General features: G+C 31.9%; 9 protein-coding genes across 16 annotated transcripts; 4 read left to right on the top strand and 5 right to left on the bottom strand.

The window, feature by feature from the left end:
- The first annotated feature begins 24,085 nt into the window (after positions 1–24,085).
- Positions 24,086–39,333, top strand: LOC116778377 (zinc finger protein 423). Of its 2 annotated transcripts, XM_032672382.2 has the most exons (8): positions 24,086–24,398; positions 31,203–31,420; positions 34,745–34,887; positions 36,111–36,318; positions 36,534–37,181; positions 37,257–37,547; positions 37,666–37,980; positions 38,264–39,333. In XM_032672382.2, the coding sequence occupies exons 1-8, from the start codon at positions 24,296–24,298 to the stop codon at positions 39,083–39,085; spliced, it is 2,748 nt and encodes a 915-aa protein (XP_032528273.1). In that variant the 5' UTR covers positions 24,086–24,295; the 3' UTR covers positions 39,086–39,333. The 2 variants fall into 2 exon arrangements, with proteins under 2 accessions (XP_032528273.1, XP_061385608.1); XM_061529624.1 differs by having other exon boundaries at positions 36,534–37,547.
- Positions 36,499–42,227, bottom strand: LOC116778405 (serine proteinase stubble-like). 2 transcript variants are annotated; one of them, XR_009753940.1, is made up of 8 exons: positions 41,736–42,227; positions 41,227–41,522; positions 40,788–40,931; positions 40,607–40,704; positions 40,092–40,352; positions 39,684–39,885; positions 39,359–39,578; positions 36,499–37,144 (listed from the first exon to the last, which is right to left on the bottom strand). XR_009753940.1 is itself a non-coding variant. In XM_032672422.2 (7 exons), exons 1-7 carry the CDS (start codon positions 42,130–42,132, stop codon positions 39,417–39,419), a joined length of 1,560 nt encoding a protein of 519 aa, XP_032528313.2. In that variant the 5' UTR covers positions 42,133–42,226; the 3' UTR covers positions 38,139–39,416. The 2 variants fall into 2 exon arrangements, 1 of the variants encoding a protein (XP_032528313.2); XM_032672422.2 differs by lacking the exon at positions 36,499–37,144 and having other exon boundaries at positions 38,139–39,578; positions 41,736–42,226.
- A 1,206-nt stretch (positions 42,228–43,433) lies between these two features.
- On the top strand, positions 43,434–62,826 carry LOC116778394 (C-Maf-inducing protein-like). Its single transcript, XM_032672392.2, has 14 exons — positions 43,434–44,489; positions 50,359–50,589; positions 54,494–54,622; positions 55,203–55,253; positions 55,458–55,529; positions 56,341–56,430; positions 56,943–57,181; positions 57,894–58,112; positions 58,478–58,748; positions 58,823–58,921; positions 59,030–59,185; positions 59,819–59,974; positions 60,354–60,498; positions 60,833–62,826. Exons 1-14 carry the CDS (start codon positions 43,863–43,865, stop codon positions 60,955–60,957), a joined length of 2,610 nt encoding a protein of 869 aa, XP_032528283.2. The 5' UTR covers positions 43,434–43,862; the 3' UTR covers positions 60,958–62,826.
- Positions 62,827–63,555: 729 nt separating this feature from the next.
- LOC116778999 (Golgi phosphoprotein 3 homolog sauron) lies at positions 63,556–67,842 on the bottom strand. The gene is made up of 5 exons (XM_061529904.1): positions 67,513–67,842; positions 67,274–67,421; positions 67,064–67,162; positions 66,599–66,774; positions 63,556–65,195 (listed from the first exon to the last, which is right to left on the bottom strand). Exons 1-5 carry the CDS (start codon positions 67,690–67,692, stop codon positions 64,947–64,949), a joined length of 852 nt encoding a protein of 283 aa, XP_061385888.1. The 5' UTR covers positions 67,693–67,842; the 3' UTR covers positions 63,556–64,946.
- Positions 67,843–70,523: 2,681 nt separating this feature from the next.
- LOC116778949 (long-chain-fatty-acid--CoA ligase ACSBG2) lies at positions 70,524–83,562 on the top strand. 3 transcript variants are annotated; one of them, XM_032673054.2, is made up of 16 exons: positions 70,524–70,670; positions 74,533–74,617; positions 74,916–75,120; positions 75,199–75,333; positions 75,492–75,693; positions 75,804–75,905; positions 78,846–78,995; positions 79,596–79,705; positions 79,949–80,089; positions 80,660–80,725; positions 81,224–81,442; positions 81,519–81,753; positions 81,978–82,118; positions 82,394–82,519; positions 82,618–82,738; positions 83,320–83,562. In XM_032673054.2, exons 2-16 carry the CDS (start codon positions 74,575–74,577, stop codon positions 83,394–83,396), a joined length of 2,073 nt encoding a protein of 690 aa, XP_032528945.1. In that variant the 5' UTR covers positions 70,524–70,670; positions 74,533–74,574; the 3' UTR covers positions 83,397–83,562. The 3 variants fall into 3 exon arrangements, with proteins under 3 accessions (XP_032528945.1, XP_032528947.1, XP_061385887.1); XM_032673056.2 differs by lacking the exon at positions 70,524–70,670 and adding an exon at positions 70,838–71,068; XM_061529903.1 differs by lacking the exons at positions 70,524–70,670; positions 80,660–80,725 and adding an exon at positions 70,838–71,068.
- On the bottom strand, positions 83,557–92,534 carry LOC116778902 (patj homolog). 4 transcript variants are annotated; one of them, XM_061529898.1, is made up of 17 exons: positions 92,422–92,534; positions 92,097–92,194; positions 91,721–91,877; positions 91,385–91,557; positions 91,165–91,294; positions 90,828–90,940; positions 90,431–90,576; positions 90,100–90,248; positions 89,951–90,028; positions 89,424–89,625; positions 89,117–89,269; positions 88,558–88,667; positions 88,051–88,236; positions 87,554–87,702; positions 85,677–85,812; positions 84,545–84,711; positions 83,557–84,304 (listed from the first exon to the last, which is right to left on the bottom strand). In XM_061529898.1, exons 2-17 carry the CDS (start codon positions 92,184–92,186, stop codon positions 84,158–84,160), a joined length of 2,286 nt encoding a protein of 761 aa, XP_061385882.1. In that variant the 5' UTR covers positions 92,187–92,194; positions 92,422–92,534; the 3' UTR covers positions 83,557–84,157. The 4 variants fall into 4 exon arrangements, with proteins under 4 accessions (XP_061385882.1, XP_061385883.1, XP_061385884.1 ...); XM_061529899.1 differs by lacking the exon at positions 92,422–92,534 and adding an exon at positions 92,279–92,388; XM_061529900.1 differs by lacking the exon at positions 92,422–92,534 and adding an exon at positions 92,306–92,324.
- Positions 92,535–92,919: 385 nt separating this feature from the next.
- Positions 92,920–94,161, top strand: LOC116779165 (E3 ubiquitin-protein ligase RNF4-like). Its single transcript, XM_032673346.2, has 2 exons — positions 92,920–93,364; positions 93,486–94,161. Exons 1-2 carry the CDS (start codon positions 93,173–93,175, stop codon positions 93,726–93,728), a joined length of 435 nt encoding a protein of 144 aa, XP_032529237.2. The 5' UTR covers positions 92,920–93,172; the 3' UTR covers positions 93,729–94,161.
- A 469-nt stretch (positions 94,162–94,630) lies between these two features.
- On the bottom strand, positions 94,631–97,101 carry LOC116779148 (zinc finger protein 532-like). The gene is made up of 3 exons (XM_032673328.2): positions 96,957–97,101; positions 96,744–96,883; positions 94,631–96,632 (listed from the first exon to the last, which is right to left on the bottom strand). The coding sequence occupies exons 2-3, from the start codon at positions 96,872–96,874 to the stop codon at positions 94,844–94,846; spliced, it is 1,920 nt and encodes a 639-aa protein (XP_032529219.1). The 5' UTR covers positions 96,875–96,883; positions 96,957–97,101; the 3' UTR covers positions 94,631–94,843.
- Positions 97,102–97,441: 340 nt separating this feature from the next.
- On the bottom strand, positions 97,442–98,824 carry LOC116779213 (cartilage-associated protein-like). Its single transcript, XM_032673418.2, has one exon. The coding sequence runs from the start codon at positions 98,575–98,577 to the stop codon at positions 97,510–97,512; it is 1,068 nt and encodes a 355-aa protein (XP_032529309.1). The 5' UTR covers positions 98,578–98,824; the 3' UTR covers positions 97,442–97,509.
- Between the last annotated feature and the right edge of the window lie 25,497 nt (positions 98,825–124,321).

Genomic DNA, 124,321 nt, shown 5'->3' with positions numbered 1-124,321 from the left:
AGTTTTATTATTAAACTGTAGGTACATATGAAAAAAAAGTTGACCTGATATTACTTCATCGAGATACGTAATAAAATAAAAAATAATCTACTATTTTTAAAGCTAAAATCTTGGACATATTACGTCAGAGTGAAATATTTCCAGAATATTTGACTCACAATGACGTATTTTACGGCTTGTACTTAATTTGTCGAAATCTGTGTAACTCGTTTAAAAGTAAGGACGTGACGTAATAATACCGTCAAATAGCATACTGCGTAAAAGTTGTACTTTTCTATTCTGCCACAGCCAATTAAAAAGTGAGTGAGTGAGTGAGGGAATTTGTTTTTATTACTCTATACACATGTTGAATCTCAATATAAAACTTCTTCAATACGAATTTAGAAAAGGATAGCCTATTTTTGATAATAATATCAATGTGTATGACAATATTATCATAATTGTGTCCGCTGTAAGGGGACCTGATGTCCTATACTAAATTTTGGTTACTGAGCGCTATAACGACATTGAAGTAAAGAAAATCCTTTGTTATAACCCGAACAGCGTCCATAAGAAATCATAGTTATTTTTGGATATTCTTTGAAATTGTTCTTTTATATATTTAATAGGATTCTTCAAATAAAATAAAAGGTAAAATATTTATATAATCATATATTTATTTTCCTTTTTTTAGCGGAAGAAGAGTTATGGTCTGAAAGGAATGAAACAAAAAATGTTACTGAGGAAGCTTTAAAAAGTGATATCAGTGATGGCGATGAAGCGACAAAAGATTCAAATACGGAAGAAAGAAACAAAATGGCGGAGGAAGAAGATCAAAATATGGCGGATACGAATGTCAAAGGTAAATTTTTAGAATGATTATCAGATACATTTCACATGTAATATAATTTAAATTTAGTTATTTTCTCATATATATATATAATTTAAACATATCTCCGATGCCTATGCGGCCACATACAGATATCTCATTTGCATATTATGTAGTTGCAGCGTAGTATCCAGTGACGTTGACACACGGTCTAGGATAAGGGATGACGTACGAGCGAAGGCTCGCAATGGGTGCACGCCGATTTGCTGATGACAGATCGTTGCTGCATCCATTGCCTTGTGAACAGAATGCATTGAGTGGCAATAAAATTCACACGAAATTTATGATGACTGACTTTGATCGGTGATAAGTTATAATGGAATTGCGGTCATATGTATGAAATACGTAGTGCGAATGAATAGAATATTATCGTTGATATGTTTTTTGTCGGGTTGTATGTGATTTTCATTATTATTGTAAATTTATCGATTCTTTTAGAGGCATAATACGGTAATTTATTGTGGCATATCTTTTCAAATACCTCAATTTTATATTGGTTATTATATATCGTACAAGTGATGAAAAGACTAGTTTAAAATGTTTAAACTCTCTTTCATATACATTTATTATGATAATTAGTTCCTATCCGACGTCTAGTAACCATAACGTATAATTTGGTTGGACATGCTAGCGATGTTTTGTGAGTATCGAGGACTTGGTACGGAAGCGACGCTAGCAATGCAGTAATTCAATGGAGATTGATTGAGTCGCCGTTGCGGTGGCGTCTGCACCCAGCACTTAGTCACCTGTCAGATGCATTCGCGGCTGGACACAATTCAGTGAGCAAGCCGTCCGAGATCATTTATCGTCAGATTAGTCACTCGCGTTTACTCATACAACACTGACAGAAACTAACGCTATAATAATTTATGTAAATCCCCCATTAATATGTGTATAGACCCATAGTGACGAATACCACATACGAAAATGATAGCAGCATGGATTGAATAAGATTCCGTTTACCATAATTGCCTGTTATATTTCGTACATTTACAAAATAATTACTTCTACCTATAAGAAGACACTTATATTAACTATGATAAAAAAATATTAAATTAGCATTAGTCTTATTTAATTGATGCGCCGATACTTTAAGACTCGTCTGTTCAAAGCTTCCTATCATCCTACCTTCCTTGCTTAAAAAGACATTCGCTTTATTTTGAGTAAAAGGAAAGATAAACATCGACCTGGACGCATTTATATTATAATATCGTCTTGACTGCACGTGAACTCCCAGGGGTTATGGCAGATACATGGAATGTTGCTTAATATTAAATCAAGCGATGATACGTTGTTAGACATGTGTATAATTTTATGAATGATTGTAAAATAACATTAAAAAGTTAATAAATATAAGGTGTTAAAGTTTTTTTGTTGTTGTTTTAGATGCTGAAGATACGGAGAGCTTAAGGAAGTCTGCAGATAGACGTGACGTGGAAGATGTTGCTGGTAAGAAAATGTCTTATAAGATTTTTATTTTCTATTCATAACAAAAAATAAATAGGCAACATTTATAAGAAAGTTTCCATTTTACGCTTATACCGTTATTAATAAAACATAATCAAAATATATTAGAACTCCAAAGTAAGTAATTTGCTTAAAATGTTGATAGACAGCGAGATTTAATAGGGCTTTTATAAAGTGAGCGGAGGCCATTTCATCGACAGCTTCGTTGAAATTCATAAGGTAGCATAAGAAGTTTTGACAGCGACATCTTAACCGTAGTCCGTGATGCGTTTTTAGTGCGGTTTAATACTGTTTTTACAACTTCGTCAAAGGGTGTGCTGTGTTGCCTCTCGCCTGGTACTGCCACCCACCCCAACTTTACGACCTCATCCTCGCTTATCTCCGGCCGTTTACGATAAATCTCTACCAGACTCCTTGGACCTCAAATATTTACATGTTAATTCGTAGCCAATTCTGAATCCGCGATTATAAATAAATTGGCCGCTGAGGCCTACCGCCATCTTAATTTTATCTTTCATGACTTTGAAGTTTTTAAAGTGCTCCTTTCGTTTAGAGTTTCTATTATAATTTAACGCTCCCCAGATTATTTTAGTTTTTACTTTTTATGATACTCACTCATAAATGCGGGTTCTGTGTACAACAATTAAGCGAACTTGACTATTTCCCTCCGAGACCCAGTACGTATTAAAATTATGACTTGTGAACTAAGAATATTATAACTTGATTGTGTTACAGATATAAATTAACAAATTTATACGGCATAACTAATACTTATTTAAAATTTCTATGAAATATTTTTTTCTTCCTACTAGGTACTACAAACAATCTCTTTACAAACCTTTGTACTGGATGGTATAGATTTAAGATGTTTTTTTCCATCCCTTCTTGTATAGGACAGAATGAAAAGTCGGTAAACTGAAATTTGTATAGAATAAAAAAATATATATTGAATTTTTTTTATTATATGAGATTAGGTGTTAGGATTCTATTAGGTCGTTCTTATTTAGTATTCTATCATTATATATTAGTGTTTAGTTGCTTTATCTTAAAAAATAAATAAATATATATTATCTAAATTATGTGTTTAGTCGATTTTTTTGCAGATATTTAGAATTTATTACTAGATAGGTTAGGTAAGGAAATAGTATTTATGTGTAAAATTATTTTTGCTCTACAATTCCTGTATTCTTATTTAGTTTTTTGAGGTCTTGTTTTTCTTTAAAATATTTTTATATGGTTTTCGCATGGGTGCCATGGTCACAACCGGACTAAATTGATATAGGGCCAAACGCGAAGCGCCAGTTTAAAAAAAAGTCGACTGTTATGAGGTAACAAACCTAAAAACAAAAAACAAAAAAATTCTGACGAATTGAGAACCTCCTCCTTTTATTAACCGGTTAAAAAAGTGTGATTTTTTTGTTTTCTTGAAAAACTAATATGGCATATTGTGTATATGTCAGAGTTGCTGATACAAGGAATATTCATTGGATAAACTTAAAAAAAATAACGATTGGCAAAACAAAATGATATGTAATATTATAAATATATATTCAAATTAACAAAAATAAAGAACTTTATAATTGAGATACTCCATTTATATCGTTATATATATGTTTTATATACATATAACTCGCAGATAAGATTGCTGGAGTAACTTGAAATAATATATAAAATTCATCGTATAAATTTTTCATTGGACAGTAATTTAATATTTTATTTTTGATCTTTCTCCAAGATAAAATATAGAATTAGGGACTCAAAAGAATATTATTTCTCGTCTTTGATTCTGTCATATATGTGTAAAAAATATATTCTACAGTCATACAAAATAAACCAATAGATACTACGGTTGCTTAACATTTGAGTTAGCATTGAAACAAAAATTACGTAAACATAAATAGATGTATTTTTTGAAAACAATTGCTACTAGAAAAGTAATATAAAAGACAAAGCTTCCATTTCCTACGGCACCCTCAGTCTTATAAGTAAATCGCTTATTGTTCGCCTTTGCTGCGATTCAACAGTTTACATCGGGCAGGTTGAGTTGTGAATATTCAATTGTTTCTCAACAAAGGACTTCAGTTTGTGGTAATCGGAAAATGAGTAATTTTTGTATAGTAGTCGCTATTCCGTTGTTAGGCCAACATGAGTGCGCAAATGTATTCTCTGCGGGAGGGGGCTCGGGCAGTCGGCGCCGCTGAGCCCGAAGTTGGGCGCGTGGGCTCGCTCCCGAGAGACTCCAACCAGGGAGTGCATTCGACGATTTACTTTTATACTATTACCTTAATATATAAAATCATTAGAAATAGAATTCCAAAAATTTATGTGGACATAGTCGTAGAACAATTTGAATAATTTTCGGTAAATGATGGCTTCTCAACAGGCACGTGGCTAATTAAATGCCGATGTTCGGTGTACGTCCGGGGGTGCATCCGGAATTCCGTTCGATCCGTCAGACACCGAGCCGAATTCCTCAACAAGTAGCTTGTTACAAATTGTTTGCGATGTTGACACTGCCTACATCCGCAGAGGTGATTGCTATAAACAAATGTATCTTGGATTTTGAAAAGGAATTGTTTTAACCATTGCAGAACACTTCCAAGATGTATTAATTGTACATATTATGGAAATAAAAAACAGGACGTATTAATTGCTGACTCGAGAATATATCAGAATAAAACTTCTTAAATCTGAAATATCCAATGAATTATACCAACAAAGGCGATTATAACTTGAATTTTTTAATGTTCGTATGGGTTTCTCAATTTTGAATACATAATACATATAAGGATTTGAGTTCGTCCCTGTCGGATCCCAGGTGGCGCGGCCGCAGCGTTTGGAATTATCACATAGTGGAGAGGCGCGGGGTGAGACCCGGGGGGGTGACGGCGGGCGTGCGGGGGTGGGGGATGAGGGGTGCGGGGATGAGGAGGCACACATTCGTCACAGGCCCAGCAGCCATTAGGCATTTAGATATTATCAGCACCCGTTGGGGATGACCCGCGACCTGACGCCACCGCACTTCCAATGCTTAATTACTAAGAGTGTTTATTTACTTATGGGATTAAACAATACAACATGAACTAGATATATATGAAATAGACGCTGCTTAGTATTGTATACATTAATTGTTTCATATCTTTATCTATACTCCTTCCTTTCTTTTCTCCCTCCTTCCCCCCTGGTCCCAGGTGGCGTCGCTTCGGCCACACTTCCTTCCGTCTCGCGGGAATTCCCGACCCGCGAGCACACATACACACCCACCCACACATCCATCATACGCATTTAAGAAGATACGCCAACAGAAGTGCTTGAAAATGTCGAAAAAGAAACCTATTCCCATGATATTTGCACTAAATGATATTGTCTAGAAATGCTTGACTTGTTAGGATTCTCTGGAACCTTTTTATATTCTTTTATATACCTTTTTTGTTTTATTGTTATGTTGGACGACATGTACTAAATTACATATTCCTCTGTAAAATAAATTAACTAAAGTGATAAATGAAAAAGTTGATATACCTGTATCGGATACTTAATTTAAAGAGTCGATCTAACAAAAAGCAAATAATAAAAGCCGTACAAGTATCAAATTACACGAGATAAAATTACAGAGGCTCCGTTAACTTAAGCTTATTTTTATATCTCATTGTAACTTTATGGTCGTAACGAGCCGTTCTACAAATTCGGGTATAATTATTTATTTAGGTCATTAGTATACATCATTAGTATGTGTATGCGTTGCGGCGCGAATATTGCGCGCGGTCGCACGGCTCCTGATTAATGCCGCCTCTCGGGCATACCAGCTGATTGCCGCTGACTCCCTAGTACCTGGCCGCAGAATTCGCACTGCATACACTTGTTTTTGTTACACCTATATTATAAAAGCTTACGTGTAATGAATTCAACATTATCAATGTCCATATGATTTGGCAGATATTCGAAATTTATACGTCCTTTTTATGTGAAGGGGAATTTTTGTTGAACTTAATTATTTCATCCCTATTATTTATGGTAGTGGTAACACTACTACTTATTTAAGTAAACGTCGTAAGAATTAAAAAAGCAGGTAGAGGTCTTAATTTTCAGTTGGAACGTGATTAATGTTTTATACCCTGACTCAAACAATTCAGAGTTACGGAATATCTTTTTTATGTCTACAATATTCTACTAAAACCTTGTTTATTTCCAAGATTTATTATAACTAGTTAGAGTATTTTTAATAGAAGTTTTTAAAAATATAATTTAAATAATCTCGAAATATCGATTTGAATTGAATTTACGAGACTAGATACTTTTTGTAAATTTAAACCAGAGTTCACATAAAATTTGTGCATATAATTATTATAAAAGCGGAAGATGGCCCTGTTTGATACGTTTTCGCGTCTAAACTGCTGTTCTGATCTTAATGAAATTTGTAATGGATTTAGATAAAACCTCGGAGTGAGATGTGATTACCTTTTGCACTATACTTGATTGTTAATAAGGTGAATCCACGTTTAAAAGTTAGTAATACATATAAATATTATCAGATCAGTCGTGTTACATGTGTGATGAATGTTGTTATAGTTTTATGTTTTGCATTTTGTGTGATTGAACATGTTCATAACATGTATCAAATGTCGTAACGCAATATTGTTAGACAAACTTTTAATGACCTTTTGTGATGTAAAAGTTGCTTTTTTATAATATGTTTGATAAGTATTTAATTGAAGTTGTTTCAGAATCTGATTTTAACTAAACATGATTGTTTGTTACGCAATAGGGATGGTACGCACTTAGATTTTGTTACTGTTTGAAATACTGAAAAGTTTACTGAAACCCTATTATCTTTGATAACTCTAGATCATTTTTTTTTATTTAACGGATGAAAACTTGATTATATGAAAGAATAATTTCAAGAAACTATATAATTTTGATAAACAACACTACATTTATATTCTATCCATGAAGTACGCTTAGTAAGAAAATTAAATTTTCATAAAGTTTTAAGTAACCATATAAATCAAAACTTTAAAAGCTGTCTTTTTGCAAAAAAAACAACGGCTTTTTTTAAATAACGTATTATGGAAATTTATGTTGCTTGGACTATTTTCTGAAGACATTTTATGAACATTTGCAAAAAATCTTAAGTCTTCTATTTATCCATAACAGATAAAATAAATAAAGAAATGGCGCCAGTTTAGAAAACGTATCGTTCAACGTAAATTGCACTAGACTTTAGGTATCAAATGCCCCTTGTAAAGGTTTTCTAGAGTTTGGTACATCACTCAGGATTCAGAATAACACCTTAGCCTGAACGGGTCCGTGAAAGGTAGCGCCCCCTGGGGGCAGTATGCTCAAGGCGGCAGAAAATTAACGTGCCCCCACGGGAAATCTACAGCCAGCTTTAGAGCCTTGCCGCGCCCACTCCGCTGGGATGTATTTAATATCTGTTTCGACTACAGCACCTGCTTCATACACGTGGGATCGGACACATATTATTATTGAGATAATTATATGAGGACTTTTGTATAGTTAAATGTACGATTTGATAGTATCTTGTATAGTTATTTTGTTAGAACAGTCTACTGTACTTGTCTATTTTTTTGTGTAATGTTAATATAGATTTCACGACGGAATACACATTTTTATAAATTACAATACCCATTCTTTATTTAAATAAAAAAACAATTCACTTTCAAAACTATAAATTGTAATGAAGTTTTATTGAAAGCTTATTTAATGGGACTCACCCATTACCGATTATTCGAATGAGAAGTCGAATCAACAAAGCTTTTGAAATGCCGTTTCAAATAAGATGGTGATATTGCAAACAAACTAAAAGTATTTTGTAGGCCCGTGAAATATGAACAGAAAATAAGTTTGTCCTGTCTTCATATAGGGAAGGGTTAAATAGAAATTATATGAAACAAATTTATACGTGAATACGTTATCGAATATTAAAATCTATATTTATTGTCATTTACTATTCATTGTTAACATTGAAACTCTTGGTCGGGTGTGATGTAAATATGTCACTAATGCTTTCTAATAATAACGCAAAAACAACAAACAATACCAAATATAATGCGGTGCGTGTTACTTAGTTTTATTAATTTTCTGCAAGTATTGTATTCGGTGACTAATTCATTGGTACCAAATGCGGCACTGAGGCGCCTTCACTCATCAATTTTGCAAGCCCTTCAATGTCTCTGTCGTATTAATGTCTTACTTCATACGCTGATGTTCCTACGTGATATATTGATTCCATTATTCTATATTTTTCGTCTAAAACATGTTTTAAGAGGTAGATTGTTCTTTTATAGCGTCAGTTTTTTGCCGTCAAATAACTTCTTATTTTAAATTCGTAGCGGTTCACTTGCTATATTTTAATTATTATAGATTTGCGCCTGTAACCATGTAAACGATTTTTTAGGTAGTGGATTGATTTGGACGTAGTTTCTTGTCTGTAAAAAAAATTTGTACCCATAAGTGTTTTTGCTAGTGAAGAATATTTTAATTTGTCTTTAACACTTAACAAAAACTGTGGGGTACAATCAATGGCTGATATTTGTTTCACTGTTATAAATATCCAAACTGAAAAAAAGACTTTGACATATACTGAATTATTTTTAACGAAATAGTATATACATAAACATATTATATGTCTTTACTATAACGATTATATACGCAATGTTCAAAAAGGTCTGTCAAACTATTAAATTGGACTTGGTGAAAGTTTAAACAGGATCACCTATTCGAATTTTGAATTTAAAACAAGGGGAAAATTGTCGGTGGCGCGAACGGGTCACAAGTGGATTAGACGGGCGGCCGCAGACCTCGCTAGGGGCCTTGGACTTCCTAACATTCAAACAACTCGATTTTCCGTACCCATATTATTACGATACTCGTGCGAGTGGCTAATGTTGCTTAAGTTTATTTTATATACATATATGGCTCAAATGTGACGTTTGCTTTTATGTTACAGATATCAAATCTGAGAGCATGGACAGCTTCGATTCAGGTAAGAGATTTTATATAACATAATTAGGTTTTGAACTGTTCTAGGAAAAATTTCAGGCATTAAGAATATAAAGGTTTGATCACAATATAACCGCACGGAATCCGTATGAATATTTCAGCGTGAAGTGTGAGGAAGACAAGCAGGCCGCGGTGTTAACGCAGCCCTCGAGAGTCCTTCGCAGGTCCCCGCTTCACAATACTGCCGAAAAGATAAAATGAACGTAAAACTTGAGGAGAGGATATTCCCGCTCAGAGGAATCATAGTCTCTCTCCCGGTGACACTAAACAACGGCGCAACTAAAACATTGTTTGATTATAAGCTCACCAATTCTAATTGAATCGTTTATTAGGATGATATAATTATTGATATATGCGATATTATTATATAAATAGAATTTTAACTAACATTATTTAAATATTATAGGACTTGATTATTAAAATATTTTTAATGTTTCAATTCGATAGGGCTCCGCTGTTATGAATTTAGTTGAATCTCAAATCACCGTATCGCGTTGCTCATAACTTTTATGAAAATATATATTTTATCGAACTCCAAAGAACCGTGTAAAATATAGTGGTGAAGCTAAAATTGTATTTTGAGCGACCGCCCAAACTTACAATTAAAAGCGACGACTCAAATTGTTGTACACCATTCGTCACTTAGCCCGGCGACGCTCCGCTGACATTTATGTGTATCTAATTAAACCGCTAATGTGTGTAAGGTGATTTTAAAATTTATAAAATATTTTTTATATTACATATTTCTTTAAATATTTTCCTTTACGTTTTCAAAAATAATGAGTTTGTTAGATATTTTGGGTCGTATTGACAATGTATGCAGCTCTAAAATAACGTTTTAGGTTTCACAGTCTAACAATTATGCAAGATAAATAAAGCTTTACAAATATTATAATGGATTATATGAAAAAAATATAATTGATCAATCGGCTAAAATAGCTGGACGGGAGGAGTTTTATTAGAGCGAATAGTAACACGATTCTGCAATCAGTTGCAGTTTAAAATGTGCATTTACGATGTGGCGCGAGTCACCGGGGCCAGGGCGCGGACAGGAATGCATTTTCAATAATTGAGGGTCAGACAGGGTGGTGGAGGCATTAAAACGTTCGGCTGAACTTTTAGATATAGATGGACGAACCCTGGACCGCTTCTGTCAAACGATCAGAACTCAATTAGCTTCTCAAAACAATTATATGTTATATTTTTTCTTATTTTTCGTTTATGAATGGCTAATGATTTGTTTGTGTTTATTATTAGTTCTCACTTTGCCCTTTGATATTTCTTTATTCATTGGTTTAGAATTATTGATGTTTTATATGCAGAATTTAAATTAGAATATCTCGTTACGTGATTTGTTGACCTCAGAAAGCATTAAATTGAAACAATGCTTAAATTTCTGTTTCTTAACGTTTTTAATTGTAACGAGTTAAACGAGCGGGGTGAGTGGAACATTATACTGGCTACTCAGGTCATTCGTACACGGAGATGACCTTGGCAACCGAATGTTCGATCGAGCCGAGGTTTTTTTTTGTTCGATAGCCCAGTTATGTGGGGTGGTTTTTATAAAAAAATGTTAGATCGGAGCACTTTTAAATTTTAGGGCTGGAAAACGGAACCCATATACAAATAAACATCTGGCACCGAAGCGCTTAGGTCGCGTCACCTAACTTGCACCGAGAGCTTTTTTCGAAGCGAGAAAAAAATGCGAAGGTGCATCTCTTAGTTTAAACAGTAAATGGAATTAATGTTACATAAGGAAATAGTAAAGTGTAACTAATGTAAGAGATATATCGCTTATTTTTTACGTTGATTGTGAAGTTATCGTGATTAAAATATTTTAACTGGAAATGTTTCTTTCTTAAAAGTTGTTCAAGATGCTAAGTGTCAGGCAATCACGCCGTTATTCCTTACTGGTTTAATTTAAATGTCACTTCGCAGTCTAACAACTGACTTGACGTTAGAAAATAGTTACGTTACGCGGGAACGAATTCTAATTAAGAATTTATACAATTTGGGGTCCATTTATCAGTTGTGATTATTTAAGCGAACAAAGTTTTTAAACGTATTTATTCTATATAAACTCGAATATTACATCATATGCACATATGTTTTTTGTTACGGAATGTTTAAAATTAGCGATTAACTTTAATATAGTTACAACATTTAATTGTTACGTAAATACATCGTAAGCATTGTGGTATGTATGATAATATTCTAAGGATATCTACAAACTATGAAGTTTATAAGAACAATTGCAAAATTATGCCTACAACTAATTATAAATAAATAAAATAAACTGTAGCATTCAAATAATTAATTAATAGGTCTTGGAGCCAATATCACGTATGTTTCATTATTAAACTTTAAGCTACTAGTTGTGACAGTTGCTATTGCTATAAAGGATACGAATTCACATCATACTTTTCACACTCTATATTAAAAACCGATACTCTGTTGAATGTACATATTTAAAGATTGTGAAACATAAAGAAACTTATTTTCACCTGTTATTTTCTTGCGGGGATCACGTAGAAACGCACCTCATCTACGTTGGTCCCAGCGCGGCGATAAAATTTAAAATTCAAGGCCGCGTTAACGAACAGACTTCGCGAAGAAATAGATATTCAAATGTGAGGTCCCATATTAACATTTATGGCAAGTTTGCTGGGTCGAGACAAAGGCTGGCCCGAAACCCCCGAGGAGAGTGCGTTGGTATGTATGTCGTTGGCCGACGGAGCCTCGCCACAATACATTTTCACTTTTATTGTATAATAATTTATTTAATAAAAGCGTCTAAGACATAATTAGTAGTAAATGATGTTTTTGGATCATTAAATTTTCCACTTGGATAAATCATAACTGAAACTGGTACCTACTTTGTCGGGAATAGACAAAAGCTATTATATTCTGTGGCTCCATTTTCTCCAAAGACAAATAAAAGTTTTGAAGAAAACAAATCAAAATCCCAATTTCTCTAGATGCATTATTTATGTCGTATTGCTTGGTGACTTCCCCTTTCTTTTCGACGATCTTCTTTAACGTTTGCGAAAATTATACTCAACAAACTTTAAGAAATTAAATGTTTAACTTTGAATCTAGTTTCTTACTGTGGTAAATGTGTAAACAATATGTGTTAGTACAAAAACCAATCTCTTGTAGCATTTGCAAGACAATGACATACACATCTTATTGTTATTAATATAAAGTTGTGGGTAGGACGAAGATGTCCCAGAAGCCCGTTCTCTCCCAAATAAAATTGCCGCTATCTAAACAAAGAGCCCTAATTATTCGGCCGTGGCGGGCGGGGTCGCTCTCTTATGGGTGTTCGGGGGCCCATTTCGCTTCTCGTATAGCACTCCTGGGATCAGCGGGCGCCGCCTAGCCAATCGGCGGATGAAGTAGCCAGGATCCGCAACCTTTTTATACGCTATATTGGTGCTAACACTGGACTTCCATGTTTCCTCTTAGGGAATTAAAACTTCCGATGAAATAGCTGATTATCTGAACCATATTTATTTGACCGCGTATCTCTACGTGTCTCTAGGGTATATTAAAATTAAAAATAATATCGTACTGTTTAACCCCAACCTCTATGAAGCCCTTTCATAAGAACGTTTTGTGTGTGTTCTTAGAAACGATGAACTGATTTAAAAAAAAAAAAAAAACGGCCGTACACGGCGGTTGTAGACTTTAGATTTTATTTTAATTTGCACCCGATTTTATTTTGAGACAATAAATAGAATATAAAGGGTTTCCGAGCGGTTTTTGCCTCCGGGCGCATTGTCTTCGCCCTACGCCTTTGCTGAGTTTCCATTGTGAAGAAATTATGGAATAAAAAGGCGATATCGTGTGTCGTTGATCGAAGGCCGGCGTGGGCGACGCGTCATACGACACCGCGCCCTACCAGCAACCATTGTAAGACATTCTCGCCATCAACTCATATTCGATGGCAGTGTTTTAAGCATTCGATTGCCCTCCCTGATATTAAAGGGTTCCCAAGAAGAACGTATGATTTTTTTGTGCCTTTTGCGCTCTTTTAATCGAGCGAAGGGTACGCCTATTGTTTCTTTGGCGAATTGTGGCAATTGAATGGATTTGAAGCATTCATACATTGAACATTCGAAGATCATAAGATAATAATAAAGGGAATTGGGGGCGGTAAAGAATCTTTGTTGGTGTCGACAACAAACCACCCTCAATAGTATTATAATTATTAATTTGATTCGTAAAAACCATAACATTAAATCATTTAGTCAATTCCTTTTTTCTATTCATTATAAGACTTATGACATATGACGTATGTTATAATGTATTTTTTTAAATTTATTATTGTTAAGGCAATGTATTTCTTTAGTTAGGTTTATATATAAGTAAAACTTAGTTAAAGTATCTACGATCACCAATCCGTCCAGTGGACAAGAAGTTAATGCCCCCGGGACGCTTGGATATTGCGTCAACACTTGAAACAGATGCACTTAAGTTATGCATGGACAGAGATACTAGAACTCCCAAACCTGAAACTTAGTGACTTGGATACAACCGACATAACCTAATTTAAAATATTTAACTCGCTATAAAAATCATGTATTTTTTTTCTGACTTAAGACAATGTTTGCATAACCTTCTCCGGGAACACTAATAGCTTGACCATAAATTACGATTTGTAAAATATCAATGGCGTGAAATTGCTCAGACATCGATTTTCAACTTGAATGATCACTTGTTCGCTTACGATTTGGTAAAGAATTTCGACGGTTGAAATACAAATGGATTTCGAACCGATCGTGGAAGGTGGAACGCTGCACAATAGCGAAAATGATAAAGCATCGGGCGTCGTTAATGAAGACGCTGCGGGTCGCGGTGAAAGCTAACAGCGTGGGAACAACAAATACCCACTGAGTACTGAGATTATGAGATTATAAATGTCAATTACAACAAAAATTACGTCAACATGAGGGAAACATCTGTTATAGATTTGTGTGCAGATGAAATTCAAGATGGTCAACTTTTATCAGCGATTAGATGTAAGGCGCGTGGCCGCGGCGGCAAGGTGTCGCAAAAGAGACTGATTGTATCACAGCTCCTTCATCTCACCGACACTCGAGTAACCGCTGCCGTTTCCAATCTCACTTAAGTAAAACTATTATTTATTTCAAAGTCTAGTGCAATTCTTATATTTTAAAATTCTAAAAGTTTCCATTCTAAAATTGATGTGGAGTATGTGTGAATTTTAGGTTTCGAATTATCTACATTACCCATCCTTAATTATAAAGAAATTTTTCGTTACAGTTTGCATTCAATATGAAAATTGTTAAAAAAATATTATTCCCTTCTCTATTAGGATAAACCTGATTTGGCTGTGTCAGGTACAGATGGTACATTCTCATGAGGAGTGTTTTTCTCTGGTTCGGTACAAACTTACTTCATAGAAATTCAGTGGTCGTGCTGTTAAAAATCCCATACTAATAAACGAATTAATTCATAAGCCATAACCGGGGGCTCATCGTGCGTTCCACTGACTGTACAATGGGATGTGTTATGAGGAATTATTCTATGTGGTAGTATAATTATGGTGTAACATTCAAAACCACAGCACATATATTTTTCCCAAAGCACATGGACTGTTCAAAAGCCGTGGTCATCCTGTCCTATCGAGTATATTTGGTATTTTAAAGGAAAGCGTGTAGCCAATTTACATACAACAATTTAGCAATTTGCAACTCCTCTTAGGAAGTTGATGTCTTTTGGAGACGATCGTCTATACATACTTAATGAACTATTTAATATTTATTTACTAATTATTATGGTAAAGACTCTAAACCATCAAAAACACACTATTTTTCATCAAAATTTTTAATATAAGACCATAAATATCAACACAGTTTTTCTAACATTCTTAATTCAATTCCATTAAAATATTTAAGTCCTGAAATTTGGGAGGTAAAAATAATAACGGCAACAATTAATTTTGAATAATATTTTTTTCTTATTAAACCTCACATTTTAGTACTCAAAGCTATTTTCTTCGACCGCTCTACATTAAAATTGTAGGCCAAGGTTTGGGTCCTGATAGTTACGAATTATTTCTACGTGGCACTATTGTTGTCAAATTTTTCGCCCATCACTCGCATGTCCTTATTGTAAGTCCAGGCTAATATTGCCTCACCGGCTCCTCTCAGTTAACATATATCGTATTTGTGTTGTTGATATAAAAAATGTTGTTGCTCAGTTTTGTATTAAGTTCGTCTGTTTTTTTATTAGGTGTATATTATGTATTTTAATTTAAATTTGTACTTGTATCCTATGTTTCCCATTATACATTTAAAATTAAAAATGCGATTTAAGTAAGTTAAGTATAATCTTAGATTAATTAGAATGATTTTCCTAGAAAAAATCTTTATATTCCTCTAATCCGAAATATAAAAACACTAAACATTTGTTGTTTTCAATAACTTCTTCTTGGTTAGATTGTTGCTACTGAATGAGAAGTAAATAAAAAAAAAGCAACAAAATGTTTTTATTAATAAATAACTATTTTGTAAACGACCTTAGATCAAGTATAGACGTGTCTAACTAAGAGTAAAAATCTTAAAACTCTTTATTTTTCATATAAATTCAAGTGTTCAGCGCTATCTATCGTCAACTTCCGACAACAGTCACGGAGGGTTCATTTCTGAATTCAACTTAAGTTGCACACTGACATCTAACGGACATTAGCGGAGTTAAGACAAGCTACTAATGTTATTTACATTCTGATAAGGACATGCAGGTTATATTTTTATTGGAATATGGATATAAAATAGAAAAATATATATACAACGAAATGTGGATAATATTTTTATGATTAAAAAACTATATTCTGTGATATTTCAAACGAAATTTTATTTTTATGGTGACAATTTATGAAAATATTTCTGGTTATAAAACAATCCCGAACCAAAAGACGAAATATTAAAATATTCTTTATTTATAAAGCCTTGTATAAAATGTAAAATAAGTGCTAACTATAGATAGTGAAATAAGTGTCAGCACTCGAATCCGTGTTTAAGGAACAGGTCACACTGGAACTTGTTAAAATAAACTAACTCACTGTAGTTATTATTAAAGAGTGGCTTTCCTTTGGTAGTGGTGGGCGTGCCGAGTGGGCGGAGGACAGGGCGGAGCGCCCGCCCAGCGCACCCATCTGAGCACCCAACTGACAACCCACTTGTTAAACTAACTATACTAACATACTGATTTACTAAAAAACAAAACGAACAAAATATTCTATGTACAATAACAAACAAACCTATATAGTTTAAAATATACATAGTTAAAGAAAATAGCCAATTAATTACATAAAAACCTCTATAAGGCTTTACGTTCATCCATACTTTAAAAACGGTGTTCTTATAAAAAGCATGAAATGGACAACGACCACCCAAATATAGTTAAATAGAGATACTCGCAGGGAAAGTCACAAAAAAACTCATAGGATACAAGCGTGACAATACACATCCTAACTATTTAGGAATAACGATGAATCACGATGTAATGAATGAAACGATGAAGAACTAAGAAGACACTTCAATGATATGACTGTTTGTGCTAAATTAATAATTTATTTTATATATACAGACATTAATATCTCATTATATTTGTATTTGTCATGTAATATTTGTATCCACGCGAATATCATTGTTGTAAAATTTTATTACCAACTATAGTTTTTTCTTTCTATTTATATTCATAGAATCGTTGAATCAAATGTCCACAATGTCATTACGATAAGAGCCTCGTTTTGTACCAAACTTAAAACGCGAACGCCGTCCTAAGTGGCTCACGAATCACTACGGTTTACGTGTAAAATACAATATCGTATAATAACAACACAAAGATCTTTCGAAAGCATTTAAATCATTCTATGGGAACACAATTATATTTCATCCAAATATAAATACTGTATTACGATTCATTGTGAATTGAAATTGAGTCGTCTCGTAACGTCTGGAGTCGATTAACAAAAAGATTGCTTCAATTCTCGCCATTCAAATAAAGTGATATAGATTTAATGTCGTAGCATTATTATAAATATATTGAGTCTGTTTTAAGTTGTAATCCTTTTTTTTTTAGTTTCAGACGTTTTTAAAACACACGTACCTATAGCTGAGTTGAAAAAAATAGAGAAACTAATAATTTTTTTTTTTCTAAAAATAATTGCTTAAAATTATACTTAATTATAAATAATACACATTTTTCATTAAAAAATTGCCCATTATCATCAAATATGGGCTTACATTCTTTTTTCTTTATTACTTGCTATTAAATTTATCTGCTTAGGTTTTCCACTTTTCAGGACATATGTTAGAATATTTCTTTAATAAAACGCAATTGTAATCAATTGATCATTTCATGCTCAATACTACTATAGAAATGAAATTTTGTTCGACATTTAATAACAACCCACCGAGGAATCTTTATTCATGTTTGACATTGACATATCATGTCAAAGTCATAGTGCGTGCATTTAAATTGATTTGATAAAAGCTTTTTACTTGAAATATAACCTTATTATAATTATTTTTCATATAAACATCCACCGTGTCAAATATAGCAATTTCTTTAAAAATACATACGTAGTTTAGCATAGTTTTACGCGTTTTGGTATGCATTATATTGAGCCGTAAAAGCCTCCACTAATATAAAATGATAGAAGCCAAACCGTGTCGGTTATACAAGGATATTAGATCAAACCGCGAACCAGCTGTTAGATTATCGGACAGGTGATAAGTAAATTAGGAATCCAGCGACGCGTGATACATTGACAAATAGTTTGTAAATCAATTCAAATTTAAGTTTTTCCTAATCGCTTTGTTGAACGAGAGAGAGTGACTTTGAATAGTTCACGTAGAATCGATTACAATTTAGTAATGTGTGTAGATATATTTATAACAAAAAAATAAGTTTTTATTAAACTCTTTTAATTTATTTATTAAAAATATATCAATGTTATAACTATTTAAATTTTTCAATAACACATTATGGGTGTTTAATAAAGAAAGTTTTTAGAGTTATTTCAATTATATCAGTTACTTAACTGAATGTATCTGAGACGGGCTGGCGTTGTTTTGCTAAGGAATGTTATGCCTAGTTTCTAAGAGCACATCTCCTTTGTTTGTTAACACAATTGTGATAGTTATGCGTTGCGTCCTTGCTTCCCCGGCATTTCCTGCTCATGTTCTAGCCTTTGTTATTATTATTGTCTATAGTATTGAATTACGTCGGTTTTGACTTAGTTTACAGTATGACGTCCGTAGTATACCAATGTTAGATACATATTTAGATCATGTTTGTTCAACATTGCTCTATGCAACGATCTTCTATATAAAATAGGTTTTCATAATTCCAGGACGAGAATAATAATTATTTTACAATATTAAGATACATTTATGTTATAGTATAGTTTTATAGTATACACAATTAACAGAAGTCTTGAAATAAGATATATATCATTTGTTCCCAAAGGGAACTCTACGTCCACTAGTTAAAAGGCGGAAGTACATCTAAGTCGCGGACAATTCAAGAGGCGGACGTGAGCGCCGCTGCCGCAATCTTCCTGTCCGAACAACCCCACGTCATTGTGTGAATAGCAAGCAAATATACTAACAATGGCTCTTATTTATAGTACTTGCTTCGAAGATCAATAATGATTTTGCTAACAAATTACTTATCTATGATATTCTTGATAAAACAATCCACAAGCGTATTAAATAAGCCTGATAAAAGTTCTAAAATAAAGTTGCTTCAGTTACTCCTTATTTGATGAATCTGCTATACAGATAAAATTCGGTAAAGACATTATCTTATAAGTACCGTATACAAATTAATATGCTTTGAATAAAAATCTGTTAATATAATATTTCAAACAGATACGGCAATATTTATTCCCACATATAAATCATCGAAGGACGTACAATATCAGAATGGGTCGTCGTTTCAAATGAATGATCAAATGATTACATTTAATGTGATATGAAAAAGTTTTAAATGATATGGTCAAGTGTATCGTGATTGATCGCCAGTTGGCAGGTGCGTAAAGCAGTGGCGCACGACCGGCAGCATCTCACCTGCGTCTGCGCAACGGAACTACGTGACGATTAGGCTCCCCCTTTACCACATCTAGAGCTCGAGGAAAGTAAATTACTTACTGACTCCATGACCGGAACGAACGAAGCTTATTACGGACGAATGTTTTATATAAACTCACTGTGAAATTTTGATGAGGATCATTCCATAGATATGTGATACTTATATAACTATTTAATATTTATGACTACCTAGTTATGCTGAATAAACTTTGAAACTATCTAACAAATATGAATGCAGTGTAAAATATTATTGTGTATTCATTAATTATCATAGATTATTGTGGGTAGGTCTTTAATTATAAACCGTATTTTATTACTTAAAAATCAGAAAAGCGTATTGTTTAAAACAGAATATAAAATATACACAAAATTCACAATGCAGGTAATGAATTTAAAATCTTCAAGCAGTGTTTTTTGTGATGTAGACACAGCTTGCGAAATAGATTAGTTTTGGTATCACAGTAAGTATCAAGGGCAGCGCCTAAAAGGCATAACTCACCAACGCCGAATGCTTCGTGAAATCCGTTCAATCGTGAATCACGAGTGGACAGTCAAAGGCTATGCAACTGTATCTGTCGCGGATTGGATTAGGACGGCTACATTTTGATAGAGCAACAACTTCGAAATGTTTAAAATACAAACGAATTAATAAATATCATCGTCTTCTATACAGAAACCTTTTATTACCTACCCACCTACAACTTAAAACATAAAGCACATTATATTATTCTATTCATAATAATAGAGTTTATAACTTTTTTCGCGGAACTTAAGAAGGTTTTTTTATAATTTATAAAGACACATCTTGTTGTATTTGAACTAAGATATGGATTTTAGAATATTATGGACTATAGAGGTTCCTAGAAAATTCCGTTCAAATTAATTTCTTGGTCACCACAGTCTTAGGTTCCTGGGTGACCTCTACGTAGTAGGCGCTGCTGGCGGAACTGTCACCAAGAAGGCATGCTTGTCGGTTCGCTACACCACATTTGTCATGGTGCCACACTCAATGTATACAGTTATTTATAATCTTTCCCACGAAACTAAATCAAGATGATCTCAAACTTAAGATATGTTTAGAAAACGCTACATTGGGAATCTCATTTCTTAATGGTGAATATGAAACTATCTACTAAGTAGTGGTCAGCCTCGTCCGTGACTATTAATCTGTCAGATGCTTCCGCAGGGAGAGGCGATTTAGCACTCACGCCCAGTCCACTAGAATACGCACACGTGACCAACGAAATAATTTATGTTAAAAGCCATTACATTACCGTCATAATATTATGTGAGAATGTATAAAAATAAATGTTCTAAATGTATACATAACAGATTTTAAGTAGCAGATTATCAGTACAAATACAACATGAACTAACATGAGAAGCAGTTTTAGATAAATAAAGGCGTCAAACGCTGCACCGCGTCATATCTCCGAGGGAGATCAGGCGTTACGGTCACGTAATATTCACTCCCACGTCTTAATTGACCTATTTCGTGTGAGATGTACGAGTAAAGCGCACCGCCTCAGGGATACGATCGCCGCGGCGCGTGAGCTCGCCTATCGCTAACTCTATTCTCCTCACATATTTGACAGACAATGTGACTGCACTACTTCCAATATCTAGTACTTTGGTTCGAACTAAAAATAGACTTTAACTTTATGGTTAAACCGATAATGGTTGTTGTATAAGATATTTTTATACCACGTTTTCCTTTGTTCGTACCTCATTACGTCAGTAAACTATCTGAATGCTGTGATATGAGTGTGTAATAAAATATTTTGGGTTGCGACGCGATGTATATCAGCGTCAAACATATTCTGTTAAGGAGAACGTTCATAGCGTAGATCTAGGATCGTGTTGGAATCTCACACATTCGTGTGTAATACGTTATGTTTGGTCACAATGTTTTAGTCGAATTGTTTAAACTGTTTTATCTAAATAATATTGTATTGGTTGGGTGAACATTGGACCACCCCGCAGTTATCTCACGGTGAAATCTCTGCGTAAAAACGTTACAGTGACGGATGTATTTGTCTTGTGTGGCCTTCATTTTACGCTTATTATGTAGTGTGAAATACATTGAGTTTAACTTAACTAAGTTTACTATGTTGGTCGTGTCCATTTTACGGTTAGAAGCTGAATATAGTTTTGCATATAACTCTCCTATGTCTTCTAAAATTTCAACCGCTCTTAAAGAATCCTATATATATGTATGTAGATAAGGAAAATCTAAAAGGAACACATTAAAGTTATTTGTTCATGAGAACTCTTCACAAATAAGGATATCATAATAAGAAGTAATCTATGGGAAGGAATGTCTATCTCAGTGATTTATTATGACGAAGGCATGCGCGTGTCCCGACGTTGGACCCATGACGGACAAAAAATATTCTGGGTGTTTGTTGACAACGTTGATTCGACACGCCACGGGTGTAATGGTTGCGCATTTGAATAATTTTAATATTTTGGTAAATAAATTACGTCTTGTTTTAAATTAAAATTTCCGAGCAATTTAACTGTATCGAATAAACATACATATAAGAACACTTCGGAGTGTTAACACTTACATTATTTATAATACTTTCATTATTTATACTTTAATCATTTGTGAGCATTAAAGTTTGGAAGTTAGATAAAGTAGTGAAACATTAATAGGTTGATTGCTTATCTTCCATTAGATAATCTGGGGTTGGAGCCGTACTTCCTAGTCCCAAAAGAGACAGCCTTATTTAATATGCACCTTAGGATCTTTCATGTCTCAGATATTCCAACACGTTACTCACAATAACCTAGAAGACTTTTTCAAATAATATACTTATTTAAACAGATTTCAATCATTATATAATACTACTTAGGTAAGCGTAAGTACATAGGGTATAGAGTACTAACTTCGTGAATTTAAACACTTTCACATTCTTTAAAATAAAAATATTGTATATATATACATATATATGTTTTGCACAAAAATGCTAGGTAATAGTTGTGTTTAAAATCAAACTCAACACCTCCAGCTTTTGATTTTGCATTCGATTTCCTTTCAAACGTAATCAACTAATGTTATATCTAAAAAACAATGATCTGAACCAAGTAATTATTTTATTAGGAGACCTGCATAAATAAAGACAGCTGTCCCGAAACAGTCCCTTCGCTTTATAAGGAACAAGTGCAAAATGGCGACCCTCATCAAAGCGTGTGGCAGCGAACGGTCCTTTATAGATAAGACGCGAACACTTTTTATAATACTTTATTCAGAGCTCGGAGATTTGTTCAGTGACAGAGTAATCGGTGGTGTCAGAGCTAACTGCTGCGTTTAAGTATTAATATTCAACCCTTTTGTATACAGCGTTGCTCCGCGTCAATCCCATTTAGGATCCTAACATCTAATGAATATTTGATACACATTAATTTGTCACTGACTGCAAGCCCGTGGTAGTAAGTCTTGTCTTACTATAATTGGTTACTATGTAATAAAGTAGTATTGATACGACTCGTATTCCAATAAACGGTCTTTATGAACGAAGCTGCAATAATAGACAGAACTATTCCTTTCTTTTTAATCCTTAAAATCGAGTATTTGGATAGAACTGTGACAATGATTTAAATCAAATCATTAGCATACAGATATGTATATCATTTGTATTACATTGTAATTCGTGTAATGTATTCAAAACTAAAAGGTAACGCCGGGTTAAGTATTGGACCCAGAGGAACGATCGCCGGACAATAAGTGACCGTCTCTCGCAATAAAACATATTTGGCTCAACGGATTAATGAAATAAAATATCATTATACATTCACATAACAAACGCATCTTAGGTCATTGACTAACACAAATGTCCGTTTTTAAATCTCGTATATTGAATGCGTCTGTAATATTTGAATGAGTGTATTGAAATAGAACAAAACAATCGAAGGCTATACAGCTGTGGTGTTGGTATTGAGTGAGCCGCGGGGGGTTGCGGGGGAGGCTCGTGAGGGGGTCTGGTGGTGAGTGGTGAGTGGTCGGCGCCCATTGGTCGCGCCCATCGCGGGTGGAAATGGAAAATTCTTCTGCAGTTTTCCATTCTATATTCAAAAGCTTTTAGCGTCATCCGACTGTCACCTGTTCATTATACCTCATACATACGTCGAGCTCGTTTTGTGAAATCATGTCCTCAAATATGATTGATACGCTCACGGGATTTGATGAACCGTTCATTATTATTACGTGATATAATAATAATTGATGTAGGTTTTGTTTTGTAGAAATCCTATATTATCTTATAAATGCTTGATTGTCAACAAACAGAGTTATGACGTCTTGTAGAGTCAGTTTAACTAAGTTCTTAAAAGTCATTTATTTGTGTTGCAAGTTCAACAGTTAAGAATTGACTGAAAACAGTCCTCTGATCTCTAGAATTTGTTATAGAATATCGTCCATAAATATATTTAAAAGACATTTATATTTGTAGTTCTATATCGTTAAACAATAGTGGAGTGTGGTCAGAACTTTACGTAGTAGTAAACGTGGGCTCAGTGGGGGGCGATGGGCGGAGCGACCGGGCGGGGCGCAGGGTGCTGAGGTGCCGTCCTCGCCCACTGGAGCCTTCAGTCGCGTCCACATCACCGTACAAGACGCGCGCACCAGCTCGATAAAGGAGCTCCAGCCGTGGAGGCCCATAAATAAATTACCGTGCAACAATCACAATAGCAGCCCCCCAATTAGTGACACCTGGCCGGCATTAATTCGCAGTCGTTCCAGTACGAAAGTCAAAAAAACTGACACAAATGCACCTGCGGTGACGTGGAGCGGGTTACGGCAGTCAGATATGATCATGCTATTCAAAGGGAACAGCAGCAGGCTGGAGCATCTCATAGAGAAGATCCAGGCCAATAAAGAGAACCACGAGGGTATATCCGAAGACATTAAACGTGAGTGTCCAAACAAAACTATTGAAATTATATGCCTCAACAATTTAATAGTATAATAATAAGTAAATTTAATTCACTCGAGCTAAAGATTTATAACCAACACAAATACGATATTTTAAAATATAACATATAAAAAATATGTTTTAAGAGAGCTATTTAGGTAGAGATTACTTTCAAAAAAAAATATAAAAAAATACCCTACCCACTGCACCGCGTAAACGTTTTGTACAAAATAATAATATATAACTGTAATTACATGTTTTCCCGCACTTTACAATTGATTAAATTATCAGAACTTTTCAAATTTGACTGGTGGTCGATTTTATTATTTACAAAGTTTTATATGCGATTTTGCCCTTTTTGAGATTAAATTTTTCCACTAATGTTTTCACCATCCAAATACTAGATTCACACAAATTCGTTTAGTTATTATTACATTTTTTATTTAAATTACAAACACGTATGTAAAAATAAATAAATAAATATATTTTTTTATGAATTAACGATGTAGAAGAAGTAATATAATTGTTATATAGGATTCCAATTAAATAATTTATTATTTTTCTTATATGAATAACTGATTGCAAAACATATCTTAATCACATAGAATTTTTGTACATGGAAAGTAAAAATAAGTGCAAATATAGACAAGAAAATTTCAAGAATGACGATGCATTTTTATTATAAATATCATTCTGTATGAAGTAACAATAAAAATGATTTTTTTTTATGTAAAAAAAATAATTATTAAGAGCTCCTCGAAGATATATTTATCAAACATTAACTTGTTTATTTTAAAATTTTCTAATAAAGTTTGAAAGAATTAATCTCGAAATGAAAATCTGGAAATCTGAAGAAAAGACATTTAAATCGTTTCTATCGTGTCCATTATGGTACTAATAAAAAATTTGCTCTCAAACAAATAAAAAATAGTAAATTTCTTTGCATTTTACTATTTCATTCCAATAGACTTTAAATAAAACTAATATTTTTGGATTAGGTACTACGCGTAAGTTTAAAATTATGAATACTCGCGTAAGTCTTAGATCTCATCCACTATAGTTTATTAGCGGACTGTAACATATTGATTAAAACTCACAATAAAGTATAAATATAATGGTCTAATTATCAAAACGTGCCTCAAATTGAAAAAAAAAAATAGCTACTCCCGCAACGTTAAAGTGATGTTAAGACAAAATTACTTTCGAGATAAATCCCTGTATTATAATAGATTACTGCTAAAGCCTTTATTTTTTGTTTCATTTATCGTACGATTAACGCAAATGAAAAGCAAATATATAGCAAAATTCATCGGCTGTGATTGTGTTCATTTATTTCTTACATTCCAGTATTTTCTAAGTTGTTGGGAAATCGTCGAAAAGAGTTAATTCTTTTAAAAATTTCACCTTAAATTCACTCATAGATTATCCTTGAAACTCATACTTTGTGATACATTTGATACAAACTAGTGGGAGAATTAATATAAACTTCTATAATAAATAAATATGATTTTTCAGAATAGGGCCTTCTCCACAATAATATTGTCTTTATAAATAGATTTAAATAAATACAAGATTTATATCAGACTTATAGCACAATATAATCTTAGATAATGCGGTCTGCTCTTAGCACTGTCTTTAACAACTTCACGGAGAAGTGGGCGGGTGCTGAGATCCAAATATATATATATATATATATATATATATATACATATATATGTTATTGGTTCGACGTGGTACCTGTTCCTTAAAAATCAGTCAACTTTTAATATCACTCACTCAGAAGTAGAAAAACTAAAACTTCTAGATTATGCTAGATTACAATTTAATGAGATCTAAGACTTTCGCGTATTCATTTAAATGAAACTAACATTTTCGGATTACTACGCGTATTTCATTACATATTTTTAAAAACTACATACTCCCGACGTTTAGGTTATTTTGCAGCAATCAGGACCACGGGCAGACGAATGTAACATCTACAAAATAAATGAAAAATACGCGTAGTAATCCGAAAATATTAGTTTCATTGAAAAATAATTCTATTTCTTTAAAATAGGCAGTTAGTATATCATAATCATAATAAGCAGTTAGTATTTTTTCAAAGAAGTTGTAAATTTTTTCGATGGTTCGTTTGTAACTTTTTGTACTTCTTGAAACCTAACAATAATCACCGAGCCCACTAAATATGTACCTTTATAGTGTATTATGTATTGCAATCCCTTAACTTTAATGTTTGCGAGGTTTTCCGCCTTTTTTAATTAAGTTTCTTAGAGTTCATATTGCGCGCAGTACTTAAACTATATAATAATATGTTCTGAATACAAATACATAATATTAAATAAAACTATATAAATAAAACCAACAACCTAAAAAAAACTGGTAACGTAAGGCGCGTTGTAGCCAAGTCTGGATTTCCTCAAACAGCCTTATACGTTATTTATCATACAACTTTATACTTAGCACAAGTCTGCATCATTTCACTACATACGAATCGTTCGCCGTTACATTAATACTCTAAGGTGCAAATATTTACGAATGACAAACAATGTTCAGTAACAGTAAGATACGGTCAATCTCTCATTATAACTATAGAAAATATGGAGATTTAATGTAAAAACGTTAATCATTTAAATTCAACATAACCTTATAATAATATATACGGGTTGATATTTTACTTACATCTTTGACAATAATAGACAGAGACGAAACCTCTCAGCGTTCAATGGATTCACCGTGCGGGTGACGGTCAAACGCGTTGCACGGAGAGGAGCTTCAACAGTGCCTGGGACTTGTGACCCAGGTGTAGGTTTAAGGGGCTCGTTAAAGGGTGATCTGAACCAAATTTGAAACGAACCTACTATGGCTGCCTTCGACGCACGTTCCAAGAATGAGTTGATGTTAGTTCTGGACACGTCTTTTAGTAGGTTGCAGAGAGATTTCGCTTTTTTACCTCTGTTAATAATAAATAAAAATATTGTGATTAACACAATTTCATTATTTAAATAGTAAATGCACGAGTGTTGAAATCACTTAAGTTAGTTTTATAATAATGAAAAGATGGAATTATAATTACCCAGCGTAAACCATCAAAATTTATATTAATTATGGATTTTTAAGAAAACTAGTTGTCTATACATTACTTATTGCCAACTTTACGCTTATTTTCAATATATTATATATAAACTTAAATGAATGAGAGCAGAATGCTCATCTTAACTTCTCCTACAGACTTGGAAGCATCATATAAATGTCATTTTTAAAGTGTCTAAGGACTTTTAAACAACTTTTTATAACTTTTTTACATACAATTATATCTCGAGATCTACGAGACAAACAGTTATTGTTGTTCTATAATAAAGTAAGAAAACTCAAAACATCATTTTTTGTTTTTCTTCGCGTTTGCGATAAATAATCTCAGAAATGGTAGAACTGTCTTTCAAAGTGATCTAAGAGTTTAGATTTTTGTCTTATTTCAATCGGTTCATAAAAAAATAGATTAATTGAATAATCATGGAGGTTACTATTCTGTAGGAATTGTCGCGGGCTTATTATATGCATGTGTACTTGGTTACACAGATAAAAAATAATAATGTTGAACAGCATTTCGTTAAAGTAATCCTCTTATAAAATTTTTAGTTATTCAAATTTCATTTTTTTAGTAAGTAAAGACATGTCTTTTAAAATTTATAAAAATTATTAATATTACCTTAGAATAATTATTTAGTTACAAGGAGTTATGTTTGGGGCATGAAGTATATTCTACTCTATTTGTATATTATTTTTTTTAACTATATTGAGAATAGTATAAAGTTACGTTTACAATTATATTAACAGTATCCAGTAATGGATATACAACTTTTATATATATATATATATATTTTTTTTTTGAAAGACATATCTTTTTGATGATCGACCGAATGTTTAATTACACTGTCTTATCATTTGTTGCCTAAAAATAAAGGATGTATTCATTGTTAAGAATCTATATCCTTTATATATATAGCAGAAACTTCAATCATACAGCAATTTGTTTATATATAAAGCCGATACAGTATTCATTACTGTCTTAAGTACACGGTGTTGATAAAATTAAGTACCTATGACTTTTTGTTCAACAATTTTCTTCGTTCTAAGTAATTACTTGGAATTCTCTTAACAATGAAAAATAGTAAAAAAACCATATCAGATTAAATAATCGTCTTATTCGTGGTAAGTTGGTCGTAATGTTGATTGAATAAGATCTTCTACACTTTAGTGTTTTCATTGATTATTCAGATTCGCCCTTCAATTAGTACATGCTTAAAGTGATTGAATAATTAAAAGTAATTGACGTGGAAGCGCAATCAACATAGCTTAATCGATTTTTTGTTGTTCTTTTACAAACCTCATACAAGGTAGTAAAGATTGAACATGAATGGGCACGATAGCGTAATTAGTAAACCGATCGGGATGGGACGTTCCGAAGGTTGTAGATTCGAATCCTGTTATCGATAAATTTTTCATCCTGTTTTTCCTATATGAATTTAATTCTTGTGTTGCTCGGAAGTGCTATAAAGTTAAAATTCAAATTCTTAAATTTGTGCGTTATAAAGAATGTGTATGAGATTTGTCGATATGACCTGGAAATTGTAAACAGTGATGCAAAGAAAAAATCAAACATGGAAGAGACATATGGATTAGGGTTGTCAAAAAACAAATGCTGGAGTAAATAGCTGTATAAATTTGAAATCGAAATTCTTAAGCCGAACGGGAGATATTTTGAGATCAAAGTGGACGATACAAAACGAAAATTTGGTATTTAAGGACCTAATATAAGGAGTTATGTGTTAAGGATGAGGTTAGTTTAGTAGCTGGTAATGTGTGTGGTTAGCGTTTGGCGATTGTAGTTGATTGCCGAGGCGCCGGTTGAGGTGTCTCAGACGGCGCACGCGCAATTAGGAAATGAGCTTCCGCCGCCCACCGCCGCGGCGCCACTGTCACTGCTGTTAATTACGACCTTCCTATAGTCGGGACACCTACAACAATCTTCCATCAAGTGCCAAGCAATTTTTGTTATACCCGGATTACTGTTAATTCATATTTTCGATTAAACTGTTTTCGGATAAATTGCAATTCAATTTATATTCCAAATATACGAAATTTAATGCTAAAACAATATAATTTAAATCTGGATCGGATCAGATAGAATATGCAAGGAATTTTGTTTAAAGTTTTATTTGATGATTTTATTTCTGTCAGTATCCTGGACAATATGTTAACGCATACATTAGATTTGAGACAATAAAGCTTCCAATTGTATTTTACAGTAAAAAAGGGAGCTCAAGTTAAATAACAATAGCCTTACAACAATTATATTTAGCTGAAATGTTATAAGAATGTTAGAAAAACTGTAAAAGCCACATAAAGATTTAAAGCGACCTACCGCATACTTAAATTTGGACCTTATAAATACAAATAGATTTTCTGTTATTTACAAATGATTGAGACAAATATCTAGTATCTCAAGACAACTTCTTATATATATATATCAAGTTATGAGTTATTGGTCCAGTTATTGAATTGTGAATTCATTCGTTGGGCCAAAACTGTTCATACCTACTCATTCTTTATTATTTGCTATAGATAGCATTTATTAATTTTAAATATAATTCTAACCATATAGTATAATATAGTCACGTAGTTTATTATCTCAAATTAAATAACTTCAATGAAGCAAACGTTTCACACGGCAACATAATATGTAAAATGCACGCGCGTTTCAATGAATAAAAATAGTAATTGAATATGATTTTGTAAGTGCTGAATCTTATACTATATACTATACTGAATATGTAATTGTGTATGTATTAACAACAAGAGGTATATCACAATCCCGACTCGACGATACAGTGGGCTTTTTTCTTCGTTACCATTAAATAAGTCATCACATTCGACAGCGGTTTCAAACGGATAGATATTGATAGTGCTCCTTAACTAAGTTTAATATTTTGGTTTTTAAATGTATTTTTATTTTTTTCATCAAATAGTTTATAGCACAGCAAAGGCGTATTCTTTAGGTATGTTCTTGATAAATATGTTAAGTAGCTTAAAGCATAACAAAATATATCAAGTAAGCGTTATATTATTATTTTACGGTCAGTTTACGCGTCAAAGCTCTAAGTTGAAATCTCTTTCCCGAGTCAGTATGTTCATCCGTCTCGACTCCCGACATTAGTCATCATTTAGTTTGATGGTCCTCATTGTGGGTAATACAATTTGTTTTTATTTCACTCCACTTCGAGGTGCTCCTAAGAAATATTGCCTTTTAAAACCAAAATATGAACCCTAGCTGATATTTACGAGGGCTTCTGAGAATGTGTGTTTTGTCGTTCCCGTACTTCGTTATGTAATTTATAGTTGATACTTTTTTATTGTTTTGCCTTATTTGTAGTTCAAAAATTCACAAAGATAAATTTAATATTGTAATTATGAAGTTGATTTAAGTCCGAAAAGTCTATCACCAGAGATTATATGATTATATGAGAGTAAAAAAGTAGACGATATTAATAAATCACATTTACATCGATTCGTTTTTCATGGCTTGTTGTTAACGAGATATTATCTTGTTGGAAATGGGATTACGGATAAAACTCATAGTTACATATAACTGTTGAATATTTCGTGATACCGGTGTGACTGTTACCCAATATTTCTCTTGTTTATTATGATGAATCTTGTATTAAACGAATACAATTTGTATAAAGCTCTCATAACTCTAAGTGAAGTTTCGTTAATATTATCTAGTTTAACTGTTGTCCGACAGAGGCGTTGGGTAGTGTGGGAAGTACGGCTGGTAGTTCGTGGCCGTCTTCGACTCCTGAGCCGTCTCCATCACCATCCTCTACTCCGACATCAGCAGATGCTGTCGATGCGGACGCAGACCCACCATTCACACTGGGAGCCACCGAACACACTCCATACCAATGCCAGTTTTGCGACAAGGCGTTTCCCAGACTTTCTTATCTCAAGAAGCATGAACAGGTTAGTCATTTTCCTTTAACTTTACTTTCTGTGATTTCGTAAAGTTTGTAAGATTAAATCTATTATTTAGGAACCTATTTTAATGTAAAGCATAACGTTCTGTGGTAATAAACTCGTTTCAAGCAACAATCCAACATACCGACGTTATTACAAGCTATTATATTTGTCATAACTATACATTCTTAGTCTAGTTAAACCAAGTAACACTTAGCTTCTTTAACAAATAGATACTCAAAATAGTTCATTTGAGACAGTGGATTGTGATATGTATCGTAGTAGCTTCGCAGTAGCATTACGGAGGCCTGCGAAATTGTGACAAGCAACCCATTAAGCCGGTCGTTCATCTTACCTCCTTGTTTTGCTGCGATCTGGCAGCGTTATGATTGTATTGTACACGCACCGAGACAGATCCATCCTAGATAAAGTGAACAGAAATGCAAGGATACCTAACGTCCGAGTAAAACTTTAACTTGAACCGTTTAAACTAAGATTTTTATCTTTAAAAACTAAAACTAGAAGAACTCGTCCAATAATTGATTCTTTTGTAGTTAATTGGCATGTACAATCGTAAAAGGATTTCATTAGATTATCGATATGCAATTGCCGTCAGTGTTGCGCTTTACAGATATCGATCGTTTGCTAGTGTTTCGCCGACAAATGTATCTTAAAGATCGCCTCGCGCTCGCGCAACGACGAGGCGGTGACGGCCGGAAATAGGATCCCGATAACAACTCCCTAGCCAGGAATGCCTCTGTTTTATCAAAGATATCTTGAGAAAAGCGATCATTATATAAGAAATGAATCATGAATCAATAAAGATGTTTATCTTAGATTAATGGATTACTTTTTTATTCGGTAATAACATAGTAGAGTTGGGTGTAATAATAAATAAAATATGTTTTACTTTATTGCAATTCAAGAAAATTTATAAGTGATTCACCCAACACATATCTAGTACTGACTGACATTATAAGGAACGCTATTCATTTGTTTCCAAGAAAAATGTTTGTGACATCAGCACGGGTGCTTAAGTGGACCAACGATGGCACATCCAAGAAGCCGATCTGACCCCGCAAGCGAGGTGACTTTGAACTGGCAATGACGTATTACGCCGTTATACCTGGGAAAGTTGCTCAGTAGCCGTCTACTGCCCATTTAAAAACTTTATTGGCTATCATACTCGCCTTAATCTACTCACAACTAGTTTGAAATGTCTTTTGGTGCGTTTACACGGAAATTGGGCAGTACTTTTTTGTATTTTGATAGACACTCTCACGGTCCTCTTGTTATAATGAAGATGGTATCATTTGCGTGCCATTTTGCTATAATCATGGGATATCCCGGTGAGGCGCGTGTCGCGAAACTCTTTCTACATGCACCCTGAGGTAGAGCCCCCATTGAGCTGGATGTAGGCATAATAATATTATGGTTATTTCGCACGAAGAACACAACCAGTGAGGCAATTAATAAATTTTATGTGTGTTGAATACTTATTTACGTTATTTGAATGGTATGGAAATCAAATTCATTTCATATTTATCTTTTTATTCTTGAATACTTTCAAGTATTGAAATATCTTTTTACTTATAACGAACATACATAAAAAATATAATATATTCAACAAACAGTAAGTCCTTGTAATCTGTAAGCAATTTAAAATATAAAGTCAAGTATTAATAAAATATATCGTATTTATAATATTATTATTGTTGTCCTACTTCCATTGCTCCAATTAAGCTGTAATTATAAGCATGCAAGTTTATGCGATGCATGCACGCATGTTCGCGGCTACGCGTCACACCTCCATCACAACGTAGGATTAAAATATCACTTACGGTACTTCGACGTGTGACCAATAATAATAATTTATCTTAAGTACAGATAACACGTTACTTAATAATTTTAATAGTACAATTAGTTATTTCAACATTGAGTTTTTTATGAAGCTCATATTTTTTATGTACGCTGCTGAGTTCCTAGAGTTCGTTTTATAAATAGCTTCTTATTATTATTAACAAATGCTCTTGTTGCTTTGGTTTTTAATATGATCTTTAATAAATTATATTAAGATATGCAAAGAGAAAGTAATACCTCTTTGTCTTACCTCGTTAAAATCTGATCCTTAATTTAAAATAATTGATATTACAATTTTTTTAATATATCATTAAGATTCAGTTTATGATTTTAAAACTCAATAAAATTTGATTTTGAAATAAGGAGTTGTTCTAAGGTTTAGTTGTGAAAACAAAATATAAAACACTATGAGATATTGCAGGCTTCTCTTGTGCATGAGCTCATTAACATAATATAGTTATAAATATGTCTGACAACAGGGGTGTTGTATCACATTCAAGTATCATATTTTAAATCGGTGCAGTGTTGCATCATTAAATAATTTAATGTAGTAAATGTAAACAAAACTTTCTATACATTTTTAATAAAAACATACTATGTTTAAGAGGAAAAAAGTTGAATATATTTCTCAATGAAGAATAATGATCTAGTCAATCAAGTATAACGTGTTATTAGCATAATAGTTGTGTATAGCCAGTCAGGTGGTCAATTAGTAAAAGCGTGAAGTGGCTGTCAGTTCAGGCGTGCATTATGCTTCAAAGTTCTCACTCGTCTGCCTCAGTATGAAGGCCGGCTCCAATTATTTGGCTGCCAACGAAGCAGCATTAGCATTCACATAATAAACTAATGAATAATGCTTAACAGGTGTCGTACAACTAATATGTTTTTTTTTTAAATACACCTCATTTCGAGTTTGTACAAACGTTTATTAAGCTTTGATATTCATTAATGTTTTGTAAATAATAAGAATTTATTAGTTGACAATCATATGAATATGAATTCTACAAACCTTTATTATTTTATATATACGAATCTACGATAAGTCTTAAATATTATGCTGTCAATACTAAAATATTTCCGTATCTCCTCTGCGAGAAATATTGGTACTTGATTGGACAGTGGAAGAGATTTGTTATGATAAATACGTTTTTTATTCATAAAGAAATATATTTATAATGTAACATTATAATAAAATTCATTTTAAATTCTTTTTTACAAATTTCTGATTACTCAGATAATCTTTGTATTGGCTTCACATATATAATTGTCTTTTAGAGTTAAATAATAAAATCAAAACCTCACGCATTCTATATTTTTGGAGATAAATAATCTGAATTAATTTTGCTTTGCCTCATATAAATAACAGTATTAAACATACACACATTCAGAGTGTAATCTCGTATAATTACATATATGTATGTATATGTATATAATCTATAATATTTGTGTTCAATAAATTGTAATTTTCAGACGCATTCAGATCAAATGCCGTTTCGTTGCGAATTCTGCTCTCGTCTGTTTAAACACAAACGCTCCCGCGATCGCCACGTCAAACTTCACACAGGCGACAGAAAGTACAGATGTGTCCACTGCGAATCCGCTTTTTCCAGAAGGTAATATAGACTCGATTTAAGATTTATAATGATAATTTAAAATCTTTTTTAACTAATCGGCAATGGTTGTGTGTTGCACTATACTTCATTTAAAGTTAGTTTTAAGAAATACCAGAGGGTTTTATTTATTTTGTAACATATCAGCCCATGTTATATTATCTCCTCTCTTTTTATTATTTCCTATTACTTTCCTTTGATTAGGATATTTTAAATTTAAACAAAAATAAATTCATGGTAGCTATTTAAGCGGTTCCTGATGATGCATTTTTCTTACCTTGTAAAAATTCCAATGTCAATTATTCATAAATTCAATAGAATGGAAATGCACGAAGGTACTTCCAAGGTATTCTGCTTTGTTTATACAAAACAGTCTTGTACGATAGTAGGAAAGTGTTGATTAAAATTATCAAATTACTTTTGTTTATTAACACTTTCATGAGAACAAATATAAGTAAAATACACGAGGAAAACCTAAAATACTTCTCTAAGATGTCTTAAAAACAGTTATAATATAACTGTCATATCATTGTTAATAACAAAGTATCATTCAATCAAGAATATAAAAAAATTATTGTCTATGATTCAACTCATACTAATTTTCAAGGAAGCTCTATAACGATAAAGCTCTTACGTTAGTTTTATCCATAATTCCTTTGGCCATTAAAGTCTGAGTAAGAGATGTCTTAAAAGGTGTCTACATAACAATAGCCGCCCGGTAAGATTGATTACCATAAGCCACGAAACAAAATCATAGACAGCCATAAGGCGACTCTTCACCTTTTTCGTCACCTCAACTTTACTATGTGACTAATTCACGCAATTTGTCCACCGAACGAACCTCCGACAAGTGAAAAGAGATGATGCACTGACAAATGGCGTTGAGGTTCTGACAAAAATAATATAATGGCCCGTACCTAAACTGGCGCGCGAGTACGACCATTAGTGGAGATGTTTGGGCGAACGCTATTCTGTGGTTCGCGTGAAAAGCCTCTTTGTTGGTTGTGTTTGGTTCTTACATTATGTTGGTACTTATGCCATCGATGACAAATTACATTCTGTGGTCGCACAAAACGATTCTCCTCATTCACTTTTAAATGCTATAGCAACCGGTTTTTTTTTATTTATTAAGTTTTTTAATGTGTGTGGAATAACATCTTTACAGTCATAAAAATGTAGTTGATATAAATTTAACAAAATAGTTAATTGAACTTTTTGCACTTCAGTGACCATCTCAAGATTCACATGAAGACTCATGACAATCAGAAACCGTTCCAATGTACAGTTTGTAACCGGGGATACAATACAGCAGCAGCTCTCACATCACATATGCAGGGTCACAAGAGAGACCGAGAGGGTCGTGATAATGATCGAAGAAGAGCATTACGTTGTCTGCGTTGTGGAGATGCATTTAGAAGAGCTGATATGCTCCAGGTATACATTTAAATTATTCATATAAAGTCACACACACAGTTTACATGCTTTATTTCAAAATTAAAGCAAATAATATAGATTGACAAATTTATTAACGACAGTAGGATTTGTGATGTAATATAAGGATATAAAGTCATTAATTTAATTATATATGAAATGCTAAACAAAATAATAACATAATTATCGATTTTTTAATTTATTTCATTTTATTTCAGGCTCATATGATAAGTGCTCATGGAGTTGATGCGGAATCTATGACTCCGCCGCGTCGAGTTGCTTCACAGCCACCACCCACTTTACTAGCTTGCATATATTGCACTCGCGATACTTTTACCAGTATGGAACAGCTACAATTACACGTACGAACAGCCCATTCTGCATTATTAAATGGAGAAACACCAATTCAGTTCTCGGTAGACCAACCAGGACCGACAGACTTAAGTAGACGAGCTTCAGAAGATGTTTCTCCAGTAAAACGGCCAAGACTTAGCTCAGGTTCTACTACGCCTAAGAATGCTTTATCACCAAGTACTCTACTTTGTAATCAATGTGATGCAGCTCTGCCTGATTTCGAAGCTTTTAGAGCCCATTTGAAGGGTCATCTTGAAGAAGGAGGGGAACTTGGGCGAACTAGTCCAAGTCCTTGTATCCATTGTGGAGCAACATTTGCAGACGTGGCAGCTTCTGAGCGCCACCTTGCAGCACATTATTTAGCTGTATCGTGTGAATATACATGTCACAGTTGTACGCGCAGTTTTCCTACTCCCGAAGATTTGCAGAAGCATCTCTTCGATTTACACACTCACCATATGTATAGATGTACATTCTGTAAAGAAATATTTGATTCCAAAGTTGCTATACAGGTAATTCAGAATAATTTTCCACCTTCCTTGGTTAACATACGAGTCGATAAAAATATATATTTATCTAAACGACAGGCTCATTTCGCGGTGGCACACAGTGGAGAGAACAAAGTGTGGGTTTGTCGATCATGTGGGGCCGCGGGTGGCCCGATGCGATCAGAGGCGGAGGGGGCCGCACACGTGCGAGCGAGGCATGCGGCAGCTCGCTGCTCCTGCGGAGCTGTACTGTCCGGTTCGAGAGCTCTACGAGCTCATGCTGCCTCACATCACGCATACCGCTGCCCTATCTCCACATGCAGCGACTCCTTTGCCGTGCAATATCTCCTAGAGCGACATATGCAAGTGCATCAAGCGATCACGCATCAGGTTGTTATTGAAACCTTTTACGACTATTGTTCTTCATTATTTTCTTTTTAAATCTATGTGCTAACCTTTTCAGAAAAATAAACTTACGGACTTAATTATAAGGTTTTACATTTTTCAGAATGTCAACGGTGAGAGAAACAAGCGAAATGAGAACAACAACGCCGTTGATGGCGATGGGGCGTGTTCTCCATGTATCTCCGGTGCGGATAATAATGGTCCTATTCCAACTGTTGGAGAAGAAAGACGACGAAAAAATGGTGCAGTAGCGCTACAATGTGCTTATTGTGGAGAAAGAACTCGTAGCCGAGCGGAGTTAGAGGCCCATACTCGAGCACATTCTGGTGCAGGCGCAGCGAGGCATAAATGTCTTATATGTGATGAAGTTCTACCATCAGCTGCAGTGCTGGCTGAACATAAACTTACGCATTGCAAGGTATATTAAAAAATTATTAAGTTAATGAGAGAAACATATAGATTTGGAAAACACATAATGTTCATTAAAACCGTTTGTTTTTGAGAATAAGATTTTGATGTAGAGGTTTCTAGTTTGTTTAATTTAAACTTTTAGTGACAATGATTTATATCCGATAATACATAAATATTTTTAATTAAGACTTGACTCATGACATTAATTAATATCTAAATTAACATATATTTAAATAAAAATTATTTGATTTCAAACACTATAGTTTATAGATATTTATAACACATTCCAGGTGGTAGCTGGAGATACGTGTGCCCGATGTCGCTCACGTCTGCCTTCAGAAGAAGCGTTCTTGAGTCATATGGCACGACATCATCCTGCCTTACCAGCGCCGTGTGTTATATGTCGTCAAACATTGGCTTCGGAGGCTGAAGCACGTTTACATGCCCGTTTCCATTTACGGCCGTCTGCAGACGAACAAAGATGTGCGATATGTCTTAGAGCTTTATCCGAGAGTGAAAGCGGTGAAGGTGCAAGAGCATGTTCCACTTGCTATGCCAGACACGCAGCTCCTAGACCACAGACAACTACCGATCATGACTGTAGGTTATGTCGAAGAACATTAGGTTCCCCTACTCGTCTACAAGCTCACTTAATTGAACACACATTTGCTGGTATAGGTGCATTCACATGCTACCTGTGCTCCGCGATGTTTACGAGTGCTGCAGGCCTGCAAAGACATTTACCAGAACATGCTGCTGCTCCAAGACCTTACGATTGTGGCCGATGTGGTTTAAAATTCTTTTTTAGAGCCGAACTAGATAACCACGCTTTTGTACATCTTGAGGAAGCTGAAATTGCTCAAAGAGTTTTCTACGAGGCTTATGCACGAGGAGCAGCAACCGCATGGGCTGCTTTGCAGCCAACTGATATACAACCACAATCATCAGCTTCAACACCAGCCCCTACAATAAGTGACGTTAAACAAGAACCAGAAATAAAGGAGGAACGTAACGATGAGTATATAGAAGTATCATCGCCGCCTCCGAAACAATCTGAGCCAGCAACGTCTCCTACTCCAATGATAAAACAAGAGAAAACAGACGAAGACTGATTGGAAGCTACGCTATCGTCCGTCGTGGGATCCGTTCCTACTGCAATACTAGATTACGTCCTACAAACTATGCTCTAGTTAGTTACATTAAAGTTAAATTCCATAAAGTTAAGCGTTTAGAACGCTAAATAATCAAATAGATAGTATTAATTGTTTATGTTGGTTAGGGACCGTATGTTTTATAATATTTACACAACTATTTGTATAAATTGTTAAATTAATAAATTATTATGTTAGGCTTCACTTAATTATTGTTTTAATCACAATACATACAATTTTTAAAATATAAAGTCGTCTGTTGAGGCTTCGATATTCACTATAAATATTACGACTACGCAGTGGCAACTTGCTGTTGTATCCAAGGCAGTAGGGCAGCAACATTCACGTAAGCCGCTGGTACATTTGCGGAAGCACAGCCGAGACCCCATGCCACTAAACCTACTACAATCCATTGCCCATTAATAGAACAGACTAAACCTGATCCTCCGTCACCCTGAAATTAGAAAATTCACTTCATCCATTTATAATCATAAATAATATTGGTGCACCTATATTTTTATCTTTTTATAAATATATTTAAATTATGATTAACATTTACCGTGCAAGAATCCTTACTGCTTTCGCCGCCAGCACAGATAAAAGAGGTAGTATCCAGTACGTAAGTGGGCCCAAGACGAGCTGCCTGTAACTGACTCTGGCAAGTTGCTGGTGCCACTATAGGTACATCCACTTTCTTTAATATGTTTTGGTATTGTCCTTGTAATCCAAACATATTTTTTCCCCATCCTGATACCCAGCATCTGTAATAATGTTTGTCTTAAGAAATAATGTTTCCTATTGTTACTAAAATAACATTATTAAATTTACCCTAAAAAAGTCGTTTACGTAACTAAATAACTTATCTTATTTTCAATTGCAAAACTTTTGCCTTTTTAAAACAATTACACGAAAAGTAAGTTACATAGACTAGATACTTTTATTTTCCTTTCCTCTAATAAGAACTTACGTAAGTCCTGTGTACGTTGCAGTCGAGGATGGAGGTAGACATGCTCTGTTGATTGTAGTCGTTGAACCCGTCATTGGTGTCAGTGGTACAGAAGAAGACAATCTTATTACCATTATATCGTATTGTAGAGTATTGGCGTTGTAAGAGGGGTGACTGAAAACTTTAGCTACATTATACTCTTGGAAAGGAACTGGTTCATTTGTCCCTGCAGCGTCCCATTCTCCCAACCTCACTTTCACATTAGGTGCTGTACCTGAAACACTGAAAATTAATAGAAATTACTATTCAAACGTAACCTGTACATGCAATTGCGGTTATGTAATCTTTACGAAACTATTTAGTCTAATTGTACGTTAAAGATAATAAATTCTTGCAAGCTGAACTTTGAACACGAAATATATTTCACTGAAATTAAAAATATGTATTATATAACAAATTTTTTTTTTAATAAACAACAAGAATACATTTTGAATAGAGAAATAATTTGAGAATGCAAGTAATCATAAAGTACTTACACATACGGCATCATTCTATGTGTCACCGTCAGTACATTCAATTGATCTATAAGCACACCACCAGCAATATAATCATTCTGTTTTGTAAGAACCAATGCCTGTAAAGAATTTGTTAAAGGGTCACACTTCTCTTTTATTTCCTATCAAAAGAATTCTTTATCTGTTTTTTTTCCTTCAATACCTGCCAGGGATATTCCCCAAAATTTGCTTCCCCCGCTGCTGGAGTGACACCAGTTGATGGAGCAGCTTGTACGACTCCACAACGTACTGTAACTGCAGTCGTGTCGCCACAGCAATACACTTGGCCAGCAGGACACGCATTCACCTTAAAAAGTTTTTTTTAATGAATAACTCCACCTCGTAATTTGCTATTATTATAAATGCGAAAGTTTGTGTTTTGTAAATAGTTTTGTTCAAAGATATGATAGAATATTATCCTTTTGGAGAAATTTTGGATCCCTCTGAATGGTCACATGTTCGATTTTTGTGCCATTTATATAAAATGGGGGGCCAAAAATTCATTAACTTTAGTAATAAAATAAAACAAAAGAAAAAAGGACATATGTTTTAACAAATAAAAAAACTTTTTATATAACATGTATACCGTTGAATGTACTCACGGGGGTTACAATCCTGAAGTCGATCATACCAGCCCCCCCTGATGCACAAGTTCCAGCGGGTACACAACGACAACTTTGCCTCTTACGAATTTGATGCTTAGGAGGATCTATATAATTTAGCTTTTTAAACGATTCTTTTACTGTCATTATTTTACGGTTTACGCTTCTACGTTCTCTTGGAAATCTGACTGCGGAGTCTAAAGATGATATTTGGCCACTGTAACCCATTATAGGTTGCGCCGATTGCAGGGCTGCTGATGGTGTCGTGCCAAGCCGTGGGTCAATCGGGAACGAGCCTGCAGCGTTTTCATCAGGATTAAAGACACATATCACATCAGGATCTTTACAAAGCAAAACCGGCAGTGTTTCTCCACTTGTCGTCGGTGGGTTAGTTGGGGTCGAGGTTGGCATTGCGGTTGTATTATATGAACTTTGATTAGTTATGATGGTTAGTGATGCTGTCGTGGTAGACGATGAGGTTATGTTTCCCGTAACATTGGAACTATTACCATTTCTTGTTGTCATTGCTGTAGGTGGCATTGTTGGCGGTGGGGTTGGAGCTGCTGTAGTAGCTGTTGTGGGCGCAGGTGTTGGAGCTGTTGTTGGCGCCGGTGTAGGGGCTGTTGTTGGCGCCGGTGTGGGAGCTGTAGTTGGCGCCGGTGTGGGGGCTGTTGTTGGCGCCGGTGTGGGGGCTGTTGTTGGCGCCGGTGTGGGGGCTGTTGTTGGCGCAGGTGTGGGCGCTGCTGTTGGGGCCATTGTTGGCCGCGCAGTGGTGGTCGTAGCATTCGTAACAGCAGTAGTCGGTGCAGTTGTAGGTTGTATAATAGGTGTTGGTACACCTGGTACAACTATAACTGGGCTAGAAGGCAAAAGCCCTAAACAAGCTGTTAAAAGCCACAGGCACATATGTAATAGATAACTCAACTGTTCTCAAGCTAATCATGAACTGGTTTGAATGAAGCTGAACGTTCAGTGATGTTGTTATAAATTTAGGCCGAGATGAGCTGGTATTAAAAATGTCCTTAATGTAACAATTGGTGGTATTCCCCTTACAATGGCAGCCTTCATGGTTTTTGCGCATGTTTATACAGCGATAAATTGACGCAATCAACAAATAGTAAATTATTAATCCGCAACAATCCTCTTTATCATATGCAGTTGATTGGCAATTTAGATCACGTCATAAGGTTTTTATAAAAAATGGTTTGTGTAAATACATAAACAAAAATAAAGAAGCCACGGAAAAGTTTATATATTTCTTTCTGACTCTTTTTATACATCCAAAAATTATATTACGTAAGAATTGTCGATTTCACGCCAAATCATGAAACCATGTCGAGTAGTTTTATGTGAGTCATAAATAATAACTATTTGCATTGTTACAAAATACAACAAAAGTAAATTATTTAAATAAAGTAACATCCACATAGAATGCAGTCGAAGGCAACAATCGGTATAAACTACGAGACAAACGAGTACAGGGGTCCATATTTGAAAAGAATGTAATTGTCATATATTATGACAATATAATTAAAATAAAAAGGTATTTATTGGTAATGATTTAAAGCTAAATTCTTTTAGTACAGCTAAAAATACCTTTAATTTAATTTTTATTATAGATGTAAGCATTTCTATAGTAAATTATCCACTATGACACAGACGTCATCTATCATCAAATGACCTTGACAAGAAGGGTCTTATTTAGAAATATATTGAGTCAGAAATATATTGAGTGATAAAAAAAACATTTCACTATTTCTACAACTATCATTCCTCCTTTTTCCAAAGAAATAAATAGAAAGGACAGATATTTTCATTTCATCGCATAAATTTATTAATATTTTATTATACTAGGTATTTGTACCACTCAAACTAAAAATGTTGTAACCACTCCGAAAAAAATCTGTTTAGTAAGCGGTATAAATGTATAGCGGTATAAAGTTACATATAAAGGTAAAAATATAGCCCCAAATCTAGTCCCCCTTACGCTGGTTCATCGTACTTGTATGAGTTATCCGAGCTTGTGTCGCACAACAGTTTTGTAAACATTTGCATAGATGGTGCTAGTAGTACAGTTACGACGTATGTGGTTAAATATAGTTAAAGGTAATATAGCTCAGAGGGCGCTGTTCTCTGATACCGCAATCGCGCATGCTAAGTGAACGTCAATACGAACGAGAAAGACATATATATGTATGTATAGACCAATGACAGTGTTAGCCAGTTGGGCTCGGTTTGCGCACACTGCCTCAGTAACTAGAGGCGAATTGTGGTACGTTTTGACGCATAAAAACCGTAGTAAATTCTGCGGGTAATGATCAATTCGAGTAATATATTTTCACACATGTTTAGTTTTAGTATTAGTTAGTGCAGTGCTTCTATAGTGAATTAAAATGAGAGCCAACCAATGAAATTCATATATTCAGGCGTTACGACTGATCTGTCTAACTGAATTTGATGGTTTATCATATGCTGATAAAATGTGGAAATCTTTAAAAGTTTTATTCATCAAATATTTAGAAACATAGTTTATAAACATTATGTATTCAATGCTGGTCACTGTCGAAATTGAATATAATTTTTTTGTAACAGAATTTATATTGAATATTTGAAATTTTACAAATACAATTACGATAATGCCTTCGTTCAATCAAGAAATAAACGTTGATCTTAATTCCAATGAAAATTGCCTCTATAAGATTGATTCAAAAGAGGAAAAGAAAGAAGTCAAGTATGTCGCCAACGACGTAGTAAGCAACGGAGTGCCAGAAGGCCTTAACGATGATCAGAAGCTAGCCTTTGCATTAAGAGATTTTTTGGGACCGTCAAATACTGTTTTGGACGAAGAAGAGCCCTCTCCATCCAACATTGAGCAGAAACTGCCTTATATCGATGAAGTCGTTGATAATGAAGAAGCTGCACAATCCGATGATGAGCCGACACAAAGTTATGAAACAGACGAAGTACTTAATAATGCTGCATGCCGACTTAGACGATGGCGAGCGGCGTCCAGAAAACTTCGTCGTCCGCGAATTATTAATAATTTAAATACAAAAGAGGGTTGTAACGGTGGAGTAAAAACAGTTAATAGTCATACAGATCTGGCCGACCGTTTGCGGAGTTTAGCAGCAGCAAGTAATATGTCAGCCTCAGCTGGGGAATTGCTGTCTCTGGCGCCTCCACCTCCAGCCGCGACTGCTCCACCATCGCCGGGTTGTCTGCTTACACCTTCACTAGCAGATCAGAGTTCATCAGAATATTTCGTAAGTCAACAATTAGTTAGTTGCTTATCAGTCATTTAAATATTAGTATAATATTACGACTTTAGTTTACAATAATACAGTTTTTGAAAAATGCAGTATGAAATAATATATTTCTAATCAATAGCCGGTATCGATGTCCTATTTTAATGTCATCATCAACGTTCGTCAATCAATCATCTGCGTGAATAGCAGCGCTGCGCGTGTAACACTCTATGATGTTTCTTTTTAGTGTAAAAAAAGCAAACATTACGCGTAGGCCACACACAAGTATACTCATAGAAAGAAATACACATAAGTACTTATGTCTGTCAACCTTTGTCTGATAAGATTTCAAGGTATTATCGTGTAAAGATGTCAAATATGCACTATGAAAGATATAATTTTTTGTGAAGTTGTATTATTACAATAAATAATACATTCATTTGCCTTGCCTTTCTTATCTGTGATATAATACAAAAAATATTTTTATTTTATACATCGATTTAACATTTGTTATTCATTGATATTGAGTTATGAAATATGAAGCGTACCTATATTTTTAATGACGTAAATACGGTTAACCGCAAATCTTAATGGTTTCTGAACATTATTCCAAATTTAAATAACGTCATAAAATGTTCTTTAAACAAATTAAAAATTAGCGCGGAAACAAAACACCACGTATTTTCCGTTTATTGTAGGAGGTTATCCAATGCTGTCTATACGTCAATGATAACTTACCAGAAGATGAGAATATTGTCAACTATTTACAAATCAGTCAACTACAGTTTGGTGTTACAAACTAACTCTAAGATTATATAAAGAAAACATTGTATTGTTGAAATGTTTGCTGGCAAAATCAACTTTAATATGTTTATTATCGACAGTTTTATTCGCAGCTGAAGAGCCTCAGAATATTTATCGAATAAATCAAGTTTCTTGACGTCAGCACGTTGCCGGTTACTGCTTAAAATTTATCATCAGTACTACCGAATACATAAGAGTTAAATTCAATGCTCTGGCTCTCGTAAGTTTAATGATTTCATAAATGTTGGTTATTTTTAACTGTCTAAACGAAAATTTTACTTAGTGGCAAAATTGAAAATATTCTTTGTTACATTGAAACGAGTTAAATTTAAATTTAAATATACTCATGTTGAATATTAGAAACCTCAATAGGGGAGAAAGTCACGGTTAAGCCTTTCAATCTGATCATGAGATTTTAATGAAAATGTTACTATTAAAAATAAAATTATCAAAATAATCATTATATAATATGGAAGCAGCTGTTTACATGAATACCTATAAATGGACTGAGTGCACGAAGATTGCAGACATAACAATGTTGGACCCGTTGATTAGTCTGAATGATGCATGCGTTCACATCATGTCACCCACGTGGTCCGCGGAATGTTGATTGATTGGTTCCACACGAACGCTCAGAACCGTTTCCACTTTCACGGCTCAGCTGATTGGATTATATTTTTCTTTACATTATATTGAAACATTTTTACTTTTCACTCAATATACCTTTCGCGTGATTTAATTTCGTATCATTTTCCTTCATGTGCCTTCCATATATACCGGGTTCGTAACATTTGATTCACAAGTAAATTATATATCCAATTGTCGACAAGAAACCAAATATAAACGAATTTAGTATTTATGTATCACAAATATTAAAGATGCCATCCTTGGTATCGGTCAATATAAAATTTGTATTAAAACAAAATAATCTGTTATTTCCTCAACCAATGTTCACGGCCTTCGTCTATCATATTTTTTGTTAGACGTATGAACGTACAAACGTAACGCAATCATAATGTTATATTCAATACATCCCAAGAAAAACGTAGTTGTACTAAACAAAAACGCCCTTCCAGTGAAACTTTGCTGTTGACTTTGATTATTGGTATCGGCCGTCCATCGGATCTGATAAACTTAATATATGGAACAATTTTATCGTCAGATTTGCGTCAGCTAGTTTCTATTTTCTGAAGGACTTGATTTCAGTTTGATAAGCTGTACGGGTCGATGGCAGAGAGGTTCGTACCTCACGTTCTCATGACCCAAATTTTAGAATCTACGTCATCAGCAGGAAGAGTAGAATGTGGGTCGCAAGTATAGTGACCCGTGGCGTGACCTGCCCTGCCACGCTTTGTACTGTAAATGTACTACTTAAAGAAAAAGGTTTACCCTTTTGTTTGTATGCAGCATTTAGGTAATTTTTTGTTTACGTATGACTTAACATTGATAAATATTAATATTAAATTTATGATTTCTTCTTCATAACGGTTATTATATTCAACAATTATACTTCCTATATGTTTAATTAATGTTAGCAATGAATTTAAATCTAACGAAGCATATACGAAATGCGGTAGGTTTTTTTTTCTATCTTATACTTGTATTTATAAATACAGTTGACGATAATCATATTGGACCATAGTTATATTTAACTTAAACAATTGAGAGGTACAACAATGTGACGAAGGCAGTGGAGCGTTTATAATGAAATCCATAGGAAGATTTCCTATGTGTATTTTTTGTATCACATTTTGTACCAGTATGAGTAGATTAAAAAACTATAGATATTAAAGTGTTTATAGGAGATTATCATAGACAAAAGTCTATATAAATATATCAATATAATATGATATTTTGCAAATCAAGAAAATTCATATTCTAGTCCAAATCAGGTCTAAAATGCTTGAGTAAATTGTCAGAAATAATGTTCAGCCATACTATAAATGTATATATACGTCTATGTTTACGGAAATTTATATATAAAAACTATTTATATATAACTATAGCTTTTATTTAGCTTCAAAGTTTTTAGGATGGCCTCATTTTCACTGAATAAAAACTAGATTTCTAGGACCGTTACGTAATTGTGTACCCGAGCCGTGCAAAATGAAATAAAATATTTATGTTTGAAGCTTGCTAGCAGTGTCGAATTTTTAACAGTATCATTAAAATGAACACACACATAATTTTTTTACAGACTAAATAAGCTGTCGTTAAGTAAATGTTTACGTTTTTCGAAAATATTTCACATGTTAGGTTTATGATTTACGAAGGCCCAAATATGTCATTCTTGACAATTATTAGTAATTGTCTTTAAAGTTTCGAGGAAAACTGTAATGTAAACGATGTATAGATTTTATAGTCGTAACATTTTCCTGTATAATGTCTCGACCGTTTAACCCCTTTCGGTAAAACCCTTAGACTTAATTGGACACTAGTTTTATTATTTATCTAATAAAATATCTGCTTATGAACTTGAAGTACAAGGTCTCAATTGACGTCAGATCAGACATTTTGTTCGCGTGTTGTTGTGTGCAGTAAGCGTTTATGTCAATTTCATTTCGGATAAACACAGCCACACCTAACTTTCATATAGCCACACTGATTAACTAATTACACTGTGTTTTGTTCTGCTCTAGTAAGTGCTTTTTTCTATTATTTTTTTTAATAATTAGCAATAATTTTTATAAATATATTAATGTGTTTTTTTTTTATTTCGCTTAAAGCTCTACCTCTTAAACAATTAGTATTGATATTTTTTATATGATATAATAAAAATTCTTGTCTCATCCGCGTTCTTTGAACGCGAAAACTTCCTCTTTGTTTCCATTTACGTTTGTATAAGCTAATAATCCAGTAGTTCTTCGGTGCAATGTCTGTGATATTACCGACTAATCTTTTACTTTATGGTTTTATGCTCCTTCCATCCAGCAGACCTAAATATAGATAAAAGTTGCAACTACCAGGCCTCTTTAAATAATGTCTTTCATGCAAACAATGTTAGCTAAATGAAAAGATGAATGAAAATATGTTTGCGATGGATAAGGATTTACCTGATTAAAAACTGAATAACTTACGAAGTAAGTTAGTAAGATACAAAGGCTCCCATAATTATACACTTTTTATTTAGTCGTATTATTCGTTTCCCTGTTATGAAATAAATAAAAATCGATCAATCCAAATTCTAAAGTGCTATTAGATAAGAGGCTGATCTGTGAACTTCGAATGACGGACAAACACCAATCTAAAATTACACACGATGATAATACATAATCAAAGTTGCTGTTAATGAAAAAAAAAATGATTTTTCATTTAAAAATTTGTTTTAGAAATAACATTTTACACGTAGGTTTCTCCATGTGTAAATGATGTCCAAAATAATTATAGTAGTAAAAAAATAAACTTTGGAACTAACAGACGTAAGTACTTTGATTAATAATAGATTAGGTGTTTCCAAAAAAAGTCTTATTAATTTTTTAACAGATTCATGTATCAACCCAAAAAATATGATCTCTTTATGAGATAAAACGTTTTTCATCTTCGTTAATCTTATATTACATAAAAAGAGAAGAAAGAAAGTGTCCCAAAAAAAAGGGAGTATATCATTTATTTCGCCTATTGTTTGAAACATATAATTAAAATATTCCAGTTTCTATTTAAGCCTTATTTTGGTTCAACCTGACATTTGACATACAGTCATCTATGCCAAATATATCGCTACAACAGTATCATAAAGCTCCTCACTTTCTAATACAATGTGACACACCAACGCTATGAGTAATTCTATTTTGTGCCTCAGCCTACGATATGAACGTGCATTAGGTCCGAGTTCCGGTAATTTACAACTTTCAATTCAATTTTACTGCCTCGCGATGAAGGAAAATCTACGTCTGGTCTTAATTTTATTACCAAGGTTATAAAAAAAGTTATCTGTCATAATTTCTGTAAGTACGCTAATGAGGTCATCACATCGAGAATACCGTTTTGTTACTTACAATTTTTTGACAGTTTCCACTTCCGTAACGATTTTCTTCTAAAACAAACTAAGAAGCCATATCTCCACTTAAAAATATATTTAAATCACTCTGTTTTCGTTGATCTTAATAGAATTTTATAAATAGATATAAATTTATGCAGTATCGGCAATATTGTTATTTAGTCTGGAACAGCTGGCGCGCCAAGAGAAGCTACAAATTACAAACTTTATGGTGTTTTTGTTGTCTTTAAAAATTACATTATATAATGTAAATGCATACACAATATTTATGTTCAGTATTAAGTAATGTAATATAAATTTATTATACGTAAGCTTATGTCACAATATCAAACATCCAATACACTAGCCCCAAGTGCAGTCTAAATGGAATTTCTAAAACATAATACCCTCTCTAGGAGAGGCTGGTAAGGCAAACAGTATGCTATTTCCGCAACCTTATTTTTAGATCTAACAGAGATTCTTGCATAATTTTTTAATCCATATGTGTTGGAAACGGTTTTATACAGTGTGTACCCGTGAATATATTAAAATGTTCGGGAAAGGATAAAAAGCAGAGTACTCGGATTTATACCTTTTAGTGAGTGGTTTTTAATGTTTCTGCATACTTTATATGTATGTTGATTCAATAGCTATAAGTGCGCTTATTGTGTAATATATTTTTTTATATCCGATTATCAACCTTTTATATTTCATGTCATAAAAATATTGCATTCATTAATGAAAAGTGAGTTTCTGGATTAGCTTGCTTTAGAAACAGTTACTTACATGTAACTATTATGATCAAATATTATAAATTCTTTACTTTTACTATTAAATATATAGTTTTAGTGACTGAAAAAGTTATAGAGTGATAACACAATGTAAACTGATACTGAGGTAGATAATTTTATTTGGATACATTAGGAGATTGACGCAAATACAATAGTTTTGTGTTAAATAAAAGTATAAGCAACATTGATACGTAAACTGAGATAAAAAACACATTACATATAAATAAAATCGTTGAATTATTATGAAATAATAAAAGTCGTTGGCGATAGAAGTGGTAATATAATCTTATTTCAAATGGAAGTTTCTCGTCTCCAGGGTTCGAGTCCCGAATGTTGTGCTGACAACAGTGGACAGAAGAGTGGTTCTGTGGGCACCCCATTGCCACCCCCTGGACCGCGCTACAAGCTTGCCACGGAAGGTGCCCTCAGGATCTGCAGTTTCCAACACACAAGGACAGTCGTCGACAAGATCCTTGGAGCAAAGTTCTTCAGGAAATGGGAAACACACGTACTGTGTTTACTAGAATATCACATTGTATCTAAAACTGTAAGTACCGGCGTTATTCGTCTGACCATTTTGTGCGTAGGTTTTATATCTTTTAATGCGAGCATGACGCTCCGAACGCTATTTGTACTCGTTTAATAGGTTTACTGTCCTATAGGAACATTCCACCTAAGAGTAAAGCTTTTAGTGCTTAGATAACATTTATATTCAATGAAATTTATTATTTAAATAGCTTGTAGTAATTATAACAGCTGTTTAAATATATACGAACGTCAATCCGATTACTCATCACCGAAATGCGTTTGCGTGCTTATTACATGTTACGTTATTTTCCTACAAATATTATCATTTAATTCCAAATCTACTTAAATAGCCTAAATATTGCGAAAAATAAAAACAAGAAATTAGTAATTTTATTGACTTTCTTTGGTGTTTATTATTTTAGTAATTAGAAATTTAAATTTTTATCCAGATCTTTGTAATAATAATGTTTTAAAACGTTTTTGTTTTTGCATTCAACGAAAGGCATCGTAAAACTTTAACTAAATAAAAAATTAAATTTTATTGAATATTTAATAATAATTATATTATATAAATTCTTGTTATAACAAAAATAATTTTGGTCCTTGTACCGTTTACATCATGATCGTATTTCGTCTCATAAATCTGTTTCAAACCTGTGACCTTTAAACCCGACTGACAAAGAGTGATACTTCGTAAAGAAACATTTAAAACTTTAATTAGAATTTTATACACCTATGAATTAACCTCTTCTTTATATAAAGAATTGCTCCACTGATAAATAATTTCGGTTATAATTGTAAACTTATTTGCTAAATATGGTTAAGAAGCCATATCTGCTTTAAAGACGATATTAATAGATAATAATAATTTGCCACCCTGTATTTTCACGTTTATAGATAGGAACAGTGGTTTCAATTTCCAGCACAATAATCGTTACAGGAAATCGATTTCACTCCGATCGACCGAGTGTCTAATGTCTATCGATTAACTTACGATGTTTTCATATATAGTAGCTTAAGATACTTTTTGTGAATGGGTTTTAGACTCTGCACATTTTTGTGAATTTATAACCTATTTCAAGAAAAACGGGATAACAGATGGACCTAAATATCAAGTTCACGCACACGTGAGTCTATTTTCATCCTGTTTTGTATCGAGTTCAATCTGAAGGTGCCTTTTCAATAGCTTGTTATTGTCACGCCTGGAAAAATCCGGAACGGGTGCCATACACACAACTTTTATTAAGAAAATACATAGCTTAGCATGTCTTTGTTAATTTTAAATTTCTTACCTACCGGTTGCAGCATAGTTTCTTTCAGTGTTCGTTTTGCTGATGTTGTTGTATTATTCACCTTTTTAAGGAACCACACGGTATAAATAAGGAATCTATATTTTTATTATCATACATTTCATTTTTGTTCATCGGAAAACTCTATTTAAGACGCAAACCAGCGTTTATTTTGCAACTTTCGTTTTTCTTTCATCTCAGGCGATTAGCTTGAATGTTCATCGGTATCTCTAAACCTTCCATTTTTCCTCTTGTGAGACATCAAAATCTTCTAAAAGGAGTTTTGCGTCATTGAAGTTTTGGTCGCTTTTTACCCTGGCATTAACTGAAGTACGCATTGATATAATTTGATCGATACCGGCCACGAGAGCAACACGGGGATCCGCCCACTGATAACAAACACTCAATGTATTTTACCCTATAATTAGAGAAATATCTTGTACTAGTCCTACATAATTCATATGGCGAATGACAGTAATATTTCTCTTTACGCGTGTTTTAAGATCAAAAGTGGCTCTCACCCATGATGGAGTGATGATTTTAATCGGAATGGTAGTGTTGTCAAGTGACATCGCATATAACCATAGATAGAACGTGTCTCCAAACTGTTCTAATGATAGCACAAACTTCAAGTGATTATGACGAACTCGATGAAAGGCCGATTTTAAAGCAAAAACAACAAAAAGTTCAAATAAGAACAGCGGTCATCAATACCATAAACGTACATAAACATTAACTTCATGTACCCGTACGTTCGTTACATTGTTTTGTTTTGTATTTAAATTTGATTTGTATGTAAAGTTGCACGTATTGCGTATTTGATTGGTTTTATAATTGAATTATCGCTTGTAATCAGAATTTTAATGAGGTTACGTGGAGATAACGAAACATTCGTGCGTCATAGGTTCCTAGGGGTAATGTACAGGAGAAATTAGAAACGTGTACGCATTACTCACAAGTATATTACAGAACACGTAGTATGATAACTAACTAGTAAGTTAAAATGTTTTTTTCTAATAACATAGAAGTTTTTCGCCTTTGAAGTTTAAAATAAAATCGCTTACAATTTACAAACACTAAACTCCTGTAAAATTATTCATGTCTAAACGTACTGTATCATGTTTATCGAATATATTTCTTGACGTCACAACGAGAAAAAATATGCGTGATACATTTTACAATATAGAAGTTACTTGTATATAACAACGTAATAAAATTATTATATTTTCTTGAATTATTATATCACTGACGTCACGCTGTTTTAATTACATACACCAAAAAAAAAATCTTAAATCCAAATACCACGATAAATCAACAGATTGAAAATGCATATTTTAAGAGCATCCATCCAACGTGAAAGTAGCACAAAAGGTCATGGTATTGTAAATGAGAGTCGAAGGCGAACGTCTGTACTGCAAATGTGAGGGATCTCGAGAGGTAGCATGCATGGGATGATGATCTTACGTCACGATTAACCTCGCACCTAAAGCCCGGCCGGCCATTGCACCGCCGCGTCAGACGAGTACCTACAGACGTACACTGCGCGCCCTTGTCTGTACAATTGCCACATTAAATAATCACGCCAACAAGAATGTAGCTAGCATAAAATAAATAATTGATGGTGGCTTCGATTCTAACAAATTTATATTCTATTCTTATTAACGAAAGCAATGATGAGTTTTTATTTAATTTTTGAAACGTAACAATTATTGACAAAAAATCTGCAAAGGGAAAAACGTATATGTATATAATTTTTGTTGAAGCTGACATTATTCTAAATACAAAAACCGTTGAGATATTGAAGATGATCAAAACGTTTTGTATGTTACAAGATGAGGTAAAAATCTGTGTTGAGTCATAGGTTTCTCATATACCGTGACTTGGACGATGACCCTTTTGATTGTAAACGGGATTTTTTTGAGCATTCACGTAATTAATTTTTTTATAAAAAAAATATCATAAAGATACTCTTGATCGTATCAAATCTTTTTTATTTATTCATTTCTATCTCGAATAGATATTTTTTTCATTTTCGATCGAAAAACTTTTTTGCTTTGTCACGACCGTGAAAGTGTTTTGCATCTTTATAAGCAACAAAAAATCCTGTTTCATGGGAAGCCCCTCAATATTTACTGTATTCTATTACTTAGTTTCGATACTAATAGCAGCAACGAAAAAATATGATCTTTGAGATTTTCAACTCTTTTATGGTTCATGAGAAACAAAACTGGTGACATGCAGACAGACGAACCTAAAACGGGTTAGGGAAACTTAAAAAATAGTTTTAGTGTTTTTAAATTTTGATAGTACGTACCTGTTTTAGTATCTTGATATTTACACTAGCATCTTTTTATAAATTGTAAATTTCGTTTAAAATCTAATAAAACATAACAGACCAAATCTTCCCAGTTTCATTTTTAATTATTCGAACATATGATATGAAACTTAATATATACATATAGTTATTGGATTAAAACACGATGAAGGTATCTAATGGCAAACGTATATGTGGCATTGATATGTAACAAAATCAGGAATATGTATAGCATGTGTATGTAGGGGATAGGAATACAATTAGACATATAGGAATTAAATATTCAAGCTAATCGAATGGATTCTATTGAATTGTTTCAGCCTTCTGGTCTCTTGGAAAGACCGTTGACGTATAGCTGCATGCAGGAGGTTTATTGCATCACTCGATGGGATCAAGCGAGGAAATACTGCCTGCGTATTGTCATGCCGCACGGATCGCTTCTCTTACAGGTAATATAATAAATGTTAATTAAAATTAATTTTTATTACGCGTTCAACAAAGTTAGGTTAGATAATATGGTAATTTTATTGCAAATGACATTCATTCATTCCTCCTGAATAATTACCATTTTTTTTTATGAGTCAATGTTTGCATATAAAGTCAGAATGAATTTGAGCTATGCAATTGTTGTTTCTGTTACAATTAAAAGATCGTGAATCACTTTCGAATGTGGCTTCCAAATGTATAACCTTCGTAAACTACAAATTATTTTGATTATGATAACCTCACTAATAAAATATACGGCTTCAAAGTCATTTAATAACAACTCTAACGATTTTAATTATTATTGTTACAAATAATTTCATGTCTTCAATCAATCACTTTTAATAATATCTTTAACGTCGGGAGTATGTAGTATTTAAAATAATAAAATACGCGTATCATAATCCGAAAAATATTCGTTTTATTCATATGAATACTCGCGAAAGTCTTAGCATCTCATCTCATTATATCTTTAGCCATTAATTTAGTCAGTGTACCTATATTTGTTATTTAATAATCTACAATTAGTACATTTAACCCTTTTAGGCAAACGACGCTTACACAAGGGACCAATGGTATTACTCAATAATCTGGAGGGTGAGTACTGTATATAATATAATAATATTTATAATTTTAATTTTAATTGCACTATAACTTTACGATGTTTTCTTATAGCCGTAGTGCAGTAAAATAAGTTACTGTTTCTATAAAGAACTTATAACATATAGATCTAAATTTGGTTCCAAATTACACAATGTTTAATTAAAATTTAAAACATTAATTTTTGTTTATACATTTCAGAAAAACATGATAAGGTACAGAAATTTTTTGACCAAATCAGTAAGGAAAGAAGTCGTATTCAAAGAGCTTAAGGTTGGTAGCTGTTTCTATTATAAATTTATAAAACAATTCTTTATTTAAAGAAAAATCAATTTTGTCACAAACTTTCCCAAATTCGGCACGTGCACGAATTAAACGTGTTTAAGCAATCTAAAACAAAATGTGCTATAAGGCTGCACGTTTTGTAAGTCCTTGCCGTTTAAATTGTCTAAATATACAAATAATAATTTATTTGTGATGCTGAAAATTAAACATCCGTAATGTTTGTCAATAACCGTGTTGTTCTTCTGATATTATCTTTTAATTTCTTATCATCACTTCACATTTAAATAAATTAAATATTACAAACGTGTAACTCCTCTTCCTTATCAACATGAATTAAATAATATCGTAATTATTTCAAAAGTTTTCTAATATTCTTTAAATTATCATTGAAGTCATATGTAAAGATATTTAATAAGAGACAATTTATTAAATAAACAAAAACCTTTTGTCACTGAAGAGTATCGTAATGCCCCTTTATTAGTTATGTTAAATTATTTAAAATGTATGCAGTGCTTACGCAAAGCACCAAGTGCGTCGTTCTTATTATTTACCATAAACTGTTGAGGGTTTAAAAATATTATTAATTGATGTGTACACAAACAAAAGAATTCTATGTGTATTAATAACTTGTATGCTATTGAATTATGATGAAATTAAAATAGATTAAAATAGAAACGTGCACTATGGTTTAAATTAATTCTCAGAACTATCTGATTGATAGTATACTAACTTTAAATCTAATTTTAAAGTTACCACTTAATATGTAGAATTTATATGTAATTTTTATTATTATTTTTAGAATATGGTGGATTTCGTGATGACAACACCGTTACAAGACGAAAGTGTTACCAGATCACCTCTTCAAATCCTGACCGATCTACTATCAGAAGTAAGGAACTCGACTGGAAAGCAATACCTAATACTATATATTTCATAAATTTAAAGATAAATTATAATTTTATAGCAATCACTCGTTATGAAAATACTTATATAAATTTAACAAGTTAACAAAGTAACATATTTTAAAGAGCACATAATCACAAAACCATAGACAAGTAACATTGTTTTTAAACCTACTTAGTGGCCCAGTAATATGTAATATAATTATGAACTCGTTAACAAAATACGTTAATAATGAAAACGAGCGCTAACCGCTAATTGAGGAATAAAGTAATGTACCTACTGTCATGACGTCAACAACGGTGATAAAATAATGAACAAGGTTATGTTATGTTAAAAAAATAGTCAATATTTATATAAATAACGCGCTGACCTTAAATATATTTTTGGAATATATTATTTTCTTAAATAATAGTAACGTTATGAACTATGAATATTAAATATCGTTTTGGTTTAAACTAAAACTGTTAATAATATGTATGCTTTTTAATTTGTTAACAGAACAAAGATAGCTCAGATTGGGAGGAGTGGACGGAAACGGCGGCTAGCGTTGCGGCTCCACTGCTAGCGGAGAGGTGTGTGAGCGGGGAGCTTTGTTCGTTGCTAGCTCGTCTCTGCAGGCGGAGACCTCGAGCCGCTCCCTTACCCGCTCTCGCTCCGCCCGTCAGGCGCGTCCTTACAAGAAACGTAGACTTCGGAAAAGCCCCCAGCGCGAGACAATTTGTCAGAGATTACATTAGGTACGATTGAGACGCCCTTGATCAAACTCGAAACGATATTAATTACTCGTTTGTATTCTAGCACGGTTTTTAATTGGCTATTAATGGCGGTGTCAAGGATAATGACAAACATTACCTAATTGTATGTTACGTCTTACTTGAAGTACGTGTTCTTTTGCGGCAAAAATTTTGATTCAAAATAAATAAATTTTTACAAGGTTTTGTTTTAGGTTATAAAATCTTTTATTAGATTTCTACAACGTGAAAATTAATATGCCACAAAACGAGATCAAACTTTATTTTTGCTTTTCGTACAATAGTTTAATTATTGCATTTTCATATAAGTGTACGAGAATATTTTAAAATTATTATTTAAAGATATTTAGTAATTAACTTGATTGAGAAAATTCTGAGAATGCTAAATAAGGATAGTAAGCAATAAAAAAAACCTCACATAAATCAATGTTTCAGTAAATAAGTTAAAGATTTCCCCAAAGATCTACAAAGAAATTAGTATATTTAATGAATATTTGTGACATTCATTCAAAAATAACCTTATCAATGAAATTGATATATTTAAAAAGACGTAAAAAGCAATACTCACACGTATCGAATAATCTAATACATAGACTCCTTTTTGAAGTCCATTTAAAACATTGAGCCCTATACATAAACCTGCATCCAATGACTCTATTAAGATTTCCCGTCAAAGCTAAAATGGAATCATTTACAGCGCCTTAAGCTGTCACAACTCCGGCGAGCAATTGGTCCGTCGTTTCGTGGAGGTGACCCACGGCAGCCGGGCGCTCTGCCCTCACCCCCGGGCTGCCCCCAACCTGACAGCTGTGTCACTCGCCGCCATCGACGATCACTACCGTGACAAACCAAAACCGCACGTCTGCGACGACAGCGAACATGAAGTCCTATGCTTTGCTGACATCCTCGAACACATGTATGTTTTTAGTCTATGGGGGGAGGGGGATAACTATAAGGTCTAGGTACAAGTTTTCGTGGTCATCTTCACCCCGGCTGCATTCTGAATGACATTATTTCGAAAAATTTTCGTTTTTTAATTGTACAACTAGGTTAGAATTAGACTCCTTTGAATTGAATTTTTCATATTTAATCAGATGTTTTAATTACTTTTTAGGTAACGTTAATACGCTTTTATAAAAATCTATATAGTCATAAAATACTTATTATTGAATTATTCACATAAATCTTAACGTTTCGTAGCTCCGAACACTTGCTTTCTACATATGTTCGAAACCGAATGGTATCATAATAGTTCTCTAAACATTATGGCAATGTGAACAGGTGTGAATATGACGACTGGCTCGTGGTAGTGGGAGGCGTACTCCAGCCTGTGCCGCTGTGTGTGAGTGCTATGAGCTGTCCCCGTGTCTGTGCTCGTCTGTGCACTGTGCTCGGCCGATTGTCACGGGACCCTCGCTGTGCTTGTCATGGCTGCGTGTCGCCAGCTCGTGCCGCCCGCCCATCACCGCCCTCCTGGTTAAGAGCCTGCGCACCGTCTGATCCCATATTGGCGCTGCCACAAGAACAGCTGTGCAAACTCTGGGGAGATATGGTACTTTGGTTCTCATCTATTTATCTAATCTTTTATGTTTAGATGATCAACTTATTCTTATTTTTACATTCTAGTTGAAATCACTACTCAACTGTTGCTGCAAGAGGAAAAGTTTCTTACAAGCGATGAGCAAACACGTTCCTGATTTCGTGATGGTTGCTCTCACTGAACACGTAAGTAAAAAAATCAATATTTATGTTGCTATTATTTGTCTTAGCCTTTTAAGGTTATTTTTATTAGAATAATATATTAATTTTATTCCTCCAATTAATTGTTTTTAGCCTGCGGCATTAGAAGCTTTATGTCTAATGTTGGAATGGGAGGTTGCAACCGGCGAGCAAACACAATTGGAAATAATAGCGGCCTTACAAGGAACAGAATTAGGACAAAAGTATTACAAAGACTTGTGCGAAAGACAACAAACCTTGCAAAGGCTGGTGAGGTTCATACGCTAGTTAAAGATTAAACAATAGTGATTGAATAAACTATCAGTTGTTAGTTATAATATATAGGAATAGATATTTTTATCTAATGTTAGTCTTTGAAATAACTAATTAGTGGAGGCGACTGACGCATGTATAATTATTCACTCACTGGTAAAGTATCTAATAGATTTCTATGAAAACGTTGTCTTTGTAATTCCCAACTACGCATGGGTTTATAATATCAATCAGAATCATTATATGTGTTTTATTATTATTATTATTTTTTTTTTTTTTGGAAAGAAAACTTTTTTTAATAGTGACAACTAGACCTACATTTCTCTATTGGAAGACAATATACATATCATGTATGGTCCCTAAGGACTTGAGAGAGATAACATAATAGGTTTAATTAATAAACTTTAATTCTTTAATTTTTTGGTATAAAATATATCTTGATATTTATAGGATATTGCTGCCAATATATTTTGTCTGAGTCATTGCACTTAAATCTAATTGTTCTTCATTATATCACAGACAAATGCTATGCAAAAGTAAACAAAGTCATTTTCGATTAATAAATAACGTATACAGTAACATAAACGAACCTGTTACTGCTGAGTGCTAAGCGAAGTTTTTTCTTTCCAGCAATCTCAGGGCGGTCCTCGTCGTCTAGCGCTGCCTGTTCGTGCGACGGACGCCGATGTCGCAGCGCTGCTAGAAGCCGGTGCTCTTGGAAACCTTGAATGTCTCAGCCTCGCCTTCACCAGCGTCACTAGTGAATGTGCGCAGCACTTAATTAAGGTAATCAATACGGTACAAATTCTTTGCCATCCATGTTTCTTCTTGTACGTAATAAAACGGGCTCGTGGTCGTTTTGATAAGATCTTGACAGCACCGCCCTTTAGGTTAAGGAATCGATGAAACCTCAGATTTATTTTATAGGATAATTGAATGTTTTATAGGAATTTTTTTTTCATCTTTTTTCCTAACTCTGAATAGCCACGAGGGCAACAACATACCTTTTGTAACACATAGATATATCTAAGGATGATCGTAATTACCATCAAGAGACCCTTTGGTCATCTGTGTCCTTTTACCACAAAAAAAAAATATGAGGGGGTCAAGCAGATTGATTAACTAATGATTCAATGAAATAGCTAATATTTTACTTCCATTTCAGTTGCCGTCATTGCGCTACCTAAATTTGTGGGCCACACAATTTGGAGACAGTGGCGTCCAGCTCATAGCTGAACATCTTCCTCGTCTTCAAGTCCTAAATCTATGCGAGACGCCCGTTTCAGATAAAGGAATCGAAGCTTTGTCAGGTGATTATTGGCAATTTATCTTCAAAAAAACTGTTAAATTATCTAAAAACGAAGATTGGCTCTTATTGAACTTGACTTTTATTGAACGGCTTTTAAAATAATTTTTAGCATACGTTTCAAGTTTACTCAGATTAATTCTGCAGGATCCATAAAAAACGAAACCTTCAGTAGCTGCCTAGCTCAAAATGTTAATGACGTCACCTTAAGTATTGACGTCACGCTGCCAACAAATCCCCACATTTTACATAATAAACTTTCTTCGAATAGATAATATTATTATACTGCAATCGTCTTTTCTCAAATCGCTTGCTTATCGTTTTAATTATTATTACAGGTCTCTCCAGTCTCCGGAGGTTAAATTTGAACAGCACCAAGTTATCTGCTGAAGCGTTTCAAGTCCTGCGTCAGAGGTTACCACATTTGCAGGAGTACGACATCAGGTATACTGAGGCATGGTGACAACGAGACCCCGCGCCTAGCGCGCTCAACCTACTATCAGACTCTTAAAGATATTTAGGATCTCATTGTGAAATATGCAGTTTTTGGCTCTTGCACCAAGGGTCAGACCAAATTAATTCTAATTCAACGGTTCTTAGAGCCCGATCACATGAAACAAAAGTTCTATGTACTTTATATTAAGATCGTTTAGAATAAATTAAATTGTTAAATTTTGGATTATGTTAAGAGCCAATGACTCCGTCAAACTATTTCCAAACTATACGATTTTAAATTTAAATGAAACTGAGCTGCCTGATATTTTAATATCTTAATTAACCCAACGTGAAGGTGTGGGTATTGTAAAATAGTATATAGTCCTTAAATGTCATGTATATAGATTATAGGTATATTATTTTAGCATTTAAATTATAGAAATTATTTTGTAAATAAAGTATGCCTTGCAAATGAGAGTTATGAGGGTGAGGAATATCGTTTAAAGTGAAGCTTACAATGTGCAAGTATTGTCAATATACTATTGCTAAACCATCACTATAAATAAGATAATTGAAATGACATTATTTTTATCATTGATTCCTCATTAAATGCAATTTTATGGTAAGATTATTTTGTATATTATAAAGATTAGATAAATTCGAATTCTTCTTTTTTTTGTTAAGTAATAAATGTAAATGATGCTATGATGTTTATGTTAAAAATTTAGATGTGTTGCCATAAGTTACTGTAATTCCTATTTCTGTAAATTTGTGCTGTCGATTTGCTTTGTACATTAAGGTCTATTGAAAGCATTTATAGTTGTTTACAATTATAATTTCAATAATATTAAATTATCATAGCAACTTCTGTTACTTTTTAATTTTAAACGAAAACTGTAAAATTTACGATATTTCGTAAAATTGTGTCAAATTAATTCTTATTTAAGAAATCAAACTTATTTTTCCTATGTTAGTATTCAGTTTTTGTTGTGATTACCCTTAATAGTTACTTAATTGTTGGTGTTATTTAATAGTACATGTAATTTCTATATTATCATAAATATACCATATAAAGTAATTTTGATGGGTATATTAATAAGTTACAATTAGATTGAAAATAAAAAGAAAAATGACTATCGAATCACACTTTTGTACTTTTACATTATTTTAAAATGATTATATGTGTAGTAAATTCTTATCAGACATCATAAATGAATATGTCATGAGAAGCCTGTGGTATTTTAATTGAAATTAGACAGCACCAAATTCATTTTCTGGTCATAAGAAATACGCTTCAATCATAAGTATTGTTAGATTAAGATGTTGAGATCGTCATGGCTGTGAAGAATGAAGCGAATGAACAGTGTACATGTGGTGTTCGACCTAAAATCTTTGATATTATATTATGTTTATCTATTACTAGTAATTTACAATTTAACTATTCCCTTTTACTGCCCTAAATCTCAATAAGAAACTGTATACAAACATAAAACATGGCAAATCAGTTATAATATGATCTCACTTATTCCTTACTAATATACCGGTAAAAAGTTATATCCGTATGTTACACAATATACACTTGGACGAATCAGGATGTATTAGTGTTGATGGAAATAATGTGATAGTTTTATTAAATAAGGTTAGGTCTTACATGTGTATTCTTAAATCTGTAAAACTTTAGTGTATGAACACCAAATAATTGTTGATCTTTTAAATATTAATTAAGATGTAATAAATAAATTGAAATTTTAATGTCTCGCAACTTGCTTTTGCAATATGTTGACTATCAATAATTATATTGCACTTTAGATTTTAGGAGTGTTATTAAAATTTACATACATAAAGAGGTTAAAAGACTTAAGAGTTTTTTATTTGTAATAAAAGTTAGAAATAATAATGAACTTGTTTAATTTATACATCCGTCCACGTCAGTCTCTTACGTCAATGTATTTTACTAAACGTTTACGTCACTATTGATTATAGTGACAGTTATCATTTGAATAACTTTTTTTTTAAACATTTAATTGATTTTTTAATAAATTTACTATGATTTTTATAATGCAAATGATCTCTTCTTGGAAAATTTTTAACTCTTAGTTTTAGTGCTTCAAATTGCACTTTCTACTGCTATTGCTAAATCGAGATAATTTTTAATTTCGTGTATGAGAATTTATTTTTCTTGTCAGTGAACACAATTCTTGAGTACAGTCATAAAAGTGAATAATGCGAAATGAATAAAAGTTGCCTTCGTTTGATGATAACAATAAATGAATTTACTTCTTGCTTAGACGATTTTCAACAAGCTTATAAATTATTGTTATTGTACTCTTTTGTTTAAAAATTCTTATCAGTAGTTAGTTTTGTTATTTCGATTAATTTATTTAAATAAAAGTCTATAATATCCGGGATTTATCTTTGATAGGTTTGTCAAATTTCTTAATTATGCGTATAGAAGTATGGAGTATGGCTTTTAAGAATCTTCAAATAGTAGAAAAACTTTTTTGAGGCGTCAAGGTTCAATTACATATAATAAGGTTTTCAATATAAAATAAAGTGACATTTCCATGCTTAATAAAACTCAGGTATCATTTATTACATAGAATTACTTGGAGAAATAAACATGCCATTTACTAAGGAATATTATATTGAGTAATTTTCAATAGTGTATGATACATATCTTAACATTAACTTTATACATTTATAATCGCCACTATCGAATTTAATAAATTATAAAACCAGCATCTCCATAGACTGAAATGCTTGATTGAATCGCACATATAAAAATTAAAAAATAAAAACAAAACAATACGACCTATGGTACATTAACAACATCGTCTCAAATAAACCAGCATTGCAATAAATACCGCTCCTTGAATTTAGACATTTCATGGTGATAATCGATTTCCATATATTTTTTTATCCTTGCCATCACACTCCATGGAATTTATCAATGTTTACAACTATTTTAGTATTTACAGTGCAATACAATTCTAAATAATATTTAAAATATTTGAAAAAAATTCCAAATTAAATATCATTTCAATGTGTTAAATCAGTCTATGCCCTGTAAGTATTAATAGCTGATTTAAGCACAAGATATTTTAATACATAGAAATTGATTAAGAGTAACCTAATATTATAGAAATATGTTAGAAATGGAAATTAATTTACAACTATTTGAACTGTTTGTTAACTAAGCATGGCTCATATAGCTTGACTGGAGTTTAAACGAAATAAGATAAGATATTTAAGATAAGTGTTACAAAAAATAGAATTTTACATGTTATACGGCAAGCCCAATGAACTTACAATATATTTTTACATATCTCTAGACTCTAATGCTAACAGTAAATTTAAGAATATTATAATAAAATGATTGAATTTCCTAATCATTTATCATTAACCAATGATCATATTTCTAGATATAGTTTTTACAAGAGGTGTTGACATGTTTAAAGAATTTATCAATTTGTAATGGAAGATTTATACCTATTACAAGATTAATTACTTTTATATATATTATATTCGAATTATGTTCCAAACATCTATTTTTAAAACCACCTCATGTTATCTGTGAGTTAAGGACTGAGATAATTGTATGTTATATACAGGTTTTACATACAGATATACATTTAGTATCATTTGACAAATGCCTTGTTAAATATATATACCATTTTAAATTTTTTTAAATCTAGTAATACACCAATAACATGGATTTAATAAATTTCTAGAATTACACTACACACTCATTAGGAGACTTATAAGAACATATTGGCGTTAATTTACAATTTTACATGCATCAAATTATAAACTTGTTTGTGAATTGGCAACACCATACAATATAATCTCTAAGAAATTCCTGAACGATTTTTGTGCCGTTCTAAAAGCGGGGTCATACAAATTTTGTCTTGTCAAAATGTATCAATACTGATCACAAAAATAATGATATAGCATACTGTTCATCGCACGACAGATTTGCCACTGGTATGATTAATCCCTGTGGCTTTAGAGACTGTGCTATTTAGTGAAGGCAGCGAACACAGCCCACATGATTTCACAGGATTCAGGTCTCATGGCTTCAGCCTCGAAGTCTAGATCGAGGAGCGCTCTGACTCGTCTTGTGGCCAGTTCGTAGTCTTCATCAGATAGTGGGGCAAAAGCGTTCTCTAGAACATCAGCGGAATGGGCCAACATCAAAAGTGCCAATGACCTCTTATCAGCATGAGCCACGTCGATTATGGAACGGCGCAGAGCTGCCTCCTGGACCTGGAATTTTTTTTCTCAAACCAGTTACAAGGCAAAAGTAATTAATGGACTGTGGATTATTAGAATAAAATGTATTGCATGTTAGAAAATCATTTTTATACACCTATGGTACAGAATCCTTTGGCTACACTAAATATATAAAATAGCAAATCTAAGTTGTTATTATCTGTTGCAATATTAGTTACAGTAAGTAGGTTATGATATTAAGGAATATTTTATATTTAAATCTATCTTGTATATTAAATATTGAATATATTTTCAGTAAAGTTAAATTTTTTTTTTAAATTTGCATTTAATTACTATTTATTAATCATAGTTGTTAGACTCATACACAGTTCCAAATATAATTTAATCTGTGAAATAATTTTTATGATAACTAAATAAATACATTTGTCACAACTATTATATGATTAGTGGGAATAAGTTGATAAAGTAATTTAACATGTAAATTGATAATGACAAAGTTATGTTTAAATGTTTGAAAAAATTATTGTTATGAGAAAAATTATGAAGAAATTAATATAATTCCATGTAAAATATTCCTTTGATAAATAAAATTAGTTTTTTAATATTTAAGTTGAGTCATTAGTAGTAAAGCTGAATGTTACTCAATCTAGTTGTGGCTCATTCTGTTTTCGATTGTTCTTATCACGTTAAATGTAGTACATTTTGAAACGGCAAAGGATATAAAGTTTTATTTGGTGAATTAACATAAAGCACTCAATGTTATCATTCCATTCCAATGAGCAATCATCGACAACAAATATATATGGAATGTATTAAACATCCTTAAAAATAAATTTGCTTAAATGTAACAAATGTCTTAATTGTATTTTGTCCAAGACATTATTCAAATCAGCCAAATTATATCAATACAAACTTTGTCTATAGAAAAAATATATAATAAGACACATTAAACATACAAAAATGTTATTATATGTTGTTATATATATATATAGATAACATAAATTTGGAAAAGGTAACAGGTAAAAGGTCAGATAATATTTCTTTTAAATAAAAGATTTTGCATGCTTAGTATCACGACCTCTGAATAGAATTTTAGGATCCACATATACATTGAGAGACTAACATACAACCATAACTAATACAGCTCACACAAAAAGTCATAAACAAAAAAATTTTTTATACAAAAGACTTTAATTTCATTATAAGATGTTATGATATAATTTTAGAATCAATAATTTTTAGAAAGTTACATGAAGTTATGTGTTCTAGAATATGCTTAGGTAATAAGATTTAATAATATATATAGATACTTCAGGCAGCATAATATACTTAAATAAAATATTTTTTTACGTAATTATTACATATTAGTGTGAATTGTTTCACAAGTAGTGTATCTATTTTCAATAGGATAAAAGTAAACTGGGTATTGAACAAACCTTCTTTACTAATCTGCATTTAACCACATTGTCAGTCAACGGATGGGTCGTCATATCAAAGAGTAGGAAGTTTTGTTTCTCTGTGGTAAGGACACCTTTCTCAACAAGATTCTTTGCTAGCCTCTCACGTACATTCTTTAATTGATATTTCAGCTTCATGGGATTCCATGTTTCACCTATTTTGTAAAAAACAACACAATTTCCATTACCACAAATAAAGGTAGATTATAATGTTGTTAATAATAGACATCTAAGTCAAGGATTAATCCATCATTTTCAATTTAATCCTACTGCTAATGAACTTACAGCAACATCTTAATATTAAATAATAATAAAGTATACACTGTATTATATTGATACAGAGGTAACATCAGGCAATATTGTTGTGTTTAATATAAGTATTAATAGTAAGTAATAAGTAATAATTAGTAATAAAAGATAACTTAATATAATAAGGTACCCTACCACTGAGATATTCTATCCAGCTCTGCACTGTTTCTGGTGGATCAGTGTCTTTCATGTGTTTCAAAGCTTCATCAAGCAACACATCACCAGTCGGAGAATCTGCAAACATATTTACTTAGTGAATATGTAAATGTTACAAAAAGCTTAATGCATTATTTGTACAAAAGTTTGCACTACTAGTTTCATTAGTATGTAGTGTCCAGTGTATACCTGATTTAACTATAACTTTTCTGGATAACAAGCCTTTCCTTCTCATACCAGCTCTTTCTAATTCGACGCGACCTCGCAATCCCAGTTCAATCAAGATGCAGCCCCGTAAACCGCTAGATATACAATCATTCCAAAAGGATGTGTAACCCTAAAATAGTATAACTACCTAATGACTGTGAACTTTTATAAAACATGATTAGCATGTGATCGTTTGTTTAAAAGAAAAAGTCTATTCCTACCTCTTTGTCTTTTAATCCTAATAATAAAACTTCTTCCATCAGAGTTAAACGAGTTTCCTTTGAATCGCCGTCATCATAATTTTTATCATTTTTCTTATCGTCAATATCATGATTTTCCCTGTTGCCATCATTTTCTTTCACTACATTCCTTCGTTGTACCAGCCCCTCAGTGCGATTCATTTTAGCATTAAATTGGATCACCACAAAGAACTCAAAACAAGATTGTATTTTACACTGCAGATGAGATAATTTTTAGTGTTGAGTAAACTAATCGTTGACGTTTGCCACACGACGTATGTAGCAAGAAAAACATGGCCGCGAACAGTAAAATGCGTTCCGTTCCCTTTTAATACAAAGTAAACATAAATAATACGTTTTACATATTTCAATTAAATACTATCTAAAATTACTTTAATTTGACAGAAAGACTTTAAATTATACTTTCTATAATGTTTATGCAGTCTAAATTTTCAAGTTATAGTTACTTGATATGAATTTAAATACAATTACTATTTACAATGTTTTTTTTATATATGTACAAATTAATACATAATTTACTTTGCGGAGATGATTTGGAAGTATTGTAAATATTTGAAATTTTACCAGAATATCTATTTTTGTCAAGTTGATAATTACTTATTTAGACTTTAGATACATTAAAGTATTTTTATATCTAGTGTCCAGCATCAAGCGACAAGGGGAGACTGTATAATATTTTTTTATATTTATCGAACTTTATACTAATCTCCAACATTAGTATTAAGAATATGTGTGGGTTGTTAATTAATTATTTATTTGTTTTCGTTCAAGATCAAAAAGAAAATAAGCATAACATTGATTATAAATCAGTCAATCTTTATAAAACAACATTTGTTTTATGTGAAATGAATGCGTTGCTAATCTTGATTGTTGAGAAAAAGGGAGGGATGGGAATAAGGAAATGGCAGGAAAAGGTGGGAACGGGGAAAGAGCAACCGGCTCTCTCACTCATCCAACGAAACGCACTACGCAGCCACTAAAGGCTACTTCACGCAGATCCTCTGTGAGAGAGTGGTACTTCCCCGGTCGAGTCAGCCCATGTTCGAGCTGTAGTAAATTGACCACAGCCTGTCTCTACCACCTAAAAATAAATAATTTTTCATGAGTTTTAAGTTATATTGTAATAAACGTTTCAATAATAATCATACTAAAGCAAGTTTTAAATTGTAATGATAATTAAATTAGTAGCTAGGCATATATTTATTAAATTTCTTCGATAATGGCTTATAATTGATTGATAAAGTTGTATTTTTCGAAACTTGTCATTATTGAACAAGCCATAATTTTGTAAATAATTATGAGACATTCATTACTATTATCCAAAAGACATGATCGAATTATCTAAATCGAAATATTATTGGGTTCCCTTTTTTTCTTTTATGTTATGTCATAGTCACCTTTTAAACATATTCGTGTTCACCCTTTTATTATAAAAAATTGCAAATCAGCATTTTAATAACAATATTGACAGTTAGTCTTGATTTAAAGGATTAATCAAGTTTTCATCGTCCCAATATGCAAGAATACGGCGGGTTAACAGTTTTTTATTCATAAATATTCGTATATTGTAATATTAACGTAGTTTGTCGAATGAGTTATTGAAACTCTTCGTATGTAGTGCCAAAACCAAGCTTGTGCTAAGCATATATGTACTTATCTTGACATTATTTATAGTCGCCAAAAAATTCAACGGAATTTTAATAACAAATGAGGCAGGACTAAACCAAAGTAATGTAATAGAGTAATAACTATATTTTGTAAATAAACATATATTTAAAAATTATTGTTTAAGTGTAATAAGGTTATTTGGATTTTTTTTATAATACCATTTAATAAACTTGGTTATTTCATACTTATTCAAAAAAATAGTTTCATTTATAGCATAAAATAAAAATATCTGTCCCTTCTTTAATTTTTAATAAAAATTGACTTCTAGAAATTAGGTCATGAAGGTAAAAAGATAAATAAAATTGAAGCGACGTTACCGTTTTTTTTTGTATACTATTTACACTCATCTGACCTACTATAATTTTGTCGTAAAATAAATCTACAAAGTTATTATTCCCTCTAGTTTCAACACGCATTATATTTATTTATAGATCTGAAAATGCATCGAGTGCATGATACATTGAAGCAAATAATTTAAGATGTATTAATAGATCGTAATGGTTTAAAGATACAAAGCCACGATACTATATAACTATTATAATTATACAAGTTCTTGTTTTGTTCCTATTACTGTAAAATACTGTTAGACACGCCAAGTGCGTAATTAGCGATTCAGAGACATTTAAAAGAAAACATTACATAAACCTATTCAATAATTTTAACACTATAAACATTCGTAGGATATTATTTAATATATCATAATTAAACACAGATCATTCATTTAGACATTTACGGTGGTCTTAGGATCCTAAACTACAATCTAAATCTCCGGCTTTGATATTGCCAAAAGTTAATTTTGTTTTCAAAAGTTGTGCGTATTTATCCCAATGCAAATATACGTCCCAAATCAGAATCGTCATGACTTTTGACATATAATTTTCATAAGGGTAACGTTTGAAGAAGAAGAAATTGAATAACAAAACAAAAAAAAACAAGCCATAGTTAGGATTATAAATGTATATTCGCAATAATTCCGGGCATGTTTAAGATATTATTATTATTAATAAGGTTTGTTATGTCAAACATAGATAAACCAAAATTAAGCCATGCTGTCAATACCTAACCGAAGTTGATAAATTCAAAGTTTAAAAAACACTCAAATACCTACTTATGACTGTCTAAATAGATTACAAGTGCTTGGTTTTGATATTTGAAACACTTAAATTTTTTATTATTAATAATATTTGATACAAAAATTGTATATTCAGGACTTACAAAACAAAAATTTATATAAATTAATAAATGACTTTGATAAGATTATTCAATATTTATAGGATAGTTTTAATATAATGCCGGCAATTATCATTAACTGATAGCCAAAGCCAGTTAGAAGTTTATCAGTTCTTTAGTAAGACTACAAGTGTGGGCGATCAGACAGCGTCCACTTTATCCTCTGCGCGGTCGTCAAACAAGCTATCCGGAAATCTGGAGTGTGAAAACTAAACAATACGGTAGGTTATAAATGTACCAAATTTATGAATAATTAAAAATTGTCAGCGGTGACTGCAATTTCAAGGAAAATTATACAGACGCTCAGATGCTCAGCGCTCACGCTCCGCAATTCTGGCAGTTGTGAACTTTACACTGTAGAGTGGTGTGACCGTGTGACAGGGCAAGTCGCCAGTTGGCTGGCGCACTTGTGTCATTCCGGTCGTCGAAATTTGCAATTCATACATCTTATTTACACCGAGTCGTGTTCGCGCCGTTCATTTATAACTGAAAATTTATTGAAATTAATTATAGTTGTAAAATTCTATGTATTTGTTATTAAAGTTTTTAATATATGTGTAAAATGTACAGTGTTAGTTAGTGTTCACATTTCTGAAAAAAAAAACTTTGCCACTTAATGGTAATGTGTTTTCCATTAACATAATATAATAAATTTTACTATCTGGAGTTCAAGGAAAACCGCTACAACATTTGTATCTAAAACAAACTGAAGTCCCAGTGAAATGAAATATTTAAATTTATGGTTTATTCATATTTTACTGTGGCTTATAGATATATCATAAGAACAAATTAAAGTCGAAGTTTACGTGATAACGTCGTTAAAAACAAGTGTGTTGATATTATTTTCACTGTGAATATCAGTTGTGTTTTCGTACTATTTTGGTCGAGGAACACGCGTTTACTTACGTCACTTATAGACGATACCTTTGATATGAGGTACCCGTTACGCCCGCCACCCGTTATCTGACCGCTTTTGCCAAATTTTATATAATAAATACAATAAAGATTGTATATTATTATACAATTTTGTTAAAGTTACATAAACATTATATTATAATCTCAATTTAAACCTAGTGTTTGATATATGAGTTATATTGTTCGAAATAATTACTATACGTACATTCGGTTTGGCATTTCTTTTACCGCGACCTCTGTTACATTACAGTACTTTTTTTAAAAGTTAGATAAAACGACGATAGCTTATAATGAATTTAACAGAAAAAAAATATAACATAAATATAGAGCATAGTTTTGTATGAAATTATAATAATTGTAACAATGACTATTATTATTAGAGTTTCATAATTGCATTTAAAAATGTTTAACAAGATATAAAAAAACTAAAAATGCGATTATAATGCATAGTTAGCGGAGTAATTCTAGTTTTTTATTATCGGTTTACTTTAATTCTAGTTTTTTATTATCGGTTTAGTTCTTATGTAACACTGACACTGTTTATCACTTGTTATCTTATAAGTTCAGTATGTGAGTATGTTCTACAATAAATTCTTATAAAATATGTAAAAAAACGTTTTAAAAATATATTTTTATTCCAATCGATGCAGGATTTTAATATATTAGTTTTTTTTGTCTGTGGATTCATTAAAAAAATGCTTAATAATTTCTTAGTATTATTTGTAAAAGAAAAACAGGTAACATATGCCCGACGTGGGAAAAAGTATGTTTGGTTTTTGTAATAATAATACTACACTATATAAAAATGTAAAGAAACCTTAATTTCACGCTGACACGAATTTAATTATTGTCCTTATAGTTTATTATGAAACAGTTTGATGATAATTTTATTCTTCCTCTTTTTTGTGTGATATTCATACAAAAAATATTTTAGGTACACTATGAGCTACGCCAACTGCGATAGTTTTTGATCAGTTATTATAAAATACAGAGTTAAATTTATAAGTTTTTCGTTGCTAATACGCAATAGGTTTTTGACGGAGATTATATCCGACAATTTAATGTATGATTGATTCATGTCATCAATTTTTTTTATATGTTATCTTGTTTCAGTATTCTTAAGGATATAAATATGTAAGATATTAAAAACAGAGATCAAAGTTCTAATACTATAATAATTTTTAGTAGTGCGAACTGGCAAACGATAGAAATAATCGAGTAAGGAAAATACAGTGTCATCCAAGCAGCCATTAATTCCTTTGTTTTATTAATTATATACAAACTACAATTATATACTCGCAGTTTTATAATTAATTTAGTACTTTGTAATTTTTTTCAATGGCATATTTGAATATACAGAATAAAAAAGAGAATGGAATTCTTTATTTTAGGATTTGCTAATAGTATTATAAAATAAAAGAAATCGACATTTTAAAACACCTTTTAATTTTAAAGAAATAGAACATAAAATTTCGTTTCCCACTGGAACCACCAGACACCAAAATATTTTTTTGTCATAATTTAACAGCAATGAATAAGTTTTAAAGATAAATACTATCTGTTTATAATTTTTTTTTTATAGTAAATTCTTAACAAAACTACACCATACTTAAAACTTATATTTCTTTAGGAAATCTACCGAAACTGTGTGAAAGGCGTAGTGCGGTTTAAAAATTTATCGACTTTATTTTTTATTAAGTCCAAGTTTTAATTTACATGTAAATATTTTTAGTCAAATTCTTGCTTTTCATAATGAACTATAATATTTTTTTACTTATTTTTATAGAGTAAAGAGATGAGTTTATTAGTATTATGTAATATGTCTTACGTTTAATTATTATATTTTAAGCATTGACGTCAAAGTTGTAAGTATTGCTCAAAATTTTTATAAAGTTAAGGTCATTTGGAATTAAGATTACAATGATTATGATCATATCATAACGATAAAATGTTGTCATTGTGAATTAACAAAAGTCCCCGAAATTATATTTGTATTATGTTGTGTAAACTGATTTGAGTCATTTATTTTATTTTAAATTGCAACATTTGAGCTGCAAATATATATTTGATCGTTTTTTGATTAACATATTAAAATTGCCAGTGTTTAATGTTTACGCAGAGTATCAAAACATAATGACGTTTAGTTAAAGAATATTTTATAATTATAAAGACATATAACTACTTGCAATTGTTATTTAAAAAGAGTTTACAGATTTATATTAGGAATCTTAAATTCTACTTTTATTTTATCATATTAAAGTTTGAAAAAGGTTCATTATCGAAAACAAAACTTTTTAGGTAGCTACCGAGGTTAATTTCTCATTAAACATTATTTTCCCGCGGTTTCGTTCGATATGGTTGGTATTATTGAATTTTTTTTTTTGTCATGTGATTTTATTATTTAATTATTTACAACTGCATTAACATTGCGGGAGGGCTTTCATTATCTGCTAATTGTGCATTATGTATGTCGATATCGCGATTATTCTTTACGACAGGAATCTTAAATTAAACTTTCCAAAACTTAATATCTTATCGATTTAGATATGAGTTATATAATCATGTCGTTTTAGAATCACATATACAAAAGTTTATACCATTACATAGAATAAAATGTCTATTATGTGTGAACTTGCAAATTCCTGTCCCAGCCAGCAAAAGTCAAGTAACAATCCTTTCAAATCTTGTAAAAAAATCTTGTAAAAAAAATTATAACATTCAAAGCATACCATACTTGAAAAGAAAAAAAAAACATTTTGAAGCTTAGATGAACAGTAAAAAATGGTAACATTTCTAGAAACGGTTAATAATTTGCAAAATAAAATATTTCTTTTTGCAATAAGTACAAATAGTAATGTTGTTTGGTCTAATAATTGTCTCATACGACCACACGAAGTCGGCACAAAGGGCTAGTTCATAAGATAATATCTTCATTGTTAATTGCATCAGATATTAAATTGGACCGAAATGACAATCACCCAACTCTGCTGCGTTTGATATCAATTACCAAATATATTGATTATTATTAATGTATAAGATTAAATTCAGTTGGATGTTGATAAAAAATAAATACTCTGATAACATATTCCACTTAGTTTCACTAGAGCCTAATAACATACTCGTATCTCTAATTTATGTAATTTAAAGGATTATTTGTGTTTTGTTTAGGACGCATAAATCACTTGAGGAAAATATTGGAAAACAAACAGCATGCAGGTCCCAAATGGAGTTGAAAATCAGAAATATTTGAATGGTATGTAATGTATTTCAGTTATCGTAATATTAACGACCATAGTGACTAAAACTATGTTTGATGTAGTGTCGTTGTAATAGCTAAGTGTTAAAGGTTTTAGTATAAACATTGAGTGACAACATCCTTCGTTCATATATAAACATGTAGATACGCTATTAAGAATGAGCATTGTGTATATGACTTGTATAATATTATATATTAAACAAAGCTATGTAATATTCATATAATTAAAGACGCATTTAACTATTAAATATTATTCTATAATATTAATAACATACTTTTCACGATGGATAATCAGGTCCTGACCAAGTAATACCAGTGGATCACTACATATGTTGTACTCCGGGCGGACATGTGAAACTGCGTATGGGCTCCCGGGGAGTCGCTGCAGAGCCTCCGATATCCGTACCAGGTCTACTGAGCAGGACAGTGGCTAGATATCCGGATGCAACGGCCTTTGCCACAAAAAAATCTGATGGAAAATGGCATAGAACCACTTACAGGTTATTAAAAAATTTTTAGCAAGCATATTAATTTGAAATAATTAATTAGTTAATATACGAAATTCATTTCTATTTCAGGCAGTACCAGGAACGCGTAAGGACAATAGCAAAGGCCTTTTTGAAAATAGGTCTCGAACGTTTTCACTCCGTATGTATATTGGGATTCAATTCAGAAGAATGGTACATCGCCGACCTCGCAGCTATTCACGCCGGGTATGTGTTAAATGTTAATTGTCACTCATTAACTACTTGCTGTGGCTAACAAAATTTCCCATAATTAATAATAGACACGTGCTAAAACCTGTATGAACAGCTTTGTTTCAAGTTCGCAGACAATATTTGATATAATATTTTGTAATCAATTCTGCCAGAGGTTATGCGGCTGGAATTTACACCACGAATTCTGCTGAAGCATGTTTCCATTGTCTGGAATCCTCACGAGCGAACATCTGCGCTGTGCAGGACAAGAAGCAATTAGACAAAATATTGTCCATACAAGGACGCTTGAAGCATCTAAAAGCTATCGTACAATGGGAAGGTCCGGTAGACACGTCTGTGCCTGGTGTCTACAGTGTAAGTTTTGCAAATAAGTGAAGTTTTTTTTAAAGTACATTACCTTACCAGCCTGTATTTATTTATTTTTTACCTCCAATAAGTATTTAATGTAAAGTTTCGTATGTCAGTGGGACCAGTTGATGGAGATGGGAGCGAAGGAACCTGACACACAGTTGAACAACATCCTTAAGTCTATTGCCGTCAACGAGTGCTGCACTCTTGTATACACTGTAAGTATATTTTTTTTATATCCAACAGCTCTAGAAATATGGTCTGGTTTCCTAGTAAATGATCTCTTTATACTTATTTAATTTATCTTTATACTTTATTTATTAAAGATTCAGAACCTCATAGAAAATGGTCTAAGAAACGGTTAGATTAATTTAAGTTGTATTTTTTTAATGTTAATTTCTTGATTCTTAAATAATGTCTATCCTACATAGTGATTGTTCCAGCTCCTAACATTTGATAAATTTATTATTTATAAAAATAATTAAATCAAAAAAATGCAATCCTTATCATTGCGATGAGCCGCAGTAAGTACTTAGATATAATCTAATTTATCTTCTGAAAGATAAAAATGGTTCGATGTTCATATTTAGGCACTGCATAATATGAATTATTAACAGCGACAACGATCTGATTACTAAACTAATGTCAAAAATGAAGCCATTTGTACTCTTTTAAAATTAATTTGGAGTTGTATATTGAAATAAATATTTATCTTAACATTCTTAAGATTTTATCATTTTAGGTGGTAAATAATGTGTTAAGCAAATGCAATCACCTTATCAAATTAATCGATATGTACTAAACTGACGATTGCTTTTGGTTTCCTTTGCTAATTCAAATTATTTATTTAGAAAAAAAAGATAAAAAATAATATCAACTATCTGTTCTTAGTTTGTTACTAGAGAGGTCAATGAACCATCGAGTAAATGAACATTTATGTAACGATAAGATAAGACTCTAACTATTGACTAACATTTCAAAAATTTGAAACACACCTTCAATAATATTCTTTTTAGTTGTGATATTTTAGCAAAACATCACAAGTCGCCAGGCCCGATAATACAATTTGAAACTCCGACTGTTTCACAACATTTTAGTTTTGCAAACAATTTAAAAGAACCAAAATTTAAATTCAAATTTAGGTTTTAAAAAAATCAGCAGCATTACAATGCAAATGATGTTTTAAAAACACTTTTTGGAATACCTTTTTGCAACGAATAATTTTATAATTTTAATTAGTTTTTGGCTGCAAAGCAGTTGAGAAATGAATAGTGATTAGTGTGTAAAAAAAAATCATATGGTATAAATTATAATAAATATTAACTAGCGACATCTATAGTCTGCGTCACGTGGTTATATATTGATCACGCGGTAACTGAGGTAACTACGATTTTAGGGATAAATTATAAGTCTATAAGACATAGTCATGTCAACCGACCTTCCCAAAGACCTTGACCATGTCATCAAGGTCGACAAGTGTTACAATGTCACTATGAATAGGTTCGTCGTACATTTGTACGCGGTAGAGGTGGGAGCTAGAGATATTACAGTTAAATATCTCTACAACCTACTAAAAGACATGGGCCTGTCCAGAACTAACGTCAATTCTTTCTTAGAACAAGTTTCGAAGGAAGCGCCAGTAGGTTCATAAGGTGGAGATGAGCGTTTAACGGGCGTTAGATAGGGGCCCCTTAAACCTAAACCTGGGTCACAAATCCCAGGTGCTGTTGAAGCTCCTCTCCCTGCAATGCGATGGACCCGGCACTCGCACGGTAAATCCATGGAATGCTGAGAAATTTTCGTCGTATTCTAATGTTTAAGCTTATACATATCAGTTATATAGTTTTTGTGTGAAAGAGCAACAAACATCCAGCCGTCTCCACAAACTTTCGTGGTTATAATATTAATAGGATATTTGCAAGAATTTTAAAATTTTATTCTAGTCAAATTTTATGAGTCCATTTACTTGTCATGATTACTTTATTGAATATGTATTTGTATGTATGAGTTAATTTTATTTTTGTTTAGAACTTTTTCCGAGAGCTTATGTTGCTCATGTCGCCCTCATTATTTCCGGTTTTCATATCGAGAATGAACTGTGTAACGCAGTAGAAGTAGTAGATTTCGGGACAAATTTGTCATTCTATTCAATAACAATGATCTAACGTAAGTATACCTAAATACTGTGAAAAATTTGCGGGCATTAAAAGGGACTTTAAAAATGATATGAAAGACTATACTCAGAATGATAAATAACATTCATTTGTTCTGTATTATGCCAACAAAATAGTACAGATAACATTCTTATAAATAAATAAATATATAACAGATAATATTATTAATCAACTTATGTGCTTAATTTTATGTGTGGCTATAAAATAATAATCCTATTTAATACTCGTACCTCAGTAATAAATATATTTCCTAACTTCACGGATAAATGTAATAAATGGGATTACTTATTGTGATAACTATAAACAAAAAGTATTTTATTATGTAGAATTGTATAAATTTGTCGGTTTTATAAATAACAATATCAAAAATTATCTTTGGCAGCAACAAAAATGTTGTAAATTTTCTATATTTATGTTAGCTTGACCTAAAAGCTGATTACGTAGAAGAATGAGAAAGAAATATGACTATGTTGACGAAATTAAACAACGATACAAGACCCTGTCATTTCAATAAATAGTATGCAACATTGGGTGGATATGGAATAAATCAAAGAATCGTGTTAACTCATTATAACTAAGATAACGATGTAGTTTTTACAAAATACAAAAAATATATATTATATATGATCGAAATACTATCTTCATATATTCCTATTCAAATTTATGGATCTAATTTACTATCCACATAGTCGAGCGAGTAGCTTTCGTTTTCACGTTTCTACGAGGCGAGTCTATGTCTCAATTACGAAAGCTTTGTTAATCTTTATTCAACGTATGTGACGTCCGCAAAGATTCAGACCTATCCGTCCTCAAACTAGCTTTAGCATATTAACTGAGAAGATGTATAACAAAGACAAAAAAACTACAAAGCCAAAAACACACAATTAAAAATATATAAAGTTGTGCCATCACCTATAACAATATAAAGAGTGAAAGGATTTGGCTACGGTGACAATATATTGTATAATTTTTATTTTATTTCAGTCCGGAACCGTGGGTCCACCGAAAGCGGTGATGCTCTCACACGACAATCTCACGTGGGATGCATTCGCGATCAGTGAAAGATGCGGTGATTTGAAACCTACATTAGACAAAATCGTTTCATACTTACCGCTGAGTCACGTTGCCGCACAGGTAATTAAAGTTAATCGTCCATAACAACCTCTCATAATTTCATAGTATAGACCAAGTGTTTATAATTAAAATAATAAGTCCACTTCCTAAGCCTCTCAGGACAAACCATTTAAAAAGATTTTTAATACCTAACAGTATCACTATAAAAAAAGTGATACTGTTCATTCAAAAAATATTAATCGGAGTAGTATTTATTATAATCCACGTCCTGACATATTTTTATCTTCGACACCTAATCAACGATATTAAGTATTTAATGCCCGTTTCCTGTTGTTACACGCCTTAAAATTTATATATTAAGTTTTAACATATTTTATAAACAAATTATATGTACCAAAGTCCATAAGTTATCGGTAAAATATCAGTTGGAAGGAAGCCTTTAATACCCATATATAATTTCAAAATGGAAGTTATCAATATTTAAATGAAAAAAATTAAATAATTTTTGCCGCTTCTTACTATGGTATTTATTATGCTTTACATAGATTACTCAAGTTGTTTATTGTATGTCTATCGGGTCACAGTGCCTCTATCGATTGTGGCACATCAATCAATATTCGCTATATAATTATCTTATATGAAACAACCCTTTCATTAAAGGTAGTCGACATTTATGCAACATTAACAAATGCTATTGAAGTATACTTCGCAAGACCTGATGCCCTCAAGGGGACGTTGGTTGAAACCTTGAGAGAAGTCCGTCCAACGAGGTTTGTGCATTTTTAATATCTTTGAAGAATAGATAATAAACCTTATTCATTCTTTTATACATTAAGTGTATGTGAAACTCAGATTCAAAATTTACTATGATGCTCGATATGTTAATGCTTAAGGCAAATGATTACGTCAAAAGACCTTTAAATATATATTTTTGTGTATTTTTTTTAATCACAATCTAAAACTCCGCCAATGCTAATGACTGGTTAGCAATAATTAAATATTATTAATTTAAGGTTCCTAGCTGTGCCGCGAGTATGGGAAAAGATGCACGAAAAAATAATGGCCGTAGGCGCTGCGAACAGCTCCTTCAAGAAGAGCATAGCAATGTGGGCCAAAGAAAAAGGAACGAAACACCACCTAGCAAGAATTAACGGGTAGGTTTAAACTAACTCATAATCACGCTTCACAAAACAATTGATAAGTTATTCTAGTATTTTTACCTAATTTTATGTTAGACCAAAAAAAAAATCTACTGAAAAATATATTTCTCCTTACCATCACGTGATATGACAAAACCGAACAAATATATTATGTGCAGAGAACTGAGAGATGGCGTGTTTTGTAAACATTGCAAAACAAAAATTGGCTGCTTTTCAAGATTTTCATTTAAGATATTTTACTACTTTTTCACAATTATTACATAATTACCGCCACTTTAAAAAATACTTTTAATGATGTTTATAGCTGTAAAACAGCAAGTTTCTGACAAATATGAAAACAAGTTATAATAGGTGTGACATGAAGGTCACTTACATAATGGACCGATTAGACTAAGATGATAGTGACAGGCCACATTATGATATTGTGGTATGCTTCTTTCACCTTTGAATACGATTCTGTATAGCAATACGGTTATTTAAAAAGAAAATCCTGTAGCTATAATATAATTTATATTTGTGTTGTGAAATTAACAAATACTGAGAAGATTATGTAATATGATGTAGTGCCCTTTCGTCCAGTCCGAGGGTTCTGCCAATAGACTTCAGTCTTTTGGAGTTACTTAAGTATTGGTATGTGATGTGGTCCCTGGTTTGAATTCCGTTGCTAGTAATGCATGTTCCTAAAGACTTAGATACATCGCTGACATTAATCTGTTCCCCTTACATTATTGCAGTTTATAGTGTAGATAAGTGCAGATATTTTTTGTGTTTTATCAAAACAAAGTAAAAAATCTACTGCACACTACATTGAAATTCATTTTAGTTACATTCAGTTCCCTATTATTCCAATTAGAGTTGATAAGTAATGCGTAAATTTGTAGATAGGTATGCTTTGTACTAAGAGTTTTGTTTATAAAAGTATTCGATATTAGTTTTTTGTATTTAGAATATTTTGACTGTAGTTTTCTTATTATTTAACTAAGAAGTTGTAATTACTAAAATTTTTATTTAAAAAAAGACTACTTTTGTGGTAAGTTGTTTTTGTAAGTTAGAACATCTATTAAAAGAACGACAATGTATATTAAAACAAAGGGAAATAGATTTTAATACCTACTTACTTTGTAACAGGCAAACGGGTACAACTTGTGGTTATAAACTGGCGAAGTCGCTAATCTTCAGCAAGGTGCGTGACTCTCTCGGACTTGACCGTTGCCTAACATTCGTAACTGCGGCGGCGCCACTGTCGCCTGAGATCAAAAAGTTTTTCCTTTCCTTGGACATACCCATCATGGATGCCTTCGGGATGAGTGAAGCAGCTGGTGCTCACACACTTAGTATATATCCAAAGTGAGTACATATACAAGCCATTACAACGCATAATATTTATAAGATTATATATAAGTTAAAAACAACTCTCTTATAGATTCTCGCTGGATTCATCTGGAGAAATACTGGACGGAACCGAAACACGATTTGGTGATTCCATGAGTGTCAACGGCCCTGGTGAAATTCAAATGCGCGGTCGCCATGTTCTCATGGGCTATCTCAATGACGAAGAAAAGACGAAAGCCACTTTAGACGAAGACGGATGGTTACACTCTGGCGATGTCGGAAGATTGGATAGTCACAACTTGTTGTACATCACAGGAAGAATAAAGGTATTAAGAAATTAATAGAAACTTCTGTTACTATCACCTTAAATCTCCGATATATTTGAATTTTTGCATGATTACAATATTCCTTCCGACTTTAAATCTGATTGATTACTTTTATCGTGTTTTTTCGAATCATTATCAAAGGAAGAGCTGTTAATTATAAAATTTAATTTTATAATCTGTTAATGATATATGGATTAGTGCATATGTGTTTTATATTTTCTAAGGAATTATTGATAACTGCTGGAGGAGAAAACATAGCTCCTGTTCTCATAGAGCAGGCGGTTCAATCCGAACTGCTACACGTAGGATATGCTGTGCTTGTGGGAGACAGGAAGAAGTTCCTAGCCATATTACTTACTTTAAAGGTGAGGCTTACCTTATGAAGGATATTTTACTTGTTGCAAAAAGAAAATAGCCATTTGTATATCCATATTTCTTTTCAAACCCCCATCCACAAATTCCTTTATATGTTCGTAGAAAATTCGAATAATATTCTTTATAAGTAAAATCAGATTTTTGACCACCTAGCAAAAAGTGACTGCAATTTTTGTTTATAAAGTACGAAATAAATTTTTGTTAGAAATGTAAATTTGTTTTTTTGTTTATTATTAGGAATGTGTTAAAGGTTTTATTTTAATAGGCCAAAGTGGATTCAAACACCGGCGACGCGTTGGACGAGTTAGACACTGAAACAAAGAAGTGGGTGGCTGGTCTTGGTAGCTCTGCCACCACCATCAGTGAAATCGTCAGGACCAAGGATCCAGTTGTATGTACCATGAATTAGATATCAAGATACTTCTTTATAACATATTTATAAATATTATCCTATATAAATTGTATCATATAATGTGATTTCTCCTGCAGGTGTATAAAGCTATAGAAGATGGCATCACTCGTGCTAACAAACACGCAATATCGAACGCTCAGAAAGTACAAAAGTTCGCTATACTACCCGCAGACTTCTCAATGAACACCGGAGAACTAGGTATGTTAGAGACATTTTGCTTTTTTGTTTTGTCATAAAACATCAAGCCAGGGCCTTAACTCGACCCCTCCGTCAATAATACTTTTGCTACCCATGAAATAAACTGGTTTCGTTTAACAAAAAATAAGATGAGGATTTGTCTTAGACTATTAAGCAATCGATTTAGTTATATATTAACCAGTAGCCTTCTTATCGTTTGTTAAGTTTATTGTCAAGCTTATCCACTTTAGATTTTTAGTTTCCTGGTCTATGATATAGGAATATAAACAATCCCCACCCAAATCTCTTCCTGAGTTCATATCTTATGGACGGACTCACAAAAACTAACCATTTTTTTTTATTATTATAATCTTTATATCTAAGTTTATGGTCAACACCTTTAACATATAAGTTGCCTTAAAAAGAATCAGGTGACATTTTTTTTAATCCTCCAGCATAAAAATGAAAAATAATATTAGTACTAAAAAATTACTCGAACAGATAAGCCCTTGTCAACCTAAACCCTGTCATCTAGATTTAACGTCATCGTCATTTAAAATATAATATTTTATGAACGCTAATCAATTTTTTTTTTATTCCAGGACCAACATTGAAAATCAAGAGAAACGTAGTATACGAGAAATACAAAGACATCATAGAAGACTTCTACAAAGATTAGATTATGTTAAGTTATAATAAGTATAGCTCGGCAATGGGAAAAATGAAGAAAAATTATTACGAGTGTTGCTCAAATAGAGACCATTATTGTGATTGGTTCATAATGAATGTAAATATTTTTTATATAAATATATTTAATTTTTTTTTTTAATAAAACACTATTTATATTTGGGGCTATTTATTGACCGTTTATAACATGATTAAATTTATTATACTAAAGAACGAGGTCGTATAGTGATTTGAAAAATATTAAGTACATAACATGTTTATATAAAAACAATATATAATAATACTCATGAACTTACATCTACTTAGAAGAATGCAATTTAATTTGTAGAAAGTATATATATATATATATATATATATATATATATACTAATTTATAAATTTAAACTTCAAAATCACCTTCTTTTAACATGAAACTAAAAGGAATGTTCATACAGTCTCATGAAGTACTATAACCAATTTATTTGATAAACAAAATATTACTATTACCTACAAGCAGTAATTATTAGCAGTAATTATTAATTAAAAGAAGAAATGCAGTGCGGAAAGAAACCCGAATAAATATTATTTAAATCACAAACATCTCAGATTTTCTTTGTTATATAACTACTGTTATAGAACATGTGATAGTTATGTGGGTTACATCTGATGTAGAAGTGGCTTTTGTTTTAAATAAAGTTCTTTTACATTATTGGAATTGACAAAAATGATTTTCTATAATAAAATGTATTAATGAGAGTGTATTTATGAGTGCATCTAGTGGTGTGGTGGTGGGGAGGTAGCCGGTAGTGGTGGGGGACCGTCGGTTAGTGGTAGAGGCTTCGCCACCCCAATACGGACCACGCCACGGGGGGCGCCCTTTAAAGCAGCGACGGCTTGTTCTAGACTAGCGTTCTCCAAGTTCTGAAATTTATAATAATATTAAAAAATTACCTCGTCTTATTAACTTTTAAGTAATAAATTAAATATCATTAAAATTTAATATCATTAAAAAAACTTATATCGTACTCTTGAAACATAATTCCTCTAAGACGTTCTTTGTATTAAGATTAAAGCCTTGATTTATATAAAACATAGAATAAACTTGAGTTACGTAGAAGCTAGTTTTTATTTAGAGTTTATAGAAATGAAATGTTAGTGCACCTGTTCGTTGACGAAGAGGAGCCTGTCGCCTGGTATGAGCCTGCCGTCCTGCTGGGCCACGCCGCCCGGCACCAGGGACCGTATCACCACCAGGGTGTGCGAGGGACGCAGGGGATCCTGGTAGTCAAGGATGGAGAAGCCCAAACCTCGTTCGCCCTTCACCAGCTCTGTAATATAAAGCCAATATAATGCCATATTTAGGGGAGAATAAGTATAGTCGCTGGCACATAACTTGACAAGCAACGATAGATGCAAAGAATGGGACTTTTAGGTGTCATAGATATGAAGCGGGACGCGAGGAACGAGACGGCATAATTAATGGATGATACTTCAATGACTGGACGTTCGTTCCCGAGTACACTTGCGTGCATTTAAATTGGACCCATTATTTTCGTTACTGTTAGGGGTTTTTCTTATTGATAAGCATCGAAAGTGACCATTGTTTGTTGCACTAAGTGTACATACGCAAAACTGATCCCCACTACACCAAAACTTTGCCAAGATACGAGCCGGCAACAAAACGGTAGAATACAGTCTAGTCTGGTAACATTATTGATTTGAATTATAAACCTAAGGGTAATCCCATTTATAATGCTTGATTTGGTCGTTTAAATTTTTTCCCTCGAATAAAATTGAAAGCCATTAATTTTTATTTTGTGTTAAATCTTATTTTATCTTGGATTTCATCAGCGAGTGTTAATGAATTAAAACCACTTAACAATATAAGATTGCTCTAAAATTTTTAAGATTCATTGACAAAAAAAAACCCGAATTAATTAATTATTTATTGTCCACTTAATCTAGCTCAATAGTTCGTTATGAAAAACATCGAGAGTCGTTTTAAGGTAATAAAGAGCTACAATGCAATTTAAATGCAATTAGCCCGAAAAAATCCCCAACAGATATGTTAAAATGTAAAAAATATAACAATGTAAAGGAAAAAAATATTATATGACAGTTATATAATTTATTTCCGGAATGAAATTCCATCAATAAAAACTTCAGTGAAAACGTACAACGCATGGAGTGAAAAAAATTAATAGAAAGTACCTCCATTTTTTATAAATAAAACTCTTCACCGACTTTTGGTCACTATCACTAATAATTAGTCTAGTAATGAAAATTTACTCACCAATAATCTGTGGCTCGGACGCCCACATCGCTAGTCCTGTGAGTGGTTCGAGACTCCTTGACCGAACCTTTCCACCTGCGGTCAATGACCCCCCGTCCTCCGCCCCCGCGCCCGCTAGACTGCCATCCGATTTCGCCTGGAAATGATCACATATACATTTGAAGATAAGTCGTTTTATTCATAAAATCCTTTGGTATATGTATCTTCCTGTAAATATATAAGTACATCTACTGCTAGCTGAACCTATAACGATAGACTAAGATGGTGTTGCCCAAAATCGGTTTTGGTCTTGCAGTCTTGGTCTCTTTCTTGCATTTTTGCAAGAACAAGATCAAGACCGCATACTTTTAGCAAGACCTCGACTGACTGTGTAAGATATAAGAGAGAACAAGACAAAGCAGGCTTTGTCTTGTTCTTATCTTGTTCTTGCAGGCAAGACTCTTGCGTCTAGCAGTTAAGACTGCGAGTCGTTTCAGGGAATAAGTACAGGAATTCGGGGTATACGCTTAGGGACTCTATGAGACGCAAAAAGTTTTTTTTTTTGAAAATTAGACTTATGCGAATTACGAACACTATTTGCCTTAAAAAAACGTACATAGCAAATGAAAATATCCATTAAAAGAAAAAAGAGTGCATCCCTAGTTTAGACCATCGACATTGTGTGTGATAGTGAGCGTAACCTTGTCGGCATCATCAAAGGTCAGGTACTGAACTCTCATAGAAATTTACCAGCTATTTGGAAGTACAAGGTCAAGATAAACGTGCGTCGGCTTCTATTGCGCATCGCATACAAACAATTGTCGCCGCCACGCGACTTGCACTATATTTGACACCGTTGGATTGCCACCGCGGAGTACAAGTGTTCCAAAGTTATCGAATAATATAAACAGCGTGCAATAAGATTTATGTACTGCTTAGGAGCAGGAACATAATAATATATGAGAGAACTGTTTAAATAAATACATTGATGTATTGACTGTTGCATGACAATATATTTTTGCAAATATTCATTTACATGTAAAATACAGTCAGGTAGTTTAAAATACAGTCACGTTAATGTCATTAATTTGTTTTCTACACGTTTAAACCATGTTTTAGTACCAACATTGAAAATTATTAAATGTAAATGTTTATTAAGAAACAGACTGACTCTCGCGGGACCCAATTGATAGCTGAGTTGGCTAGTGGGTGCATCGGCACTTATCGCTTAGGTGGTGGGTTCAAACCCCAACCAGTGTCAGTTGATTTTTTGAATTTCTTATGAAATGTTTAGACAATTATTAATTTGGTTGGTCTTCATCAATACTATATTAATTCAAGCTCAAAATGTACCTACTCTGTTAAGTTGTTCTAATATCCAAAGTAACGTTTAACAAATAGCGACAGGCTAATAGGTAATTGCAAGACTTGCAAGACTCTTGCTGCCAAGAACTAGACCAATACCAAGACTGGGAGTGTAAGACCAAGACCAGGTGTGAGTTAATGCAAGACCAAGACCAAGACTGACCAAACCTCGACTTGTTTTTGCATTTGGGTAACACTAGACTAGGACCATAAATTAACTGAAACTTTGAAAAATTTAATTAAGTCCAATTCAAAAGATACAATCTCTTTATAATGAGGCGTCAGAAATCAGTAGTATTGATAACATTATAACATTATATTATAGTAGCCTTACTTTTATTTCTAATGACTTCTTACAAAAAAAAAAATAGTATAGATAAATAATATCACTGATTATAATACAACGGAGTTTTGTTCTAATGTCATAACATATAAAATATGAATGAACTCAAAATTGTAACTGTTTTAATGAGATCGTCATAATATTTCAGTGTAAATATTTTTTATTTTTCTTATTTAAAGTGTTTTGGTACCTTAACGAGTGTAGCCGCGGGCGGCGCGAGGTCTAGCGGCGGCGCTGGTCTCGGTCTCGCACACACCATGCACACCTCGCTGGACAGTTCTTTCAGGATCGACACCACCTCCAGGTGGTTCATACCCAGCAGACGGTGACCGTTCACCTCTGAAGAAACATATATTACATCACGGCATTCAGAATAAATGATTTTGTAGCGCTCCTATTTTTGACCTACAGTAAAAACACTAATATCCTAGATAAATCAAAATACAAATAACCCGCCAGCCGTCAGACCTCTACACAACGCTCCGATTATTTCTGTGGGTCTTTTAGCGCCCACCACTAGGCCCGCAATTATATCAAATCAAAGTATTTATAATTAAATACATAACAATATAAATTTCATGACAAACCATTATCCAATATACTTTGTGTTCTAAGGTTGTTTGATCGTTTTAATAGAGACATTCAATTGAACTTACTTCTACTACCAAATTAATTGTAAAATCATACCGAGTAATTCGTCCCCGGGTCGATGAACCCCGGCCCTCCCGACCGGTCCTTCCGGTAGTACAGACCGTACGTAGTGATGTGGTCTAACCTCTCTCCCTCCCTCCACGTCCACGGTACCCTCCAGAGATATCCCCAGACCACCACCACCACGTACCACCACACCCACAACAATCTCCACGTCATCACCTGAAAATAATCTTAATATAATAGCGATAGAGTTCAAAATATCATGTATGTATAACCAAATGTTTGTTTTACCAAAGGATTACCACAAGTTTTGCATCGTCACACAATCAAAGCCTGAAAACGCTCTGTATGTATGTGTCGAAGAAAATTTATCAGGATGATAATATATCTGAGTAAGCTCCAGACAAAGCCAAGGCCGTAGGTGTAAATATTCTACTAAATATAAAATACTCGTCTACTGTGACTAGAAAAAGGTTTGAGATCGTGGTGTTTTTTGTCCACAAAGTGATATGCTTTTATTGAATATAGTTGTTGGTATACCAAGTATAGACTGCCATTTCCTCTTTATGGCGTCTTTCTGTTCCTGCGTGCGAGGCATCTCGAATGCGGGGACCGACGGAGTCTCGGGTTCTTCTACCGGCATCTCCACACTGAAGATAATTTAATTATACACGACAATTTATACACATATATCGCAAATAACAATGTATATTACTTATTACAGTATACAGTATATTCTTTATTTTGCTTTTCTACGAGACTTAAAAATAACACTATACAGTTTATTTGATAAAGATGTCATGACCTAGATCGGACTAATAATTAACGTTTCTGTTTTAAAAATTATCTCCTGGCAAAAAAATAAATAATAATAATGAAAAAAAATCTACGTCACTTACTTATAGAACTTTAAAAATTACGCTTAGATATCAAGTATAAATAAATTAAACAAGGAAAGCTTGTTATTACTCATCAGTCCTATGTAACCTTAGTTCATATTTTTTTCTATATGTGTGTGTCTCTATTCATCTGTTTGTGTCTGTCAGTCTGTATATGTATGTGCTCGTTTATATTTGTGTGTGTGTGTTTGTGCACTCACGGCGGTGGGAGGTGTGTGGTCTGTGACGTCATGTCGTCCGAATGTTCAGGTCGGTGCATGTGGAGGAAGGGGTTGTGAGCGGGCGGCGCCGTCGACGACTCGCCGGCAGCTATCGCCTGCTGCAGTTGCTCGAACTTAGGACCGCGGAGATATCTACGACATTATATTATTTACATACAGTTCACACGCTATTTAAATTAAAAGAAACAAAAGAAAATCGTTCGGTATCCTAGAATAATATTTTTATTCCGATTTAATCACAACACTCCTTCGATATAACTAGTTGACAATCATAACTATGACTCACCTTTCAAGTTCCAGAGTAACAACATTTCCGCTCTGTTTGAGAGCGTCTACCGCTCTCTGGTTGGACTTTCCAGCGAGGGACACTCCATCAACAGCTATTATACGATCGTTGACCCTCACTTTACCGCTGAGCGCGGCAGCGCTGCCAGGGGTCACTGACTTCACGAAAATACCGGACAACTCCTCCTTTTCACAGACATATCCTGTTAAATGTAAAAATTAAAATTATTGTAGAGCATTATATTCCATTTAAGTTAAAACTTTTTCATTGATATAATCCGAGTTGTCTAGAAAAAAAAAAGTGAACATATTTTTCGACGAAGTGGTAGGAAAATTGAATAATTAAAAAATATATATATACAGGCTTTCCTGTATCCTGGGAATACATTTAATATTAATATTTCTCAAACTCAGGCAATCGCCATATTGAATTTAGACGAAATTATCTTAAAAACGTTTTACTTCATATGCATTGCAAAACTTTAAAACGGAGTAACAATATTTATATGTAATCAAAAAAAAAGTCACCTGCGATTGTAATCCCAAGACCGTTTTCATCTTTCTTTAACTGCACCGTGAATCTGTCTACTTCAGGTGATTCTGCATCTACAGGAGATATTACAAATTATATAATTGTATAAGTTATATATAAATATTTGAATCTTCTCCAATAATACCTGAGTCGGGAGGAGGGGTAATTGAACTATCGAAAACAAATCTCGACACATTAGTGTTCAGGGCTATCGGAGTCGGCTGAGTGTGGAATACTTGTTCAAAACCAGCTTCCATCAAGTAACGATCTAACGCTTCAGGGCTTGAAAGGAGTCTAGAAAACATATAAATGATTAGAAAAAAGTGAAACAAAATTATAGTTTAATATCTTTCTTATACACACAAAAAGCATACATAAAAGTTTGGAAGCAAATGAGCCAAGAGTGTATTGAAATGTACACAACATTAATTGCACACACACACACACATGCACGAGTCATGAAGACAAAAACACACCTAGCGGGCACTAGTGGAGCAGCTGAAGCATTTAGGGTAGCTGGGTCTGCGGGGTCCACAGCACGAGCTACCACCAGTCGCACTCGGGACCCCGAAGCACGAAGGACACCCGCCACTTGCTCTGAACCCATCTCCATCAGACTGACCTGAAATTATAATCATTGATAAAGAAAGAAAATACATAATATTTAATATTTTAAATTGAAATACATTAACAAATATTGCAATGGAAATGGCACCCACATAGTGAATCCATGGAATGCTGAGAAGTTTTTTCTGTTATACATGTTTTATATATTATTATTATTATTGTCGTTAACATCTATATATATATATATATATATCTATATATATATCTATATATATATATATATAGCACAAAAACATGTCAACTTACATCACCAATTTGTAAAATATGATCTCCCGATTTCAATCTGCCATCTCTGTCTGCAACACCTCCCGCCAGTATTGTCTTCACAATAACACCACTTGTTCTGGCTCCTATAATGCCTGTGTACATAAAAATAAGTTACCCATCAGAATATTTCATACTTAAACTTTTCTAATAAATAACCTTTGTATGGGTTATTTATTAACATCATTAAAATTAAATAAATTGTTACCTGTTACAAACATTATTTTGTATTTTCTGAACACATTTATCATAGATTATAAATGTTAAATAAGTAAAAAAATAAAATTATACTAGTATTTGATTAAAAAGATTGAAATACCAAATCCAAGTCCAGTTCCATCATTCACTAAATTAATTATTTCAACTTGGGCCCAATCACCAGCTACAATGTTAGTAGACGTTGAGACCAATGAGTCATCATTTCTATTCATTTCTAGTAATCCACGGTTCTGTAAAAGTATAACAATTTTTTTTTAAAAGAAGTGTTTATTGTCTGTAGTAATTGTGATGCAGAAAAGTCTAATGACTTGAAATCCGACCTGCTTAGGGGACATATTGGAATCAACGGAAGCATTATCGAGGCCAAGAATTCGTTCTGTGTCAGATCCAGATCCAAACTCGAGACTGTGAGGTGGAGACACTTGAGGCACTCTCTGTTCTTCTTCACCTTCATGAGCTCCATATAGGTTCCTTGCTTGCAATGCTAAATCTCCTAAAGAATATAAGAAATATACCTTTATGTAGATATTGTTAACATATTGAGGTACTAATTTGAAATTATTATACTATGTAGCGGTTCTAAATATGTTTGTCATATGTAATTTTTAAATGTATGTGCTTTTATGTTTTTCAATTTAAATATTTATAGCCATTACCAGCTGGTGTTATATCAAAATCTTCAGGAAGTATAGATGGATGATGTGCAACCTGTGTGGCAAGCATTCCTACAGAATCATGTAAGGTGGCAATGCTTTTTAAAATTGGACTTTCTAAGAGATTAATCAGAAGGTTAAGGTCATCATTTGTAGCTGCCTGAAAAGATTTTTAAACTTATAGAAAATAACAATAATAATACACATACATTTTATTTAAAAAAAAACATTCAAACCTAAAATTTGTGATTCAAAATTTTACAGACTGTTTAGTATTGATAATGACAAAATATAGTACATGACAATTGGTACAAATTTCCTAATACATAAATACTATTATTTTTTCAAATCACTTAAATAAATACAAACAAAAACATACCTTTAGTTTAGGATCATCACTTTGATCTACAGCTGTCTTTACACTTTCTAACTGTTGGAGAGCATTTGATATATTTACGCCCAGATGCATTATTGGTGCTGAAAGGCAACTAATTATGATCCAATTTGCTTGAAATTATTTACAATAATTTACCGTGTTAGAAAGAGATATAAGTAGTTTACTTATGTGTACTTTTTTCAATTACATACTGTAAACGTCTTTCAATTTTGCAAATGAAATATCTATTGCTTAGTACCGATTAAGTTAATGAAATAATTTTTGTACAATTCTAACATTAAATTAATGAAACAATTTTTGTACATACTAGTTATTAGTAAATAACTTTTGGAGAGTGTCACCACAATTGATATTTGATATTATTTAATAGCAAACTTCAGACAATTATTAGTGACATTGACACCTTTAACTTCAAAAATTCTGAAAATTAAACATACCAATAGTCTTTATATTTTTTTTTTTACAAATTTACAATATGAAAGAGACGCTCTATAATTAATTTAATTAAATAAATTAGTTTCATAACACATTTTATGTCAATATGTTTTTTTCATGGTTAAAAACCGTAATTAAGACATTAATTGTATGTCGGTTTTGTTCAAAGGATATTATTAATATTGACTTTATTACAGTTTTCAATATCAGTAGAAAACATTTTATTTAGTTTTGAGAAAGAAGGATAGTCTATTTTGCATAATTAAGCATATTTTTGTAAAAATTTAATAAAAACATTGTCATTTAAAAAAATTATCGCTAATTATATTATCTGTATTCTATCAATACTGTTAAACTACAAAAAAACAGTATTGTGTATATTACCTATACTGTATACATATATTAACTAGGTGTAATGTGTATACAAATTAAATTTGTCCAGAAAGTTGGGATTTGTCACAGACTGTTATTTCAAATAAAAACGACTGTTAATCAAATTTAAAAACAAAGCAGCAACGTTAATAAATCGTAGCGAGTTATGAAAGTTTTGAAATATAATTAAAATAAAGAAATTTGCCGTTTGGTTTAATTTCTCGTGGGGTTCTTGACGAACAATTATCAATATGGATAACGATTTCAAAGATGATATTATTGATCTCACGGGCTCTATGACATGTGCTCTTCAATGTACATTGTCTAATGTAGTTATAGACCTGGTTACAACTGATGAATCATTTTATGATTCTTCTGTAGATGCAGATTTATCACAAAGTCCAGTGAAATTAAAAAGTTGTAAACGCAAAGGTAATTCCCAGGTAAGTCACCTTAAACTGAATGATGTATGTGTTGTTTTTCAATTGTATGATTGTCTTAAAAGAAATTATATCTCTTAAGTACTTTATATATTTGTTAATATTAACAATAACATTTTTACAGTGTGCTGATATACCACCAAAGAAAAAATCTGATGGCTACAAGAACAAATCAAATTCATTTGGTGAATGCCCTATATGTTGGGAGGCTTTGGGTAAAAACCCTTTGGCATCAACAAAATGTGGGCATGTATATTGTATGAAATGTATAGAAAGATCCTTACAAAGTGAGAAAAAATGTCCAACATGCCGAAGTAGCTTGAAAGGAAAAGCAGCTTACCATCCTTTATACTTATCTAAAAATTGACACTGAAGTTCAAAAATACATTAATGGGTAGAAAACTGTAAATAAATATTTTTGTAATTTTGTTGAAACACTTTTGACGTAACTTGTTGATGGCTATCACTCATAAAGTCTAGGATAATTGTTTCCTTGTTAGAAGTTTGACTGATGAATTGATTTTTGATATCAATTTTCTTTAATTCCCATTGAAACTTAGACTGAGGGCTCTCAAAGTGTGTCACTTTATATGTTTTAATTGCTGCCTGTTGGTACAAATCTGAGTTAATAACTTAGGAACAAAAGAAAATAGGATCTGTGAACTTATAAACAAAAAACACTATACTAAAGCATTGGTAATTTTGGTATCTTCAATAATATGGGGAATTTTTTGTTACAATGTAGTTTTACTCTTTTTGTAATTATTTTGCCTCATGATAAAAGAAATTTTCACTATATATGTTAGTGTTTTACTAGTGCTGGCTAAATTGTTTATCCACTAAAGCTCTTGCGGTTTTGGTGACAGATTTTAGATTTTAGTGAAATTTAAAAAAGGAATTCTATATTTAATTTAACATGTAAATAAATTCACTTGTACAAATAACATAAATACTAATGATTTAAAATGACTTTGACTTAAAAAAATACCTCACAGGTTATATAAAATAGTATTTAGTTTGGTAGTGATTTATAAATTAATAGTTTGATAAATTAAATGTGATTAATTGGAATAAAAAATAATAACGAAACACATTTTCTTTTCTTTTGTATAGAGCACAGAAATTGTAACTTCTATCTTTTTTTAATACAATGACAATTCAATTCAACAGAAAATTAATGGTCCATGTTTATTTCAATTAAAAATATATTCAAAAGCCCAAATAATTACGACACAATATTTATTCGACAAAAGGAAAAAAAAAACTAGATATGCATAAATGTTTAATTGTAAATGACACAAAATTATTTACATATTGTTAACAATATGCACTTCTCATAAAATTTCTTCCAAAAATGTGAAATATATACACCTAAAACAATGAATTTGAATTCAACAAATCTAAAACTTTAACAGTACCGACGTATCACAATACGCATTCTTTTCTTAATCCGTCTTACATTGTATAGTTAATTTTTTTTGATCATTTTTCAACGCTGTTTCTGTTTTTCATTAGAAATGCCATTCCATGTACCCGGAAATGTTTTTCTAAATCATTAGAATTCGTGAATTGTTCTCTACAAATTTTACATTGATTTTCCTGTACAGGTTTCTCTTCTAACTCCGTTGATTTCATTGGATTTTTTTGCAGAGCAAGTTCATTATAACACTGTTTCGTATCAATATAAATTTGAACATCAAATATCTCATGTTCCAACAACAAATGTGTTGCAAAAGATCGTTTTACTGCAAAACATTGCCCACATTCCAAACACTGATATGCCATAAAAGGATCTTTATGGTTCATAACAATGTGATCTTCTAACTGCAGCTTGGTTTCACATTTATAATTACAGATTCTGCAAAAATGGTCGGTCATACCCTCATATGTTGTATTATTTTTTTCAATAACCGCGATGCTTTTAGTGTTTTTAAATTCTATTAAAGAATTAACTTTTCTTTTACAATTTGTTTTAGCATTTTTTGTAATTTTAATATTGCTTCTTTTGTTTTTGGTTAAACAAGTCAGTCTTTTATCAATCTTATTGAGTTTTATTTTTAAATCTAGACATTTATATGTTTTATGAAATGAAGCAAAATGCTCCTTTATAGTATTCCAGTCTTCCTTAATTTTATTTTTACAGAGAGAACAAACAATAAATTTATCGTGAATGTCACTATTTGGACAAGAAGTTTTCTTACTTTTAGAATTATTTGCAGCTAACGATGAACATTTATAGGGACACTGAATGGGCAAAGAGTCAATATTTTCATACAGACATCTATATGTAAAAGTTACCAAACATTTATCGCATCTTTTAACAATACGGTGGTATAAGCCGTTTTTTTTGTTTTTTGATGCACTTGGTCTTATAATTTTCGATAGAATTTTTTTTACAGCAACAGCACCGTGTTTAACTACTATGTGATTTAACAAGAAATGCATCTGGGTAAATATTGTCTTACATATATGGCATTGATAAACATCTTTTAAAGGATCTATAAATAAGTGAGCATTTAAATGTTTATCAATTTGTGATTTCAAAGATATTTTTTCACTGCATAGAGGACATTGAAAACAAAAAACAATATGAGCATTTGGACACTTATGATCTTTTCGATTACTGAAAGTTTCAAAACACATCTGGCACTTCATTAACATGTTATAATGACTTTTAAGATGTGACTGATATTCGCTTGGATGAACGATTGTTTCACAATTTTCAACTGGACATTTTGCCCTGGCAGTAGCCCTCATCATTTTAAAACCATCACAATCATGACTATAGGGATATGATATATTTCTGTTTGGTAAGTTGAAGCCACATTCGGGACAATAATATGGGGGTATTTTTAAATGAATTCTCATATGGGCTAAAAGACCACAAAAAGTAGGTATAGTAAATAAGCAAATAGGACATGTATGAAATGGTTCTTGGGAAAATTGCATATAATGCTCTGCTCTAGCCTTGTGTGACAGTCCACTAGGTGCTTTGATAATTTTTTTACATTCATAACATGTATCATCAAGTTTATTCTTGACTTGACTTCCCAATTCTAGACTTATAGAATTAAAATGCTCGACAGGCAATGGTTCAATTTTCAAGTCACTTACATTAATAGTAGCTGATTTAAATGTATGAGACCTTATGTGTGATAATAGTCTGCACCTGTTATTAAATATTCTAATTTGATGGCAACGTTGGCACTCATATTTAATTATTAAAGATTTACGGTTAATGTGAGTTTCATAACTTGACTCTAGTAAAAACCTGAAACATAATTTAGTTACAGATATTAATCATTATACTTTAAATTTAAAACTTAGTGTTTTCATACTTGTCTTAACTTTCTTGGTTGTAAAAAAATAAAATATATTTTACCTATCCCCACAGTCAGTACATGGATAAGACTTATGACCCTGTATTGGTACAGGACTTGTAAGGCTGGGCATAGCTTTTTTAAAGAGCAAATTTTTTATGCTCAATTTATCTTGCATTAATTCGGAGGCCATTATAGAATTCTGAAAGAATATAATTAGCAGTTACAAAACTGTATCTTACCTGAGCCTAAACTGAATTTTTATTTTTACTTACCTTAAATTATATAGACTTTATTATGATAGGCTCTATGGTAATAAATATCGAGAAATTATTGTTGCAAAATATATGCAGATCCAATATTTATCAAGAAATTTTTATATTTCCAGAGATATTTCTCATTTGACACTACTGAACAAAAGTATCGCCATTCACAAAAAATTTAAAATGTTGCCAACGTGTTAAATATTTTTTATGAATCGGTATTTCGTTATTTGAAATAATTTTATTATTTACATTAAAAAAATAAATTTTAAGATTTATTATTAAAAGCTTCGTAAATTATAATCATAATCATTTTACTAGGTTTTTTAATACATCTTCTCAAATATTGCCAGTTATTTTGTTTTACACAGTATTTTCATATATTACATTAAAATATTAGTGCTTTTTGATTTTTACGTATATTTTTAGTATTCAACACATAATAAATTCTTATAATAAGAGATATATGAAAAAGAGGATAAAGAAAATAAACCAGATAGTACAATATACTTTTTATTAAAAAAATTATAAAAAATAAGTTTTTTAACTCTATGATTCAAATTGTTTAGGCATAATTATCATTATTCTCACTAAGAAAAAAATTAAGTAACATCTTCTCCTGTTTATCACGTTTAAAATAATATACTACATCAGATCTTTCACTGAAACTTTTTTTATCTACAAGAGAGATATATATTTTTTTATTTTCTAGCATATCTTCATCATTGGGAATTAAAAATAAATATGTGGCTACTGCTTGTGATGCATCTTCAATTCTCTCCATGTGATAGTATGATATTTGTAGATAATTTAGAATTTCTGCTAGTAACTCAACACCAGTATTGAAAATAGGATTATTCTGACATTTCTGTCTACATGTTAATACAGATGCAATATAATTGGCTATTGTTATGGAAAATTCAGATGTCCAATCTTGTTCTGATAGATGTTCACATTCAGCACGGCAAGAATTCTCCCAATTAAGATAATGTGTTAAAGCTTCCTCCATATTAGCTATCGTTTCACCCCAATTTTTCAATTTGTATGCTTTTAGTCCTATTCTGTATAATACTTGGTAATCCTCACTTTCCAAGTCGATCACCTCTTTAGAGTCTACTTCAGGTTGAAGAATATAATAGTCTACATTATTTTTCATAATCTCATTTTCAGTGTTTGCCACATAATATGTGTATGCAGCTGAAGCAGCTTTTGGTAAAGCATTCATTTCAAAATAACATAAGTGTAAATATTCATATGGTTTCCTAGATTGAAAATTAGAGAGTATTTTATTAGAGACATTGTTATACATGTAGACATTCTCAAATTCGTTATCCAAACATCTTATTAAACAATTTCTTCTATTCAGGAATAGTTCGTAAATTTTAAGATCTTCAATTTGTTCAAGTATTTGTGATTTATTTTCAGTATTACATTTTAATCTACAGTTTATAATAACGGTTTTGTAAGTCTTATATAAATGTAATGATTCTTCAAAATGGACAATACACTCAGACCATCTTTCTCTTGAATAGGCGTCTACTCCTTTTTGATAAATAGTATCCAACGATGAAAATTTTGAGCAAACACTGAAAACAATCATTCCCAAAAAACAAACACTTTTCACAAGAAACATGTTGAATTTATTCTGTTTACTAATGAAATTAATATTTATACTTAAATATTTTAACACTGCACCGCTCCAGCTTTAAAGCTGATAATTTTAGAAACAACTAAGCGATAAATTTGACGCTACTGTTCAACCAATGAACTCATGACCTATATATCCTATGATATCATATTAACGTCGATAGATAATTGTGAATAATAACAGTTTTTTAAATTTCGGATTACCAATTAATTCTTATAACTATAATTTATATTTGACATGCAATTAAAATTATTAATAAAATGTTTGCTATTGACAGTTAAGTGTTTATTCTTAGAGAAAGGTCCCGACGTAGTTTTAAATCGCTATTACTTTTCCCGCCTAAAATAAAAAGTTTTAACTCCCAAATGACAACTTACTTCTAAATAATAAGCAAATTTATGTGAATGTTTTAATGGAATATTTGTTTTTACAAGTAAATAAAGGTTTTATATAAATTTTTGCTTGCAATTATATTAATTTTAAAAATAAGTTATTATTTTAAACGATTCATGTTTTTGTCGCATACCTGTCAACTTCATAACTACAGGTTGATCGATAATTACGTATATTGTATTCAATATATCGGAGCAATCGTGGTGATTAATGCTCAAACCTGCCCCATGTGAGAAGAGGTCTTTGCTCAGCAGTGGGCTCCGATAGGCTGATGATGATGATGATGTAAATGATGATGATGATATCGGAGTTCTTGCCAAAAATTTTATAGCATTAAGAGCAGTTTTATATATATTATGTTATAACGTTTTTGTTTGGGATTTGGAATGAATGAAATTAATATCGGGAAAATGAATTTAATAAATGTCGATGATGTATAAAACAATATTCCCCCATTTGTTTAACTCTATTCAGCATAATGAGATCTAAGACTTTCGCGAGTTTTATTCATTTAAATGAACCTAATATATTTCGGATATACTAAGCGAATTTTATTATTTCAAAACTACATAATCCCGACGTTTCGGTTACTTTTTAGCAATCGTGATCACGGGCAGACGAGATTTCTATTCAGAATGTTAGTTTATTGTATAGTCGGGTGTTAAATTTTTAGAATTGTATAATAAATAGATAGATATTAAATTAAAAAATAAATCACTTCATTAAACCTTTTTCCTAAAATTGCTTGTTATTATTATTAATGTTTATGTTTTATTTAAACTCGGCTATCCCGAGGCGCAAATATGTTTAGAGTTGGCAGTTTATGTTCTTTTTATAGATTTATGGAACAAATTAAGCTGAAGGATTTTTCTAGCAAAATAGGAATAATAAAATAATAGCCTCATATTTCAGGAAACTCTTAAAATGTATAAATGAAAATTCAAACAATATAGAGGATATCAGAAAGCAAATAAATAAATGCACATGATATTTTATAAAAAATGTTTTATCAAGAATATACTTCCTGTTCGGGCAGTGGAAATCTCAATAATCAGTGCATTTATTTAAATTATTTTATTTTATTACATTCTACAATGTAATTATGATGATACAAGCTATGGTGTTGTGCTAATTTTTGTTTTACCGGATATATATAATTATATAGAAAGGGTCGAGCCTGGGTTGGCGATTGCTCTGTGCGGTGTCATGTCCCAAATTTAACTACGGGGGGTGATTGTCAACAAATAAAAATTATATTTTTGTTTGTTATACCTATTGTTTATTATAAATAAAGTTTAATTCCCGTTGAACCGGTTCACGTATTTGTTTCGGTCCGGTTCGAGTTCCGGTTCAGCAGAAAGAAAACGTTTTGGACTCCGGTTCACGGTTCGGAAAAACAAGCCGGTTCGTTCCGGTTTTAGTTCCGGTTTGGGTTCGGTTCAAACCCTTGTTTGTACTAATATATATAAAAATTTGAAAAAATATCTGCAATTTTTTTTAATACGTCAGCAAATTCTCGTTATCAGAAATAAACTTTAGTTAGGAAACGCGTTATTGTCCAAAAAGGAAGTACCGGAACGACGTTCAGGAGCGTTCTGGCTCGACAACACCACTGGATACAAGTCAGTTAAGTGGTAAAATCTTCATGAATTATAAAATTTTGCTATTTTTAGTGCAAATAAGTAACTCTTATTAGCGTAACTACAATTTGTAGGACTTGAATCAGCGCCATCGAAAAGCAACGAAAGGATATTAGGATATACATACATTTATTTATTCCGTGTTTTTACGATTGAGTCCATTTAACTGTAAAGGGTTAAAAATAATTTCGTTACAAAAGCTATTTGCCTATCCGAAAAACGCTAGAGTTGAAAAATATAACCAAGACTAATTTCGCTGCAATGTTGCTATTTACAAAGAGTATGGCATTATACTACATAGATAAACTATTTAAAAATAAAGTTATAGTTTTTCTATATCATATGATACCCATTTTATATATTTACCACAGTTTGCATGCGTTACTGAGTTAGTATTTTTTGCTTTAATCCTACAAAAATATCATTCAAAATACGTGATTTTTAGGTCTAAAATATGTATGTATACGCAAAATGTTAACGTCTTAAAATGTTTATTAAAAAGGGACGTTATGTTTTAACTTGGTGGTATCTTTCATATTATTATGTGTATGAAATGTTCTCTTCAAATTTTCATAAAAGAAATAGGCCTTTCGAAAACCACAAACAAAAAAAAACCAGTGCAGTTTTTACACAACAGTATTTTTTAAGTCATTCTATTCGAAAGAAAAAGGGAATACAAGTAATGATATAGGAAAAGTATCGACTGTTATTTAGCGTGAGTAAGGAGTTATAGGTATTTTTTTTATAATTGCTTATATCGTAAGTATGTAGATAACTGAGGACCATAATAGATAATATACAGTATGTTCAAGTAGACATCATACCGAGGTTTACAATTACCTTAATTACATAACATTACATTACAATTATTTTTAATCTGTGGTTTTATTTTTTTATTCTATATATCTTACGTTTCTTCGTAAAAAGTCCTTATTGCCATCATGTCGTTAAACATAGTGTACATACTGCTTGTTCATTTTTCTGTTCGGTAAGTCGGCCCAGGCGTTACATCCAAATAAATGAGCGCAATTAGTCATGACATCGTGATCTCTTAACCTAATGTAATATTTAGAGTTCAAATTAAATATAAAAATAATATCTCATTTTGAAAAAAGATAGAAAGAAATATCACAAAGAGACTAGTGATGTAGTATATCAATTGCTTGAAATACAGCGAGCCAGTGTTCAGGACAGTTTTAACGAGGCACGGACTCTAGAGGAGATTGGGGAATAATATCAGGGGATTAGCCTCTGTGATCAATTGATCAGATGTTACAGTTAATAAATATTAGTCAACCCACATCAGTATCAGTCTAGATACATGTATATCTCGTATATAATGATCAGACAAAGGGCAAAGAGATATTACACACGATGAAGATGACACAAAGTATATTTTAAATAATTTATTACTATTACAAATTAAAAATAATATATATATATAGATTATTAATTAAAAGTGGTAGTTCATAAGCGAGTGTATAGATTTTAGACATTTGATTTCAATTACCACTTTTTAAGAAAGACGCCTTATCGAATCGCACATTAACTTTATCGATTACATATTATCGAAATCGTTTTCTAAATCTGTATTAAATAAATTTTTCAATTAGTTTCAAACTTTGTATCTATGGCAAAATCCTCAATACATGAAATTATTTTGATCCAATAAAAAATATAGTAAACTACGCATTAACATTTGAAATTCATTGTTGATACCTCAAATTATTTTTAAAGAGGCATATAAATATAATATTTATATACGTCTTCTGTATTTATTTAAAAATAGAGTGATAATAAACTTACTTGGTAATTTCATTATTTACTCAAAAATGTGTAAGAAACTACAAAATCCCAGAGGATATTTGTGCGTCGGCCTCCAGTCCAGATATATTTATGTATTCGCGAATTTTAAAGCGCGTTGTGATAATAGAGCTTACGGTTCCTTGGGAAACCAACATCTGCAAAGACCAGGCCATCAAGGTCAATAAATATTACGAGCTCACAAACGAACTCATTCGAAATATGTAGGTTTGTCGTGGATTTGTAGAAGTGGGAGCGAGAGGTGTAACGGCAAAATCTCTCTACAATCTACTAAAAGACTTAGGCCTGTCCAGAACTAATATCAGTTCATTCTTGGAACATACTTCGAAGGCAGCTCTAGTAGGTTCTTTTCAAATTTGCTTGGATGGTGGAGGTGAGCGTTTAACGCGCGATAGATAAGGACCCCTTAAACCTATACCTGGGTCGCAAGTCCCAGGCATTGGTGAATCCATTGAATGCTAAGAGGTTTCGTCTCATTTTATTTAAAACAACAATGTATCTCTTGCTATGCCATAGTACCTGCAACAATCTTTTCTCCCATCCAGCGATTCCTCTACATATATTCATAAATATTGAATAAAGTAACCTCAATTCTCAACTTTATTTTTATAGTTATGAATAATATTATAAAAAAAAAGTTAAAGTTACACTTCACTTACATTCATGTATTATTTTATACATTATCATGATACGTTTCTCTTATATTTCGTAAATAGTTTGCAAGAGTTGAATAATTACTAAACAATATTTTTACTTTTAAAAAATAAAGAAGGTAAAATTCACATACGAATATGTACTATATGTACCAATATGTACTATGTCCATATATCATATAATAAAAAATTACATCACATACATACTTCGTAAATAGAAAGATTATAGCTTCTACGATGTTTATGCTATTTTGGCAAACGGTTGGAATTGATCCTCTCTGGGAAAGTCTGAAGAGTTTCCAAATCAAATCGCTCCGTTTATTGTATTGCTTACTGTATATTGCTGGGCTTTAGTAAGAGCCGTCATCAGACTTATAGTATTTTTTAAGCTTATAACAGATGCTTTGATAGAATTTCAAACGTTTTCTTCTTTTATTGTCTTCAATTATTTTACCAGATTAGCGTTTATCTGAGAAGTGGTATCAAACATTTCACGATACAGATTTTCTTGTTTTTAAGTACTTTTAATAATTTTTTTATATGCAACGAAAATATGAACAAATTTCTTTATCTATCACCGATTAAGACATTCGTTATTGGATATGTGTTGAGGCTATTTTTTAAATTAAAAAATATTCCGTATTATTTATTTAGCTACAACCTTGCTTTAAATGATTAGAGTTTTAAATATAATGTGGAAAGTTTATTTTACTATAATTCAGTTATACTTTCTATTTAGTGAATGTTAAGTTTGACGTCATTATAGAAATTCTAATTATCGCTTAGATACCGTGATAAATGCCTAAAAATTTAAATAAACAGTCTACTTTGTCCCCAGGATGTCTTCTCAGCATATCGGACAAATGAACCGATTTTATCAAATAATTCAGTTTACTAATATTATAATTAAATATACATAAATCTGCTACATCTGTGCTTGCTAATGCGTATTAATTACCGTACCGCTTTGTGTATGACAATTCGCAGAGATCGTGTAAGCGTGTGTGACAGAAGTAGCTTAACTTATAACTTATAGCATGTAATAATATAAAATAACTATATAATACAGATTAACATTTTCAAATATTCATTATATTGAAATTGTTTATTCATTTTCATTTAAATAAATACCTACGAAAGTTAAAAAGGCGTAAATTATACAAACAATTTTTTTATTTATTTAATTGTAGTTTGCCCACTGTTAAATAATTAACGTGTACATATTTTATATATGAAAATTAAGAAATTTTACGTATTTATATAAATATTCATGAATAAATAACAGTTAGCTGGGGATTCAGTCGTTTATTTTATTATCAGTCGACTGTAAAGGCAATTTTATGAAATCGTATCTTTCGCTTATAACGCTGCGTGAAATTTTTACAATTTTATATTTTATTTATTTTGTAACTATTTAATGTTCGGAAATGATTATTAACAAGTTAATAATATTTTTATTGACTTTAATTTTTCTTTCATTTCATATTACTCAATAGATTAGATGTATACGAAAACAATCTATTTCTTTATAATCTATTATTAACAGACTCGGGCACAACATTGTAGACCGTTTGTAGGCATAGAATTTTTAAAAAACGAACACATAAAAATTAAATTAATCATAATTTACTGTTTTTGTTATCTGATAATAATTATAAAAAAAGTTGTCAATCAGCAGTTGTTATCTGATAGTAATTATAAAAAAAATATATTTATAACAAGTGCTGTATAACATCAAAATATTCATACAATTATACCAATGCATTTTATACATGATAAGAATTGAAAAGTGGCACTTTACACTCCGTACTTCAGTAAATGAATTGCCACAATACAGCGTTACAGTTATTGGTAAGGTTTTTCCTTTTGTGATATTATTTAATATAACAATTGTAGAGTTATTTAATCATATTTTAATGTAAGAAAAGAGAAAGATAAAGAAATGGAAATGTTTTTACTATTATATATTTCAATCGTCAATAATGAGAACGCTACAATTTTATCGTTAATCATGTAATTCTTAAAAATATATAACATAACTCAAAAAAAAAAATATATAAACTCTGAATTAGTTAATGTAGAATATTTTAAATTCCTGAATAAGAGACTGGTTCTCATATTACTAATACATATATGTGTTTACAAATAACAATCCTTCGTGACGTCATCACGTTTACAATTGACAACATAGCAAAATTTCAATCTGAATTAATCAAATAACAATTGAGACAAGTTCTAACTACCTACTATGATGGTGACACATACATTTTTAAACCTTAGCTGTTATAAAATATTGTTATTCGCTACGTAATTGAGTATTTTCAGTACGTACTAAAAATAAAAACTCAAAATCAATATATTATTTCTTTGTAAAAGTCGGTTAAATATAATATTTGCCATTACTAAGCATATAAGAAACCACGATTTCAATTTGCAAATAAATATATATGATAGTGTGAGGAACACTTCTAACTTCGAGATATTAGTCGTTATACTGTAAGGTCTTTTGCTGTAAGTTGCAAAACATTGCGTGCGGTAGGGACTCTTGATTCAATATTCAAGATGATCACGTTTCAGTACTTTTATCGATAGTAGATATACTAAGTGAATTGATACTTTTCGGAAACGATATGTTGATGAAGTGATACGTCGATTGTCCGGAATCATACGATTAACAAGTGTGCATGAGCTGTAAATGAATCACATAAATGATTAATTTTAGTGAATATGCCCTTTCCATTGCTCAACCTTTCTCTTACTACAGGAGTGGGATACAGAACTGAGAGATCACATAATTAGCAGTTATTATTCACTAATTACTCTTCTTTTAACTAACAAAACTCCAAGTAGTGCAAAGGTCAATTAAGGTCGAGTCTACAAATGTTAAGGCGCTACTTAAAACAAATGCCCTCTTCTTTTAAAGTGTGAAGACTTCCATTTTAAAAGAAACAAAATTTCAGGCATGAGACATGCTTGGCTTATTTGGAGACTGAGTGCTGAATATTATGTCGTATTGTCTGAATGATGACCCGAAAAATGCACTCCCTTCTTTAACTGTGAGTATGAGACGTTTATGATGGAATATGTTAAGTGTAAATTTTGCTGGTCGTAGCTTAATGTCTTCACGAATAAATTATTATTGGTTGGAGTCGACTCTATTCATTGATTGGGCACAGTAGTCGTTATAATTTATTTTTATTCATTATGTGGGTTGCAGCCAATTGAGTTTCCGTTTACCTACATTATTGGTAGGAGCCTTTGAAACTTATTGGTAATATTTGCTTTCTTTATTCTATTAAATTAATTATATGTGTATATTATCTTAATGTTTGAGGAGTACATGTAAGATGCGACTTGTATGTTTTACTGCTATCTGTTCACAAAGCTTCATGTTAGCTGTATATTCCAAGTTATAAATCTGATCAAAAATCAATTTCTTCAGCAGATTCATTTACTTGGCACCATTGATACCATTACTCGTTCTACAACTCCAACTTTTGGATAAAGGTATTAAAACTCTTAAAGGCTTGTATCTCCATATATTCATAAAAAATATCTTCGCAACAGAGACGAGTTTAAGGCTAGTTCTTTAACGGTATATAAATTTGCAAACCCAGGGAGCTAAGGTGTGCCTTCCGTTGGCCGTTGAAGTAAAGTATTTCTCTTTAACTGTTTGACAATTCCTTACCTCTTTAACTTAAAAGTCACACACAACTATGTGTGACTTTTAGCTACAGAGGGGGGAACTTTAGCTCAGTAGTGGTATAGCATGAAGATGCCAAGATTGTGTCAAAATCATTCTTTTTAAAAGATTGATGTATGAATTAGGTGAAACATTAGTGAATAAAGGAAAATCTGTTTGTTTTAGTTATCTCTCTCAGTACATTGATGTATAATTAATCGATACAGTAGGTAGAGTGATACGTCTCACTAGGCAGACGCCGAGTCATTAATAAATGATCTCTCATATACCGTAAACAATTTATTGGTTGAGTAATCATAAAGCTATTTAATTTTAGTAGATTTGTTTTTTTTTAAAGTTATTTCCAATTCATTCAAATCCTGATTCTAACAATAAGTTACATAAATTAACTTAATAACATAAATTACAGGTGTTTTGTTTTTATTATTGTGATTTAGACAATAAAATCTGATCTTTCTGAAATAGATCATTTAATATTTCCATAATGAGATCTAAGATTTTCGCGAGTTTTATTCATTTAAATGAATCTAGTGTTATTCGGATATACTAGTTTCATTTAAACATTTAATATTTCGTTACATATTATGTTGATAATAAAATCTATTAATTATGACTATCACTATCTTAATATTTTTGATAATTTCAATTAAAATTGAAATTTGGAATTGATAATTGAAATAAACGCTAATACGTTTTTAAGATGTAATAAGTAATAACGGTCATCTTAAAATATTTAATTAGGATAGTAAAAAAGGCTTATAATAAAAAAAAAATCTGTGTATTTGAATCAAGAGAATGTATTTATTGATGAAAAAATTTTCGATTCTTAAACATTTCGTTCGAAACATTGAAGTTATTACCATACCAGAATATTGAATATGAGTGTCAATAATCTTGACTGAGCACGCGCTAGCAGTTTATTAAAAATGTTTTTAAAGCAGTCTGTTCCAACCTCCTTTTCAAACTCCAATGAACTTCATGAGTATAAAAACCTGCAGATTTATTTCATTTACTTATTAACTTATATTGTGAAAACCAAATATTGATAGGAGCTTCTTTTAAAAATAATAATGGTCTTAATTCTTAAATACTTCAGGATAACCCACATCATTATTATTATTATTTTTAACAAAACTTAGATAGAAAGTATATATTTTAAGTTTTACAACGATATATTTTGTCAAAAGAAATATTTTTTTACGAATACTGCTCTAATACAAAACACAATCGTACAAAAAATTGTTAACTATAGATCTATCATTTTCAAAAATATAGGCTCTAAATACGTCATATATCTATTTTATCGTAAATTTCAATACGTCTAAATTCAGTGTTAAAAATAGACACAGACCGCTATCATAGTAAACGGAACACCAATAGTGGCAGTACGACTATGTGAACAACCTTGTGTATCTAAGAAAACAAATCTCATTTAGGAAATCCAGTATCACAAACAAATGAAGCGTTTTATCAACACAACTTAGAAAAAATAATCAAGATTTAAAGACATTTTTAAATCATAATTTTCAGGTAAGCCTTGAAAGAAAGTTGAAGACTCGTATCTTTTGCAATGTTTTAAAACAAAACAAAATCCGTTCAAGTTATTGAAAGATATGTATTTACTGGGTTTCTATTAGTGTTATTGGTGTACTCACGACAGCTAAAAAGAAGATGGGCTCGCCACTAAATAAATAGAAGTTATTAAGTGGTAAAAGGTACAGAGATGATCAAAATATAGTTAGATCTATGTAACTAAAAACAAAACCAGGTATGAATAAAACGCTGGTATTTAATAATTTTATTCGTTACGAGGCCATTAAAGTGAAAAGGCGTTAAATGGGTGTTAAAAAATTTATGATAAAAAAATAAATTTAAAAAATTAAAACATATTTTCACTTAACAATTAATTTAATATCTAAAGTTATATGATTGATTACTTGTACATAACCTTGTTGGCGGTAAAATATGTCTTATAAGATGGCTTATTATTCAATACAAGGTCAATTATATAAAATAAAGTATAAATTGAAATCGTTTTACGACTTTCAAAATGAAAGTTTTATTACATAAACTTCCTCTTCAATAGTGTTTATTAGAATTGAAAGCATAATGAAGCTTATATAATTACTGAGCGTTTTTAAAATATATATTTAAATGAAATGCTATTTGCGTCAAAGATTTTTCTTTAAATGTAACTATAAGTTATCTATAAACAATCACCAGTATACATCGCTTGACTAGAGGCCTACGATACTAATGGCCCAAGGGAAATTATGCGAGAAGTTTCTCAGATTATATTTGTTATTATTTTATTTCGTATCTCCAACAAAGATTTTTAGTTTAAATAATAATGGGATTACTAGAGAACACAACAAAAATACTTGTTTGGAGTGCAAAAATTATTAGTTCCTGTCATATTTTTTATATCTTTAAATTGAAGCAATTCTAAAAAAGTTTCTACGGTTATTAATTATTGTTATGTAAATTATTTCTATTCAGGACGAGTTTAAAAAAAAAAATATTAATAATTTATGTTTTAAATATAATAAATAAAAATAACAATCTGAACATCTCTGAACCAAATTTATTTGCACGTAATCACACATCACGTATTAGTATTCGGTGCAATGCAATTATTTTTTTTACCGATAAATATCGTAAGATTCTTGTAGCCATACATTTGTCTTCTAGTATTTTAGAATTCTATTTAATATTGTTTATAGTATTCGAAATCCTATAAGCACATCCTTACACTTATTTCATAGGTTTGTTTTCGTTGTACAGTTAAGCGCTTCAAGACGATCGGTTGTCAGAATGATCATTAATCTTGAAGTACATTTACTTTGGAAATTTATTTTGTATACATCTTACGATACGACATTACGAAACCGATGTAGAGTTATTTCGGACACGATTTATACATTTTTTGCACACAAGTCTTAAAAAATATATTTTTTGGGTAGTTCCTTACATTGATTCTGAATATTACAATTATCTACATATAGTAATTTAGTTGTCTGCTGTTACGAGTAAAATTTTATGTTATTGTAACTGTCACTAGTAGTAATAATTTTTAGATAATAAATATTATAATATATGTTATGAACGTGTTAGAATATAGTAAAAATATTTTATAAGAAAGATAGATTTACATACATATTTCAAATAAAACATCTTATAACATTTTATTTATTTACTGTACATTTTAGAAATTTACAGAATATTGTTTTTTCATAAAGAAAAGCTATACTATAAAATAAACTTATCTCGTCTATGAACTTGCCAATTGTTTTTTCTTCAAGAGTTGCTGCTAAATAGTTTTCACTATAACCACAAGTTTTCATTTGGAGATCTGTCCCTTGTTCCTGTCCGATGTAAACTGCCTTACCTCAGTGAAAAGCTATGTATTATAGGTATCACCCACACCACTCGATATTCAAGATGTTTACTTTTTAAGTCCACGGTGTCGTTCTCGAAGTTGTTCAAAAATATGTCTACCTGGGGCAAGTATTACAGTTGGGTAGAAACAATTTCGAGGACGAGGTGAGTAGAAGAGTTCAGCTGGGTTGGGCAGCGTTTGGGAAGTTACGCCGAGTCTTAACATCGTCGATCCCACAATGCCTAAAGACGAAAGTCTTCAAGCAGTGCGTCCTACCCGTAATGACTTACGGTGCCGAAACGTGGACACTAACCGTACAGCTAGTTCACCAACTCAAAGTCGCTCAGCGAGCTATGGAAAGGGCTATCCTCGGCGTTTCTCTGAGGGATCGCATCAGAAATGAGGGGATTCGGCAGAGAACCAAAGTCATCGACATAACCCACTGGATTAGCAAGCTGAAGTGGCAGTGGGTTGGCCATATTAGCCGCAGAACCGAAAACCGTTGGGGTAAACGAGTTCTTGAGTGGAGACCGCGTCTCGGCAAACGTAGTGTAGGACGTCCTAAGGCAAGGTGGAGTGACGATTTACGCAAGATGGCTGGCAGGAGCTGGATGCGAGTAGCCGAAAATCGATCTCAGTGGCGTGCAATTGGAGAAGCCTATGTTCAGCAGTGGACCAATATAGGCTGATGATGATGATGATGATGATACTCTTACTTTTTAATAATAATTCTGTATGAAATCGGATAATGTTTTAAATGCAATAAATTTATTTTTAAGTACTTTTTATACATAAAACAGTTTTATGACAAAGCTAATTTCAATATAGTAGTATACTAAACACTGGTTTGATACATTATTGACGACCCAACACTTTTGTAAGTCTTACCCTCACTATTTGATTATTAATCTTTAAATGCTAATTTATATTTTTAAATACAAATAGTATATTTAATAAACATTGTATAAATATAGAAGAGTATCCTAACAAACGCGTAAGTCTGACAACACATGATATTTTATTCCAAGTATGCAGCAACATCGTACTTTACAAAACAAAAGACGTCTAGTCTAAACTTCTACTAACATTTAAAAAATATGAATCGTGTCACAGATAATGCAGTTTTTTCTCGAGAAATCTTATTTTTTTAATTTCATGCTCCATCGCTGTTTTTTTTTTAACAAAATGTCTATGTTATGTTACTTTGTTTAAAAAAAGAAGAAACTAATAAAAAAATACTAGCACATTTTCGATTTTCAAGGTGGGTATAAATTAAAGATTTCGATTGGTTATTCAGAACAAGTTCCTAAATAATATCTCATGTGTGTAAAACTACCTCAAAAAAATACAACAAATATTATTAGAAAAGAAGCGTGTTAATATTATAATATGTAGATTTATTATATTTGAGTTTAATTACATATATATTTTATATATATTATGTGCTGTTATTAGATGATTATTAATCAGCAAATTTAATACATCTTACCCCTATCTATAAAATAATGAGAATTTGTATTGAAAAACCTTTCCGACTTTTTTTAAACATATGGACCGAGTTTTTTATGTTTAACTTATTTGTAGAATTGTTTACAATAATAAACAATGCTTTAATTATAACTAACGTTTAACCTATACTTGGTATTAGGGAGTAAAGTAGAGTGATTTCTTAACACTTTGATGCTGCGAGATTTTTAGAAACATTCGATACTAATGTTATAACAATAGATTATGATTATTATTTAAATTCTCAGACTTAAATAAAATAATAAAAGAGAAAAAGGGTTTTATAAAAGACCAATAAGAATAAGGAGCGGTGCATTTCTTTTAGTAAGCTTCGGCCATTCGTGATAAAAGTGCTAACAGATTGACAGCAATTTTCAAATGCAGCAGCTGCTTCTCGAGTCAGCTTTGTAAAACTAATATAAATTTTTATTTACAGCAATTTTTACACTTTTCTTTGTTTACTTGGTATATATATTTCGTTTGTGAAAAAACACTCAGTATAGTTCATTAAATTGGTCTGAAATTATATATTAATTTTACATAATGAATGATTAAATAGACTCAACCTAGTCAATTTGAAATAAATAAAATTAATATTAAAGAGATAAAAATATTATATTTCTGCGAAGTTGAGATTTTTCTATTATGTATAATGGAGAATCGCCCAAAACGCGGTTTTTTAAAAAGCGTCACGTCAGCATTATTGTCGTCAAAATGCCTTGTCCTTGATTGTCGTTAGTCTCCTAGGCTTTTGAATGAAACCTCGTAGATCTTTTGACGAATCCTTTATTTCAAACAGTTTTGATCGCTGCACGGCTCGAGTGAGAATGTTTTTACAAAGTTCAAACAAAGAGCTTATGAGAATTTTTGAACTGACTGAAATATGAAATAGTTTTGACCCTCATGTTCGTCATTTTATATTGTTTGAAACTGAAAAGTTAATCGCAAAATTTTATTATTATTTCCAGAGAAAAGCAACCTGTAGAGGAAAAGTACAAACATAAAAGCATTTAGTTCCAACCTGAAACATTTCGATCTCGCTTCACGTTCGTTCGTTCAAAAGACTTAATTAAGCTCTCGTTCCATGTTTTGAATATCATCCTCAGATAAGCAAATACTTTTGGTTATACTAAATGAACCTATATATGTACTTTATTAAATGATACTATTTTTTTTGGATATAGTACGCGGTAAGGAACCGTTTCTTGCCTGCTGGAGCGTCTTGCTGCTGTGTTAGATATCTTTTTTAGATGTAATTTTGACACATCTTGGTATATGGTGTCAATCCCACGAGGTGGCTTGCATGCTCGCTGGAACGCCTCCGTGGGACTTCCTAGGCCAGGTTCTGGCTGAGGTGTATCATCGGGGCGTAAGAGCTCGATCATGGGGTGTGAATCCACCTCGGGATCAGGTGGATGGTAGCTGTTCCTGTTGCTGGTGCTCGTCATGCGAGGAACTACTCCGTTGACGACAGCTCTCTGAGTCAAAGGAAAGTTTGCTAACCGTGGAGGCTGCTCGGCCGCTCTTTGGGTAGTGGCTTGACCGACAACACGGTTTCTTGACCTTCAGGTTGGTGCAGATCCTTTCTTACTTTTAACTTACTTATATATTGTGAATAACATTATTTACAACAAAAATTATATATTTTTTTTATGCTTACATTTGTAATACATTACACAAAAAAAAGTGCCTGTACCTGTGCCCTGTGCCCTGTGCCCTGTTCCCTGTTCCCTGTGCCCTATGCCCTATGTGATGATAAAAAAGTAACATAGAAACGTAAGTTATATTTATTTAAGTATTGTACTAATCTGACATGATTAATACAACATTTTTAATTACGTCAATATAGACATCTATAGTTCATTTCAATAGAATTTAGCAATCTTGTAAACAAACTTAATCAGCTGATATTGACAGTGTCTATGCCCCTAGTGATGTGAAAGATACTTTAATCTTAATTGTTATATTAAAGTATTTATATAAAAAATACTTTATGTTATTATAAATACTTATATTATAAATGCGTATATATATTTAAATTTTATTAGTGAGCCTTTTTTAATGTGTTTAGAAATGCAGAACGATTGGTTACAAATAGTAGATATTTGCTTTCCAATAGCACTAAAATGGCGCTCTCTAATTAATGATTGGTCGCCACCACTGCTAGAATTTTATGTCAATGCCTTCCAACTGAGACTCTCCCAGATCAGAGTAATTTAGTAAGAAGGGGTAAAGTAACGAAAAACTTGCTCTTTCTGTGGGGAGGCAGTTGGAACTGCTAAGTATTTGCTGGTGGGATGTAAGGTACCCTTGGATAGCGGTCAATACTCGCGTCGTCACAATAGGGTTTGTGCTTTATAGCGGTATCTATATTTAGTTATGCCTGCTTAATACCAGAAAAAAATGTAATTTCACATCTCAGTTTTAGCTGATTTTCATCACAGCCTGTTGAATATACTATAGTGTTTGGTATAATCAGATCTTTTTAATATTTGTGAGTTGGTTAAGGTTCAAATAGTAATGACTATAAATATCTTTATATATAAAAGAAAGTCGTATAAGTTGCACTATTTATAACTAGAGATCGGCTTTACGGGTTATGCTGAAAATTGGTGGAGAGATAGTTTAGAACCAGGTTAAAGACATAGGATAGTTTTCATACGATCTGAAAAAAAAAATCCAAAATCTTCTTCTTATTTACTGCTTTAAGGAGGAAAAGAATTCGACCGGTCAGCTATACATTTCTAATTTTGAAAGAAAGGCAGACGAAGTCGCTAACAAAAACTAGTTAATTTTCAAAGATAAACAGACTTTGATAAGTAAAACATGACCGTGTCAATTTGACATACGCAATAAATTTTTGTGTTCAAAATTATTTTATAAAATAAACATATATACACAGTTTTTTTGATGATGAAATTATTGTTAAAAACAGTGGTGGGTTCATTGAGATGTAATTATTATCAGGACTGACTTTTAATTGCACGTAAAAAAGGAGTAATCGCGGTTCAATCGCTTTGTTTACACGATTGCTAAATTCTATTGAAATGAACTATAGCTATAAAGTTACACCTTCTTTGTCCTATCCATTATTGACTGGTTTTATCGTAGATTTCTTCAAGTCATTTTGGAAGATGCCCTTCTAAAACATTTTTTAGTAGTATATGTAAAATGATCGATGATTTCATTCACAACATGCTTTAAAAAGAATACAGGGATTATCACATCCAGGAGCCTTTTAAGTCCTAATATTACAGTTTAAGTTTAAGTCCTCATATTACATTTCCATCAGTGTCAAACGGAACAAAGGAGTGATGTAACTATTTTCAAAATGAAATGAAATTTTTTCTGTTATATGTTAGGCTAGATCTTTGCCAGCATAAAAAAATATTTATTTAAATATAAGTAATTGATTTGACACAGGAAGAATTTCCTATTATTTTTATTTCCTATCTCGACTGTCTATGATCACGGTGGCTGCAAACTCACCGAAACGTCCAGAGTATGATGTTAAAAATAATTATAAACGCGTAGTAAATCCGAAAAATATTAGTTTTGCTGCAATGAATACTCGCGAAAATCTTAGATCTCACTGTATGTGATGACTTTTATGTTATTCTACAACAGTTTATTATTAGACACTAAGGAAGCAAGTAATTCTATTTTACATTTTCGTTTCAGTACTTTTATCAGATTATTGCAGTAATTAATATTTATGGTACGGTATCGGATACAGATTATCCTTACAATAACGTTGTCTAGATTATTGCAAGTTCTTTATTGTAACTTATTCAGTTTTATGCAACGAAGAATATCAGGAATTACCCAGGTCTTCCTAATACGCTGACCGCAAGGAATTTCTTTTAAAATTGGAACAAATTTTTATAACTCAGATAAGCTTTGAATTAATTTATTAATTAAAAGCTTCGGTATCTTTAATTAGTAATAAATCTTTGAAATTATTATCTCTAACAAAATTAAATTCATTATCATTTGAAACCTTGCTTGTAATATATTTAAAACTATTACTCTTTTTAACTTTTTCAATGCTAATAATGTAGTTAAGAATGATTTGATATGATCTGTCGTATATATAAAATTTAAGTGTAATTTAAAATTTTCCATATTTTTTAAAACCAATTCAAGGTGCATTGTTGATGAAACAAAATATTTTATATACCTACCTTTGATAATAATATACGTTAAATTTATTCAATAAGAAGTTATTTTAATCAAACTTTCTTTAATTTTATCTTCTGATCTTAAAGTAAACGGAGCTCAAGTATTTACTTTAAAATGAACTTGTTTTATTGGATGGGTTTACATTAAAGGAAAACTTTGTAAATAATTACATTTAATCATTGGGTTTTATAATCGTTATTCTGTGTATTGGCTTAAATAACTTTTTTTAAATAAATAAATATAAGTTATATAGTAATCCTATTATTTTATATTCACCTTCGTACTCATTTACTTTGTATGCATTGAAAATCATTTAATACAAAAATATTTATAATTAATGAAGTTAATTTATCAAATTTAATATATATATAATACGGAATATTTATTTATTCGTAATCTTTAATTTAATATAAAGTCCAGATCATCAAACATGTATGTATTATCAAATATGAAAACTACAGCCACTAAAACCACTGCGAAAGCCATCGGCCGCTATATTGGTGCAATCCGGAACTGTCAGCGACAGGGCACACCAGCGACTGGCCGGTCCTGCCAAAGACCGGAATTACTTCCTGGGAGAATGGGGGCGATCCCGGCAATAAGTATCGCGCCGACGACGCCGGGCTTTCAGAGGAGCCGGGTTACCAGCCCGACCCCAGCCCGGAGCACAAGGGTACTATAGGAGGCGTAGGAGTCGCCTCCGGCGCACCCCTGTTGGTCTTCGGTGGAGGGAGGGTGCATCAGCCGCAGCCTCCCTTTCCCGCTCAGATGCCTCCTTCGTGGACATGACCGTCTCACAGAAGGAGGACACCGCCAGCCAGAACTCGTCACTCTCGAGCATCTTCTCCGCGATACTCGAAAGCGACAATTCCACTCCGCCGAGAGCCGAAATGAGTTCTTGGCGCTGCGCAGCCCATCTTGGACACACTCGAGGGTGTGCTGGGCCTAGTCCACCGCGGCACCGCACTCGTGGCAGCCTTTTCCCGGCTCTCTCCTGGCCGTCCGATACAAGTAGTCACCGAAGCACCCATGCCCGGTGAAGACCTGCGTCAGACGGAAAATGAGGGGTTTGCGTTTCCGCTTCATCCAACGACCTAGGACCGGGCGCAGCGAAAAGCCTAACAACTATAAAAATTTAAAACAATCTCTTGAATACCAAAGAAAACACGAAAACCCGTGTATTGGATAATTTTGAAATGACAAAATCTTTTCAATTTCATTAAATAATAAAAGTTATTAATTATTTATCAACTTTTGAAGTTAAACAACAAAAAACTCAGGATTGTGTTAAATTATATCAAATTTGGAAAAAGTGTTGGTAACTTTCATATAAAGTTCATGTAAATCGATGAAATTTGAGAACCTCTTCTTTCGAACATTTTTTATAAACATAAACTTTGATTTTCATTCATTATATATGAGACCGAATTTATATATCAAATTTTTATTGAACAAGAAACGCCATAAATATTAATAAAAAGTTAAGATTACGGATACTCGAAGCTTCATATCAGCACTAACAAAAAAAACTGTAGGAGGAAAAACGTGACTACAGTTGTAATATTAGGAATTATTAACTTTTAGGTATTTTCCAAATAAAAGTCGTGTACATTTTATTCAAAGGCAGCTTCTGAACTAATATTTATAACTTACTAATTAAGTGACGTGCCACGGCGCGTCAAAATGAAGTCGAAGTGAATTTTTTTTTTATAACTGTCTCCTTATTACGTTCTTGTTACAGTGTAGCTGTTGCTTTTCTCTAACATTCAGTAAAATTTATAAAATATGTATTATAACGCTACATTTGTGTATATAATAATGTTGAGCATTTATTTGACATAGAAAGCATATTCTTACTAAATTCTTCTTTGTATTGCATTCTTAAGGGTAGTAACGATTTACCAGCACCGTTTCACTTTCACAATAGCGTTCAACGTATAATTTATCATATGGCTAGCAGCCATATAATATGATAATGATATAAATATGTATTTACATAAACATCATGAAGTTAATTGTTCTGTTATCTACGTTTATTTAATCTTAATATAAATTAACAAGCTATATATAAAGCCATGTCAAATAAACTTTATAAAAACTATCACACTTAATTAAAAAAAGATAATTAAAGAATTATTAAATATTAACGGTTTTGTTACTTTACCACTATATAAATTAATATTTTTATGATTTCAAGTAGTTTTTGATAAGTAAATCTTTGTACTATAAATCTGTTTTGAATATATCAGGTAAAAATAAATCTTATATAATTTTTTTTCATCGCAGTCTCTTAAAACGAATGAATCGTAACAATGAACATGCTTCTTAACATGCCTGTTTATTAAATTAAGTTGAATTGGTCGTAAATTAGTTCTTGAGGAATGAATAATGAATGTAAATTGCATTTACATAAGACTTCAGGTCTCTAGTGTCCGTATTGTGCAGGCGTCTGTTAAGTTGCTCTAAATAAGTTGTGATTACTTTAGGTGTGAAACTTTTCGCCTCAGTGCATTTTCGCTTTTCTATTGGGAAAGATGTGAATATACACACACATATATATATATTTGAAAGGTATTACAATTAAAGTTTTTTAATTTATTATGTGTACTTTGTGTTTTACATTACTTAATGTGGTCACAGACATAACTTGAAATATTAGTTATCCAAAGCAATAAATACAAAGTTTTGCAAAACTGTACCCACGTCACCCTTCATCACAATTTCCTTTCTCAACATTTTATTGTATTATTTTTTGCTCCTTTTGACAATATGGAAAGTGGAAGTCGAAGAAAAATAGACCAAATATGTATATAATCAAAATAAAAACTCTACCTTCGCAATAACTGACCTTTAATAAGAATTTATAGCATGAAGAGTCAAAACATGGCAAATGAGAAAAACATTATATAATAGTTTACTTATTATCTGGTTCTATGCTTTCTGTTAATTTTAGATTCCTCGATGGTCTCGGTCCATGTTTTAAACAAAAGGCGTTAAATGTTAACCGAAAATTATTAATTCTAATATGATACTAAAAAATAGTAAGCAAATCAAACACACGAAAAATCATAAATTAAACAAAAACATATATTTTTTATAAAAATTGCTAGAATCATTACAATTAAAATACAAAGATAATTAAATAGATCCAAATAAGCTCTTTTTTGTATATTACATCAGAACATTTAATATTTTATTTACTAAAAAGTGTTCAATTGCTTAACTACATACATGTATTCGTATTTTCCTTTTAAATATTCTGTGAATCATGATAGGTTATTTTCTAATATAATTAGACTTGCTTTTGTCCCCGGTATAATCCTTGTGGACTTTGAAATTACATCTGGAGGGAAAATAATAATAAGTGCTTAAAACAATGATATGGTAACAAACGCCAGTGCCTTCAAGACATATATATTTCAAGACATATTATAGAATTATTGTAATTCCTACGTATCAGTGAGCTTAATGTATATTTACACAAATTGTAGCTTAGTTGTTTAAGCTTGATCGAATAGCAAATAGGACAGAAATCCTTGGATCAGTCGATACAGTATTAAGAAAATTAATCAGTCAGTCGATACATATTAGTAAAATATATGATTGCCAGATTTTATAGTATTGAGGAATTCATATAAAGTCGTTATATACCTTTGAACTCTCTTAGTGTATTTCATCAACCACTATTGTGCAACCGCAAGATGATTTATACGAACAAACAGAATAATTAATTGCACTTTGCGGTCGCTTTCTATGTTCAGCTAACGGGATATGAATCTGGACGTTAAGTATAGCTTACATATATTTACTTGATATTCCTTTATCAGTAATCATTAAATCGCTCGAATATAAGTAATAATTTAACAAATGTTTAATTATTATACCTAAAGTCAGGACTATGGTCAATTGTATAGTAGCTTAAACATTTTAATTAGATTTACAAGTATTTTTATATAATTGTTATTTGAATGGCAACAATTTATGAAAATAAGAAGGCTGCTGCGCATAACAAATAATAGTATTTTTTTTTATTGTAAAAAAGTAGATATAAATACAGGAATGGCATTTGAAACAATCGATCGTCGGTGGCCATCGAAAGAGGGGACCCTTGCTTTTGTTACTTTAAACGACGTACATCACTGTTCTTGGCCATCTGTCCGCAATATATTAATCGTATTTATTAGCCACGATCATTATTATAATATCTTTCTACCATGTATCCCTGAAATAATAATTTGGAAATCAAAGCATGCGAATATTTTGATGATACAGTTATTTAATATAATTTTGCGATTCATTTCAATTACCAAATGGAAATAGATTCATGTTGAATATTCAGTGATTATCATATGTTTTCAGTCTTCCAGTCATATGTGTTTACGACATCTGCTCCAAAATGAACATGCATACCAAACCTCGTAATAACTCACGAATGTATTAATTACTCACAAATATATATCGGTATATTCCCTATTTATTAAAATATTAACATTGTAAGTAAGAAATTATAAGTGATTTTAAAATTGTTTCACTAAATACAAACACAATAGGTTATATCATTTCTTTCTGAGTAGGATGATAACGAAAAGTATATGTAGGCTTATACAAACGCATTGAAAATCACTACGCTTTATTCGTAAGTGAATAGGTATACTCAGTAATAATAATAAATAATTAGTAAAATAAGTGGAAAAGTACAATTGCAATTAGGACAATAAATAATTAATCCATAAAACAGAAGTCACTGTCACATTAGATATAGGAGTGTGATAAGTATATGAAAATTTTAAAAGTACCGACAGACAGTTTTGCCTGTGCTAATGAATAAGGTCAAATTTTATTTGCAAAATAAAAGGGCTTGCAAGATGCTCATGACTAGGACTCAACTTGGTTGTAATTATAGTTTTTGATAATATAGTATAATATAGTACACTAAGACGTGATACTGTTAATAAAGCCTGTACTAAAAATAGTTCTGGCATGTATTTTATCATCTTTTTGAGTAACATTACCTTTTTATACATTGTACATAAACAAAAATATGGGCAATTTTTCTACTTTTTCTTACTTCCTTCCTTGGCTATCGTGGAAAGTTGAGGATCCCGATGGAGATTGTTTTTCCTGATGTACCTGAATGCGCCTCCAGCTATGAATATAATTTTTTTTCGTGTGGAGAAGTTGAGCTAATTGTCTAGCGTAACTCTGAGACATTTGGCTCTTTTTTATGGAGGACTCAGACATTCTATTGTATTTGTCTACTTGGAGGGCACATATTGCTGTTTCTGGTGAAAATGATTGAAGTGCTCTTTTTAGGATTTACTTGTATCCTCCGTCGGCAAAACTATATAACCAAGTCATCCGGAGATTTTTGAAGATCTACATGACGTATATACTGCGGTATCATCCACGGAGGGTTGGTATTATGGGTACCGGGATATTGGTCGTGATGAAAAGTATTTCCTAGTACTCATGGCAATTAAAGCTTATATAGTTAGCAAAGCCAGACATGCGAGAACGTCAGTCTAGACATTATCAAAGTGCGAATTCTACAAAGCTGGCGCTCCGTTGTCAAATCAGTTACCGTATTAATGACATATCCAACATACAAATAAAATAAAAATCTTACATTAAATAAATCAAAACCTACTTGTTAATACAGCCTCTTCATTTTAGTCTGAGATAAGAGAATGGTGATATTTCTTCATTAAAATATAATAAACCTCTATGATTTATTCTCTATTGAAATAAGGAATGGTGGTCGGGTATGCACCGTTCGGTAATATCATGTATCAAAGTTATAATGTTCGCTGAAATAAATGAAAGTTAATGAAAGTTGCAAAATTTTTTAAGACAACGAAAAAATTTAAATTGATTATCTTCGATATCCGTAACATAAGGTAGGATTTTAAGAACTATGAGCTTTAGTGTATTTTTTCATAAACACAAGAAATCACGACTGTATCCCCTTTTAATTCAGACCTGTACCATCTATAATTTACCAAGGGTTATGCTTTGCTATATACATTTTATGTATTTGAGCTACAGTTAATAAGTTAGTTTCTCAAACCTTTCTCTCTTGCAAATATTATGTTTTTAAACAGCTTCCATTATTGCATAACGTACTGTGTAACATTATAGAGTCATCTATATATAAATATTAATTATTTAAATCCGAACACTTAGCTTTTATTTAAGAAAAAACATAGACATAAAGTATACATTGAACAGGGATATTTTATTATCAGTGGCATTTTTATGTGTGTCACTTTTTAGCAGCTAGATTACAAATTACATAAAATTTAGGGTTAGCTGCCACAAAGGAGCTTCTACATTCAAGAAGTTATTTAATTTGAAGCAAACAGTTTCTTGTATGAAGATCACAGTAATTAATAAATATGTTTTGACTAAAAATAATAGTGTATTTCGTATACTAATAATATGATACTTAGAATAAAGAGCTTTCGATCTACTAACCTATTATTTAAATCCAATAAACTGTTATGAAGCAGTTCCTACCTTTTACCTAAATAAATATAATATAAATATCATAACATACGAACGTTGTATTCATTTACTATATACATATGTACTTATTTGTTTGTATGATGTCAACCTCATTTGTCCGAGGACACGTATAAAATGAGTCTATTAAATAAAGTATTTTTGGAATATAAAAGTGACACGTATGTCAAAATCATATATTTTTCTTTGGTCTACTATTTTTTCATTTCCCGCCTTTATTGTTTTTGTAAACAATCTTAGACATTAAAACTTTCACCGAGATCGAAAATTGGATATTATAAAGATTTATTTCTTTTATAAGTAAAATTATAAAATGTAAAGAATTAAAATATTTTTATTTTATTACCCTATTTATTGTCAAAAAGAAAATTAGTCTTCTAGATGTGGGATATAAAAGACAGCTGTAATATTTTAAAAAAGCTTAGCACTGACGCCAAATAGCCATTAAGAAAGTTCGACGAAGTGCTCAAAGACAAATGGTCTTTAACATTATTTATCACTTGGGAATATATAACTGTTACTATTTTATTAGTAGACATAAAGGAAAGTAATTTCCTTGAGGACTTTGGCTAATTGTTAATATTTCATACGATGATATATTGTTATTTTCTTTAGTAAAAAACTGTTATTATGCTGAAATATGCTGGATTGATGTTCTCATAAAATGAATACTGGGCGCTAAACCTTTGTATTCCATTTTATAAGGACTTTAACAAAGTCACATTTATTATCACCAATAGCATTGTTTTAATATAAAATGTGTCAGATGTATAAAAAAAAAAATATTCGAAATAAAAATTACACACACAAAAAATATTACTTTGACACACCCCCATAATATGTCCATCCATGAAGATTCCTCTGTGTGCAAAATCACTAAATGTCAAACATAATGACTCTCTACGATTTATTCTCTACTATTGAACTTATAATAACGAATTAATAATAGTCAAGTATGGATCGAGTATGGAGGACAAGATAAAGTTGTAAATATTTTATCAAGACAAAGTAAAACAATAAATAGGAGATTCTTGATATCCGTTATATGTCGTAGAAGAAAAATAATTTTAGCTTTCGTGTATTTATTAATAAAGAGAAGAAACAACGATTGTATCACCTTAACAATCGTGTGAATCAAGTTTTGCTCTGTATCTTTCCTTTTAGTTTAGACATGTACTGTATATCCATTTTTGGGTCATTGCAACAAGTGTTCTGTAGGTCATTGTTAAAAATAAAATCACATGTAAAAGAGTTACTCCTCGATTCTTACTCTCGTCATGCAAGGTTATAAATAGTCGAGTTATGTGTTTGTAATTTTCTCTTGGAATATCCACATAATATAGTAGAAGTAGTAGTAGTAAGTTTTGGTTTTTATTTGACTTCTGTTCACTTAAAAATTCTCGATTCAATTGTTTACATTCCGCATGGGGTTTTCTCATAAAAAAGTCAGCATTCCCAAATATTCGCAATAATAATTTTGGCATGGTTTCACAAAGTTTCAATTCAATAACATTAAATTTTATAAAGAATTATTTATCTCCAAGCCTGTATTAAAATTAAATAGTAATGGTAATGAAATTTTGTTGCTAAATTTTAAGGTTTTTCTCTGCATACCCTTACTAAGTCTTAGAGCTGTCCTAAATATAGAACTTGCGTTTAGAAGTACTGCATGCATAAGCAATCTACGTGGCGATCGGCAGCTCTATCAACCGTTAGTTTCTCATTTTCAATATAAATCTATATCAACGTAGCTAGTGTTACGATTTTTAGGGAAATGGGAATTCGTTTTGTAGTTCCTGGACCATATATAGAAACGATTAGATTTACGCATTGATAAATTTTTGCCCTATATTCGTAGTACTATGTAAAAATTACTAATATTTTCTCGAATATCGTGAGATATATTAAAAACTTTTATAAATATTGT

Source organism: Danaus plexippus, chromosome 6 (assembly GCF_018135715.1).
Source record: "Danaus plexippus chromosome 6, MEX_DaPlex, whole genome shotgun sequence".
NCBI lineage: Eukaryota > Metazoa > Arthropoda > Insecta > Lepidoptera > Nymphalidae > Danaus > Danaus plexippus.
Note: the sequence above shows the minus strand (reverse complement) of the source record. Positions and strands in the feature narration are given on the sequence as shown.

What these genes read in the sequence shown, in the direction of transcription:
- LOC116778949 (XM_032673054.2), top strand. Translation starts at nt 74,575, where the DNA reads ATGCAGGTCCCAAATGGAGTTGAAAATCAGAAATATTTGAATG. An exon ending in AAATCAGAAATATTTGAATG is followed by an intron (nt 74,618 to 74,915) that starts GTATGTAATGTA and finishes ATGGATAATCAG; the next exon opens with GTCCTGACCAAGTAATACCA. An exon ending in TGGCATAGAACCACTTACAG is followed by an intron (nt 75,121 to 75,198) that starts GTTATTAAAAAA and finishes TTTCTATTTCAG; the next exon opens with GCAGTACCAGGAACGCGTAA.
- LOC116778902 (XM_061529898.1), bottom strand. Translation starts at nt 92,186, where the DNA reads ATGCATCTGGGCGTAAATATATCAAATGCTCTCCAACAGTTAGAAAGT. An exon ending in TTTTGATATAACACCAGCTG is followed by an intron (nt 91,558 to 91,720) that starts GTAATGGCTATA and finishes TATATTCTTTAG; the next exon opens with GAGATTTAGCATTGCAAGCA. An exon ending in CCGCGGCTACACTCGTTAAG is followed by an intron (nt 85,813 to 87,553) that starts GTACCAAAACAC and finishes GATCATTTCCAG; the next exon opens with GCGAAATCGGATGGCAGTCT.
- LOC116778377 (XM_061529624.1), top strand. Translation starts at nt 24,296, where the DNA reads ATGATCATGCTATTCAAAGGGAACAGCAGCAGGCTGGAGCATCTCATA. An exon ending in GAAGAGCTGATATGCTCCAG is followed by an intron (nt 36,319 to 36,533) that starts GTATACATTTAA and finishes ATTTTATTTCAG; the next exon opens with GCTCATATGATAAGTGCTCA. An exon ending in ATAAACTTACGCATTGCAAG is followed by an intron (nt 37,981 to 38,263) that starts GTATATTAAAAA and finishes AACACATTCCAG; the next exon opens with GTGGTAGCTGGAGATACGTG.
- LOC116778999 (XM_061529904.1), bottom strand. Translation starts at nt 67,692, where the DNA reads ATGAATCGCACTGAGGGGCTGGTACAACGAAGGAATGTAGTGAAAGAA. An exon ending in AAAAGTTATAGTTAAATCAG is followed by an intron (nt 67,163 to 67,273) that starts GTATACACTGGA and finishes ATATGTTTGCAG; the next exon opens with ATTCTCCGACTGGTGATGTG. An exon ending in AATGCAGATTAGTAAAGAAG is followed by an intron (nt 65,196 to 66,598) that starts GTTTGTTCAATA and finishes AAAAAATTCCAG; the next exon opens with GTCCAGGAGGCAGCTCTGCG.
- LOC116779148 (XM_032673328.2), bottom strand. Translation starts at nt 96,874, where the DNA reads ATGGCCTCCGAATTAATGCAAGATAAATTGAGCATAAAAAATTTGCTC. An exon ending in TGTACTGACTGTGGGGATAG is followed by an intron (nt 96,633 to 96,743) that starts GTAAAATATATT and finishes ATTATGTTTCAG; the next exon opens with GTTTTTACTAGAGTCAAGTT.
- LOC116778394 (XM_032672392.2), top strand. Translation starts at nt 43,863, where the DNA reads ATGCCTTCGTTCAATCAAGAAATAAACGTTGATCTTAATTCCAATGAA. An exon ending in AGAGTTCATCAGAATATTTC is followed by an intron (nt 44,490 to 50,358) that starts GTAAGTCAACAA and finishes TCTCGTCTCCAG; the next exon opens with GGTTCGAGTCCCGAATGTTG. An exon ending in AACAAACCTTGCAAAGGCTG is followed by an intron (nt 59,186 to 59,818) that starts GTGAGGTTCATA and finishes TTTTCTTTCCAG; the next exon opens with CAATCTCAGGGCGGTCCTCG.
- LOC116779213 (XM_032673418.2), bottom strand. Translation starts at nt 98,577, where the DNA reads ATGTTTCTTGTGAAAAGTGTTTGTTTTTTGGGAATGATTGTTTTCAGT.
- LOC116779165 (XM_032673346.2), top strand. Translation starts at nt 93,173, where the DNA reads ATGGATAACGATTTCAAAGATGATATTATTGATCTCACGGGCTCTATG. An exon ending in AACGCAAAGGTAATTCCCAG is followed by an intron (nt 93,365 to 93,485) that starts GTAAGTCACCTT and finishes ACATTTTTACAG; the next exon opens with TGTGCTGATATACCACCAAA.
- LOC116778405 (XM_032672422.2), bottom strand. Translation starts at nt 42,132, where the DNA reads ATGTGCCTGTGGCTTTTAACAGCTTGTTTAGGGCTTTTGCCTTCTAGC. An exon ending in CATAGAATGATGCCGTATGT is followed by an intron (nt 40,353 to 40,606) that starts GTAAGTACTTTA and finishes ATTAATTTTCAG; the next exon opens with TGTTTCAGGTACAGCACCTA. An exon ending in GCAGTAAGGATTCTTGCACG is followed by an intron (nt 39,579 to 39,683) that starts GTAAATGTTAAT and finishes TTCTAATTTCAG; the next exon opens with GGTGACGGAGGATCAGGTTT.